At 39.3% G+C, this 144,179-nt stretch overlaps 1 protein-coding gene, 1 long non-coding RNA gene, 1 other non-coding gene and 2 pseudogenes across 4 annotated transcripts; all 5 read right to left on the bottom strand.

Annotated features, from left to right (window-relative positions):
* Positions 1-43,156: 43,156 nt before the first annotated feature.
* On the bottom strand, positions 43,157-59,947 carry LOC116538967. The gene is made up of 3 exons (XR_004263867.1): positions 59,280-59,947; positions 50,085-50,087; positions 43,157-43,194 (listed from the first exon to the last, which is right to left on the bottom strand). It is a non-coding gene; the product is annotated as an uncharacterized LOC116538967 (long non-coding RNA).
* A 155-nt stretch (positions 59,948-60,102) lies between these two features.
* Positions 60,103-101,980, bottom strand: EIF4E (eukaryotic translation initiation factor 4E). The gene is made up of 7 exons (XM_032261564.1): positions 100,432-101,980; positions 81,251-81,357; positions 70,636-70,731; positions 68,381-68,444; positions 67,582-67,695; positions 65,428-65,567; positions 60,103-61,391 (listed from the first exon to the last, which is right to left on the bottom strand). Exons 1-7 carry the CDS (start codon positions 100,447-100,449, stop codon positions 61,277-61,279), a joined length of 654 nt encoding a protein of 217 aa, XP_032117455.1. The 5' UTR covers positions 100,450-101,980; the 3' UTR covers positions 60,103-61,276.
* Positions 85,152-89,886, bottom strand: LOC116538966 (annotated as a pseudogene). The gene is made up of 3 exons (XR_004263866.1): positions 88,825-89,886; positions 88,008-88,537; positions 85,152-87,971 (listed from the first exon to the last, which is right to left on the bottom strand). The product of XR_004263866.1 is annotated as a tubulin-specific chaperone A-like (transcript).
* Positions 101,981-125,766: 23,786 nt separating the features above from the next.
* LOC116538996 lies at positions 125,767-128,864 on the bottom strand (annotated as a pseudogene).
* A 23-nt stretch (positions 128,865-128,887) lies between these two features.
* Positions 128,888-128,948, bottom strand: LOC116539005. Its single transcript, XR_004263885.1, has one exon. It is a non-coding gene; the product is annotated as a U7 small nuclear RNA (small nuclear RNA).
* Between the last annotated feature and the right edge of the window lie 15,231 nt (positions 128,949-144,179).

The following is a 144,179-nucleotide window of genomic DNA, read 5'->3' as shown; positions in this document are numbered from 1 at the left end:
CATAAAGAACCTATGTTGAAGACAGGAGGCTCCCAAAAAAGGGGACAGCCATGTAAGCTGTATCAGTGACTCAAAATAAAATCAAGTGCTTGTCTACTTTTCTTTCCCTGTGTTCCTTTTTTTTCTGTTTTGCCGTCTCTTCCCATCTCTGTATTTTCTCCTCCTTTGCTATGACTCTCTCTCATTCACTCTCTCATTCTCTTTCACTCTCATAGATACTGAGCCTGAACTGTGTCTCCTCTGTACTACCATTTCAATCCTTTTTTCTTTAAGCTCTCTTCCTCTGCTCATCTCTCAAAACGTTGATTTATATCTCATGTTCTCCCAGTGCATGTGAGTGCGTGTGTGTGTGTGTGTGTGTGTGTGTGTGTGTGAAGAAAGAAAGGTGAAAGTGGATGCTACTTCTACATGACTCTCTGGTTGGCTGGGGTAACAGAAGCTACAGGTGTTACTTAAATGTTAGTCTCTTCTCCAACCCAAAATAAAGCAGAGGTGATTTGGGTAAATTAGGAAAAAAGTATAAGAAGTTGCTGCAGTATTCTGTAACAGAAAGGGAAAATCTCCTTTGTCCATATTATTAGTTCAGGACAGAGTTATTCTCTGTGAATGGGGGTTAATTATATTTCCTTTAACCAAATTAACGTTTGAAGAACAGGGAAAATTATACATTGAATCTCTGACTAAAATATTTTAAGAACAGACAAGAAAGACCAACAAATGAATGTACTATAAGTGTCTGCTCACTTTGGAAAAGAAAAGTGTGTGTGCTTTTCGAAAAGCAACAGCACACACTTGGATGCAGCAACATTACATGTGCGTGCAGCTCTACTGCTTTATGTCTTCCCTCGGTGTCCCGAGCAGGGCAAGGCCCTCAAAGGCAAGAGTGCCCTAGACCACAGGGAACACTGCACCAAGCTTGATAAGCACGCCTGCCCTTTCAAATGTTGTTGGTATTGCAATATTTTTTCTTTCTTTTCTTTTAATTTTTAATTTTTGTGAGTACAGAGTAGGTATATCTGTTTAAGAGGCACATGAGACATGTCGATACAGGCATACAACACATAACAATTACACAAGGGTAAATGGGGTATCCATCATCTCAAGCATTTATCCTTTCTGTTACAAACAATCCAGTTATATATTCTTTTAGTTAATTTTAAATGTACAATTAAATTATTATTGATTATAGTCACCCTTCTGTGCTAACAAATACTGGCTCTTATTCACTCTTTCTAAATACTTTTTGTACCCACTAACCATCCCCACTTCCCCCAATCCACCCCCAACTACGCTTTCCAGCTTCTGGTAACCATTATTCTACTCTCTACTATATTTCTCCTAATTCAAATGTATGCTATTTAGAAAAAAAGAGAATAGAATCAGAAAGGACCGTTACTGTTGCAAAAGCAGGACAGAAATGCTTTTAAGCTGAGCAGTTACATAGACCAGGAGCTCTCTGTGAGCTGCTATGAGAGAGTCATGGTGGTGCACACCTGTAATCCCAGCTCCTCGGGAGGCTGAGGCAAGAGAATCACTTGAACCCAGGAGGTGGAGGTTGCAGTGAGTCGAGATTGCACTCCAGCTTGGGCAACAAAGGTGAAATTCCATCTCAAAAAAAAAAAAAAAGGATTAAAAAAAAGACTACATCTGTCCTATTCACTATTGTATCTTCCTTGAACCAGGCATAGCAGATAGCATATAGCAAGTATGTAACCATCATTTGCTGAATATAAGAATACAGCTCATTCATTGTTCAGTGAATATCCTGGCTGTCTTGGATTATTTTTCTGAATAAAAATAATCAACAAAAAAATAACAACAAGCACAAAAACATACCTATTGGTGTAGAAAGATTTAGAAGCAATTTACAACAATCCCATTTTTGTTAAAAAAAATTATACTACAAATATGTTGACATAAGAGGTTAAAAATGAATACTTCTAATTGTGTAGGACTAGGATTTTTTCTTTTTGCTCACCTAATTTTCCTGTAATTAGCATGTATAGTGCTTTTGTAATAAGAAAACACAAAATAAATTTGGAGATTGGGTATAAGATTCACTAACAAAACTCTTAATAAACAAACAACAATAAAAAATTCTAGTAGCTGACCAGGCACATTGGTTCATGTCTATAATCCCAACACTTTGGGAGGCCGAGGCGAGCAGAACTCCTGAGGTCAGGAGTTCGAGATCACCCTGGCCAACATGGCAAACTCCATCTCTACTAAAAATACAAAAAATTAGCTGGGCATGGTGGTGCACGCTTGTAGTCCTAGCTACTCAGGAGGCTGAGGCAAGACAATCATTTGAACCGGAAAGTGGAGGTTGGTGCTAGCTGAGATGGTGCCATTGCACTCCAACCTGGGCAACAGAGTGAGAATCCAACTCAGAAAAATAAAATACAATACAAAATTAAATTAAAAAGTAAGTAAATTCTAATGGCTGCACCAAGAAGGGTACCTCACCCATTTTCTTTGATGTTCATAACTGACATTTTCTCAAAATTTCTAAGGTGGAAAAAAAAAAAAGACAACGTCAATCCCCTCTTTCCATCTAGCTTCCTCATTTAAGTTTCCCTTGATAGAAAATCTTGTCACAAACGCCTTTACAATGCTATGTTGAAAAATAAAGATAGGTTGGGACAATAGACCCCAAAGGGTAGATTTTCATAGCACTCTTGAATATCTCTGAGTCTCAGTTTCCCCAACTATGATACAGAATAAACTAGACTGGAGATTTTTAAGGTACTATCAGTTCTTATGATCTTATCACCCTATTAATTACATAATAGGTATAAGAGTTTATAAGCTTTAAAAGATCATAGACGGTAGACTAGGTAGATAGAGAGGCAGAGAGATAGGACAGATAGATATTTCTGCATATTGAAACTCTTTTATACAGATGTATAAGTAGATTTTACTATATCAACAATGCTAATGTATGCTAAAATCCACAGCATTTCATTAAAAGTAACACAAACACTACAATAACCAATGTACCCTTACCAAAAAGGTTTAAAAGTTAAAAAAAAATCAAAAGTTCTGTCTGATAGTTTCAAACATTCTCTTTACTAGAATTTTTTTTTAACAAAAGCTTAGGGAAAATTTATTCCACATAGGTTTAGAGGATTGGTCATAACGTACAGAGTCTGAGAGCGCAGATTGCTGGTTAAACACATTTATCAATAAGTTCAAGCTTGGAATTTTTAAGAGGAAAAGTAGATAGACACTGGTAATTTCTCCTAAGTTATAGAAAAATGTGTCTGGCACATTGCAAATACTCAAAACTTTTTCTGTTGGATTAATAAAGGAAAGAATACAATATGGTGAATACAAGGACTCCAAACCCACAAAATATTCATTGCAATCACACATTAGAAGACACAGTTCCAAGTTTAGAGAATTACCTTCTTTGCCTCGCTTTCAGCTCCCCTCAACCTCTTGCCAGCATATTTCTGCTGAGGATGGTCATTTTACCTCATAAATGTGTCCTCTCACTACCCTTGAAATAACTTATTCATAATATAGGAAGAGGCAATAGGGAAAAGAGGTCACATTAAACCAGCAATGTCAATATAACACATATTGTAAAGTTAAGAGTTTGATCCCAGACCTCACAAACCCAGTTTAAATATTGGTGCTAGCAGTGGACTTCAAGCAAATCATTGACTCTCTTCCAATCTCAATTTTCTCACATGTCTAACTCATCTACGGATTATTTAAAGATTTTTTTTAAATAATAGGGTTGAGATATAACTCACATATGACAGAGTTCACCTGTTGAAAGCATCCAATTAAACGGTTTCTAGTGTAGTCACAGAGTTACGCAACAACCACCACTTCAGAATGCTTTCATTAGCCCTAAACCTATTAGCAGTCACTCCACATTTCTCTCCATTCTCCCTCCCTCAGCCCTAGGAAACCACCAATCTATATTGTTTCTATAGATTTTCCTATTCTGGACATTGCATATAAATGGAGTTATACAATATATGGTCTTTTGTAACAGGCTTCTTTCACTTAGCATCATGTTTTCAAGGTTCACCTATGTTGTGGCATGTATTAACATTCCATTTTATTGCTAAAATGTATTTTATGGATGTACCATGTTCTATATATCCATTTATCTGTTGATAGATGTTTAAAGATTTTTTTTAATGGTTTCTTTTCCTTGGAGTGACATTTACTTAGGTGGGTTGCTTTTTCTCCTTTTAGTTACCTTATCTACAGCCAATTTATAAATGAAATTCCTCATTAAAATAGGTAGTTAGCCAACACCAAGCGAATGTTCTTAAAATTCCATCATTGTCCTTTGCTCTATAAATCAAGCAGTTGTAGGATCCTGTCACACTTGTCATCTAGACCTCATTCATGGCCACATCTAGACACTGTCACTACCAACAACTGCATCACCATCTAATCCTGGATTTCAGTAGTTCTGCACTGGTACCTTCCACGTTTTCAGTTCACTTCCTCAACTACTGTCACTCACTCCAGCAATTCTTTGCCCTCATCAGAGTATCCAGTCCATCCACCCTACAACCTTTTCACTGTCCAGCAATCCCTTCATGTTTTTGCCCCTCTTTTTTTTTTCTTTTTTTGACACACCAAGTTCCAGGCAGGAAACTTCATGTTCTCTTTTCCTTCCTTACCCAGTTTAGCCGCCATGATCCATCATCCTCATCGCGATCATCATCATTCTCCTGCAGGAAAACTCTGCTCCTAGTCCCTCTGCCCTCTGTTGTCCTTGCCGAGCAAAGTTACAGCCCTTGTCTAATGCCCTGCCTACTCCGTCCCCAAATTTGAGAAGCTGAACGTGACCGGAAAAAACCACCCAATATGCTGAAGGTAATTACTTTAAATGAGTGATCACAAATCTCAAGAGGGCTTCCAGTATGCCTAAAATATACGATTTCATTTCCCATGTTTATTTACTCTGAGTTTCCTCAACAGCTGTTTCAGACTTTCTTCCCTCTTCTTAAATTTCGAGCCTCTTGCCCTTTCTCACTCTCACTGATGAATTTGCTCTTTATTTCACTGAAAAAAAACAGCTTCAATCAGAAAATAATTTTTTGACATTCCTCCAACAAATCTACCTTCATCTATATGCATATACTCTGCCAGAATCTGAACCAAGTTTGTCAGAGTGAGAGTGTACATAACACTGATGAAAGTTCTGAAAAAACACTTAGATAATGGTGAAAATTTCAGAGTTAAGTTAGTGGAAAGTATATAGAAAACTAATTTTAGGGCCAAATTCTCTACTTGTCTGCTAGATTCCAACCCCTCTGGCATTCCGCAAAAAATTACACAGAAAAAAAAAAAAAAAGCCATCCTAGTTTACTACCTGGCTTATCTGTAAATAAGGTTTACACAGTCATAATAAAAGAAACCTGAAGATGAGCCTAACAAAAATTATGAGGTTAGGCATCATCTCTTAATTTCCCACCATGGAAGATGAAAATTTAGCTTTCTGTTCTTCCCCACAGCCTCTCTGATAAATAAAAACTTAAGAAGGCAATCATCTCTACTCTGTCATCTCTTTCTCACTGCTCATAGGAGAGCCACATCAGAGCATTTCTGAGCATTTTCCTTCATGAGGAAGGCTCCGGGGTGGTTCTTAAAAAAAGAATAAAGAAGGAAGGAAGGAAGGAAGGGAGGGAGGGAGGAAGAAAGGAAGGAAGGAAGGAAGGAAGGAAGGAAGGGAGGGAGGGAGGGAGGGAGGGAGGGAGGGAGGGAGAGAGGAAAGAAGAAAGGAAGGAAGGAAGGAAGGAAGGAAGGAAGGAAGGAAGGAAGGAAGGATCACTAATGACCCTCCTTCCCCCATACCGCAGGGATCTAGGGTGTTCCCTCTCCAGGTGCTAAGGTTTTCACTCTCTCTTCCACCGCTACAAAATCCAGTCCAGTAGCTATACCTTCACCTTTTTTTCCAGTCATATCCTGCTTTCACTCATCATTTTCTTTAAAAAGATCAGGTATAAGATGAAAAAAAATTTTAGATAAAACTTACACAGGCCTATTTTGTCACACACTGGCCAACATGGGCCACTACATGGGGACTTGGCAAGATATTAAAATGTACTATAAAGCCACAGTTGAGTAACGTTACGATAAGGTAGACTGCTCGGTGGACAAATTACAAAGGCAGAAATGCATTCAAATACACATGCATGTTTTTGACCCAGTAATTCTTTTTTTCTTTTACTTTTATTTCTTTCATTAATTTATTTATTCATTTTTAGAGTTAGGGTCTTTCTCTGTCACCCAGGCTGGAATGCAGTCATGCAATCATGGCTCACCGCCGCCTTGAACTCCTGGGCTCAAGCGATCCACCCATCTCAGCCTCCCAAAGTGCTGGGATCACAGGTGTGAGCCACTGTGCCCAGCCTGACCAGCAATTCTAATTATTGTATTTTGTCAGGTAGGTAATATTTGCATGTATGGAAAATGACATATGTACAAAGTCATTCATTACAGCACGTTAGTAATAACAAAACATTGAAAATAGCCTAACTGCTCATTAATAGGGGACTGATTAAATATATTATAATCCTTCCACACAAGGGAATTCCAGGTATCCATAAAGGAAAATGAGAATATTCTCTGTGTACTGATAACAAATCATCTCCTAGATTGAGAGCAAGATATTTAGTACACCATCACTTAATTTTTTAAAGGAAAGTAGGCAAAAATTATATGTGCTTATATCCCTGGACTGATACATTGTGGTTGATATGAAACAAAGAATGGCAATGGGAATTCAAAATATTACCTTTATCATGTCAGAGAACACAACTCAGGTATGTGCCAACAGCAGATTTCCCAATACTAAACCCAAGAACTAGGCAGTCTCATTCACTTGAGCTGGGCCTCAAAAGCCTCCCCACGTGAGGGCCACTCCTGTCCACGTTTAAACATGATTGGAGAGCAAAGAGTCTGTGTGCTGGAGTCACCTTGGCTCTGAAAAAGCAGGGTGGGAAGGAAATAACAAAGTTCCATGCACCAATTTTTCTGCCAAACTCATCAATCATATAACTCGTTATTTTCTGAGGCAAGGAGAAAGGGATGGGGTCAGAGGCCAGGAGAGTTAGGTAAAAAACTTCTTCAGGTAAACCTTGTTGGTGAACAAGAGAAGTCCTTCCCCACCCACTTCCCCAAGAGAATAGACGAGAAATTGGTAACTCTGAAGGCCTCTGGGAACCGGCACCAGATGATGGGGGCATGGACAGAAGGAGGCCATTTACTGGGTTGCCTTTTGTATTTTTGAAATTTTCAACTAGGAAACTATGTTCCCTAGTGAAATATAAATAAAAATATTTCTAAGTGATTCAAGCTGTAAAGAAAGAATAAAAGAAAAAGATTGAATTCATGTATCATTTGCTTCACGATGAAATGAATGGAATTTTACCGAACTTGATATAATTGAAAAATGTCTCCAAAACACAGGTAGCCTACCCAGAAAGTATAATCTATCCATCCCTGCTTTTGCTCCTTATGCATGAAATGTATTGTTTGCCCATCAAGAGACCACAGATGGGGGAGCCGGGTGCAATGGCTCATACCTGTAATCCTAACACTTTGGGAAGCCAAGGTGGGAGGATCACTTGAAGCCAGGAGTTAGAGACCAGCCTGGACAACACAGGGAGATCTTGTCTCAACAAAATATTTTAAAATCAGCTGGGCATGGTGGCACAGACCTATAGTCCCAACTACTCAGGAGGCTGAGGCAGGAGGATTGTTTGAGCCAAGGAGTTTGAGGCTGCGGTGAGGTATGATTATGCCACTGCACTCTAGCTTGGGTGACAAAGTGAGACCCTGCCTCAAAACAAAAGGAAAGAGACCATAAATGAGGTTAAAGAAAGTAGCTACAGGCTGGATCTGTGAAGAATCCATAATCTAGAGAAGAAGGCAATACGATCAGTAAAATGTCTTCTCAGCACCTGGGGCTCATAACATGTGGGCAAGGGTGCTCTGGGTTGAGAGCTCATGTTGACCGACATTTATGATGTTAAAGAATGTCTTCTCCATACTCTAAGGGTCACTTCTCTCTCAGGGCTGGAGTTGCTCATATAGGTGTGTTTACTCATGCGTGGGGGTAATATGAATTTGTCTGGGTCCCCATTTTGTGCCTCTTCAGACTGACTTCTTTGCCTCTTGGACATTGATAAATGAAGAAACTGAGATATATTCAGTACCTCTTATGGACAGATAGACAGATATAAGTTATAGATATATGTTATAGATATATGTCTATAACTTATCACTAAGGTAGGAGTAGTCATAAAACACATATATATATACAAGTTTGTTTATTTTTTGCTAATTTTCATACCCTTTTTTACTCATGTTCCCATACTTCTGATAGACTCTGAAGTGTCAAACCAGGCATATTTTTAAAACAGGTACTATAAATAGGGCATGAGAGGCAGCCAAGGAAAATGTCACCAACTCACAGTGGCACGGAAAGAAACATTTCAAAGAATAATTGACTCAAAGTGCTTCCTTGCTGAGCATGCAAAGGCTGAGGCAATGGTGAAAGAATTTAATGAGCCAAATTAAAAAAGGGCACTTAGGACAACCATTCCACCTTGTTCTATCCGTCGTCCCCTGACTTCCTCCCATGGGGAAATCAGCTTCTCCCTGACTGACTGCTAGATTTGAAAACATGTTGTGTAATTTTGGTTCTGAGTTTTCTGGTTAAGGTAATGGATTCAGGGGAATAGATTGTGTATCAATGAAGGAAAAAATGAGAAAGAAGTGGGTGTTAAGAGAAAGAGATAACATAAAAGAAATAGCAAGCAATATTGAAAACAAAACCAACCAACCAACAAACAACCAACTTTTCTCCCAAACACTGCAGCGTGGAGGTGGCCTCAGGAGATGTATTGCCTAGGGCAGGACATTTGTCTCCCTGAACCTTGGCCTTCCAGGCAAGGATGTTCTTCACACCTGATTGAAACAGTGGCTGGTCCCTGGACCAGAGGAGTTGTATGGTGAAGCTTTCCCTAATCCACATGAAACTGATGAAAAAGGGAGCGATGCAGCTGACCTTTTATGAAGGTAATGTTCAAATAACTCTTCAGAGTCTTCAGAATCTTGTTTGGGTTGGAGTGCCTTGGGGAGATCTCACCTCACTGCAATCTCCGCCTCCTGTGCTCAAGCGATTTTCCTGCCCCAGTCTCCCAAGTAGCTGGGATTACAGGAGCAGCTAATTTTTGAATTTTACTCACACACCCAGCTAATTTTTGAATTTTTAGTAGAGATAGGGTTTTGTCATGTTGGCTAGGCTGGTCTCAAACTCCTGACCTGAAGTGACCCACCTGCCTCGGCCTCCCCAAGTGCTGGGATTATAGGACTGAGCCACCATGCCCAACCTAAATAAATCTGCTTTTTTATTCTGATCTTGTCTTTCCTAAATCTATGGTGCTAAAGTGTTGTTTTAATCTTATGGAAATCGTATACACTAGTTGCTTTTGCTTTTTTTTTTTTCCCCCAGTTTCTTTTAAATATACCCGATATGGTCAAAAAAAAAAAAAAATGCACATGTACCCCAAAACCTAAAATGCAATAAAATAAATAAATGGGAAAAAAAAATGATTGGAAACTCCCACCTTCTCCAATATTTTTAGAAATATATATCTTATTGACAGGGCACAGTGACTCAGGTCTATAATCCCAGCATTTTGGGAAGCCAAGGCAGGTGGATCACCTGAGGTCCAGAGTTCAAGACCAGCCTAACCAACACAGTGAAACTCCATCTCTACTAAAAATACAAAATTAGCCAGGTGTGGTGGTGCATGCCTGTAGTCCCAGCTACTCACAAGGCAGAGGCAGGAGAATTAATTAAACCTGCGAGGCAGAGGTTGCAGTGAGCCAAGATTGGTCCACTGTACTCCAGCCTGGGTAACAGAGCAAGACTCTGTCTTAAAAAAAAAAAGCAAAGCAAAGAAATATATATATTTTACTGATTCATGAAATATAATATCTTATGCTATGGTTGTGCATAGTGGCTAATGCCTGCACTCTGAGGTGGGAGGGTCACTTGAGCTCAGAAGTTTATCAGCCTAGGCAACATAGTGAGACCCTGTCTACAGAAAATTTAAAAATTAGTTGGACGTGGTGACATGGTACCTGTAGTCCCAGCTACTTGGGAGGCTGAGGTGGGAGGATCTCTTGATCCCAGGTGATTGAGGCTGCTGTGAGCTATGATCATGTTAGTGCACTCCAGCCTGAGCAACAGAGCAAGACCCTGTTTAAACAAAACAAAAAAACAGATATCATTATGGTTAAAATTTACTTCAAATGAATATCAAAAATCACAAGGGGCAGGTTAGCAAATGTAATTTTTGAATTGCAAATAATGCATAAACATACCATTCTTCAAAAATCAGAAGAGTTCATTTAAAACTCTATTTGTCTTTAAAGACAAATCGTTTTCTCACTTCAATAGTTTTAACAATTATCCTTTAAAAAAATAGAAATTTACTCTTAAAGTCAGAGAAAACTATTAATGTAAAATCTATAACTTTTCATTCCTGTGATCCAAAAATTGTATCTTACTAACAAATGATAATCATGTAATGACACGTCTGTATTTTCCTTCTGAAGTATTTTAGGATTCAAGTTTGCATTCCTGAGCAGTTTTTAGACCCATTTACTTGCCACCTCTGGTTTCCTGGACAAATTTTCAAGACAGTAGACCTAAAGTCTCATACCAAGATGTGAGTGTAGTCCCTAAAGATTTGGAATAATGGCCTGGAAATCATAATAGAATCATGGTATTGGACAGTAATTCAGAGCTCTCTGGGTTCAGCAGTTCTTGACAGTTGCTTCTACTAAGTGCTTTTCAGTAACAGAGTTCTTTAGCCAGGCAAATTTAGGAGATCCTACATAATGCATTTCTCCTTTGAAAATCCACAATACACACTAGCATATTAAAACTTCTGAGAAATCCTACATTAAAGAAAACTTTAACTTGACTTAATCCAAAATTCCCAAACTTTCTTTAGCATTTAATACTCATGAATGAAGCACACTTTGGGAAACAGCGATTGAATACAACCTGTCTTACTGGTTGAAAAAGGGGGATCAGTAAAGTTAAGAGACTTGTCCAAGATGATCCCAGTAGGTAGTAGAAGAGCAGAGTTAGGACCAGAACCCAGACCCCCTAGATCCTAACCCAGGGCGCTTTCTACTATGACATGCTACCTTCCTTTCAACTTATAAACGCTTTAGAAGTGATAATGAAAAGCCTGTTATGAATATAAAGTAAACCCAAATGGATACAAAGTGCATTCTTACCAATTTCCATGCTTTTCCAGTGGATGTTGTTAACACATTTTTTTAAATTTGAAGGTTACGCAGACACAGTGGCTCACTCCTGTAATCCCAGCACCTTGGGAGGCCGAGGCAGGAGGATCGCCTGAGCTCAGGAATTTAAGACGAGTCTGATTGATATGGTGAAACTCCGTCTCTACTAAAATACAAAAGTTAGCCAGGCATGGTGGCAGGCACCTGTAATCCCAACTACTCGGGAGGCTGAGGCAGGAGAAATGCTTGAACCCAGGAGGTGGAGGTTGCAGTGAGCCAAGATCACGCCACTACACTCCAGACTGGGCCACAGAGAAAGACTCCAACCAAAATAATTAAATAATTAATTAAACTTGAAGGTTAAGTGTGTGCATATATAAGGAAGAAATAAGGCTTGTGATTGGTCGATGATGTGAGAAAGTTGCTTTTTTCCCTGGCTGTTATTCAGATTATATGTTTGCATGTATGAAAGTTGAGACAAAGATGTGAGCTTCTAAATGACACACTGAAACCCTGTCTGAGGATCAAATTATACAAATTAGAAAGTATGAACTTGAATACCTTGTGTCAGAGATTATTTTGGGCATGTGTCTGACAACTGATCTTTGGAGTACAAAATAATACACTGCACAACGTAAGTTCTCCGCAAAATATGTTCATGCTTATTTAGTAATCTCTAGCACCTTTAAATGGATTTTTTTTAATCTAGAAGTTGCTTAAAGGTAACCTAACAAACCTTGATTTTTTAAAATGCTCCTTTTAAAAATTTTGAAAAATTTTTATGTAGCATTGGTGCTCCATATCAGAATAGAATTAGTCACGCATTTCCCATTAGTTTGGAATATTGTGAAATGGTTAATTTTAGCATACCTGGATGACTTCCATTAGCCCCTTAAAACAAGCCTTACTTATCCATTTCGTAAAATTAGTTGAAAAAACAAAAACACACTTCTAATTTAATAGCTCTTTATTTTGAAAAAAAATTTAAAGAAATCCATCTTCAAATTATCCCACATAAAAATCTTCTTGTGATGATTAGAGAACAGAATTTTTGAGTGGTCTTCATTTAAATGACAGAAGTGGTTGGGGGCAGTGGCTGTGTGCTCAGCACTGTGCTGAAACTAAAATAATATTATTGTGATTTTTGCATTGTTAACATTTGCCATTTGCCATTGGAATACATTCTTAAATAAATCTGGTTATGTTATATATCATCTTAATGGGTATTTCTCACTTTTTTTGCTAATAACTTATTACTGGCTGTTTATGTTTATTTTAGACTATGGAAGTGATGTTACACAAAAAGCAATTTTGTTATTGTGTTCAAAATGGGTCATGAAGCAGAGACAACTTGCAATGTCAACAGTGCATTTGGCCCAGAACTGCTAATTGAATGTACTGTGCTGTGATGGTTCCAGAAGTTTTGCAAAGGTGGCTGAGCATGGTGGCTCACATCTGTAATCCCAGCACTCTACTAAAAACACAAAAATTAGCCGGGCATGGTAGTGTGCACCTGTAATCCCAGCTTCTTGGGAGGCTGAGGTAGGAGAATCACTTGAACTTGAGAGGCAGAGGTTGTAGTGAGCCGAGATCTCACCACTGCACTCCAGCCTGGGCGACAAAGCAAGATTCTGTCTCAAAAAAAAAAAAAAAAAAAGTTTTGCAAAGGAGATGAGAGCCTTGAAGATGAGGAGCGGAGTGGCCAGCCATTGGAAGCTGACAATGGCCACTGAGAGCAATCATTGAGGCTGATCCTCACAATTACATGAAAAGTTGTCAAAGAACTCAACGTCAACTGTACTGCGGTGGTTCGTCATTTAAAGCAAATTGGAAAGGTGAAAAAGATCGGTAAGTGGATGCTCCATGAGCTGAGTGAAAATCAAAAAATCATCATTGTGAAGTGTCATCTTCTCTTATTCTATGCAACAACAATGAAAGATTTCTAGATTGGATTGTGACATGTGACAAAAAGTGGATTTTATACAACAACCAGCAATGACCAGCTCAGCGGTTGGACCAAGAAGAAGCTCCAAAGCACTTCCCAAAGCCAAACTTGGATGAAATAAAGGTCATGGTCACTCTTTAGTGGTCTGCTGCCGCCAAAAGTAGTTGGATCCACTACAGCTTTGTGAATCCTGGTGAGATGGTTACATCTAAGAAGTATGCTTAACAAACTGACGAGATGCACTGAAAACGGCAATGCCTGCAGCCAGCGTTGGTCAACAGAAAGGGCCCAGTTGTTCTCCACAACAACGCCTGACTGCGCATTGCACAATCCACACTTCAAAAGTGGAACAAATTGGGCTACGAAATTTGGCCTCATCTGCCATATTCACCAGATCTCTCACCAACCAAGTGTTCATCAAATCTCGAAGCACGGATCTTTATGCTACAGAAATAAACAAACTTATTTCTTATTGACAAATTGTGTTGATTGTAATGGTTCCCATCTTCATTAATAAAGATGCTTGAGCCTAGTTATAATAATTTTAAATTAGCAGTCTGAAACCACAATTATTTTTGCACCAACCTAATTTATTCAAAAAATTTGCAATTTAATATACATCCCTTTTTTGTCTTTTAACTTTTTTATGAGACGATTTTTTCCCAATGTAAGATTATTTTTCAATTAGAGAGGAAAAAAATCACATGTTAAATTTTCTTTACAGCCTAAGGCTATTTCTCTTTATTCATGGTGTACACCACACCTTCATAATCCCGTCGTTGTTTCTCTAAGCTTCTGTTGTAGGCACAATTCTCCATGGTCTCTGCCCCCTGGTGTTTATCCCATGATTATATTAGTTACTTGGCAAAAGTATTTTGCAGGTGTAATTAAGGTTACTAAGCCTTTGGTCTTAAAATAAAGATATTAAGTACATTGGCTGGTGTAATTTAATCACATGAGCCCTATAAAAACAGATTTTTCTCCAGCTGCTAGTACAGCTGGAAGTCAGAGAGACGCCAAGTGTCAGAAACACTTGACATGTCATTGCTGGCTTTGGAAGTGCAGGAAGCCACGTGATGAGAAATATTTACAGCTTCCAGGAGCTGAGAGCAGTCCCCGGCTGACAGCAAGCAAGGAAACAGGAAGTACAGTCCTACAACCACAAAGAACTAAGCACTGACAACAACTGAAAGGAGCTTGGAAAAGGATTGTCCCCCAGACCCCCTAGGTAAAAGCCGAGTCCAGCCTATACATGACTTCTTTAAAAATATGTTATGAACATTTCTACTAATTATTGTTATTTTTAAAAAATCAAAAATAGATATTGAGTTTTTAAAAAATACTTGTACACATCAACAGAGATAATCCTATCATTCTCATTTCTTATCTATTAATCTCGTTAGCTATTAGTTGTTTTTGTGACTGTTCTTGTATTTCTGACATGAATCCAACTAGAGCATAGACTATTAACTGCATTCATGTGCTACTAGATTCTAATTGTTAATATTTTTATTTATTTTTTTTTAGACAGATTATCACTCTGTTGCCCAGGCTGAAGTACTGTGGCAGGGGTCTCGGCTCACTGCAACCTCCACCTCCTGGGTTCAAGTGATTCTCCTGCCTCAGCCTCCCAAGTGTCTGGAATTACAGGTGCCTGACACAACACCCGGCTAATTTTTTGTATTTTTAGTAGAGACCAGGCTTCACCATGTTGGCCAGGCTGGTCTCCAACTCCTGACATCATGATCCACCAGCCTCGGCTTACCAAAGTGCTGGGATTACAGGTGTGAGCCACCGTGCATGGCTCTAATTGTTAACATTTTTAAGTTTGTGCACTGATACATGTGCAATTACCCTGTAGCCTTCATTTATGATACTGGTTTTGTCAGGTATATTAACTGATTTTTATTAGACCATCCTAACATGCTGATGCTTAACATTTGCATGGTATATCTCTTTCCATCCATCTGTTTTTAATATATCTGTCTTCGTATTTAAAGTTCATTTCTTATGCATAGTATACATTTGAGTCAATCTTGCATTTTTAATCCATTCTGATCATCTCTGACTTTTAATAGTTTACTCCATCCATATTTAATGCAGTTATTAATATGGTAGAATTTTTATCTACCAATGTAATTTTTTTTTCAAGACAGTCTCACTCTGTCACCAGGCTAGAGTGCAGTGGCATGATCTCGGCTCACTGTAACCTCCACCTCTTAGGTTCAAGGGATTCTCCTGACTCAGCCTCCTGAGTAGCTGGGACTACAGGTACACGCTACCATGTCCAGCTAATTTTTGTATTTTTAGTACAGATGTGGTTTCCCCATGTTGGCCAGGATGGTCTCTATCTCCTGACCTCGTGATCCACCCACCTCAGCCTCCCAAAGTGCTGGGATTACAGGTATGAGCCACCGTGCCTGGCCTACCAACATAATTTTTAAAATATTTGACCCTTCCACTTTTTGTTGGGCTTTTTAACTTTTGCAGGACTTTTTTTTTTTTTGCCTATCTGGTGGGTGTGGGATACTATCTCATGGTTTTAGTTTATATTTTCCTAAATACTAATGAGATTTAGTAACTTTTCACAGGTTTGTGAGCTATATGGGTATTCTCCTTGTAAAGTGAATTAGGTGTTTTTGCCATTTTTCTATTGCGTTTTCTTATCTTTTTCCTTTTTGATGCTGTAGAAGTACTTTATATATTCTGGTGGCTATATATATTGCAGTTGTCTTCTCCCACTCTATTGCTTGCCTTTTTACTATCTTAATGGTCTTTTGAGAAATACAGTCTCATAATTTTAATGTCATCAAATTAATTATTTTCTTAACACTAGTGCTTTTTGGGACATGGCCAAAGGCCATAAAGATGTTATCTTCTAAATGCTTCGTTGTTTGGCCTTGTATTTAGGTCTCTGATGTGGTTTGGCTGTGTCCCCACTCAAATCTCAACTTGAATTGTGTCTCCCAGAATTCCCATGTGTTGTGGGAGGGACCTAGGGGGAGGTAATTGAATCATGGGGGCTGGTTTTTCCCATGCTATTCTGTTAATAAGTCTCATGCGATCTGATGGTTTAATGAGGGGTTTCTGCTTTTGTTCCCTCATTTTCTCTTGTCACTGCCATGTAAGAAGTACCTTTCACCTCCCGCCATGATTCTGAGGCCTCCCCAGCCATGTGGAACTGTAAGTCCAATTAAACCTCTTTTTCTTCACAGTCTCAGATATGTCTTTATCAGCAGTGTGCAAATAGACTAATACAGTAAACTGATATCAGTAGAGTGGGGTGTTGTTGAAAAGATACCCCAAAATGTGGAAGCGACTTTGGAACTGGATAACAGGCAGAGGTTGAGACAGTTTGAGGGCTCAGAAGAAGACAGGAAAATGTGGGAAAGTTTAGAACCTCCTGGAGACTTGTTGAATGGCTTTGACAAAAATTCTGATAGTGACATGGAGATGGAGATAAGGAACTTGTTGGGAATTGGAGCAAAGGTGACTCTTGTTATGTTTTAGCAAAGAGACTGGCAGCATTTTGCCCCTGCCCTGGAGATTTGTTGAACTTTGAACTTGAGAGAGATGATTTAAGGTATCTGGCAGAAGAAATTTCTAAGCACCAAAGCATTCAAGAGATGACTTGGATGCTATTAAAAGCATTCCATTTTAAAAGAGAAGTAGAGCATGAAAGTTTAGAAAATTTGCAGCCTGAGGATGCAATGGAAAAGAAAAACCCATTTTGACTGGGCAGAAATTCAAGTCAGCTGTAGAAATTTGCATAAGTAGCAAGGAGCCTAATGTTAATCCCCAAGACCATGGGGAAAATGTCTCCAGGCCATGTCAGAGACCTTCACAGCAGCCCCTCCCATCACAGGCCTGGAGGATCAGGAGGAAAAACTGTTTTTGTGAACCAGGCCCATGGTCCCAGTGCTGTGTGCAGCCTAGAGACTTGGTGTCCTATGTCCCAGCCACGCCAGTCATGGCTGAAAGGTGCCAACATACAGCTCAGGCTGTGGCTTCAGAGGGTGGAAACCTCAGGCCTTGGCAGCTTCCATGTGGTGTTAAGCTTGCAGGTGAACAGAAGCCAAGAATTGAGGTTTTGGAACCTCTGCCTAGATTTCAGATGATATATGGAAATGCCTGGATACCCAGGCAAAAGCTTTCTGCAGGGTTGTAGCCCTCATGGAAAATCTCTGCTGGGGCAGTTTGGAAGGGAAATGTGGGATCAGAGCTCCCACTGAGTCCCTACTGGATCACTGCCTATTGGAGCTGTGAGAAGAGGGCCACTGTCCTCCAGACCACAGAATGGTAGATCCACCAACAGCTTATATTATGTGCCTGGAAAAGCCACAGACTCTCAACACCAGCCCATGAAGGCAGCTGGGAGGGAGGCTGTGCCCTGAAATGCCACAAGAATGAAGCTGCCTAAGACCAAGGAAACCCACCTCTTGCATCAGCATGATCTGGATGTGAGATCTGGAGTCAAAGGAGATCATTGTTAAGCTTTAAGATTCACCTACCCTGCTGGATTTCAGGCTTGCATGGGGTCTGTAACCCCTTTGTTTTGGCCAATTTCTCCCATTTGGAAAGGCTGTATTTACCCAATACCTGTCCCTCATTGTATCTAGGAAGTAACCAGCTTGTTTTTCATGTTACAGGCTCATAGGCAGAAGGAATTTGCCTTGTCTCAGGTGAGACTTTGGACTGTGGACCTTGGAGTTAATGCTAAAATGAGTTAAGACTTTGGGGGACTGTTGGAAAGGCATGATTGGTTTTGAAATGTGTGAACATGAGATTTGTAGGGTCCAAGGGCAGAATGATATGGTTTGGACATGTCCTCATCCAAATTTTAACTTGAACTGGATCTCTCAGAATTCCCATGTGTTGTGGGAGGGACCTAGGGGGAGGTAATTGAATCATGGGGGACAGTCTTTCCCATGCTTTTCTGGTAATAGTGAATAAGTCTCATGAGATCTGATGGGGTTTATCAGGGGTTTCTGCTTTTGCTTCTTCCTCATTTTCTCTTGCCCCTGACATTAAGAAGTGCCTTTTGCCCTCTACTATGATCCTGAGGCCTCCCCAGCCATGTGGAACTTGAGTCCAATTAAACCTCTTTTTCTTCCCAGTCTAGGGTAAGTCTTTATCAGCAGCATGAAAATGGACTAATATGCTTTTTATCTCATCTGGAGTTACTGTGTGTGTGTGATATGAGTTTGGGCTAAAGCTTCCTTTTGTCCACAGCAATATCTACCTTTCCCTGCACCATTTGTTGGAAAGGCCATCTTTTCCCTCCACTGATATGCACTGTCATATTTGTCATAAATCAGGTGTTTATATATGCATGAGTCTATTTCTGGGTTTTCTATTTTATTCCATTGTCTTATTTTCTGATCTTTGCACCAAAACCCTGTATTTTTTAAGTTCCTAATACTTAAAAATAAGTCTTGACACTTGGTAGGGCAAGTTCCCTCAAAACAATTCTTCTTTATTGAGTGTCTTGTCTATTCTTAGCCTTTCATTTCCACATAAATTTAAATCACTATTAATTTACACACAAAATTTCCATTGCCATTCTGATTAATATTGCATTAAATCTATAGCTTTATGGGCAATTTGAGTGAATTGACAGCTTTACAGTATTAAATTTTTCATTCCATGAACATTACATATTTCTCCCCTTATTCTTTCAGTAATCTATTTATCTTCCTGCATAAAGGTCTTTCACATTTTTTTTTCATTGGATCTGTTTCATTAGATCTGTTTAGACATTTTTTATGCTAATGCTAATATTGGCTATTTTAAATTTTATCTTCTAACTGCTTATTAATGATATATAAAAATTTGATTTACATACTGCTTATGAACCCAGGAACCCTACTAAATTCTAAGTTCACAGTCCTATTATCAGCAAATAATGACAATTTCATTTTTTATCTCACACTTCTGTGCATTGCTATTTTCAGATTTAGTGATCTCTCTAGGGCCTCCCTTACAATGTTGAATAGAAGTGGGCAAATTTATCTTTCTCCCATTCTTAAAGAGAAACATTTTTACTTTCTCTGATTAAATATAACATCTGCTGTGAATTTTGGTAGATGCTCTCTGTAAGATTAAGGAAGTTCCCTGCTATTTTTAATTTACTAACAGTATTTTTTAAATCATGGATATTGGATTTAGTATAATCCTTTTTCTGCATTTATTAAGAAATCTTATAATTTTTCTCTACTAATCTATTAATTGGTGAGTTATGTTGGTAAATTTTCTGATATTAAACCAACTTGAAATCCTTAATCCAATTTGGTCATGATATATCATCTTTTTTTTTTTTTAAGTGAAAATAAGTTTATTAAGAAAATTGGGCTGGGCGCGGTGGCTCACGCCTGTAATCCCAGCACTTTGGGAGGCCGAGGCGGGTGGATCACAAGGTAAAGAGATCGAGACCATCCTGGTCAACATGGTGAAACCCCGTCTCTACTAAAAATACAAAAAATTAGCTGGGCATGGTGGTGCGTGCCTGTAATCCCAGCTACTCAGGAGGCTGAGGCAGGAGAATTGCCTGAACCCAGGAGGCGGAGGCTGCGGTGAGCCGAGATCGCGCCATTGCACTCCAGCCTGGGTAACGAGAGCGAAACTCCGTCTCAAAAAAAAAAAAAAAAGAAAAGAAAATTAAGGACTGAAAGAACATCTACTCCATAAGCAGAGCAGTGGCCTGGGCTGCTTAACTGCTTGTGCTTATTGCTACTTCTTGATTATATGCTAAACAAACAGTAGATTATTCATGAATTTTCCAAGAAAGGGGTAGGCAATTCTGGGAATTGGGAGTTCCTCCCCATTTTAGACAATATAGGGTAACTTCTGATGTTGCCACAGCATTTGTAAACTGTTACGGTGCTGCTTGGAGGGTCTTTTAGCATGCTAAGGCATTACAGTTAGCATATAATGAGCAGTGAGAACAATCAGAGGTCACTCTCGTCACCATCTTGGTTATGATAGGTTTTGGCTGGCTGTTTTATCAGCAAGGTCTTTATGGCCTGTATCTTGTGCCGACCTCCTATCTCATCCTGTGACTAAGAATGCCTAACCTCCTGGCAATGCAGCCCAGCAGGTCTCAGCCTTATTTTATTTAGCCCCTATTCAAGATGGAGTTACTCTGGTTCAAACACCTGTGACATATTTGCCCCCCTCTTTTATAAGAGAACCTGTAATCCTAATGGTTGTAGAGGAATGAACATCCATGTTCTGTAACTTCTTCAGGCTGAATGGGGGCAATGATATTCCTGCCTATTAAGTCTCTTGTATTCAGTGTAGAGAGAAGCTCAGTCACAAGATATCTGTATGTTGAGGGCCATTCATAACTCTGAGTTCTGACAAAAGGTGACATCTGGAAGATTAATAAGTGTTCAATTTAAGAAAACATTCGGTAAACTTATCCTACATTCCTAAACAAAGAATACAACAGCAATGTTTTCCAGAACAGTAAAACCAGATCAGTAAAATTATCCCACGTAAACTAAATAAGAAGGCTTTCCATGAACTGGGCAATTGTTGAAACTAAGCTGACATGGGTTTGCTAGCTAATTCCAATACGTGGCCAGAATTAGAATATTGATCCAGGTTTTTACATTACCCATCTTGTTTCTTCTGAGCTATAGCCAGAGATCACTTGTTGGTTCACAGGAATACACAGTCAGTCTAAATTGCTAGGAAAAAAAACCCTCAAAAACAACTGATGAGACTAGAATCTAAGAATAGGTGTATCATAGCTCTTGAAATAATTTTTTTCTCTCTCCAGTCTCCCATTTTTAGTAAAGATAAATTATGGCAAGACTGATTTGCTTTATTGTACTTGGCCTGGTTATTTGTATAAAGTGCAGCAAGAATAATTATTTTTTGCATATGCTTTTAAAATTGGCTTTGATGGAACTTTGTTCCATAAAAGGAATCTCAGACTTTTTTTTAAAGCTGAGCCTAGCCATGGGTTTGTACCCTCAAACACCTATGAATTAGGTAAATTCCTCTCCTCTTGATGTCCCAAGATGACTTGGGGCTCCTGGGCCTGTCAGAAAGTAACATTCTTTACTTACCACAGGTTAGGAACCCTGTACAGTGACATGTAAACAAGGTATGAGGTAAGTTTTCAGCTTTTATTGCCTCTACAAGTCAAATTGGAATCCTTAAAGGAAAGCACACTACTTCAGCCAAAGCCTTGGCAAAATAACTAGCTTCTCCAATTGTGACCTGTTGCAAAAGAAAACATTCTTATTGCATTCGTGCAAATATCTATATTGCTATAGGTTAAGAATACTCACAAACAGTTTTCTAATGCTGGAGAAATCAGTTAGTGAGAAACAAATATGCTCCAAAGTTTGTATGCAGGAGTGTACTTTGCTCAATTGTTAAAAGCTGTAAATAGTTCAAGAGAAAAGTTTTCTTGGTTCTGATCAACAAAACAGGATTAGCAGCATTTTAAGCAAAAGGTCAAAAAGATTACTTCAGTCTTCTATTATTTCAGTCCATGTAGTTAACTTCTGTTCTGCTTGACATTCGTGAACATTCCAGCTCTCCAGGAGAGCCCTGAAAGTTTTTTCCTCTATTCTAATGTCACAATCACCAAAGTTACTAGAAACCTACATTCAAGGGCGTGGCATACAATAATTGTACATAACAATTATAATTGTTATACACTAATATCAGTATTATAGAAGTTTCCCATAATTTTGGAATACATACCAATAACATATTTATTCAAATACAGCCCAAAGAAAGCCAAACACCATTTCACATTTGACAACACTTTCTGTATGATTTTAATATACCAAATAAGCCAAATATGTCATCTTTGGACTTTAGGGGACCTAATATCTAAAAGATTAATTAGGTAAGAAAACGACATACTTTATAATTTGATTTTGGAAAGTTTGTCAAATATTAAAGGTTTGAATACATGATTTTTAAAATAGAATCTGAGGTTACTGTAAGCCATTCATTTAGCCAAAATGATAACTCAAAATTTTCAAAAAGGAAAACCTTTATGTATTAATAGAGAGAAGACTTAGCTTTCCAAACATTCTGTTTGGAAATATTCTTTTTTCCCTTCTTTTTCCTGTAGTTTATTCAAAAGGCAAACAAAAAATTTTCATTTTTTAAATATAACATGAAAATATTGATGAAGAGAAAGCCTAAATTTCACCTTTGCATTAATGCAATATTGATGTTAAACCCAATTATTAATTAAACCTTATGGGCAAGTCTATCAAATTTTAATCAGCTTAATTATAAGGTAAGATTCTCATAAATCTTTCATAACCCCTTACAATTTTTTTTGTTAAACAGCAGTTCTTTGCTCTCAGGAAACCCTATTGTGCTTTTATTCCAATGTTCAACTTATGGAAAAAGTGAATAATACCCCTTTAACTTTAGCTAATATGTTCACACATAATTTTTTTACAAGATTAATTTTTCATAAACCTTCCAAAACTTTTCCAAACCTTCAGCTTTTTCCTAGCTAGCTTAAAACAATCCTTTAACACTTTAGGCAAAAAAGTCCACATTCCCATGATTTCTTAAAATTTTTTACCAAAAACACATTTCACTTTCCTTATATACCTAGCATGTAAAACTGTTTCTTCAATAGTCTCAATTATATGTTATAATGTTGACTCTTAGAAACTTTTACTTTTGGTAAATAACCTGAGACCTAAATGATTTTAATTATATAGTAGGTATGGGGCCTAGGACGTCAGACAAAGTGCAGATAAGGTCTGCCTCTTTCCAATAGCTAGGGGGCACGGCTGACTCCACATGTCCCCATGCCTTATCTAGAATCAAATGCTCCAAAGTAGTTAAGTGGAACAATTTTCAAGAGTCAAAGAAGCTGGGCATAGTGGCTCATACCTGTAATCCCAGCACTTTGGGAGGCTAAGGTGGGTAGATCACTTGGGGCCAGCAGTTTGAGACCAGCCTAGCCAATAGGGTGAAACTTTGTCTCTTCTAAAAATACAAAAATTAGCCAGGTATGGTAGTGCATGCCTATAATCGCAGCTACTCAGGAGGCTAAGGCATGAGAGTCACTTGAACCCAGGAGGCAGAGGTTGCAGTTAGCCGAGATTGTGCCACTGCACTCCAGCCTGGGTGACAGAGTTAGACTTGGTCTCAAAAAAGAAAAAGAGAGTCAAATAAGAAGTTTATGATCTTAAAGCATTTAGTAAATCTGATATCTGACCTTAATTTATACCAAATGTCTAAATTTTGAAGACATTTTAATTATACCAATCTTCAAAACTATCTGTATTTCCAGAAGATTATTAAAGTTACATGGACAAAAAGACATTAAAGTTTCTATTTATTTTTATGAGAAAATATTATTTAAGTGCTTATTTTTCTAAGCCAATTAATCAGAGCTCTTTTATATATAAACATCACACACACAACACATGTAAGTGCACAGACAGAAGGTCCAGTAGTTGTAAGGTTTTTTATTTGCCTATTTCTTAATTGGATTACTGGCTTCAGGTTGGAGCCCTTGGAGGAACAGGGCCAGGAAGGTATGCAGATTCTAGGGCCTAATAAGAAGGCACAGCTGAAAGGCAAAACCAGATTCCCCAAATTAAGGGTACCATTTTATACTGGATCCTGGGTCCTCACAAAGGAGAAAAATACTACAGGAAAAATTAGTGCAATGCTTCTACCATGCATTTCATTGCAAGGCAACCCAAAGCCAATCAGTCCGTTCTGTGATTAGCCCATCCCCCATGGGAGTCTTTTCTCAGTGAGGGGTGAGGTGTGGGGTGGCAAAATATCTCCATACCTTCCACGTGGCCAGTAGCAAGCTTCTCTGATCCAAACATACAAAGAGCTGAGTATCCTCCATAACTGCCATTAGACATCCTTAAAAGTACATCTCCTACCTAGTTATTCCACACCAAAGCTCTCTCATACTGTAAAGTAATTTCTGATACCCCCAAAAGTCAAACATGTCAGACAATGCAATGCAAAAACAACAGAGCCTTAGATTTTGAGAGGAATCTATCCACTTTCAATTCCTGGGGTTTCATGAGGAAAACAGGATATTCTCAAAACAGAATCTTGGTGCCTCCTCAGTTCTTCCCAAGAAGTCTCAGCCTGAAAGAGCTTGAATATCTGCTTTTAATCCAGCTTTTAACCATAGCACTCTTAAAAGGAAAAAAAAAATGTCCTTTTAAATCTCTTATTACCTGACTTTAGCCATGCAAAACCACCAATACTTCTGGCTTTGAACTTTACCAAAGATAATATCCCAGGTGATCAGAGAAAAAAAAATTCAAGATGATTCATGGAAAGGAAGAGAATCAAAAATGTCAACGGTCATTCAAATATCAACCAAAAAATACTCATACCCTAAGTCGGGATTAAACCCAGGCTGCCATGGTAAGATGGCAAAGCCTTAGGTGCTGAGCAACAACATTGGGTGGTTTCCATTGTCCAACCCAGAAGGAGTCCAGAGCAGCCAATTTTGAGCTTGCAAAGGCTTTTAGCTGCTCAAGATAATTTTTAGGGCTAGGACAGGAGCCCCAAAATTCCTGTTCCATGGAAGATGGAGACCAAAAGGAAGTGCCGCCACGTGGTTACAAGGTCACACTCCCATTTTTCAACACGTGGTCTCTGGGCAGGATGAAAGAGTGGACAGTTGCCCTGAATAACAGAAAAGATAGAAAAAAGAAAGGAAATAAAGGGAGAAAAGCATTGTCTGCAGCAGAGTGGGGAAGGTAAAGAGTTCAGCCAGAGAAAGGCCCACCCACTGCAGTGACACTGAATCAAAACTTCAGGTGGCTGCTTGTCAGTAGCAAAGGAATCTTTTCCAGCAGTTCCATCAGCTCTCAAGTTTCTCCCTTTAGGGAGAAAAAAGTTCCCCATGTCCCATGATCCTGTCATGCCTAATCCGGTCACCCAGAGCCATCACAGCAAAGAGCGCAAGGCAGATTAATCCAAAAAGAAAAGCGATTAACATCCTATAGTGTCAAACCTGTTCTTAGCTGAGGGACTTTACTGAGAGGGACCTCTAACCTCCTAAATCTTAGGAAGAACTCTAACCTTCCTAAGTCAGGCCTTGAGCCCAGGTTCAGTCAAGCGTCCCTGCCTTTTAAGAGGGCCCTTTAACCAGCTCTGCCTTAGGAGAGACTTTAACTCTCCTAAATTGGGCCTGTTACCCAATCCCATCCTTAACCCCAGGTACCCCACCACTTACCCAAAGTTGGCCAATTGGTGTTGTAGTCTACTTCCTTTGGGTCAGGGGTCTCCTCATTATAGTCCCTTTGGGGTTTGCCAGGAAGATGTCACTGGAAAGGGTACTGATCCAGACCCCAAGAGAGGGTTCTTGAATCTTGTGCAAGGAAGAATTTGAGGCAAATCAGTGGAGTAAATTGAAAGCAAGTTTATTAAGCAAGTAAATAAGGCCAGGCACAGTGGCTCACACCTGTAATACCAGCACTTTAGGAAACAAGGCAGGTGGATCACAAGGTCAAGAGATCGAGACCATCTTGGCTAACATGGTGAAACCCCGTTCCTCTGAAAAAATACAAAAAAGAATTAACTGGGCATGCTGGTGCATGCCTGTAGTCTCAGCTTTTCAGGAGGCTGAGGAGGAGAATCGCTTGAACCCAGGAGACAGAGGTTGCAGTGAGCTGAGGTCAAGCCACTGCACTCCAACCTGGTGACAGAGTGAGACCCTGTCTCAAAAAAAAAAAAAAAAAAGAATGTAAATAAAAGAATGACCAGAGCAGCTGGTCATGATACATTATTATTATTTTTTTATGATACATTATTTTTTAAATGTATTGCTAAATTAGTTTTGAAATTATTTTATTTAGCATGTTTGCATCCACGTCTATAAATAAAATTGGCCTTTACTTTTCTTTTCTCATTTTATCCTTGTTGGATTTTTGTATCAAGATTTTGCTAGACTTACAAAATGAGGTGGGAAGTTTTTCTCGTTTTCTATTCTCTGGAAGAGTTTACAAGATTGAGATGATTTCTGCCTAAATGTTTGGCAAAACTTATAGTTGATGCTGTCTGGGCCTGGAAACTTTTGTATGTGTGTGATAGGTTTTTAATTATTAATTCAATTGCTTTAATAGTAATATGATTCTATTCCTCTTTCTTTCACAGGTTTAGTAAGCTGCATTTTTGTTGAAATTTGTCCCTTTAAATCAAACTTTCAAATTTATTGGCATAAAGTTATAAAAAATATGCTTGTTATCTTTTGAATGTTTATAGAATCTGAAGTGATATTTTTCTTTAAATTCCTGATCTTGGTATTTCATTTTGCTTTCTTTCTTGATCAGACTGAACAAATTAATCAAAGGTATTAATCTTTATAAAGAATCCACTTTTAGCTTGGTTGGTCCTTGCTTTTGTAGATTTATTTTCTGTTTCATCCATTCTCTTATGCTTTTCCTGAGCTGTACATTTGCTTTCATTCTCTTATCTTTAATACTTCTCTCTTATTTTTTTTTCTAATTTTAAGCATTAAAATGAATGCTTAGCTTATTAGCTTTCAGCCTTTTTCTTTTCCAATGTAAAGTTTTCTCTAAATAGTGTTTTCATTGCATCTCACAAGTTGAGGAGCCACTGTTAATTTATGCTTATACTTAGAAAAAAAAAATGATTTCCTAATGTTGATTTGACTCCCTCCTCTGGAATATAAGCTCAATGAAGGCAGATATTTTTGTTCACTGACTTATCCCCAGCAACCATGACTGTGCCTGGCACACTGCAGGTAATCAAAAAATATTGAAGGAATGAACAACTTAGAAGTTGAGGGCACAGTGGCACTCACTTGTAGTTCTAGCTACTTGGGAGGCTGAGGTTGGAGGATGGCTTGAGCCCAGGATTTCCAGACTGCAGTGAGCTATGATTGTGCTATTGCACTCCAGCCTGGGTGACAGAGTGAGACTCCGTCTCAAAAAAAGAAGGAAGGAAAGAAGGAAGGGAGGGAAGGAAAGAAAGAAAGGAAGGAAGGAAGGGAAGGAACGAAGGAAGGAAGGAAGGAAGGAAGGAAGGAAGGAAGGAAGGAAGGAAGGAAGGAAACAGAAAAAAGAAGAAGTTGATGCTTGTAAAGAAAACAGAACTGGGTGAAGAAGACTGGGAAACAAAATGGACTTTTTACAATTTGAAGAATTAGAGTCAAGGTAGAGCTCAATGAGCAATGACTTGAGGAGGAGTGGGAATATGCCACATAGATAGAGGAAAGAGGCTCTAGGCAGAGGGAAAAATGGAAAAGCCTTGGGACTGGAATATTCTAGAAACATCAAGGAGAACAGAGTGGCTGGTGTGGAATGAACAAGGAGATTACTAGGTGATAGGAAAAAAAAAAGAGAGATAAAGAGGGCCAGAGCACATAGAGTCTTTTGGATATTGAAAACTTTGGCTTTTATTATATGACATGATGAGCTACTACAGTGTTTTGAGAACACACATTGCATTTTTAAAGGATCATTTTAAAGAATCATTCTGGCTGTGCTGAGAATATAACAGAGAAGCAACGATAGGAGTAGAAAGACTAGTTAGAAGTTAGGTTAAGACGTACTGAAGTGATTTCAGGCAAAAAATGGAGGAATTAAATTGGATACAACAAACAAACACATTTTTGAGTTTTGCAGAAAAAGGAAACAGAAATGATTTAAGCAAAGGTTTTATTTTTTAAGATGGTAAAGACAAACAGATATTTGTATACTAATAGAATGACCCAATAGAGAGTAAAGCATGGTGGGGAGGGTTCTCAAAACCCAGGATTCCAACATCTGGGAGAGGAAAAGAACCAGTACAAAAGGGAGAAGGGAGAAGAGCAAGAAAGATATTATGGCCTGATGGAGAGTGAGGTCACTGAGAAGACTTTTATGTAAACACTAGTTTCAAATTATAGCTACCAGAAATACCATTCCCCCTGGAAAGTTTCAAAGGAGGGTGGCCTATCTCCATCCCCTTCCACATAACCACTGCTACAGTTACAAACCAGGGAAGATTGGTTTCACATAGAACTGACAGTGGGTTTGTCAGCCTTTTCTCCAACCTCCATGAGGGAGCTGCTATTGACCCCCTAGCTCACATTACCATATTTCTTCTCTGTGTTCTTGATTTTATTTTCTGGTAAACTGCATGTGATTTATCATAATATTTAAATCCTACCTCCCCACTCCTGCACCATGTTCTCTAATCAAAACAAGTACTGTCTGTTCTCTTTATTTTTCAAATCCCATAGCAGAATTAAGTGGGTGGGTTATTTGCCAACAGATTATTCCTTTAGAGATAGATGTAATCATCTAGATTGGGGTTTCTTAACCTCAACACTATGACATTTGGGGCTGGATAATTCTTGGTGGTGAGGGGTGCTTTCTGGTGCATTGTAGGATGATTGGCAGCACTCCTGGCCTCTCCCCACAAGATGTTAGTCACACCTTCCTCCCCGTTTTCCCCTCATCCCAATTGTGACAAAAAAAAAAAAAAAATACTCCATACATTGCCAAACGCCCCTAGGTTTCAAAAGTTGCTTCCAGCTGAGAACCACTTATTTAGATGTAAAATTTCTCAATTCTTTGGCCAGGAGCAATGGCTCACACCTGTAATTCCGGCACTTTGGGAGGCTGACGCGGGTGGATCACCTGAGGTCAAGAGTTTGAGACCAGCCTGGTCAATATGGTGAAACCCTATCTCTACTAAAAATACAAAAATTAGCTGAGTGTGGTAATGGGCACCTGTAAATCCCAGCTACTCAAGAGCCTGAGGCAGGAGAATCACTTGAACCCTGGAGGTGGAGGTTGTAGTGAGCCAAAATCACACCACTGCACTCCAGCCTGGGCAACAGAGTGAGATGCCGTCTCAAATAAATAAATAAATATAAATAAATAATAAGTAAATAATATTTCTTAATTCATTATCAATAAATCCTGGTGGTGTCAATAATATATGGAAAAAAAGCTGAGGATTTATTATCTATATCCTTATTCTCTGATTTATTTATGTCATGGATATCAGTGTTAACCTTCCACTTCTTACCACTATTCCAAAATGAGTATCACGGACCCTCATTTTAACAACTGGTACCTTTCTGCACATGATTTGCCTGGGGAGAATAAAGGAATGAGAATAGTTGGACTATAGAAATTTAAAACACCATTGGTGAGATTCTACCATCAGAGGCTCTTCAAAATATTTCCCTTAAGCATCATGGAAGAGACTTTTTTTCTCTCAACTGATTGCTGATAACCTAAAATTGATGTTATTTGCATTGGGCCCACAAATATGTATTACTTTGTGAGGTGTGAAAATAAAAAAGCACCAGAAAAGGTCAATCAAGCTTGAAAAAGATAAATTTGAAGAATTTACACTACCAGAATTCAAGACTTAGTGCAGAGTTGCAGGAGTAAAGATAGTGTGGGATTGCCACAAGAATTTACAAATAGACCAGAGGAAGAGAAGAGTCAGAAAAAGAGCTGATTTGTCACAGATATCAGTGCAACTCTGCAAGGGAATGAATGGCTGTTCAATAATTGGTATTGGAACAATTGAACTTACAGGACAAAATTAAACTTGACCTCTCCCAATCATGATATGCAAAAATTAATTTGAGATGTATCACAGTTTTAAGTGTATAAAATAAAACAATAAAGCATTTAGAACAAAACAAGAGAGCATCTTCAAGACAGTCTTAAGTAAAACACTAACCATAAAAGACTAGCTTCATTAAAATTAAGTACTATACTCGTCAAAAGACACACCTAAACATGTCAAAAAGCAAACCACAGGATCCATAGGCTGCGCACCGTGTCTCACAGCCGTAATCTCAGCACTTTGCAGGTGAAGGTGGGAGGATCACTTGAGATCAGGAGTTTGAGACCACACTGGGGCAACAAAGTGAGACAACATCTCTACATCTAAACTACACTTAAAATTAGAATGAAAAAAGCAAACCATAACTGAGAGATTTTTATGATACATACATCCAACAAAGGCTCATATCCAAGTCAGCAAGAAAATGACAAATATGTAATTTTTTTTAATGGGCAAAAGACCTTAACAGGTCTGTCACAAAAGAGGCTATTCAGGTAGCCAGCAAGAATATGCAAAGGTGTTGAATATAATTATTAGTCATAGAAATAATAATTAAAGCTACAATGAGGCCAGGTGCCTAAAGCTACAATGAGGCTGAAGCCTATAATCCCAGCACTTGGGGAGGCTGAGGCACGTGGATCACTTGAGGCCAGGAGTTTGAGACCAGCTTGGGCAACATGGCAAAACCCCGTTCTCTACTAAAAGTATAAAAAATTAGCCAGGTGTGGTGGCAGGCACCTGTAGTCCCAGCTACTCAGGAGGCCGAGGCAGGAGAATTGCTTAAACCTGGGGGGACAGAGGTTACAATTAGCTGAGATGGTGCCACTGCACTCCAGCCTGGGCAACAAAGTGATACTCTGCAAAAAAAAAAAAAAAAAAAAAAAGCTACAATGAGATAACTCACCTACCATAATGGTAAAAATTAAAAAGACTGTCAATATAAGATATTAATGTGGCTATGAAACAACAATTGGAACCTTCATATTTTGCTGATAAAAAGATAACTCTGTTCAAAAACTTTGGAAAATTGCTTGGCAATAGAAAAATTGATGGCACTATGTGCTAAATCAAAACAGTTCTACTTCTAGGTACACCCAAGAGATGAATGCATGTGTCCACCAAAATATAGCTTTAAGAATGTGCACAGCAGCATAATTCATAATACCAAAAAAACTAGAAGCCACTCGAATGTCCCTCAATACAATGAATCAGTTATGGTATGGTCTTATAATGAATAGTACACAGCAATTTTTAAAAACTCAAAAACCTTGACACTTGCAACAAAACAGATCAATAGTATAGACACTGTATTAAGTGAAAGAGGTCACAACAATTCATACTGGATGACGCATTTATATGAAGTTTAAGATTAGGCAAAACTAATGAATAACGACAGAAGTCAGAATAATGACTGTTAAGCGTGGTATTGACTAGGAAGGAACATGAGGAAACCTGAGGAGACAGAAATGTTCTACGATGGATGATGCTTTCATGGATCCTCTAGAAAGTGCAGATCACTCTTCTGAGGCATTTCGCTGTAAAGCAGGGAATGAAGGCAGTGGTAGACAGAGGAAGTGAGATTAGGAGAAGTTTCCTAGAGAATGAAAAAACAACATACTGATGTGCTGATAAAAATAATTAAATAGCAAAGGACAACTGATGATGATAGAGAGAGAAAATGATGGAGTCAGACCAGGGTAGGAGGTCATGAGAGAGTGTGCTCACTTGGAGTTGAAAGAGGTTCTAAGGCTGGGCACAGGGGCCCTCACCTGTAATCCCAGCACTTTCGGAGGCCAAGATGGGAGGATCACTTGAGCCAGAAGTTAGATATCAGCCTGAACAACCTGGCAAAACCCTGCTTCTACAAAAAATACAAAACTTAGCTGGACATGGTGGTGCATGCCTGCAGTCCCAGCTACCCAGGAGGCTGAGGTGGGACAATCACCTGAGCCCAGGAAGTTGAGGCTGCAGTGAGCCATGATCATGCCACTGCACTCCAGCCTGGGTGACAGAGACCCTGTCTCACAAAACAACAACAACAACAACAAAAACTAGCTCTATAGGAGCAGAGGTGAGATCAGGATACCTGTGAGTCATTGTCTATGTGAGCAGGTGAGATGGGAGCTACGAAATTTTCTTCTGATTGCCTCCATTTTCTCAGAGTTAGAAAGCAAAAATCAGCAGAGTGAGGACAGAGGAAGTGACTTGGAAGTATGGGGAAAGAGCAGCATGAGATAATTGGAACAGGAACGCGGTGAAGGAACCAGGGATATATACTACATTTACGAGGTGGGATCAGGGCGGGGAATTTCATGTGGGTGGGTTTCTCCCCAGTTATGTTCTGCTGCACAGGGCACAGGCACTTCTTTGAGAGGAGACTTGGATTTAACCAGCCTTGCAGTTTTACTGTAGGGTAAACATACATTTTGTGCGTGAGATCATGTATACCTGCGAATCTTAGTTTTACCAATTAGCGCATCCTCAGAGCTAGGTTGTTTCAGTGCACAAAACTAGAAAATTATTTAAATAGATTTGAATAAATTCATGTTGCTATTTATAATTCATATTTTAAAATTACAGGGATCTTTCTGAACTTTTGATGTGATACTTGCATCTTTTTTCTCTGGCAATGAAAATCTTGGTTGATAATTACAATACTGATATTACTATCAGCAATAAAACTACTAGCAAATTTCCTTTTTTTCTTAGAATGTATCCTATTAAGGATGTACAAGTGGAATACTACATTCAACAGTCACTTGGAATCATTACTTTCTCTGTATAGAGCCTAACAATACAAAATAAAAACAGGTTCTTTAATTGTTTGAGTTAAATTTGGATGTTTGCTTTTTACAGTTCTAAATTAATTTTTAAAACATATAAAACACGTTGGTAAGAAGAAAATCAAAACTATAGAAAAGGTTATACTCAAAAGTCTTGCTTCCTTCCTTGTCCTCTCCTTATTACCCTCCTCTTTCCTTACCGTTGACCATTTCTTACTCTGAAAGCTGGTAGTTTAAAGGAAAGAATTAACCTCTGAGGACAAACCAAAATTTATCTGCAGCTGATGAGTGAAATTTCTTTCTGACTGAGAAAAAGTGTCAGCTAATAAATGAAGAGGAATTTACTTGGAAAATCTTTCTGCAAATCTCAGTAAAGTAATTCAGACAAGGATGATAAGACCATTAGATATAACGCTGTTGGAGAAGAAAATATTGGCACAGAACCAAAGTATCACCCCATTCTGAAGCTGAGTTCAAAACAAACAAACAAAAACAAAGTATCACCCCACAGATTACTTGCTTGTTGCAAAGGAAAAACGTATCACTACAGCAGAGAGCTCTCATGTTATCACCTTAGCTGGGTGATCGAGCTTGACACTATGTGCTTACTGATGGGAGGCAATATGCCATACACAGCATCAACCATGAAGCTCTCTTTCAAAAATAGTTAACATGATTCTAGCCAAGCTATTAGGCTGAACTTCCAGTTTAGAACTGGAAGAGGGTCGGGCGTGGTGGCTCACGCCTATAATCCCAGCACTTTGGGAGGCCGAGGTGGGCAGATCACAAGGTCAAGAGATGGAGACCATCCTGGCTAGCATGGTGAAACCCCATCTCTACTAAAAATACAAAAATTAGCTGGGTATGGTGGCGTGCGTCTGTAGTCCCAGCTACTCGGGAGGCTGAGGCAGGAGAATTGCTTGAACCTGGGAGGCAGAGGTTGCAGTGAGCCGAGATCATCCCACTGCACTCCAGCCTGGCACCTGGTGACAGAGTGAGACTCTGTCTCAAAAAAAAAAAAAAAAAAAAAAACTGGAAGAGAATAGAGAAACAGTTAAACCATCAGATAAATCTGGGGTGTGGATCATACCACAAAACAACTGATCTTGTTTCTTCAAATAGGCAGTGTCAAGGGGAAAAAGTTACAGAACTGTCCTACTTATAAGAGACTAAATGAGACTAGCGTTTTAAAAGACAGAATGATACAAGTAACAAAGTATTCATACCGGGTACCCAAAGTGCAACACTGTGCAATATTAACCCAACTCATTATTACTCTTAAATGTATGTATAAGTAGTTGAAGAAGTAATATGTGAAATGTACTAGTGATTTTTTACACTGGCAACAAGGTGGGCATTAAACATTAGAATTGCAGAGTTTTATTATATAAACCATTTAATAACATTTTATTAATGTTTCAAAAATTATTTTTATTTAAAATTAAGACAATTATATTTATATTGTGTCTTTTAAAAAATAATTTTGAGGCTGGGTGCGGTGGCTCACGCCTGTAATCCCAGCACTTTGGGAAGCCAAGGCGGGGCGATCACGAGGTCAAGAGATCGAGACTATCCTGGCCAACATAGTGGAACCCTGTCTCTACTAAAAATACCAAAATTAGCTGGGTATGGTGGTGTGCGCCGGTAGTCCCAGCTTCTCGGGAGGCTGAGGCAGGAGAATTGCTTGAACCTGGGAGGTGGAGGTTGCAGTTAGCCGAGATCATGCCACTGCACTCCAGCCTGGCGCCTAGCAACAGAGTGAGACTCTGTCTCAAAAAATAATAATAATAATAATAATAATTTTGAATATTTTAAAAGACTTTTGAAAACATGAAAATAATTTTTAATATTTACTTGACTTTTCACTTTCAATGAAATGTATGTAAATATTATACATTTGAAATACATTTTTTATATTTTATATTACTGCCAACAGAACACAAATAATGAAAAAATTCATTTAGAGGCAGAGGCAGGAAGATTGCTTGAGCCCAGGAGTTAGAGGCTGTCATGAGCTTTGATGCACCACTGTACTCCAGCCTGGTGACAGAACAAGACCCTATTTCTAAAAATACACACATATACACACACACACACACACACACACACACACACACACACACACAGAATTAAATTAACGATTTTGCTAGGAAGAAAGGAAGACAAAATTGAGAAAGTTTCTTCAGAATGAAGATTTGAAAAGACAAGAAGAGGTCAAAACAATGGAAGAATAGCTAAATATATAGATAATAGAATCAAAATAAGCAGAGCTCCTGAAAAAGAGATTATTCAGGAATATTAAAAGGAATATTAACCAAAGATATGTTTTCATCACTCACCCAGACATTGCTGCTAAACACCACATAAGTGAAATAACGGCCCTCTTTGATGTTCTGCACTGTGTCATATACAAACCACAATGTTACACATCTTTCTTAATATTTTAATAATGAAAAGTTATTTGCCAAGGTAAGAAGATAGAATATATTTTATGTTTGCTAGCTTGATTTGAATATTTTGTTTTATTTTTTATTCTCTCTTTCTTTTTCTTTGAGACATTGTCTCACTCTGTCGCCCAGGCTGGAGTGTAGTGGCGAAATCACAGCTTACTGGAGCCTCAACCTACGGGGCTCATGTGATCCTCCCATATTAGTCTTCTTTGTAGCTGGGACTGGAGGCCCGTGCCACCACACCTGACTGATTTTTTGCAGAGACAGGGTCTCACCTTGTTGCCCAAGCTGGTCTCAAACTCCTGGGCTCAAGTGATCTTCCCGCCTCAGCCTCCTAAAGTGCTAGGATTATAAGTGCAGCCACTGTGCTCAGCCAATTCAAATATTTTAAATAGTTAGACATATCATATGCGGATCTTCATTTGAACTCTTGCCTTGGGCTCTGCAGCTGTAAACATTAGTGAGTGGGCCTGACCGCAATTTTTAAATGCCAAGAATAACAAGCAATATCTATAAAGTTTTCAAAGAAAAACATTGCAACTGAAGAATGTTAAATTATTTGTACCTATTCAAGTTTATTTTAACATGTAAGAGAAATGAAAGAACATTTCAGATATTCGAAAGCTGAAAAATATACCATCTATAAATCCTTCTTGGAAAAATTATATAAAGACCAAACAGTGCAAACTACAGAGCTCAAGATTAGGAGATTTCAGGGAATACCGCCATACGAATGTGTTCCTGCCATTCAGCTCTCTTTACTCCAGCCCAATGCCAACTGCTTTCCCAAGTAGGCAGGTGTGGAGTATGTGAGCTAACCCTTAGGTCTGCTTAGATCATTTCAAATAAAGGAAACTTAGGATGTTCCCCTCCGGGCCAGATGAAGACATGGAGACCTGTAAAAAGAACAAGAGCCTTGGAATGAGGATTGAAAAGTCACCAATATAAGATTGGCTGGCTCACGCCTGTAATCCCACCACTTTGGGAGGCCGAGGAGGGCAAATCACCTGAGGTCAAGAGTTTGAGGCTGGCCAACATGGTGAAACCCTCGTCTCTATCAAAAATATAAAAATTAGCCAGGCGTGGTGGTGAGTGCCTGTAATCCCAGCTACTCGGGATGCTGAAGCACAAGAATCACTTGAATCTGGGAGGTTGCTGGGCCACTGCACTCTAGACTGGGCAACAGAGGGAGACTATCTGAAAAAAAGAAAAGGAAAAAGAAAAAAAAGTCACTGATATAAGATGATGCCAGATCTCACGAATATTTCTTTTTGAACCTCTGGCCCTTGGGAACCTGCGGAGAACTGACAGGTGGATTGGATCCTTCCTGCCCAGAATCTGAGAAGTCAAGGGAATAGAGTGTTGTCAGCAGTAAATAAACACCTTCTGGCTTGGGTACCAGTGGGCCGCAAGATAGAAAACGACAGCGCCTCTCAGAACCAGTGGAATTGCCCTAGAGGGGCACCAACGTCAGGACTTTAGCCCTGAGCAAGGGGGGGTGTAGCTGTGCAGAGGCAATGGAAAATAACAAGACCCCTAACCTAGCAGCCAGAGTGAGGAGGAACAGGCAGAACCGCCATTACCTCCAGATACAGAACTACTGGAGGACAAAGAAGCCACCTTGAACAAACCAAAACAAAATGCTTAAGAAAACCTGATTACAAATCACAAACCATGGGCTTTAAACTTAGAAGATAAGTAAATGAAGCAGAGAAAGGTAACTATTTAGATTTCAAATAGTGAAATTTAAAGGTCAAGTTGAAGGCCTAGCTCAGAGCATTCAGCAAACATGCAAAAAATTGGGGCTCAACAGAGAAAAAGTAAAAACTGCTAGGACGGGCCCAGAGAATCTCTCATAAAAATGACAGGAGTGCCAAGAGACGTCAAAGAAATATAGATGAAGGAAAGGTAATAATTAAATAAATTAATAAAAGAAAACTTAAGTCTGAAAATTAAAGGGGTCCACTAAGTCCCAGTTAGGATTGTCAGAAAAAATATATATACCTACATATGGCTTCATAAAATTCTATATTCCAAGGACAAAATCATACAAGCTTCCAGAGTGAAAAAAAGAGAGAGTAAAAGAGAGCATATAAGAGAGAGAAAAAGAATCATCTTCTTACCCCTCAAAAAAAAATTTTTTTTTTTGGGACAGAGTTTCGCTTTTGTTGCTCAGGCTGGAGTGCATTGGTGTGATCTTGGATCACCACAACCTCCGCCTCCTGGGTTCAAGTCATTCTCCTGCCTCAGCCTCCCAAGCAGCTGGAATTCCCTGGCTAATTTTGTATTTTTAGTAGAGACAGAGTTTCTCCATGTTGGTCAGGCTGGTCTCGAACTCCCGACCTCAGGTGATCCTCCCACCTCAGCCTCCCAAAATGCTGGGATTACAGGCGTGAGCCACAGCACCCAGCCAAGACTTCTTTCTTAATCAAGTTTGAGTCCTTTCTTGAACATTTGGTTCAAATGCTGTAGGTGGTTTGTATGGTCTCTGAATATTTCCATATCTGGAAATTCTTTTTCATTGAGCAAGTAAAAGATATCTTGGCTGTGTAACAGACATTTATATAATACTTACAATGTACCAGGCACTGCTCTAAGCACTTTAGAAATATTAACCCTCTTAATTCTCATAACAATCCCATGAGATTGTTATAATCCCCAATTTAACAGAATGGAAGTATAGAGGTTAAGAAACTTACTGAAGGTCACAAGCTAGTAAGTGGCAAAACCTTTTTTCTTTGTTACTGTCAGTCCATGTGCATCTAATATTAAGCCATACACTTCAGCCATACACTGAAGAAAGAGAGGCATCTTATAATGTAGCAACTTATGCAGAGATAATGGTCATTAACTTGTATGAACTAACAACATACATAGATCTGTATCACAGTTTTTGATGAGAAAACATTCAGAGTTTTTGGATGAGAAAAAGTACCATAATTAAAATCAATAAACAATATGCTTGCAAAAGTATTTGTAATGCTACTGCGGTGGCCCCCAGGTAGAGAGAGCTAGGACTTACCCAGTGTGAGGAATAAACCCGGGTTCTGAGCAATGCAGGAGAGAGATTCCAAACCACGGCAACCAGAGGCCTCGGCCAGGCAACCTCGTGCATGAGCCAAGGTAGGAAACATTGCAAAGGGGCGACCAAGTACTTCTTTGGTGGTCAACTTCCAGAGGATGGAACGTGTGTGTGAACATGGTGGTATTTGTGTGAGGTGACAAGTCCTACTGCCGAGGAGTGGCCAAGGAGGATGGCACAAAAGAGGAGAGTGTAAGGGACCTTCAGAAGGGGGAAGGGAGGAAACAGGTCAACCTTCCAGTGCAGGGAAGACAAGAAATTCCTAGCTTGAGGGGTTGAGTCTCCTGTAAAAACGGGATAGGTGAGAGAGTCCCAGCTTGGAGGGTTGACTTTTCCATAACAAATGATAAAGTATTGCTGTTTTATTTGTACTAAAGAACCGATCCTCAAGCCCACAGTTGTCTGGCCAAAATTTGGGTCCAATGACGATTAGTTCTGTCAACTCTTAATAATGTATGTCAACAACAAAATCACTTCTCACAAGAAGAAACAGACTATGCTCTCTGTTGGCAGCAGGGGCCAGTTCTCTACCCATTAAGAGAAGGAGGGAAAGAATCAGAGAGTAGATAATGTCAGGAGCAGTCTCGCCTAAAAAGGGTGGAGCTTTTACCCGAGAGCAATCCACATGTAAATGGAACCCTTTAGGCCCCTTCCCTCGTTTCCGTTTCCGGCTTCCGCTCCTGCTCCCACCATCCCCAGGGCACCGCCTCTTCCGCCTCAGAACCCCACCCAGAATTCCCTACTCCCCCATATAACAGAGGGTCTTGGGAGCTAGCATCTCAAATGCCTGATCATTGCCAGCCCCAGTCTTCTTTGAAGAAAGGGCTCCGTCTGGAGACAGAGCGATGCAAAGGAGATATTCAAAGTTTTCCTTTCCCCTCTTTTTCCAAGGAATCAGCTTCAGCTTCAAAGGTTTTTTTTCTTCTTCTCTAAAGGAGATGCCTCAAGAAGGAGGCGTGGTTAGTTTTGTGAAGCTTCAAGGAGGAGGCCTGGTTAGTTTTATGAATGCTCCCTTAACTACTTATAAGGTCCAGAGTCTTAAGAGAGAACTTAAGCCATTGTTAGATGACCCTGATGGGGTAGCAGAACAGATTGATCAATTTTTAGGTTCCCTGTTATATACTTAGACCAAGTTAATGTCCATTCTAAGTATTCTCTTTTCAACGGAAGAAACAGCAGATGTGGAAAGCCAGAGAGAAAGAGAGTCAAAGAGAGAGAGACAGAGACAAGGAGGCAAAGGAGAGAAATTAGGAAGAAGAGAAAGAAATATTAAGAAAGTTACAGATAAAGGGTGCACTTTTAGTAAGGAAAGTTATAAAACAAAGTTAGAAAGTTAAGATTGTGATAGTTGTTAAAAATGTTATAAAAGGAATTTATGCAAGAAATGTATAATTTTTTTGAAACTTTAAGCAAATTTTGAAATGTTAATTGTAAAGGAAATTCGGTGTGTAAACATATTTGATAAAGTTAAAGCAGCGTCATCCAGTTTTTCTGTAAACTGGACATTAAAATAAAAGCACAACAAGTTTTTCTTAAAGCACTGACCTGCTCTTTAACAAAGATTATAGAAGATCTCTTAGCACAGGCACCACTTCTAGAATTTCCGGTACACCAGCACCAGCCTGGAGACCACCCTACCTCGTGTTGCTAACCACAAAGACTGCCATTGGTACAGCAGGAAAGAGATGGACACATCACACACGAGTCAAGAAAGCACCATCGCCATTAGAATCATGGGCTATTGTTCCGGGATCAGACCCTACCAAGTTAAAGCTAAGAAAAGCTTAGTCTATCTATCTTTTCTTTTTTTCTTTTCTTGCCTTTAACTACTCCCCATCTTGTTATTAGTGTGATTAGATCTGGCTCACCTCAAGTAGTTGCTTTGATGCCCGTTTAATTATGCCTTGTGGAGATTTGAATAGCCAAGAACAGCTTGCTGCCTCAGAAGGATGTCTCTGTCCCTCTTAGACTTCCTCAGATGAGGAAGACATAACAAGTTCCTCTAAGGATACTACTAATCCAAGGAATAGTAGCTGTATTAATTGGTAGGAATCAGACTTGTCCCTCAAATACAGAATCTGTATGTTCTGCTTAGTCTAATGTCATATGGAACAGTAAAGGGTTAAGATAGACTGCTTCCACAGGTCTTTGTCAGTCCTTAAAACTATATAACCACTTCACCAAAGGAATTACTCCTTTTAGCTGTCAGTATAACCTATGTAATCCTATATGGCTTACTATTTACTGCAACATCTGAAAACTCTTCTGCTTCATTAAGTCACATTTATTGTATAGGAGCCGACATTTCAGGAAAGGATCCTAAAGAAATTTTTGAAATGCACCTATTGCTCCATCAACCTCTTTATCAATCACTCCTTCTAGACACAATGACAAAACCAAAGTCTCAATGGTAGAAGTAGAGGACCTAAGGCAAACCATAGGCAATGAAACAGGATATAAGGATGCAAACGCCTGGTTAGAATGGATTCAATATTCCGTTCTCACCTGAAATGAAAGCGACTGTTAGGCTTGTGCTCACAGTAGGCCAGAGGCCCAGGTTGTCCCCTTTCCACTTGGATGGTCCTCAAATCAAGCGGACATGGAATGCCTAGTAGCTCTTTCTCAGAATTCCAATGCCTAGAATAACAAATCGTGCCAAGTTCTTCCTCTGCTACTTCCTGAGATTCATCACCCTGCAGGATCAGCCCCAGAGGGCCATTCAACCTCCATCTTCTGCAGTTGGGTTCGCCTCGTGCCTCTCATGACAGGAGGAGAACTCAATATTCCTTGTAAATGTCACAGGATGCAGTGAAGTAAGGCACTTTTCACTCTTCCATCAGCCACCCCCGAACAAATGTCTGGTGGTATTATGGAGTACCCTTACTGGACACTCTGCCAAATAACTGGAGTGGTACTTGTGCTCTAGTTCAATTGGCTATGCCTTTTACCCTGGCATTTCATCAACAAAAGATAGAGGAAACCCACAAATGACATAGAAGAGGAGCCCCATATGGGTCCTTTGATTCTCACATGTACTTAGATGCAATTGGGGTCCCAAGAAGGGTTCCAAACGAATTTAAAGCCAGGTATCAGCTGGTGGATTTGAATCAACACTATTCTGGTGGGTGACAATAAATAAAAATGTAGACTGGAAAAATTATATTTATTATAATCAACAATGATTTGTTAACTCTACCAAGTATGCTGTTAAGGGAACTGCAGAACAATTAAGGTCTACCAGCCAAATGGCATAGGAAAACAGGATTGCTCTTGACATGATGTTAGCTGAAGAGGGTGGTGTTTATGTAATGATTAAGACCCAATGCTGTACTTTCATTCCAAATAGCACAGCTCCAGACGGAAGTATCACGAGAGCCTTACAGGGACTTATGACCCTATCTAATGAACTATTCAAAAATTCAGGAATAAATAACCCTATTTCAAACTGGCTAGAGAGCTGGTTCGGCAAATGAAAGGACACTTAGGCATCAGTCCTCACTTCCCTGGTCATGGGATTAGGTATACTTCTTCTTGTAGAACGTTGTGTTATATTCTGTGCTCGAGGACTCATGCAAAGTCTCATTAATACTACCCTCGCTAATCTAACTCCAGCTCTTCCTCTACCCTATCCAGAGAAATTATTTCTGTGGAAAGACCAAGCTGAACAACGAAGCAAGGACCTATTAGATAAGTTTAAGAAGAATTATGAAAGAAAAAAAAAGGAAATTGTGAGAGATGGGAAAGTTCTTCAAAGTTTAAATCTTAGACTACATTATAAGGAGTTACAATCTCTGGCTCTGTGGCTATTATCCGCTATTAGCATAAACATATACCCATGTATATATATTCTCTAAATCAGCTGCATCTTAAATCAGCTACCTTGACTCACTCTGGCATGTCTGAACAGAGCTGGGCAAGCTCCAAACAAACCCTAGTGCATGCCATTCCTTATTTGAAAACCCCCCTGACCGTCTCCTGACTAGCTTCCTCTTTTCCCTTGTCTTCTTCCTTGTGTTCTTTCCCCCCAACTATTCAGGAAATTTCCAAGTTTTTAGTCAATTGGGTCAAGTCGAATGTGAGGTCCCGTTCAGGCCAGTGGAGACTGGACACAGCAGTAGGGCGATTGCGTCAGGTTATGAGAGTTATTAATGTCTCTGTCTCCTTTGTTCAGGCGTGCTCTCGTGGCAAGACTGCCGGCGAGTTGCACCTGCAGGAAGTATGAACTAGCCTTGCTGAGTGATCCATTGTCTTGGTGTGGACTTTTCCCAACATTATAAACCAGTTTCCAACAAAAAAATATATTGTTTAAAAGAATGCAATGGTCATTTTCATCAGGCTATGCAACTGAAATCCAACTGACAAGCAAACAAGAACACAAAAAAGAGTAGGAGGTGGGTAGAGAATTCTTCGCTCACAGAATGGAGAAATTATTGAACAAAAAAGTAGGAAAAGTAAGGAAATGTACAAGTTTCAGGAAGAACTGGAACCAGGAACTCTAAAACACTAGTTCTCAAACGCTCATGGATCCTGGCGCTCACACGTGTGCGCGCGCACACACACACACACACACACACGCACGCACCCCACACACACATCTTGGGGAAAAACTATAAATGTGGCCAAAGTGGAGAGGTTTTATAAAAACACAGCAGTTCCTTCTACAGTAGCAATTTTCAATAATGACTGCACATTTTATTATCTGAGGAGCTGTCAAAAATATCAGAATGGGAAACGTGATAGTAAAATGGGCAAGACATGAACAACTTTTTTTTTTTTGAGACCAAGTGTCACTCTGTCACCCAGACTGGGGTGCAGTGGCATGATCTCAGGATCACTGCAACGTCCGCCTCACTGCAACGTCCGCCCCCCACGTTCAAGCTATTCTCCTGCTCAGCCTCCTGAGTACCTGGGATTACAGGTGTATGCCACCATGCCTGGCTAATTTCTTGTATTTTAGTAGAGACAGGATTTTGCATGTTTCCCAGACTGACCTGGAACTCTTGGCCTCGCCAAGTGCTGGGATTACAGGCGTGAGCCACTGCACCTGGCCTGATGCGAACAATTTTTAAACACACATACACCATGCGTCCCTTAAAATATATTGTGTTACCCAGGATAAGAGAATGTAAAAACTACACCAACATTCTATTTCTCATTTTCCATTGCCAAAAATTGAAATATGAACAACATCCTCTGTTGGTGAGGCTCTGGGGAAACAGGCACTCTCGTACATTGCAGGTGGGAAGGCACATTGTAAACCTTGAGGACAGAACTGGTTACACTGCATATACACTTAACTTTCAAGCCAACAATTCGCATTTCTAAGGGTTCATCCTGAAGATACACAAGAATACATCTGCAGATTATTCATTGCAGTACTTTTAGTCATATATATTAGAATGTATATAGTCATACGTAGGAGAGTAGATGAATAATGTACAAACAGACAATGGAGTACTACGTTTCTGCAAATAAGAACAAGTACAATCTCTATGAATCAATGGGGAGCAGTTTCCAGGATACACTGTTAAGTGAAATAAGCATAGTGCAAAAGAGTGTCTGTAATATGTTACCCTTTGCATAAGAAAGGAGAGGAAATAAAATATACTTGTATCTATTTCTTTGTGCAAAAAGAAATAAAGGAAAGATAACCCAGAGACGAATGTGTTTGGTTACCTACAGGAAACTGATTATAAGGACAGAAGGAGCGGGGGAAAGGGTGGAGGTCATTTTTCCAAGTATAACTTTATAAGCCATTTCACCTTTTGGAACTATGTTAATGTAATGCACGTGCAATGAAGAGGAAAGAGAAGAACAGAGGGGAAGGTAAGAGAGAAGAGGGAAAGAAAAAAAGAAAATGAAAAGAAAGGGAAGGAAAGAAAACGTGGGAGGGGGAAAGAATAGAAAGAAAAGGTAAAAACAGAGAAAGAGAAAAAGAAAAGAGGAGAGGAAGGGGGAGGCAGGAGAGAGGAGGAAGCAAGAAATGACGGGGACATGGGGACCTCAAATGGAATACAAACAGAAACAAATGAACCAAATGACATTTCAAATTAATAACATAATTGCACAGAAGGCAGGGATGGGTGCAGGAAGAAGTGAAGTTTTGAATATAGTATTTAAACTATGTGCGCTACATCTAAAGGTAAAATAAACTCCGAACATATATTGAATTATATCTAGGAAGCTAGCAATTCTTAAACTATTTTCTGTGTTTTCTAGGATGGAACAAATAAGTACGTATGTTGGGAATGATGGTAACCTGCCTTCTCATTGTATGTAGAAAAAAAATTTATATATGGAAAAGGGGAATAGAAAGCCCCCTCTGATACTGGATTGGAATTAGAGATATTGGTATGAACTCATGGATTTAAGGTATGTATATATGTATAAAGGGTCATAGAAATAGATGTATTTACATATATATACTTTTATTTCCTAGCTCTATCTGCTGTGAGAACTTATAAGCAATGACACTCTGGTAATAATAAGTACATCAACTGCCCAAATCTTTGTTGCTAGTGGAATTCCATTTTCCACTAAAGAAATTGGGCTCTATAGAGAAATTGCCAATTTCATGACCGGAGTAAGGAAAGCACTAAATGAGCTAAGGTAAGCCCAGGAAATTCTTTTGTACACAAAAGTAAATTACACTTAAAAAATGATGATGAACTTGTCAACCAGGCAAGGAGCCAGCTTGAAGGGGCTCCCACTGGCCAAATCCGGGTCAATTTGAGCACCAAAATAAATGATAGTAAAGGATTGTTATCAATGGAATAAAATGTAATTGAAACCATGAGTCTGCACTGAAATAAATTGATACAGGAAATCAGTTTATTAAAATAGGAAGCCAACGAATATATACAGAACATGATGGAAGTAGAAAAATCACCATTAGATAATTATCATCATAAATGATTCAGGCAAGGCCATCAATTGGAACTAAAACTTCCTGGGTAAAGTTTGAGGAAAAACAGGTTACAAAGTCTCAAAGACGTTCCACTACAAGGTATTTATTATTTACAAAGGGGGAAATTAATTTATGATAGAGAAACTGCAGATATCCCCTCAATCACGCAATCAAAGTAATCACCAGTAATGGGAAAAATTGGTATTAAGTGTCCCATGGTATGATGCCCTGAGAAAAATACATGATTCTGATGTATTCCTGCTCACAGTCCTGACTCTACTCATGAAGAAAGATTATTCAAACCCCAACTGAGAAATACTCTACAAAGTAACTGGCATATACACTTCAAAAATGTTAATGTCTTTAAACACAAAGACTGAGGACCTGTTCCACATTAAAGGAGACTAAAGGGGTATGACAACTGAGTGCAACATATAAACTTTCCTTTGGCTATGAGGGAGAGTATTTAACAGACAGTAAAATCAGAATTAGGCCTATAAAGTGCTTGAGTGTATTAATGCTAATTTCCTGATTTTAATCATTATACTATGGTTACATAAGGGAAAAAAGTTCTTGGTTTTAGGAAACAAAGATTTTCGGAAACACATACTGAAATATTTGGGGCTAAAGGAGTATCATGTTAGCTTATTCTCAAATGGTTTAGAAAAAAATTAGGTAGAAAGAATAGGCCAATTGTGGTGGCTTATGCCTATAATCCCAGCACATTGGGAGATGAAGGTCGGAGTTGCTTGAGGACAGGAGTTCAAGAACAGCCTGAGAAACATACTGAGATCCCATCTCTATACAAAATTTTAATAAATAATAAAGTAAATGTAGCAAAATGCTAACATTTAATGAATCTAGGTGAAGGGTAGTCTTGGAAATAATTGTATTCTTGGCTGGGTGCAGTGACTCACACCTGTAATCCCAGCACTTTGGGAGGCGGAGGTGGGTGGATCACCTGAGGTCAGGAGTTCGAGACCAGCCTGGCCAACATGGCGAAACCCCATCTCTACTAAAAATACAAAAATTATCTGGGATTACAGGTGGTGGCACATGCCTGTAATCCCAGCTACTCGGGTGGCTATGGCAGGAGAATCGCTTGAACCCAGGAGGTGGTGGTTGCAGTGAGCCAAGACAGCGCCATCGCGTTCCAGCCCGGGTGACAAGAGCAAAACTCGGTCGCAAAAACAAACAAAAAATTGTATTCTTGTATTAGTTTTATAATTTTTATGTAACTTTGAAGTTATGTCAAGATGTAAAGTTAAAAAATACATTTACCTGGAATTTACACATAGATAATTCTAATGATTGGTCTAAAGTAAAACCTGTCCATTTACAATTCTAACCTACACCAAAGGTTAGATTTAGACTTCAGTGGTTAGAGAGAAGCAATAGTTCCTAGAGGGGAGGAGTTCAGACAGATAATATGAGGGATACATATTGCATTGGAGAAATAATAGACATTTCTCTGTGTAATAAAGCATACAGTTAGCAATGAAAATTGCCATCTTTTAGTATCAAATAACTTTACATTGAATTGTATAAGGCAAAAACTCTTAGAAATACAAGGGGGAAATGAGCATATCTACAAATTCATTAGGACAAAAGCATTAAACCAGGCATGGTGGCTCATGCTTGTAATCCTAGCTACTTGGGAGGCCAAGGCAGGAGGATTACTGGAGCACAGGAGTTCGAAACCCGACTGGGCAACACAGTGAGACCCCATTTCTACAAACAAATTTAAAAATTAGGTGGGTGTGATGTTGCATGTCTGTATTCCCAGCTACTTAGGTGCTGAGACAGGAGGACCACTTTGAGCCACGCTGGGCAATGTAGAAAGATTGCATTATTTAAGAAAACAAAACAAAACAAAAAACAACCCAAAAAGCAAACACTTCATTTGGGGACACACTTTTGTTCTGCTCTTTTACTAGTGTAAATCAGCACTTACGAGGTGCCTGGTAAATAATAATAATTTAACAAAATGTAACAGTGAGATATTTGGACATATTTCACAGATTTACAGATAATCATCATGAGGGTGAAACCATGTCCTATTTTGTTCTCCACTGTTTATTCAACACATAATAGATGCCCAATTAATATTCATTGATTGGCTGAATCTGCTCTTTGATACTTGTGGGAGATTGAGTAATAAAAACATCTTTTAATGGATCAGAATTCTAGTGTTATAAAAAAGGAACATGCATATTCCCTCCACCTTCTTTTTAATTTGTAACAACTTGACAACTTTTTAATTTGTAACCACATTTGGATAAGGTAAATATGGGCTCTTCTGCTATACAAAACAAAAAGAAGTATTCATGTTATTGCAGTTGACATAGGCTGATGGTCATGAATTGTGAGACCTTAAATAAGCAACCAGTCTGGCAATGTAATTAAATGATCCATCATTGTCCCCCTACCCCCTGCAAAACATATTCCACAGAGAACCTATCTAAGACCAGCATTACACTTTTGACAGATTATTTAGCTTATTAATAGTTAACACTGCCTTGTAACAAAATGATTCATTCAATTATTTAGGGATATATTTTGTATTTATGTTAAGGGTATAACTTGAAGTTAAATTAACCAATTGTTAACAATGAAGGCTTCAGAGAGAATTTCTTATGGCCGAGGTGGTCAATTGTTATAAATTGCTTTGCAATTTTCACAGCCCACATTACCACAGATACTTTTTGTGGCACTTTTTCAAACTTCAGATTGTTACTGACTAGATAAAGAGGATTGAGACCAGCATTTAAAAAAAAAAAATGCAGTTGGGTGGCACACATGCATAATCCTAGCTGCTATAGAGGCTGAGGTGGGAAGATGGCTTGAGCCCAGAATTTGAGGCTGTAGTGTACCATGATGGCACCTGTGAAAAGTCACTGCATTCCAGCCTAGGATACATAGTGAGATTCTGTCTCTAAAATTTTTTTAAGTTTTTAAATGAAGTAGACTAGCATAGAAAATCTCAAAACACAGGCCAGATGCCATGGCTCACACCTGTAATCCTAGCACTTTGGGAGGCCGAGGCAGGTGGATCACAAGGCCAGGAGTTTGAGACCATCCTGGCCAACATGGTGAAACCCCATCTCTACTAAAAATACAAAAAGTTAGCTGGGCATGGTGGCACACACCTATAGTCCCAGCTACTTGGGAGGCTGAGGCAGGAGAATCGTTTGAACCCAGGAGGTGGAGGTTACAGTAAGCCAGGACTGTGCCATTGCACTTTAGCCTAGGTGACAGAGGGAGACTCCGCCAAAAAAAAAAAAAAAAAAAAAAAAAAAACTCTCAAAACGCATTTCATATGGTAACACTGAGAACCACTTAATGAAACTTTTGTTTTGGTGTATACATATATCTACATAAACTGAGCCACAGTATAGAATGTATTTCTTACTGTAGGTTGCAGTAAGAAACTTTTTGAAAAACACTTTATGTTTTAGAACTCTTTGCAGCAGAACCTTGACCCACTGCTAAGATGATTTGGTGGCATTCCAATCAGGTACATTTCATTATCAGACTCAACAACAAGAACAACCGTCTTATTTAAGCTCAGCTCTCAAAGCATATGATTGCTCTTCAGATACTTGTCCAAAAGTAAAATGCACTGCCATTTGAAACATTAAAAGCTCACCTGAGAAAAAAATGCATACAGCACAGCTGTCCAATAGAACTTTTGGAGGTAGTAGAAATACCTGTACTGTCCAAAATAATAACCACTTGCCACATGTATTGAGTACCTGAAAGGCAGCTAGTATGAGGAATTGGTGAATTTTATTTAATTAACTTTAAATAGCCATATGCGGATAGTGGCTACCGTTTTGGATAGCCACTTTCACCTTAATACTTTCAAAATGTAGGTACATGAACAAATAAATTCTACATGTGATAAATATCCTAAATATCCCGATTGGATCATTACACATTATCTGCATGTTATCAAAATATCACACATGCCCCATAAATATGTACAATTATCAACAAAAAATAGATTTTTTAAATGTAGTACATGAATTATAAAGATTATCTGAAATCATTTGGGAGCTTCTTAGAAATGCTGAATCACAGGCCTGACTGCAGACATAATGTCAGAATGACCAGCTGGTTCATATGCACAATGAATTTGAAAAGCACTGATCTATAAGGACTGGTTCTCAATGGACGTAGCACCAGTGAGCACTGCTGTACCAGTGAAAACTTATGGGACACTTTGGTTGGAACAATTACTGGCGAAGTGCTTCTGGCACTACTACAAATCTAAGAGCTGGCACCTCAAATGGCATTCAAATATCTTGCCAGATATTTATGTAATTTTAAAATAATCTATTCATAATAATTAACATTTGAACTGAACTCAATTTTCCAACATTATCTAGCACCAAGTATTTTTGTGCACCTTTAATATATTCTGAATTTTCCAGGAAAACCATATGTAAGTTGAGAAAAAGATGTAATTTTGTCCAGGTTTGTGCCCCATTTCAGAAAAACTTATTTAATAGCCTACATTTAAAACGTGTCATGTGCACACTGATACTAGGTAGAGGTTCAATTATCAGACTACTTCATTATGTAATTATGTGGGAACTAAAATATTTTACTTAAAACGACTGCCCTCTTATTTCTCCTGTTATATTATCTCTATTATTCTCCAGTTAAGACTTTTTTTTCTTTAAAAAAAGTAGATAAGCAAATTATATACACATGAATTTCACTTCAGGATAACAGTGTGCACTGATTTTACATATGAGGTGCTGGGTCTCAACAGACTTAACCACTGATTTAAAGATTTATGCACCTATTACCATCCCTCTAGATCAGGGGGCCTTAATCTGGGAATACTATACAAGGATCCTCAGCCAAGATTTCTACTGAGTGCAACTTCAGGAGATATATAAAGTCTTCGGTAGTATATGATTTGATATATATGTATCAAATGATAATCATCAAGCTGTAACCATCGTGGGGTGAAGAACACATAACCTTATCAGGATGTATTAGATGAAAGACCATACATTACACCCTGAGACTGTATAAATTGGGCTGGACTATAAACTTGGGCCTCAAAATGTGGCTGATCCACCACTCAGTTACATTTACAGAATTGAATTTTGTATCATTTTATCAACCTGCATTGATGGCCTCTACAAAACAAACAAACAAACTAACAAAAACAAAACATAAGAGTTACATAGTCACTGCATTACTCACACTATAGGTGTTTCTTCATGGAGACATACGGAAGGCTAACATCCATTAAACGTTTGCTACACACTAAACAATACACTATATTCTGTACACCCGGGAATTCATTTATAAAGTCTCACAACCACCCTCTGATACAGATATTACTCCTTGTTTCACAAATGAGGAAAGTAGCTTAGAAAGTTCAATTAACGTTGACTAAGTTTATACAGCTAACAGCAGAAGTAGAATGTGAACTCAGGTTGTCTGCCTCCCAAACATGCATGTACTTTTCTGGAGAGGGTGGCTATTTTTTCTTTAATGTTGCTGTAAAATGTCTATCGGATCTTGTCTTCCATTGGCACAGCCTGCTAGATTTCTTTTTCTTTTTCTTTTTTTTTTTTTTTTGAGGTAGAGTTTTGCTCTTGTTGCCCAGGCTGGAGTGTAGCGGCACAACCTCGGCTCACTGCAACCTCTGCCTCCGTGGTTCAAACGATTCTCCTGCCTCAGCCTCCTGAGTAGCTGGAATTATAGGTGCACACACCACGACACCCAGCTAACTTTTTGTATTTTTAGTAGAGACGGGGTTTCATGATGTTGGCCAGGCTGGTCTTGAACTACTGACCTCAGGTGATCCACCCACCTCGGCCTCCCAAAGTGCAGGGATTACAAGCATGAGCCATCATGCCCGGCCAGCCTACTAGATTTCTTAGGGCAGACATTGTATCCCACAAATGACAGTTGCCCAAGCATGACATCAGCATCTTTGAGTAAACTGCTTCACTTAGAGTGGTCACTTAGAACGGGCTTTATGGAGTGCATTTGGCATGCTAAGCTTACTTTTGGTTTAATCTTTTTTCACATTCTCCCTTTTCTTCATTTTTAAATTTACTTCCTGCAATAAGACAATGAACAAATAAATGCACACCACATGCTGCTTTAGATAATCCAGGAAGTACTAAGATAGTGCTATGGCTTTGTTGGATGATTCAGAAACCACCTAGAATTGTTTTTATAATTCAAAACACCAACTATCATTATGATAACAGTACTTAAGTTTCAGTATATTCCACTTTGAGAGAACCCTGGTTTCCTTGGTTGCTTTCTAAAGAGTAGAAAAAGAACACCTAACAGGCAAAACAACAATGAGCACATTTGAGGGCATAGGCAAAATAGGGAGATGAGCTGTCATGTCATTTAGGATAACTGAGACAGGGACAATCAGAAGACAAATAGAAACTGCAGTGGACTTGGGAACACTGCCTGCGTGGAAGGTGAGAGGAAGTAGGGCCATGCAAACCAAGCTTAGTTGACTGTGGACAAAGTCATCAATGGTGTTAGGAGTTTGTAGGAAGTACAATAAAAGGGAAATTGAAAGAGAGTAAGCTATTTGTTTTTTGCCAACACCACCATCACTACAAAACATTTAGAGAAAGGTGTTCAGCAAACTTTTTTCATAAAGAACCAGTTAGTAACTATCTCAGGCTTTGCAGCCAGATAGTCTCTGACTACTTTAAGACAACTCTGCCACTGTGACACAAAAACAGCCACTGACATATGTAAACAAATGTGTAAGACCATGTTTCAATAAAACTTTATTTATAAAATAGATGTGAGCAGTCAGAATGGCCATGATTAAAAAGTCAAAAATAACAGATGCTGGCAAGGTTGTGGAGAAAAATGAACACTTATACACTGTTGGTGGAAGTGTAAATTAGTTCAACCATTGTGGAAGACTGTGTGGCAATTCATCAAAGACCTAAAGAAATAGCATTCAACCCAGTAATCCCATTACTGGGTATATACCCAAAGGAATATAAATTATCCTATTATAAAAAGACATGCATATGTATGTTCATTGCAGCACTGTTCACAATAGCAAAAACATGGAATCAACCTAAATGCCTATTAATGATAGACTGGATACAGAAAATGTGCTATATATACACTACAGAATACTACGCAGCATAGGAAAGTACACAATCACGTCCTTTACAGGCACATGGATGGAGGTTGAGGCCATTATCCTTAGCAAACTAACACAGGAACAGAAAACCAAACACCGCATTCTCACTCAAAGTAGGAGCTAAATGATAAGAACACATGGACACATAGAGGGGAACAGCACACAATGAGGCCTTTCAGAGGGTGGAGGATGGGAGGAGGGAAAGGATTAAAAAAAAAAACTAGTACATACTAGGCTTAATACATGGGTGATGAAATAATCTGTGCATGGGGTTCTGTGACACAAGTTTACCTATGTAACAAACCTGCACTTGCACCCCTGAACTTAAGTTTTTTAAAAAAGTAATTGGCACAAAGTGACAGAATGGATAACCCAAGGGCAGTAAAAATGGAAGATGCGAACATTTGAAGACAACCGTCATAAATTACTACTTACAAAACAGCATGTAGAAGAGGAAAATAGTGGTTTCCTGAAAGGAGAAAAAAATGTGCTTAATAATCACTTACCATTCTGACTCAGTTACAAAATCTGTGTGTGGAGACATGCAGGACATTGCAATATTTAACCATGATAATAAACCTAAAAGGCAGAGCTAGAACACAAAGTCCCAATATTATATCTAATATGCTTAACACCTTGACATAAACGATACAAAACAAGGTTCAAGTTGGGACAAATCTTATGCCTCACATGTCCTATGGCATATCCTACACATCAAAACATGATGTCAGGCATCATGCACAAATCATTCACCCAACATTGAGTCAAATGTTGAAGTCACAAAATAAAGCAGAAAAATAATGCTCTTATAAGCAAATTAGGCCAGACTCAGTGGCTCAGCGCAGTTACTCATGCCTGTAATCCCAGCACTTTGGAAGGCCGAGGCTGGCAAATCACCTGAGGTCAGGAGTTCCAAGACCAGGCTGACCAACATAGAGAAACCCCGCCTCTACTAAAAATACAAAATTAGCTGGGCATGGTGGTGGATGCCTGTAATCCCAGCTATTCGGGAGGCTGAGGCAAGAGAATCACTTGAACCCAAGAGGCAGTGGTTGTGGTGAGCTGAGATTGTGCCATTGCATTCCAGCCTGGGCAACAAGAGCAAAACTCTGTTTCAAAAAAATAAAAATAAAAAAATAAAAACAATCAAATGCCAAGGGAAACTGGTTACAACCATAAAGATGTGTTTGGGAAATGTTCTCAGTTAGAAAATTGTGAAGTTAAATTTATTATAAGGCATAACAATAAAACTAGGTCCAATATCAGTGCATTTGATTCAGTTTTATCAATATTTACAGGTAAATAGGTAAAATGAAAGTAGATAATAGTTCATAGCCCATCTTTGGGAAAGACTACAATCTAGCAAATAAATTAGGTACATAACAATGTTGGCTCATTAGAAGAAAATACATTAAAATCAATCTGAAAAAATATGAAGACCAAAACTGCATAACTTGCAAAGCTAAATTACAGAACATAATGACAAAACAGATGATCTGTATACATGGATTAGAATGGGTTGGCATATGAAAAAAAGCTCATCACTGATCATGAGAAAAATGCAAATCAAAACCACAATGAAATACCACCTCACACCAGTTAGAATGGCGATCATTAAACAGTCAGGAAACAACAGATGCTGGAGAGGATGTGGAGAAATAGGAACACTTTTACACTGTTGGTGGGAGTGTAAATTAGTTCAACCATTCTGGAAGACAGTGTGGCAATTCCTCAAGAATCTAGAACCAGAAATACCATTTGACTCAGCAATACCATTACTGGGTATATACCCAAAGGATTGCAAATCATTCTGCTATAAAGACACATGCACACGTATGTTTATTGTGGCACTGTTCACAATAGCAAACACTTGGAACTAACCCAAATGCCCATCAATGATAGATTGGATAAAGAAAAATGTGGCACATATACACCATGGAATACTGCGCAGCCATAAAAAGGATGAGTTCTTCATGTCCTTTGCAGGGACATGGATGAAGCTGGAAACCATCATTCTCAGCAAACTGGCACAAGAACGGAAAACCAAACACCGCATGTTCTCACTCATAAGTGGGGATTGACAGTGAGAACACATGGACACAAGGAGAGGGACATCACACACCGCGGCCTGAAAGGCGGTGGGGAGCTAGGGGAGGGATAGCATTAGGAGAAATCCTAATGTAGATGACGGGTTGACGGGTGCAGCAAACCACCATGGCACGTATGTACGTATATAATAAACCTGCACGTTCTGCATATGTATCCCAGACTTTAGGTATATTAAAAAAAAAAGAAAGAAAAAGAATGGTTTGGGTGTTGAAGGGGTAGATGGTAAGTGCCACTTGGTATTGCTGAGAAAATCAATCCGTCTTTTTTATGCTTAGTGTAAAAAGATACAGAAACAACTTGACGGTCAGTGAAGGCAAAAGTTCAACCAACAGGAAATACATGTGTACAATGGAACACCAGACACTAAAAATAATGCATTCTATCTACATGCACCGTGACACGTAAAAATGAGAAAACAATGCTAACAGAATTTTGTGTCCAAAGAAAAAAGTTACACATATTGTACATCTGTTTTTTGTTTTTGAGACAGAATCTGGCTCTGTTGCCCAGGCTGGAAAGCAGTGGTGCAATCTCGGCTCACTGCAGCCTCTGCTACCTGGGTTGAAGCGATTCCTGTGCCTCAGCCTCCTGAGTAGCTGGAATCACAGGCGTGTATCACCATACCTAGCTAATTTTTCTAATTTTAGTAAAGATGAGGTTTCATCATGTTGGCCAGGCTGGTCTTAAACGCCTGACCTCAGGTGATCCAGCCACCTTGGCTTCTCAAAATGCTGGGATTACAGGCATGAGCCACCGTGCCCAGCCACACTGTACATCTAGCATATGCCCAAGTTTCTAGACATTTACAAGAAATTTAAGTGGCACCTTGAAAAACAACAGTAGAGGCCGGGCATGGTGGCTCATGCCTGTAATCCCAGCACTTTGGGAGGACGAGGCAGGTGGATCACAAGGTCAGGAATCCGAAACCAGCCTGGTCAACATGGAAAAACCCCATTTCTACTAAAAATACAAATTAGCTGGGCATGGTGGTGGGCGCCTGTAATTCCAGCTACTTGGGAAGCTGAGGCAGAGGTTGCAGTGAGCCGAGAGTATGCCATGTACTCCAGCCTGGGTGACAGAGCAAGACTATCTCAAAACAAAAACAAAAACAAAAAAGGAATTTATTATGTTTGGTCAAACATTAAAGAAAACAATCACAGATCAGTATTTTGGGAAGGTGTCTGGAGAAACCTCTAAAGCCACACCAGTGCAGACACAATTGCATTTAAAATACTACAGTATGCTAAAAAATGTTAACTGAATGGTGAAAAAATTTTAAAGTACAATCACATACTCTTAAGAGCCACAAAATTTTACTTGTACAATCATATAGAGTTCAGTAATATAAAAGTAGAAACGGTCTCGCAAAAGCTGTAATTTGCTTATGCTGGTTTGCTAGGGTCCTCCTGGAATGTTATTTGTTTATAATCAATGGAGCTGGGAGAGTATTTAGAACAAACCAGGGCTGGACGTGGCTCACGCCTGTAATCCCAACACTTTCGGAGGAGGAGGTGGGAGGATCACAAGTTCAAGAGATCCAGACCATCCTGGCCAATATGGTGAAACTGTCTCTACTAAAAACACAAAAATTAGCTGGGCGTGGTTGCACGTGCCTATAGTCCCAGCTACCTGTGAGGCTAAGGTAGAATTGCTTGAACCCCAGAGGCAGAGGTTGCAATGAGCCAAGATTGTGCTGCTGCACTCCAGCCTGGTGACAAAGCAAGACTCTGTCTCAAAAAAAAAAACAAACAAAGCCAAAAAACCACCAAACTTCATTTTATATTTACCTCTAGACTACATAATCCCCAGTAATAAAATCCTAGTTCTATTTTCAATAACAAAAGCTATTTGTAGAACCTCACGGACAGATGCATGCTTTTTAAGATGGTGTGTTGCCGGCACCCAGGATGGAGTGCAGTGGCTCCATCTTAGCTCACTGCAACCTCCTGGGTTTAAGCAATTCCCCTCTGTCTCCCAAGTAGCTGGGATTGCAGGTGCACTTCACCACGCCTGGCTAATTTTTGTATTTTTAGTAGAGACAGGGTTTCACCATGCTGGCCAGGCTGGTCTCCAACTCCTGACTTCATGTGATCAACCCGCTTCAGCCTCCTAAAGTGCTGGGATTACAGGCATGAGCCACTGTTACCCGCCAGACTCATGCATTTTAATATATGTCTGCTTTTAAAACTTCTTTGGAGCAGGGTCCCAGACCATTCTGTTCTTGCTCTATGCTCAGCACATGAAACATAGCAAATAGAAGTGCTCAATACATATGTATGTGTATACATACATATTTTTTTTCCAGAAAAGGTAGGGAAGTGAGTTCTGTGCACAACTATTGAGAAATCACAATGTATGAAATACAGAAAAAGCTGCAAGATTTAAATATGAAAATTAGTTCCCCTGAATTGGAAAAGACAGCAACATAGGCACATGTGATCACATGCCTACAATTTCACCTTTTGCTTCTACCAGTGGAACAGTCATAACACCAAACTCTAAACCATCTAAGGGAGTAGGAAGGCTACCTAATGACTACTTTGGAATTCATTAGTAAAGCAGGACACAACAGTTTAAGATGCCACAGAACAGGACTACAGTTTTGATACCAAATCCATTAACTGTATGAAGATGAAAACTGTAGGCCTAACAGACCTGTTGTTTTAGGTAATGATGGGCAAATGAGATGCCCAGGGCTAAGGGGGAAAGCAACCTGTGAGCAGAGTTTCTCACACCATATGTGAGGGACCAGTCTTAACCCTTAAATTGCACTCTGCCTGACATACTTTATGTATATATCTGTATGTGTGCCTATGTGTGTGTGTCATATATACACACACACAAACTTTTTAAATTTTGTAGAGATAGTGTTTCACTTTGCTGCCCAGGCTGCTGTTGAACTCCTGGACTTAACCCAGTCCTGCTACCTCAGCCTCCCAAAGTTCGGGGATTACAGGTATAAGCCACTATGCCTAGCTTTTAAGATACATTATTTTATAAACATTACTAGAAAAGTGATGACATATTAATGTCACAATAATATAATTGCTATAGAAGTTTCCAGACACACACAATTTCTACTTTGACCTTAAGAGATATGCTGAAGTTTTGTTAATGTCAATCTGGCCCAAACCCTTGAATCTGTGTAAAAAGGATCTGACATTTATTACTTTACTATTCAATAATAAAAGACATACTGGGCCGGGCGCGGTGGTTCACGCCTGTAATCCCAGCACTTTGGGAGGCTGAGGCGGGTGGATCACGAGGTCAAGAGATCGAGACCATCCTGGCCAACATGGTGAAACCCCGTCTCTACTAAAAATACAAAAAATTAGCCGGGCGTGGTGGCACATGCCTGTAATCCCAGCTACTTGGGTGGCTGAGGCAGGAGAATCGCTTGAACCTGGGGGTTGGAGGTTGCGGTGAGCCAAGATTGTGCCACTGCACTCCAGCCTGGGCAACAAGAGCAAAACTCCGTCTCAAAAAAATAAATAAATAAAATAAAATAAATTTAAAAAATAAGACATACTATAAGAAACAATTAGAGGTAAAAGGTGCATAGACTTGTCATTAATTTTAAAATTTAACACTTGCTTTGTTACAATGCCTAAAATTATCCTTTTGAAACTTTAGCATTTAAGAATCTCAATTATCAATTTGAACAATTTTGCCTTATTTTGCCACTTAGATTAGAATACAGAAGCTTAAAAATGTATATGAAAACATGACCATGCATTGCTTAACGGTGGGGATATGTTTTGAGAAATGGGTCATTAGGTGATTTCATTGTGTACTTACACAAACCTGGATGGTATAACCTACTACAAATGCAGGCTTCATGGAATAGTCTTACTGCTCCTAGGCTAGAAACCTGTATAGCATGTTACCGTACTGAATTACTCCACATGGTATTTGTGTGTCTAAACATAACAAAACATAGAAAAGGTACAGTAAAAATACAGTATTATGTTACTGGCCCACCATCCTATATGTGGTCTGTTGCTGACCAAAACTTCCTTATATAGCATGTGAGACTATATTTACTTACACTACACTCCTGTACCTTTGCCTCCAAACTTCCCCAACTAACACAGTGAATCTAGGGAAAATTTCCATCTTTTATTAGATTCATTACCAAGGGGAGTAAAACAGAGACATGTCTGTATGCCCAGCATATAACGAGCTGAGGTCATTTACTCTATTAGGCTATACCCTGTGGAAGAAGTGTTAAGTAATTATTGTCTCTGAAACCCAATTTCCAGAATTCAAATCCACCGTTTACAACTTACAGGCAAAAGTTACTTAAATTCTCAGTAACAGCACCTACATCTCAAAAGATTATTGTGCAAGTTAATGTGCATGTAAAGTGACTGGAATACTGCCTGGCACATAAATTATTACTATGTGTTATAATTATTTAATTACATAATATTCATTAAATCCTTCTGTAGAATTGGGATAGTCAACATTAAATTCATTAAATGAAATGTCACATTCCTACAATAAAAGCGTCCACTAAAATCCTATTTCAATTCTCTATTATGAAAATACATCTATTTATAATATCTTGTTAAACAGAGAGAAAGAATAAGTTGGAAAATAACATATAACCTAATTTTACATTTAGAGAAGGTGCTAATAAAGTTATAAAAGTTGCTTAGTCACTGTACTATTTAAGTGGCAACTGCCCAAAGTGATTCAGAGTAATTTATCATCCATTCTTGTCCCCAGAAAAAAGGTTTAAAATAAAATCGATTCTAAAATGGTAATGACAATAATCAAATGCTACAAATTAGTTACTTCAAAAATTTAGAACTGTATACATTTAATGTATTATTCCTTCTTTCCCCCTATGAGCTGATGCTTCCTAAAACTGAACTTCATCTTAGAATTCAGGAAATACATTTCTAATAGATACACTACTTCAGTCCGACCCATTGCCAACATACCACTAACACCATCACTTTTAAGCAAGCTCTTCAAGTGCTCAGAACTATACATATCAACACAGACAGTAGTCATCTTAACCAATTACCCAAGTTTAACCAGCAGATATTATGTACAGTATGCTGAGATTATAACAAAAACAAAAGTTTCAGTATTTCCAGAATACTGAACAAGAGATGTTTGTGGCATTGAGTACGTACTGTGATAACCTGTGGTACCCTTTAAACTATTTTAAAATTCTACAATGAAATCAGTGCTATTAAGTTTATGTTTATTTCATACATGGTTTTTGTCAAGTTTATCAGTTTTAAAATGATTAAGTCATAGTCACCATTCGAAGACAAATTCTCCTCTCAAACTAGTAATTTCCATTCTGCTACCTAGAGCTTGGCTTATCCTTTGGTCTGACAGCCATACTTCATTTCACAGGACTATACAAGTATGTACTATGTACAAAGTACTTTCAAGTTTGTTTTCAAATGATACCTATAGAGTAGATCAAGTTTTCGAGTTTACAGAATACCATACTACAACAATTTATCACTATAAATGTCTTAATACCTGTTTATTCCATTCGATTTAGATTGCAACACTAACAAAATTCTTAATGCATACATCCCACCACCTGTCCTTTCCCTATACTATCATTTTGACACTTACATACAAACAACTCAATTCAGCAACCAAGTTTTACAACCACTGTTGCTACTAATCAAATGGTGATGCGTCAGATCCCAATTCTCATGAGTATTAACATATTGAGAGTACATTATTTACCTAAGACTGAAGGACTATGCCTTACTTTATAAAAAAACAAAGATAGCCACGTCAATTTAATTCCATATATATGATACTACCTATTCAATTTATTAAAAATTGTAATAAACATAATAATCAAACTAGTGCTCCAAACTTATGCTGTTCACATGGAAGACACCACAAAAGAAGACACAATATAGAGACTGCCTTGCAATAAGAAGTACAAATTCCTTCTTTAGAGATGGAGAAATAAAAGGACAAATCTAGTTGTCTAAAAGACAATTCACTGTACACATTTTATTTACAGTTTTGTACACTGTCTTAATATGAATGGGACTGCTTTTCTACTTGAGCCATTTTTAACCAAAGCAAAATAACCTAAGTAATACAAAGTGTTAAAATACAGCATAAAGATACAAAAACAGACATACTAATTCTAGTTAGGAATGTAATTATGATGTTACATTTTTTTATAATCCACAATTATGTTTAGGAAATCACACAAACATAGATCACTGATTTGAATGAAATGCATAAATTTGTAGCAAAGCTTTGTAGTTACAAAAAAACAAAAAAATTACCAAAGAATGCACAAAATTAATGTTTATTCCACCTTTGTGTCATATTCCTGGATCCTTCGCCAATGTTACATGAGGAAAAAAACAAAAGCAAAACAAATGAAAAACTGAAATCAGAATCACTAATATTATCAAGTAGGGAAACAAATAAATTAAAATCTAGCAGCCATCAGCAAGAGTACAGCAAAGACAATGCTGTAAAAAGAAACAAAGAAAATTGCTAGAAAACTATATGCATCATAATCTTTCAAACCAGCAAAATATGCTCCTGCATACAATAGAACATCAACAGAATTTTTTTCCTGTAAAGTAGAGAAATGCCAAGTTGTTTTTTGAATATTGTGGATTGGTAAAATGTGTATGTAATTAATGGTAATTCTACTGAACTATTACAGAGTGGGCCAGGAACACATTTATGGATTCTGGGGATGTGTACTGTAATTCTTTGATTGGGATAGTGGACACTCTAGCCAAAAAATATATATATATATATATGAACACAGAAGTACAAGACAAAGGCAAATGAGACTTCTCTTGTATCTCAGCAACATTTAGATGGAAATCAAATTTAAATGCAGTCCACTCTGCTTTTGGAAGAGGCTTTGGTTCAGCTCCCAAATCTCGATTGCTTGACGCAGTCTCCTATGAGAATACTCAGAAGGTGTCTTCTTAAACAACAAACCTATTTTTAGTGGTGGAGCCGCTCTTAGTAGCTGTGTCTGCGTGGGACTGATAACCAATCACTATCTTTGGAGGAAGTCCTAACCTTTCCTTGTATACCCTCCTAGAAGAAAAAAAAAAAAAGAAGTAGCCATTTTTATTCACAAGAAGTAAATAAATTTAAAAATTTAGTGTTATTAGTCTTTATATTACAAAATACAGACTTGAGAGTACAAGAGGAAATTATACAGCCTTTTCCTTTTAGCACAATTTACTCTTCCATTTTTGCAATATTCTTGGTTATTTATTTATTTATGGATTTTTGCTCTTGTTACCCAGACTGGAGTGCAATGGCGGGGATCTCAGCTCACTACAACCTCCACCTCCCAGGTTCAAGTGATTCTCCTGCCTCAGCCTCCCGAGTATCTGGAATTACAGGCACCCGCCACCACACCCGGCTAATATTTTGCATTTTTAGTAGAGTCGGGGTTTCACTATGTTGACCAAGCTGGTCTCAAACTCCTGACCTCAGGCTATACACCCACCTTGGCCTCCCAAAGTGCTGAGATTACAGGTGTAAGCCACTGCGCCCAGCCATTAATTACTTCTAAAATATTTGAGAGCCAATCAGGTATGTTGTTACTAAATTATAGTAGCATTACTATATGATTATACTGTTATTTATTCTGGTACTATGATAATTATTACTAAATCAATAGTGAACAAAGCCAGGACAGTCCCTGGGCTCACTGCATTTACAGTCTAATTAAAAAAAACACAAATAATCACAAATATCTATGACGGATCTGTCTCACATGCATACTTAAACAGCAATCTGTAACACAAACATGTTTATTTTCATTCTTTGATCTAAAATGTTACATTTCACATCTGAACCCTAGCACATATTGTATATTACTACACAAATTCCATTAACCATACCTGTTACAAGACTGCACAAACAAAAACTAAACACTTAGAGAGAGATTAATTTAAGAACATACATAATTTCTAACTTACTAACTTTACAATCTAATTTTTAAATAAGACGTGACTCAAGCACACGTTTCGAAGAACAAAATGGCACTTGTCAGGAGTGCCAAAGAGTAAATATAGGGGCCTCATCTACAAAATTAGTGAAGTCTCCCCTTTAAATATCACAAGATCAAAAGGATAATGTTAAGAGAATGAGCACATCTGAAAGCTGAGAAATAAAAATTAGACTGTGTGGCTATGGCTTATAAGTAAAGTGAATATGAGATAAGGCTGACAAGTTTTCAGAGGAAGAGAGCTTCATATGTCACCTTAAAAATTTGAATCTTTAAGAAAAAAATAAGGCCGACACGGTTGCTCATACCTATAATCCCAGCACTTTAGAAGGCCGAGGCATGGGGATCACAAGGTCAGGAGATCGACATGGTGAAACCCCAACTCTACTAAAAAAAAAAAAAAAACTTATCTGGGTGTAGTGGCATGCGCCTGTAGTCCCAGCTACTTGGAAGGCTGAGGCAGGAGAATCGCTTGAACCCGGGAGGCAGAGGTTGCAGTGAACTGAGATTGTGCCACTGCACTCCAGTCTGGGCCCTCAAAAAAAAAAAAAAAAAAGAAAAAAAGAAAAATATAGCAAAAATTCAAAAATAAGCAAAATCAAATACAAATAAAGGAACAGCCAGGCGTGGTGGCTCACACCTGTAATCCCAGCACTTTGGGAGGCTGAGGCGGGCAGATTAGCTGAGGTTGGGAGTTCAAGACCAGCCTGACCAACATGAAGAAATCCTGTCTCTACTAAAAATAGAAAATTAGCTGGGCATGGTGATGCATGCCTTTAATCCCAGCTACTCTAGAGGCTGAGACAGGAGAATCACTTGAACCAGACAGATGGAGGTCGAGTGAGCCTAGATTGCATCACTGCACTCCAGCCTGGACATCAAGAATGAAACTGTCTCAATCAATCAATCAGTCAATCAATAAAGGAACAAACATATTAATGGAGTTAAATCCTCCAACACAATACTAGGATGGTTTTTTCATACCTTCCAAAAAGATTTACCACCTTCCCCCTAAAATAAAGTATTAAAAAGAAATTTTAGGGTAAAGTGATAATTATCAAATTTGCATTAAATGCCATGCATTCCTTTCAATTAAATGCCAGAAAGCAAGACCAATGCAAATTGGAAGGGTTAAAAAAAAAAATCTTTCTTTGAAAATCTGAAGTCTTAATATAGACTCACAAGAATTTAATATTGAGAAAAATACAAAACTTCCATAGAAAAAAAATTCTTAATTTCTCTAACTCTTTCTTAAAATAAAGTAAAACCTCCACAATCAGGTTTTGATGCTGGCAGAAACATTAAAATATGATGACAAATCAACTCCTTTCTCTTACTGAACCCTATACAGCACGAAATGTAGAAAATCCCTATACCTTTTGATCTAGAAATAAATCATGTTCACAGAAAAATACATGGCCGAGAGCGGTGGTTCACACCTGAAATCCCAGCAGTTTGGGAGGCTGAGACAGGCAGATCACTTGAGGCCAGTAGTTCAACACCAGCTTGGCCAACACAGCAAAACCCTTGTCTCTACAAAAAATGCTATAGGGCTCAGGCCTGTGATCCCAGCTATTCAGGAGGCTGAGGCAAAAGAGTCACTTAAACCCAAGAGGCGGACGTTGCAGTGAGCCGAGATCGTGCTACTGCACTCCAACCTGGGCAACAGAGTTTAACTCTGTCTCAAAAAAATTAATTTTAAAAGAAAAATTAATAATATTTGAAAAAAATCACAATGGGGCAAACCAAACATTTTGTGACCACTGACTGACCAGCACTGAATTTTAACATAAGATTGTGAGTCAAATATTACTAATATAATAGAGGTTAAAAAGAAATCCTAGTTAGAAAAAAAATGCTAGCTAGTTTAGCATGGTGGCTCATGTCTGTAATCTCAGCACTTTGAAAGGCTGAGGTGGCTTGATCAAGTCCAGGAGTTCATGACCAGTCTGGGCAACATGGCAAAATCTCTTCTCTACAAAATGTACAAAAGAAAAACCTAGCCAGATGTGGTGGTATACGCCTGTAATTCCAGCTACTCTGGTGGCTGAGATAGGAGGATCACCAGGAGGTTGAGGCTACAGTGAGCCATGACTGCACCACTACACTCCTGCCTGAATAACACAATAAGACTCTGTCTCAAAAAACAAAACAAAATAAAACAACAACAAAAACCACCATTTTTGCAAAGAATAAAATTTCCAAAATTGGTCAAAAACCCCCCACATATGTGGGTTTTAAATATGGATAAAAACCAAGATATGTCATATAAATTTAATGAAAATTCTGTTTTCTGTCATATAAATTTAATAAAAATTCACATGCTTTAAATGCACATATAATATTTGTCAATACTCACTGAATTATTTTTATTATGAGCATACATTAGCTCTTTTCAAAGTAGTACTTTTTTCAAACAGTACTTTCAAGTAGGAAATAATACATTCTCATTTGGTGAATGAATTAAAAAAACAAAACTACACGCCAAAGGAATGCTCTAGTAGTTATATACTTTACTGCTGAGAAAAAACAATTTCATAGAAATAAAAAACATATGAACAAGGCTGGGTGCAATGGCTCACGCCTGTAATCCCAGCACTTTGGGAGGCCCAAGGTGGATGGTTATCACTTGAGGCCAGGAGTTAAACACCAGCCTGGTCAACATGGCAAAACCTGGTCTCTACTAAAAATACAAAAATTAACCGAGCATGGCAGCATGCACCAGTATTCCCAGCTACTTGAGAGGATGAGACATGAGAACTGCTGGAACCTGAAAGGCAGAGGTTGCAGTAAGCCTAGATCATACCACTGTACTACACAGCCTGAGGAACAGAGTGAGACTCTCTCTCAAAATAAATAAATAAATAGATGAAATAGTGGTGTAAAAAAACAAAATCAAAAACAAAAACCACAAATATATATATATAAACAAGACATTGAGCACTGGCTCTGTTGGTACAGAGCCATTCAAACTTATAAAAATGTTCATGAAAACAATACAAGGAAAACAGGATCTACAAACCAAAGTATATCTAAAGCTACAAATAAAATAACTTCTGGTTTTAGTCATTTTAATATTGTAAAAATAAGCAGACAAAGAGGAAAACTTACCCTATATGTGTAACAGCTTCTCTGTTTTCACATTCAGTAGTCCATATTGCTATCTTATCTCCTTTAGCTCTAACATTAACAACAGCGCCACATACATCGTCACTGTAGTCATCAAAAGATTCTCCAATAAGGCACAGCAGCTTAAAAAAAAAATCCCAAATTACATTTAATAAACAAGCTATTACACTGCGAATGTCTCCTCTATATTCGTATAGACACAAAACTAAAGACAGCTTTTAAATCAAGAGTTAACTTTTTAAATGTCTAAATTTTATTTGCATATACAGATCTGTCCTGACTTTATTCATTCATTTATTTATTACCAAAAACATTAACAGTTGTCCTCACCTTTTTCAGCAAATTTGGCAGTTAATATCATGGCAGATATAAAAGCTGATTTTATAATACTCATTTGCTCTGCTGCTGCTTCTATTTACGAGCAAACAAATAACAGAATAACAGAAATACTTATTCATGGTTAAATTAATTGCCTCTTGTTCTTATTTTTTATGAATAGTTGTTAATGGTTTGAGTTTTTTTGTTGTTGTTTTTGAGAAAGGGTCTTGCTCCGTCACCCTGGCTGGAGTGCAGTAACACCATCACAGCTCACTGCAGCCTCAACCTCCTAAGCTTAAGTGATCCTCCCATCTCAGCCTCCTGAGTAGCTGGGCCTACATACAAGCACATATCACCACACCTAGTTAATTTTTGTATTTTTTGTACAGACAGGGTTTTCCCATGTTGCCCAAGCTGGTCTTGAACTTGTGAGTTTCACTGAGTGAAATACCTGGCTTGGTCTCCTAAAGTGATAAGATTATAGGTGTGAGCCTGGCACTATTGGGTTTCTTAAAACATCAATAACAAAATTTACCATTTTAACCATTTCTAAGTGTACAGTTCAGGCATTATGGACATTCAAAATTGTTGTACAACCATCACTACTACCATTCATCTCCACAACATTTTTTTTAACTGAAAAATGGAAATGTCCTGACTTTTTAATGTGGAATTCCAACATGATACTTGCTGATGATCTTCCCCCTCAAAAACAGAATTCAATTACTTCTTCAAAAGCCATTCATTCAGCAGCTGGGTGTGCTGACATGCACCTGTAGTCCCAATTACTTGACAGGCTAAGGCAGGATGATTGCTTGAGCCCAGGAGGCTACAGTGAGCTCTGATGGCCCCACTGCACTCCAGCCTGGGTGACGGACAGAGCAAGACCCTGTCTTTAAAAAAACAACACAGTCACTTATCCCCACATTTTAGTGATTAACTTAGTAAGTCCTAACTATAAACCAGGCACTGCTTCAAGTGCTAGGGATACAAAAGAGACTACAAATCCCATTCCTAAAACTTGGGGTTTGGAACCGCCGTCTATAGAAAATGCCTATTATCTTATATTTAATTTGTCTTGTGAAGGCAAAAGTTCCAGCTATATCACAACATGTAGGTCGAACAACAGTACACAACAATTTTATTGTTTGCTTCACTGATCTAAAAAGTTTAGTAGGTCAGGCACAGTGACTCACATCAGTAATTCCAGCACTTTGAGAGGCTCAAGTGGGAGGATCACTTGAGGCCAGGAGTTTGAGATTAACCTGGACAGCATATCAAGATCCCATTTCTACAGAAAGATTTTAAAAATTAGCTGGGCATGGTTGCATGCACCTGTAGTCCAAGCTATTAAGAGGCTGAGGTGGGAGGGTTGCTTGAACCCAAAGGGTGAGGCCGAAGTGAGCCATATAAATAAATATCTGCACTCTAGCCTGGGAGAGCAAGACCCCAGCTCTAAAAATATAAATATTTAAAATTTTAGTATATGTATAGCAATGCTGTAAGTGGGTTGCAAAAACTTCAATCATACAAAATGTAAGGTTCTATAATTTTGGGGTTAATGAAATGACCACAAAATTGGTGGTGAGAGTCAACTGCCAATCACTCAAATATCTGACTTACAATATGGTAGAATGTTTCACTGTACTATAAACAGAAGTCACGTGACAGAACAAAAGTAATTACTGACCCTGATTTTCTAGTGCTGGGCATCCTTCTCTCCTCTTAAATCAAGTAGCAAATGTAAAATGTAACATATATTAAGTTTTAGTATTCCAAAACTACCTCTACAACTGCTTTATACTTTTAAAACCTTACTGTCTCTAGCCAAAAGCGATCGAGGTCACTTCGTCTCTGCTGTTTGTTCAATGTAATTAGCCATCGTCCTCCCCGTTTGTTTTTCTCATCTTCCCACATAGGCTCAATACCATCCTACAGGGTTAGAAGACAACAGTATTACACAATATTGTTACCTTGACTTTGAGAGATAATCATTAGAAATAATGAGCAACAACACTGTTAACTTCTTATTCTCCATAAAACTGTCACTGATGTAGTTTTTAAAAAGCACATAAAACTTAACGCCAGAGGCATGACACTGCAGAATTACAGTCCTGACTTCGTCCCTTATTTGCTAGTAAATCTTGAGTTTCACTTAATTTGAAGGTTCTTTTTCTAAATAGCAAACATATTTTAGAAGCTCTGTACACTTCTATACCCAGAAAATACATGCAAAAACTATTCAATTTCAGTTAATGAATGTCCTGTCCCCAAACCTGACAAAGCCCAATAGTAAGTATTCCAAGGGCCTATGCTCCTAAGGTTAAGAATGCCTGGTAAACTCAGTCTGCTCAAGTACATAAAAGAAGGAGTAGACTGGATAATCAAAGCTCTCATGAAAATCAATCTCAGTATGGTATCCATAGAATAATTCTCCCTCAATTTTTAAAAACAAAAAGAGTAAGATATATTTATACTAAAGCATACTAAAGCCAATTAAATTATCAGCCTGCTCACCATACTATCAAATACTCCTAAGTTTACAGCAAGATTTCTTAATGAATACCAAATGGCCCAGTCCTATAATAAATATATAAAAATCACCAAGTACACATACCTTAAAAAGTGAGTAGTCACAGCCAGGCATTAAATTACTAGACAACTGGATATGGTTGTACAGACTAGGTAAAAGAAAATGACAATTAAAAACACAGAATATGTAATACAGAGTTTAGGTGCTTACATATATATACATTTAGAAAATATGAAAAATAAACAGATAAAAGTTTGTGTCTACTTGTTTCTAAGTCAATTTCTTAAATGGACAAAACAGATCTTAAAAGCAGTTCAATAATCAACTTCGGATGGCAGGTATAATTTTCAAAAAAATTTCTAGTGATTGGGCTGACAAAAATATATTTTTATATGTCATTTAACTTGGTGCATACATATGTGTGTATATAAGAAACTGAGGAGAAAGGTATATGGTGGCTTTAAGTAAATGAAATAATTTCTGAAGTTAATCAACAGTTTTGTTTTGTCACAAACACATTAGACAAAAAAAAAAAAGAAAAAAGAAAAAAAAAAAAAAAAAAGAAAACGAACTTCCTGACCATCGGGATTGTATGGCTGAAATACATTATTATCCTTGAGGGTATCCAAGACAATAGATCAATGGTTCGCAAACACCACTAACTGTCGCTGGTCAGTCAACACAATAATCATTTTAAAAAGGATTTTAGAAAAATATAGTTCCAGGCACTACCTCTTGGGATTATAATCACCTAAATATGAAATGACACCCTGGAATCTGTATTTCTACACTATTTCCCAAATATCAAAATAACATTTGCAATGACTCGGTTGCTTGCCTGAAGGCAAAAGGCTTAGATCATTTGATCTCCTGTAGTCACTTACAGCAAAATTGATTTTTAAAATATTAGCACCTCTTAAGAATCTTTTCCTCTGTAGGAGAATGAAGAGTTTTTTTTTTTTTTTTTTTGGTGCAGAAGGCTGGAGTTATTTAAAAGTTCTAAATAAACATAATTATAGAAGAAAAACTACTTGATGTTTTGATGACGGGCAAAGAAGAATAACCCTAGTTTAACTAGACAACTAGGCCTATAAATTATTAGGACTTAAATGTAGTTATTATTAAGTTTCAATGCTTTTATGCTTATTAAAGACTTTTGTCTTTCATGGTCTCAAATAGTTCCTCCCTACTCATTCTCCAAGTAAATTAGACACACTGGATTAACTTTGTTTTTTTTTTGTTTTGTTTTGTTTTTTTGTTTTTTGAGATGGAGTTTCGCCCTTGTTACCCAGGCTGGAGTGCAATGGCGCGATCTCGGCTCACCGCAACCTCCGCCTCCTGGGTTCAGGCAATTCTCCTGCCTCAGCCTCCTGAGTAGCTGGGATTACAGGCACGTGCCACCATGCCCAGCTAATTTTTTGTATTTTTAGTAGAGACGGGGTTTCACCGTGTTGACCAGGATGGTCTCGATCTCTTGACCTCGTGATCCACCCGCCTTGGCCTCCCACAGTGCTGGGATTACAGGCTTGAGCCACCGCGCCCGGCCCAACTTTGTTTTTAAGAGAATCAATTATCAAAACTTCTTAACTTAGACTTCACAATTTTTATATTTTCTAGAGAAACAGGAACTCATGTTGACCAGGCTGGTCTTGAACTCCTGGACGCAAGTAATCTTCCTGCCTCAGCCTCCCAAAGTATTAGTATTACAGGCATGAGCCACTAAGCCCAGTTTTAAATTTTGTTTTAAAGTCATGCAAAACTTGATGATCCCAATTCTTAGCTTTTTGCTATATCAGAAACAAAATTTCAAAAATATTTCAAATATTCTTCTTGATATTGATCATAGTATAATGAAATGAATAAAGTATCATGATAGATACTGGCATTCCCTTGACAATCCCTGAATTCTGAACATTTCAGCCTTTGATATCTTAAAATCTGTGGTACAGGAAATTCCAGATGTTCCACTAAAAACAGTTCGCAAAAATGAGGACCCAACAATGCACTGGAATACCCAGTTATGAGGCAAATGTATCTTGTCAACCAAGAGAAGAACAAGTTCCAACTAATTGTCAAAAGTTCTAAGGGCAATAAAGGATTCCTGAGCAAAGGATATCTCAGGACAAGAAACAGAATAATCGGGGCTGAGGGATGACAAGATTTAAGTTTTGTAGAACTAATAAAGCATAATCACCAATTCAAACATTTGTCAGGAGATAAGAAAATAGATGAACATTCATTAACTGTTCACCTACCTCACACTTCATTTTGTGAATTCAACTTAAAAAGACTACACAGCTAATAAAACAACAAACATTCTAAAACAAATGGTTACTTACGCCCAAAAGTCTTCAACGGTATCAAACTTAGAGATCAGCCGTAGGTTTGCTTGCCAAGTTTTGCTTTTATCATTTTTAAAAAACCAGAGTGCCCATCTAAAAATAAAAAGTCAATGTCAAAAAATGATAGTTGCACCCCCATGTTAAAAGTAACATTATTCACAACAGTTAAAAGGTGGAAACAAGCCAACTGTCCATCCACAGATAAATGAAAAAAAGGATATATATACATGATGAAATATTTTAAAACTCTGATGAAAGTAATTCTAACACTTGATAAAACATGAGAAGCTAAGAACATTACATTAATTAGTCAGCCCCCTGCTCCAAAACAACCCAAATACTATATGATTCCACTTATATGAGGTATAAGAAATCAAATTCATAGAAACAAAAAGAATGGTGGTTGTCACTAGTTAAGAAGAAGGGGTAGTCTGGGCGCGGTGGCTCAAGCCTGTAATCCCAGCACTTTGGGAGGCCGAGGCGGGTGAATCACGAGGTCAAGAGATCGAGACCATCCTGGTCAACATGGTGAAACCCCGTCTCTACTAAAAATACAAAAACATTAGCTGGGCATGGTGGTGCGTGCCTGTAATCCCAGCTACTCAGGAGGCTGAGGCAGGAGAATTGCCTGAACCCAGGAGGCGGAGGTTGCGATGAGCCGAGATCGCGCCATTGCACTCCAGCCTGGGTAACATGAGTGAAACTCCGTCTCAAAAAAAAAAAAAAAAGAAGAAGAAGGGGTAATGGGGAGTTTAATGGGTTACAGAGTTTACAAAGTTTTTAAAGATGAACAGGAGTTCTGGAGATTAGTCACACAGAAATTGGTTGCACAAAGTACTTAACATTAACTGAACTGTACACCTAAAAATAGTTAAGATGGTAAATTTTATGTTTACCCCAAAAATTTAGAAAAAAAAAATGTAAAAATGCTAGTTGCTATTACAGTGGTAAATAATGAGAGCTCTCCATTGCTTTCATTTAAAAAATGTGTTATCCTATGCCTACTACATAACAGATTCTCTGCTATACATAGAGACCCAAGACACTGTTCTTGATGACATCCAGAATGCTGAATCCTTTCCAGAAGGTTTTCAATTTACTTTGTCCAGATCCATCAAAGGAATCACTATCTACAGCACCTATAGCCTTATGAAATATAGTTCTTATTAATAAATAAGAAGACTTGAAAGTTGAAATTCTTCTTTGTTGCTCCACAGGCTGCAGAAAGTACGCTGTGTTAAGAGGCATGAAAACAATTCATCTCCATCAGAGCTCTTGGGCATCATCAATGATCACCTATTTTGAAAGGAAACTTTTCTTCTGGGCAGTAGGGTTTCAACAGCAGGCTTTAAGTATTCAGGAAACCATGCCATAAATCAATACACTGTCATCCAGGCTTTGTTGCTCCATTCCTAGAGCATGGGCAGAGTAGATTTAGAGTCCTTAAGGACTCTTAAGATTTTGGGAATGGCAAATGAGCACTGGCTTCAACTTAAAGTCATCAACTGCAACATCCCCTAACAAAGAGTCAGCCTGTCCTTTGTAGCCTTGAAGCTAGGCACTGACTTCTCTCTAGCTAGCAAAGTCCTAGATGGCATCTTCTTCCAGTAGAAGGCTGTTTTGTTTACATTGAAAATCTGTTGTTTAGTGTAACCTCCTTAATCAATTACCTTAGCTAGATCTTCTGAATAGTTTGGTACAATTTCTGTATCTGCACTTGCTGCTCCACCTTGTACTTTTATGGAAATGGCCTCTTCCCTTAAACCTCATAACTGACATCTGCTAGATTTCAACTTTTGAGACAGGGTCTTGCTCTGTCGCCCAGGCTGGAGTGCTTTTGGAGGTGGCTTCTTTCCTTAAACCTCATAAGTGACCTCTGGTAGCTTTCAATTTTTTTTTTTTGAGATGAACTCTTTCACCAGGTTGGAGTGCAGTGGCACAATCTTGGCTCACTACAACGTCTGCCTCCCAGTTTCAAGCGATTCTTCTGCCTCAGCTTCCTGAGTAGCTGGCACTACAGGCAAGCGCCACCACAATTGGCTAATTTTTTTAATAGAGACAGAGTTTCACCATATTGGCCAGGCTGGTCTCAAACTCCTGACCTCGTGATCCGCCCACCTCAGCCTCCCAAAGTGTTATGATTACAAGCATAAGCCACAGCGCCCAGCCCACTTTCACCTTTTATTCTGCAGTATCCCCACCTCTCTCAGCGTTCATAACACTGAACACAGTTAGGGTCTTACCAAGGATTAGGCTTTGTCTTAAGGGAATGTTGTAGCTGGTTTTATTTTCTACCCAGACCACTTGAACTTTCTCTATATCAGCAATAAGGCTGCTTTGTTTTCTTATCATTCATGTGTTTGCTGGAGCAGGACTTTTCATTTCTTTCAAGAACTTTTTTCCTTTGCTTTCACAACCTGGCTAACTTGTTTGGTGCAAGAGACCTAGCTTTCGTCCTGTGTTGTCTTTTGACATGTCTTCCTCATAAGCTTAGTAATTTCTAGCTTTTGATTTAAAATGAGAGACATGCAACTCTTCCTTTCACTAGAACATGTAGAGGCTAATGTAGGCTATCAACTGGCTTAATTTCAATATTGTTGTGTCTCAGGGAATAGGTAGACCCAAGGACAAGAAGATAGGAATGGCCAGTCAGTGGAGCAGTCAGAACACATACATTTATCAATTGAGTTTGCTGTCTTATATGGCCAACATTCATGGCACCCCAAAACAATTATAATAGCAACATCAAAGAGCACTGATCACAGATCATAACAGATATAATAATCAGAAAGTTTGAAATATTGTGAGAATTACCAAGTAAGCACATGCCACTGGGAAAATAGCATCAACAGAATTATCTGACACAGAATTTCCACAAACTTTCAATTTATAGAAAAGGCATTATTTGTAAAGCACAGTAAAATGAGGTATACCTGTATAATATTTTCTCTAATACCCTGAAGATAAACTCAGGGAACATTAAAGTTACACTTAAACATTATTATCCCAAGATGATTCTCCTTTAGAAAAATTAAACTGAAACTCCACCCCCTTCACCTAATCCAGGCGCTGTCCCCGCCCCCACAAAAAAAAAAAAAAAAAAAAAAGAAAAGAAAGTAAAATTAAACTGAATATTCTCTGAATTACAATACCAAAGGAAAAGTCAAAGGGAAATTCCATTTTTTCATCAATACAAATGCTGTATGAAGAGCCTTCAAAATTGTATATTTCATAATCCTATAATTAATGCTTTGTCTCGTTACCTAGACAGAAAAATGAGACACATTTCAACATGTACTTTGTGTTTTGTCAGCAACTGCCACCCCATTATCAATAAAAAAGAAAAAGATAAGGGAAGAAGACCCCCTACAAGGTCAAGTGCTACACTCTGGATTCTTAAAAATAATTAAATCGGCTGGGCGCAGTGGCTCATGCCTATAATCCCAACACTTTGGGAGGCCAAGGCAGGCGGATCCGGAGGTCAGGATATCGAGATCACTCTGGCTAACATGGTGAAACACTATCTCTCCTAAAACTACAAAAAATTAGCCGGATATGATGGCACATGCCTGTAGTCCTAGCTACTCGGGAGGCTGAGGCAGGAGAATCGCTTGAACCCAGGAGGTGGAGGTTGCAATGAGCCAAGATCATGCCACTGCTCTCCAGGCTGGGTGACAGAATGAGACTCTGTCTCAAAAAAAAAAAAATTCTATCTTTTTTCAAAACAACAACAACAAAAAACACTACACCCAGCCAGTTAAACATACAAAGAACTATGGGACCAGGCAAGATGGCTCACACCTGTAATAACAGCACTTTAGAAGGCTAAGGTAGGAGGATCACTTGAGCCCAGGAGCTCAAGACCAGTCTGCGCAACATAATGAGACCTTGTCCTTACTAGACATTTAAAAATTAGTGAGGAATGGGCCAGGCATGGTGGCTCACACCTGTAATCCCAGCACTTTGCGAGGCCAAGGCAGGTGGATCGCCTGAGACTGACAGCATTCTGGCTAACACGGTGAAACCCTATCTCTACTAAAAATACAAAAATTAGCTGGGCATGTGTGGTGGCGCTTGCCTGTAGTCTCAGCCACTCAAGAGGCTGAGGGAGGAGAATCAATTGAACCTGGGAGGCAGAGGTTCCAGTGAGCTGAGATCGCCCCACTGCACTATAGCCTGGCAACAGAGCAAGACACCATTTAAAAAACAAAACAAAAAAATGTAACCATGTATGGTGGCATGTCTGTAGTCCCAGTACCCAGGAAGCCAAGGTGGGAGGATTGCTTGAGCCCAAGAGTTTGAGACTGCAGTGAGCTATGATCACGCCACTGCATTCCAACGCGAGTGATAAAGCAAGACCCTGTCAAGAAACAGGACTGGGACAGGGGCAGGGAAGGGAAAAGCGAGAGGGCTGCTTGAGGTCAGGAGTTTACAAACAGCCTGAGCAACATAGCAAGACCCCGTGTATCTCTTTAAAAAAACGGCCGGGCGCGGTGGCTCACGCCTATAATCCCAGCACTTTGGGAGGCGGGTGGATCACGAGGTCAAGAGATCGAGACCATCCTGGTCAACATGGTGAAACCCTGTCTCTAATAAAAATACAAAAATTAGCTGGGCATGGTGGCACGCGCCTGTAGTCCCAGCTACTCGGGAGGCTGAGGCAGGAGAACTGCTTGAATCCAGGGGTCGCGGTGAGCCGAGATCATGCCACTGCACTCCAGCCTGGGTAACAAGAGTGGAACTCTGTCTCAAAAAAAAAAAAAAAAAAAAAAAAAAACACAAAAACATAGCCAGGCATTGTGGTGCATACCTGTAGACCTAGCTACTTAGAAGGCTAAGGCAGACAGATCATTTGAGCCCAGAAGTTTGAGGCTATAGTGACTTATGATCATACAACTATACCCCAGTCTGGGTGACAGAGTAGGACCATGTCTCTTAAAAAAAAAAAAGAAAAAAAAAAAGCCAGGCATGGTGGCTCATGCCCGTAATTCCAGCACCAGCACTTTGGGAGGTCGAGGTGGATGGATTGCTTTAGTCTAGCAGTTCAAGGCTAGCCTGGGAAATAGCAAAACTCCAGCTCTACAAAAAATGCTAAAATGGTGGTGGTGCATGCCTAGGACCCCAGATGGGGTGGAAAGATGGCTTAAGCAGGAGAAGTCAAAGCTGCAGTGAGCTGAGACTGCACACTCCAGCTTGGGTGACAGAGCAAGATCCTGTCTCCAAAAACAAACAAATCATGTTTTTAGTTTTGGAAATTTTGAAAACTTACTAAGTGCTTATCAACAAAGCAATTATCTAAATCAGCTGTTCTCAAAATGTGGTTTGCAGACCGGCAGGAGGCCCTAACATACTTTTTCATATGCTAAGATGTCACTTGGCTTTTCAGTGTTTACATTTGTACTAATGGTACAAAGGCAATAGTAGTTAAATCTCCTGGTGCCTTAGCAAGAATCAAGACACTGACACCAAACTGAGTAGTCACTGTATCCTTCATTACTACCAACTCTCACAGTACTAATAATGTGAGTTTCATATAAGTATGCCTTTGGGCTGGGCGAGGTGGCTCAAACTGTAATCCCAGCACTTTGGGAGGCTGAAGTGGGCAGATCACCTGAGGTCAAGAGTTCAAGACCAGACTGGCCAACATGGCAACACCCTATCCCTACTAAAAATACAAAAATTAGCTGAGTGTGGTGGAAGGTGCCTGTAATCCCAGCTACTTGGAAGGCTGTCACATGAGAATCACTTGAACCCGGGAGGCAGAGGTTACACTGAGCCAAGATCGCACCTCCAGATAAAGTGAAACTCTATCTCAAAAAAAAAAAAAAAAAAAAAGAATGCCTTTGATGAGGCAAAAAACATGACCCATTTCATTAAATTTCAATCCATTTCCATATTTTTCTCATAATCTGCACAAAAACTACTTCCAGTACAGTGCAACAAAACATAGTATCTAAGCAATTGTCTGAATTTAAGACTGTTGCTTAAAATTTGAGCGTTCAGTAGAAAAATCAGAATTTTGAAAGATTTCATCTGCCACTGTAGACTTGACAACTTCCTAAAAATCAAAGATGCTTAATAAGTTTAGAGGTAACATTATGGAATTATTATTGCTTGATGCTATATTTTTAAAAAGTGTCAACATTTGGAAGATCTGCATAACTTACTGAACCAATATTTTTAAAATAAGAAATGTATGATGTTAAAAAAATCTTATATAGGTAAGAGAGATCCATTCCAGATGTGAGACAGACCAGTGGATTTTAATGTGACAAAGTAGAAAAAAATTCTTGGATTTTAGATTCCACATTGCAACTAACCTCTAAGAAACCTAGTATCTGTTTGGGCATGTAACCTAGGGGAAAAAAAGGGAGCTGGCGGCTCATGCCTGTAATCCCAGCACTTTGGGAGGCTGCAGCGGGTGGATCACCTGAGGTCAGTTCGAGACTAGCCTGGTCACCATGGTGACATCCCATGTCTACTAAAAATCAGCTGGGCATGGTGGCTCATGCCTGTAATCGTAGCCACTTGGGAGGCTGAGGCTGGAGAATCACTTGAATTCAGGAGGTGGAGGTTGCAGTGAGCTGAGATCATGCCATTGTACTCCAGCCTGGGTGACAAGAGCAAAACTCCATCTCAAAAAAAAAAAAAAAAAAAACCCAGGGGTGGGGGGGCGTTGCGGGAAAGAAACCTAGTAGTATCAAAAAATATCAAAAAAGAGTATCAACAATTTTTTTTTTTTTTTTTAAATGGAGTCTCACACTCTGTTGCCCAGGCTGGAGTGCAATGGCACAGTCTTGGCTCACTGCAACCTACAACTCTCAGGTTAAAGCAATTCTCCTGCCTCAGCCTCCCAAGCAGCTGGGATTACAGGCGTGTGCTACCACACCCAGCTAACTTTTGTATTTTTAGTAGAGAGAGACAGGGTTTCACCATGTTGGCCAGGCTGGTCTCAAACTCTGGCCCTTAGGTGATCTGCCTGCCTCAGCCTCCCAAAGTGCTGGGATTACAGATGTGAGCCACCACACCAAGCTCAACAATTATTTTTAAAAACTATCTTCCCTTTTCCAACTTCTTATACTTCCAATGAAACATCTTAACTTCACAGACTGAATGCAAAAACAGCTATGAAAATCCAGTTGACTTCTATTAAGTCAGGAACTTAAACAGTGCAAAAATAATAGCAAAATGCTATTCTTCCCATTATATACTTTTTATTTCAAATAATTATTTTCATCATAAAATGTCATTTATGTTAATGTGATGAATTTTCTAAACAAATATTAATTTTATATTTCTCAAGTTTTTCAGGTGAAATTATATATATATATATATATTTTTTGAGACTTTAGTAGATGGGGTTTCACCATGTTGGCCAGGATGGTCTTGATCTCTTGACCTCGTGATCCTCCCTGCTCAGCCACCCAAAGTGCTGGGATTACAAGCATGAGCCACCACACCTGGCCAATACATTCATTTTTTAAATGTGAAAAATAACATCTTAACATTATTTACGTAAAAATATAGTAAACAGCAATAGATAAAAACTCACATAAAATTCTGTGGAGTCCTCAATAATTTTTAAGAGTATAAAGAGATTGTGAGACCAAATACTTGAGAACTGCTGATTTAAAGAAAATATACATCCATGCAAGTGACTACTATGCAACTACTAAAAAGTCTGAAAACGAAAAGGTTAAACAAAAAAAGTTTAATTGTGTGGTGAAGTTTTCCTAAAACTAATATGAAATGCAGAAGCTACCAAGGAAAAGCAGTATTTGCCTATATGAAAACTAAAGATCTCTTCAAAACAAAACAAAACAAAAACATCACATAATTCCACAATGTTAGAAGAAAAATGATTTGGACAACTTGTTTCTGACTTAATATTCCTCCAGCTTCCCTTCCTTGGGTGAGTCAGGACTCTAATATAAAATGCTTGGAAATAAACTTAAAAAGTTTATCCGTAACTTCTCAGCTTGAAAGTAGGGGGAAAAAAGCTAATCCAAAAGAAAAAAATAGAAGAACTGAACAATCTGTCCTTAGATAAAGGCCACAACTCATCAATATAATATGAAAATATTTTAAAACTCCAATTTTAAAATGCAAATTGAAAATACTGAAATTGTCTTCCCAAATGAGACTGGGACTGATCTGATTGGCAACAACTTGAAAGACTGATTGCAGCAGCTGGCAAGGATATAGAAACCAGGAACTTTCAAACGATGAAGTCTAAGCCAATAAAACAGAATAATGTGGCAGTTTCTACGCAAAAGTTGTTAAAGGGTAATCTCTGTTCTAGGAAATCTGAAATTCACACAAGTGCACAAGTATATAAGGATGTAAATTATAGCACTGTGTGTAAACAAAAAAATCTATACAGCCATTAATGTAAGCCTAATAAAATACATGGCTGTATATTAATATAATACAAGACAATGGTTTAAAACAATGAGGTAGAATCTGCACATACAAACTGAAAAGTCAACTGTATGGACATTTATATTAAAAAGTATAGATATGTTCATTTAATACTTCTGGAAGAATATAAACCAAATTTAACTCTGGATAGTGGAGAAAAGTAAAATGCAAGAAGTAAGTAATGAGAAAACTGCCAAAATTTGAGCCATAAAGCAAGGTATTTTTCCAAAAGATATTTGCTATTTTACATAAAAAGTAGAATTTGTAGAGAAACTGAAGTTCCCAGAGACTTCATTTTAGGATTTAAACTTTTTTTTTTTTTTTAAACTGATGAGGACACTTAGGAATCCCTTCCTAAATTTCATTCAAGCTGTGAGGGATATACACGTTGTTTACTTCTCCAATAAAAGTGACATCAAGAACTGGGCTCACAGACAGCTAGAAGATATAAAAGTTTGTTTTATATCACTAAAAAGATGGGAAAAAAAGTAAGGGTTTTGGTGCTACTATTAGGTTAAACTATATAAAACTGCCACTAATGAATTCTTCAACCTAACACATGTGGTACATTGCTTTCCTGAGGATTTTATCCTTTATAGACTGCCTTCTAATGTCCCCACTAGCTGACAATCTCCACTGTCTAAAAAACTGATTTGTTCCTCACTGGAGGATATGCTGAACCAAAGCGTCTCCTATGAGAAAACTACAAATAGTAGATTTGAACTATTTATTTCAGTAGGTCTTCCATGATGCATAAAGGAAACATTTTTAAAAAATTAAGATCATAAAAATTTTTTTAATAAAAGAAACTATATAATAAATAGACTTGTGGACTCTTTTAAGTACAGACTGAATGGTCTGCCCTAACAAAAAGTAAATAGAAAGAAAAAAAGGCAAAGGAAAGGAATTGAAATACTTTAAAAACCTCAGAAGTTAATTCCAATTTACTTTCCTCTAGATTGGTACAATGCTTCCAAGCTGCCATTTTCTTCCCGCCATCAGTATTCAGTGAACTCAAGTTAATTCTCATTATATAACCCAGAAAATAAGTAAAAACAACCCTACTAGGAAGGAGTGGGAAGAGTTGGGAAAAGCCATATAATGAACTAATACTCAATTTCCTACTACACTGTTAACTATGAAACTTAACTAATTTTAATCTTTCCCTTTTTCCTCTCCTTGTCTCTTTTTCAGTTATAAACCAATCAGCCTTCAAACTCCACATTCCCTGGCTCTCATTTCTCATTCTCAGTCTAACTTCAAGTTAACTTTTCTTATTCTATGCATCTGTGTATCTCCTACTCACTCATCAAACTAATCTTTTTCCATGTTCTATGTAACTATTCTATGGAACTTATACTCTATTAAAAAAACTTTTTCCTAAGTCAGTAGGGACTTTTTTTTAAAGTGTTCAATCCAATGGATATTTTGACACCTTGCTTTACTCGGCCTTTTTAGGGTGCTGTTAACCACCCTATCCTTAGTGCTAACTTGGTTTCCATGCCCACCACTGTTGTCTTCTTTTTTTTTGAGACAGAGTTTTACTCTTATTGCCCAGGCTGGAGTGCAGTGGCATGATCTCAACTCACTGCAACCTCCACCTCCTGGGTTCAAGCCATTATCTCGTCTCAGCCTCCCAAGTAGCTGGGATTACAAGCCCCCAGCACCATGCCCAGCTAATTTTTGTATTTTTAGTAGAGAAGACATTTCACCATGTTGGCCAAGCTCGTCTCAAACTCTCGACCCTCAGGTGATCCGCCTGCCTTGGCCTCCCAAAGTGCTGGGATTACAGGTGTGAGCCACCATATCCAGCGACCACCACTGTCTTAGTTTGCATGTCCATACTTCATAGGCATTCTTCTTCAACAAAAGCCCCCTGTATGATGCTGGTATCCCAGGTCTTTGTCCTGAGTCAAGTTCACCTCTCCTTAAAGGAACTTATTTAATAATGTGGCTTCTATTACGACCAATATACTGAAGAATTTCAAACTAATCTCTCACCTAGTTCATTTTGAGCTCAAGACTCACACATAAAACTGTCTGCTAGTCATGGATCATCCAAGTGAAAAATAGAACCCTCAACCTTAGCATATCTAAAACTAGCCTCAGAATCTAACTTTCCCTTCAAACTTGCCCTATTCACCATTTACCTGTGGCCTAACTCAGAAAACCTAGGTGTCAGAAAGCTTACCTGTTCTGCAGAGGATGTTTAATATAGTGTTCTGGATTTGCGACCTCCTGATTAGATTCTGGTTTTTCCTCTTCTGTAGCCGGGGGATTAGGAGTAGGAGTGGTTTCCTAGTAGACAATATAAAACATTATTTTAAATTTCTTAACACATCTATGACAGCAATATTCTAATTAAACCTGAACTGACATGCTGACAATATTTTTTAAGAATTAGAGCAGATTGCTTCATAAAACAGACCATAGGCCAACCTCTAAAGAAACATTCTCTATTCCTGTATCTCTTCATTAAGAGGAAAGGATTTCTCAAACTGGAAAATATAATAGTATCTATGGTTATCCTTCCACTTGTACTTTTTTTTTTAATAGCAGGAAGACTGTCACAGATTATGCAACAAAGTTAGGAAAATCTGCTACCTTTCTTAACATACCATCTCATTAAGAAACTGTATATGGCATTGAAGGGGATATCAGGATGGATAGAGGATTAAAACTAAAGTTTCAAGAGTATAATAACTATATCACTGGGCACCGTGGCGCATGCCTATAATCCCAGCTACTCAGGAGACTGAAATAGGAGGATTGCTTGAGCCCAGAAGTTTGATACTAGCCTGGGCAACACAGCAAGACCCTGTTTCAAAAACAAACAAACAAAACAAAACTATATTATGATGACAAAATAAGCTTTGTAAAGTGATCAAGCCAATGATATGCTGGTCTTGCCTTCATGGCATACTGTTTACCCTATGGTAACCTAAAAGTTCAGCAACTTAACATTTTCAATGGACTCTAAGATGATGGACATTGGTTTGAACTTAAATCTTCTTTTAGGCTACGCATAATTAACACTGTCATCTATCAGGAAGAAAAGGAAAATAGTAATTTAAAATAGGTGTTCACCACATTCTTCCATGTAGCTTTTCACACTACAATAAATTGTTGTCACCAGAACAAGACAGCCATAGAAAGGCATTAGGACGAAGACTAATACAAAAAAAAGGCGGCAATGCAACAAGTGTCTGGATATCAGATTTACTGAAGCAGCAAACAAAAGTTAGAGATATATGTTAACGTAACAAGATATGTAGTCAAATATTTATTATCCAAAAGACCTCAGAGTAGATAGGTAAATTCTCTTAAATTTACTCATAAACTCAAAATCCTCACTATAAACCATACTTTTGCAACACTTATTTAAACCTTTTTCCTCAGCAGCACATAAATAGTGAATTACAATATGATTAATTACAAGTTTCATGGAGTCCAAAACATCATTTTAAAACTAATTTAGTTCTTTCTCTTTTCTATTATTCCATTCTTTTCATTCTTGGGGAAATGATGGAATACTAACATGGTATCAAATCTTTGGACATACAGAAACTAAAAGTAAATAATCACTCAGGAAAAACATATTCAGTTCCTAGAATTTTAAAAGTGTTATTTTGAATTAAAATTCTCACTTTAAGTAATTGATACTATAGTCTTCATATTAAGAACACATTATTTTGTACTTTTCCAACAACTTTAAAAAGCTACACATTTTTAAATGTGTGTATGTACAAATCAATAAGTATACTAATTTAAAATCTCTAATCTTCACTTATATAGATAGATTATGAAACAAATGATCTATAACACCATAAAAATTTTTAATAGCCACAGTCATCTTTTCATATCATCTATTTGGGAACTAAAAAATATTTCAAGGAACAAATTCTATTTTAAGATGTATAACCTTATTTTTAAGGTTGCTTCCTATAGACACTTAAAAAGTTTTAAGTTGACCGGGCGCGGTGGCTCAAGCCTGTAATCCCAGCACTTTGGGAGGCCGAGGCAGGTGGATCACGAGGTCGAGAGATCAAGACCATCCTGGTCAACACGGTGAAACCCCGTTTCTACTAAAAATACAAAAAATTAGCTGGGCATGGTGGCGTGTGCCTGTAGTCCCAGCTACTCAGGAGGCTGAGGCAGGAGAATTGCCTGAACCCAGGAGGCGGAGGTTGCGGTGAGCCGAGATCGCGCCATTGCACTCCAGCCTGGGTAACAAGAGCGAAACTCCGTCTCAAAAAAAAAAAAAAAAAAAAAAAAAGTTTTAAGTTTACATTCAGTTTAATAACAAAATTCGGCTGGGAGGTGGCTCACACCTGTAATCCCAGTACTTTCGGAGGTCCAGTACTCTTGCTCATGCCTGTAATCCCAGTACTTTGGGAGGCTGAGGTGGGTGGGTGACTTGAGGTTAGGAGATCAAGACCAGACTGGCGAACCTGCTGAAACCCCATCTCTACTAAAAATAAAAACATTAGCCAGGCATGGTGGCAGGCAACTGTAATCCCAGCTACTAGGGAGGCTGAGGCAGGAGAATCGCTTGAACCCGGGAGGCAAAGGTTGCATGCAGTGAGCCAAGATCAAGCCATTGCACTCCAGCCTGGGGAACAAGAGCAAGACTTACACCTCAAAAATAAAATAAAATAAAATAAAAATACTTCAAAATCCTACCATATTTCCCTCTCTGATCTCTCAGGCTGGTGTTCTCTCAATGAGAAAATTTCACTGGAAATTACATCCTAAATGATCAACCTCAGGTTCTATCGGGGAATTTAAAATTAAAAAAAAAAAGGAAAAAAAATTAAATGACCAATATTTCTAGGTTTATAAACTACCTGGACAAAAAAGTAAAGGCTAATTTAGCAGATTATGGCTAACTCAGAGTAATCAAACACATTTTTAAACTAAAATAGACAATCTTCCCTTGAAAAAGCACTGTGTAACATACTTTAGGTGAGAACATGGTATAAGAGTGAGGCCATGGATGGTGCTATGTTCATCCAGATAGTAACCAGTGTGGCTGAAAGAGAAAGTTTATGCAAGGGAAGAGCTAGAATGGTAGGTTGGAGTGAGATTGGTAAAGGCCTCAGAGGTCAGGCTAAAAGTGTACCTTTCATCTTGGGGGGATCAGAGAGATTAAATCCAAATGGCAAGAGAACAAAAGATCAATTTAAGAGCAAAGTATTAAACCTGGTTTTAGATTTGCTGAGTTTATCAACTTCAAATAAAAATGTTCAGTATTAAAATTTAGCAAACCCAGGGCTGAATAAACTGTCATAGCAACAAAAGAAAGTTGAAAGGGAAGAAAAAAAGACAAGCAAGGGCGAGAAACCTCTAACAATTAGCTGCCAAGAATGTCAGGTAGCTTTTTACTACATTCTGCAAAATTAGCACAGGTATAATATTAATCTTATGGGACAATCCTAATATTATAGAGGCAAATATTTCCCAGGTCTAGCATCATTCTGTGGTGTCTTCAATAAATCTGACTAAATTTTAGATTCTCCTCACCATGTTCAAATCCACATTGCTTAAATTCCAAAACCGTGATGTGCTTTTCCACGGTTTTGAACATTTAAGATTTCTCAGCAACTCTCAACCCAAATACACATAAGAACTATCTATTTACTCGCAGGAATTTCCAAAAAATTTTTTCCAGGTTAAGACAAATCACCTGACACCTTATTTGAAGTATATAATAATCATTAGTCCCCCTGGGAACTAATAATGGTTTGAACTAGTAACTCGAAGTATAGTCCACAGATAATCCACAGACTACTACTGCTGGTCCACAAACTGGTCATGGTTGACAGTGAGGTTAAGTATAGACATGCAAAGTAAAATGTGTAGCAATTTGACAATTTTATATCTGCTGAAACTAATCAAATTCAGGCTTACATTCTGTATGCATGTCTTCATGTTTATCATTTTACAAAAGTATTATATTAGAAATTTTTTTAAAAGGCCATGCATGGTGGCTCATCCCTGTAATCCCAACACCTTCGGAGGCCAAAGCAGGAGGATCTCTTGAGCCCAGGAGGCCAAAACAGGAAAATCACTTGAGCCCAAAAGTTCAAAGGCTGTAGTGAGCTATGATAGCACCACTGCACTCCAGCCTGGGCAACACAGTAAGACGCTGTCTCTAAAAAATTAAATTAAAATTAAAAAACAAACACAAACCAGTTTGTCACCAGAATATGAGATGCAATAATTCAAATCACACCCTCTAGAACCATGTTACCCATGTTGGAATCCCAGCTCTGCTATTCACAGTTGTAAAATTCAGAGCAAGTAACTTCCGTGGCCTCAATTTCCTCATCTTAAAATGGGCACTGTGACATTTATCTCCAAGGATAACTAGGGATTAAATGAATTAAAAAATAAAAGCATTTAAAGTGTCTGGTACATGGGAAAAACAAAATAAGAATTGATTTTTTTAAAAGTAGCTAAAAATTTTAACTGTATGGTTACCTGGCTTTCCATTCATTCATTCACAGCAAACTGTATGGCCAGACACTATGATGAGTTGTTATATGATTTTAGAAAGAAATTTTTTTAAATTATATTTATCACTTTCTTCCTTCCTACATTCTTTCTGATATATGTAGAGATAGATATTCCTCCCAGAACAATAATGATTTATGACAATATAAAGTCATTTTAAAGTAACATTCAAGTGAGGAAACCTACCTTTCTTACTTTAAAGCTACTCCCAGATACCGTATTTCCCCTTTTCTGTACTGAAGGCATCATATCCTTGCCTCATTCCCCATACTCTTGGCCTCAATGAATTAATGAATGGCTACAATGTACCATTGAGCTGAACTATTTATTACCAAGCAACAGCATTAAGGACATTGAAATCAAGTATCAAAATAAGGCACAAAAAAGGGGCTAGAGGAAGAAAGAAATTCTACATCAGCACATTTATTCACATACCATCTTTTGTGCTTCCAAATAATGCTGCAACTGACAGTCTGTATATACCAGGCGGGGACTTCACTACTACAGTTTTTCTCTGATAATAGAAAGAGCAATCCCAGGTTTACCAATCTCTGATGCACTAGGAGGCAATACTACAAAATGGGTAAAAGCCAAAGCTCAACAACACAGCCTGGATTCACCTCTAATCCCTGTTTGATGAGTCCTGTAAGTATGCATGATAGGAGAAAATTTTCAAAGAATAGGGATTGTTTAAGTGATCCTTAGGGTAAGCCCTTAAAACCCCTTAAGGAGCAGTTTCTTCACTTGTAAAAGTGCTGTGTGGGTTTTCAGCAACAATCCAAGAATTTGGCACTTAAGTGATCAATAACTGTCAGCTATCATTAGCAATCAGTACTTGAGATGATTTTAATTTAAAAGTTTACTAGCTGGGTGTGGTGGCTCACGCCTGTAATCCAAGCACTTTGGAGGCTAAGGCGGGCGGATCACCTGAGGTCGGGAGTTCAAGACCAGCCTGACCAACACGGTGAAACCCCGTCTTTATTAAAAAAAAAAAAAAAAAAAAATTATTAAAAAAAAGAAAAAGTTTACTAAGAGCTGAGTAAATGTAGCATACTGAACCAGACTTCAAACTCTGGAGGAGGTTTGGCTAGTCCTTTAAATTTTAAGATGAAGAAAATATTTTAAGAACAATAGAAGATAAATCACTAACATTCATATCCCAGTAATATACTAAAGCGTAAGTGGTAACCTAAACTGCCTGGACTATGTTCTCTGAATTACTGTCCTGGCTCATTAACTTCTCCTATCTACCCTCAAATCCTTACACCAGACACCAGACCTTCCCCACATTCACCCCACCCCCAATCATACACACAGTTAAGCGTGGATATGAAAAGAGAAAGAACTAGTGATTAACTTAGAAATAACTACCCAGATGACTGTTACCACACCCAAATAATTCTGATACCAACACTCTCCCCCTTCCTGATGACACAAAATAAATGTGTACACTCAAGGCTACAGCACCAAATAATGAATAACAATGTGATTGGTAAGCCATATCTACTAGCACTTCCTTGTATTCCCCCTTCCTTGCTTCACTTTCTGTAGCTGAATTGGAAAGACCATCTGTGTCCATATTAGAAATGTAAATGCTACATATGGCAAAGACAGCTGCAATTATTTCTACAAGGTACTAACACAATATTCCAGTAAATTGAAGGCACTATATTAAATAAAGGTATGAAACAATGGGCAGGATAGGCATAGTAAGAACAGAAAAGGCGGGTGCTTTCTGATTTTGACAAGCTCACACCTCATCCAAACTATGAGTTTTTACTTGATAGGTAGCATTTACCAAGCAGTGACTATCAGGCCATGTGCTACATATTTTCATATGTATTATCTCAATATATCATAAATCATCTCAATATAGTCAATCTTCACAATCCCTATGAAACAACTATTATTGTCTCCACTCTTCAGATAAAAAACCAAGCCCTAGAAAAATAAACATGTCATTTAAATCCAGGACTACCATGGTTTACAGCTACAAATACCACATGTCCTAATTCTACCTGTTTGTTGTATCAGTATAATTGTTACTAGAACTCGCATTCACTCTCAAAGGTGTCCAGGACTGAATAAATTATATGGTTACAAAGATTCTTTCTAGGCAACATAACCCTATAATATACATTGTGCTCTGCACTACAGCTTCAGGCTCAATACTTTTGCTCATCCTGCCAATGCCATGTCACTGCCAATAAACTAGTAAAAAACGCATGAATGGTACACCTCACCTTTCCTCCCAGACACACAGAAAAATTCCACTACCAGAAAAAAAAAGCAACTATATATTGAGTTTATATTATTATGCAAAACAGGACACTAAATACCTCTTGGTCAAATATCTCACACACGCACAGGTTAAGTGTAAGTAAAAGCCTCTTTTACTTACACTTTTAACTCTTTAACTCTTTTAAAGTTACTTACAAGTAACTTTAATGAGAACATTAATATGTAATGTTCTCAAATACAAATAGGTAAACAAACTTCATACTTTTCTGTTCCTTCTAGTATCCACTCAGTTCTCGGTTTTGTCATTTATTTGACATATTAAATCAGGCACAGAAATGTATACAACCACATAAAAAGAATCACATTATCCCACCTGAAGACACAGCAATGGTCAAAAATTAAATGTAAACTGGACCCCAGGATTTAATGCAAAAAACATCCTGTACAGAAAAGTTTCAGGCTTCTAACTTCACTGAATCCAGTACTAAGTATTCTTTATATTCCTCAGCTTCTTCCAAGTCTTTTTCACTTTCTAACATCTGCCAAAGAATGGTATATGCAGCTTCCAACCTGTGCTGGCAATCAAGCTTATCATCTGGGATTCTAGCAGGATTTCTGCCTGTTTTTTAATGGCATAATTTTCATCATCTTCAGCTCTCATTTTTTCTTTCCTTCTTGTTGTTTTCCTTCTTTTTCATATATCAGTTTTTCTTTTTCTTTTCTTTTAGACAAGAGTCTCGCTCTGCTGTCAGGCTAGAATGCAGTGGCGTCATCTTGGCTTACTGCAACCTCCGTCTCCTGGGTTCAAGTAATTCTCCTGCCTGAGCCTCTAGAGTAGCTGGGACTACAGGCACACCCCACCATGCCAAACTAATTTTTGTTATTTTTAGTAGAGACAGGGTTTCACCATGCTGACCAGGCTGATCTTGAACTACTGAGCTCGTGATCTGCCCACCTCAGCCTCCCAAAGTGCTAGGATTAGAGGTGTGAGCCACCGCGCCTAGCCACAGCACTTTTTCTTTGACCAGTTGCTTCACCACAGGAGTCTTAATTTGTCTCAGGCCAGGATCAGCCATGGTCCCACAGGCACCATGAGAAGGGACGGACAGAGAGCCAGGGTAGCCATGAAGGAGGCGAGGAGGCTGCCAGTCCTCAGTTCTTTTCAACAAACCATGTATTTCCTCACAGCACCCTCCCATACATAAAGTAGTGTAATTAATTAACTAGTACACAAGAACAAATATAGTCTCACCACTTGTCTTGTAAGGAATAAAAAATTTGGTGAGAACACTGAAAAATTGCCTCAGATAATTAAACTGTTTTGGTTTTTAGTTTTCGAATATATATGGTAAAAAAAAAAAAATACCAGCTAATATGGCATCACCCATGGAAGTGTGGCTGTGGATTTTGCAGGTCTTCTTCCTTATCTGTAATAAAGGATCAACACTATGACTTTGGTACACCTCCCTTAACCTAGAAAGTTGAGGCAGAAAAGTAACACACGGAGATTTAGCAAAATACATATCTTTAAACATTAAAACATTGCTCACGTGGAAAATTTTTTCATGTAAAAGAACCTGAGACATCATATATCAATTATGATTCAAAAGACAGTACTTCTTAATGTGCTTTTCAATTAATATAAAATGGCATCTAATCAATAATAAAAAATCACTATTAGCTGGGTGACTAAAGGAAAGAGTTGTGATGATGTGTACAAATTGTGCAGTGTCCAAAAATACTATAAAAATTCAGCAGCTGTTTGCTCTATTTAAATAATCTAATTATTTAATCAAAATTAATAAGTAGCACTAAACTCATGAGTGAATGGAGCTGATTAAGTTTGTAGGGCTATAGCTAAAGATTTATATTTCTGAATACTCAGCAAGCCATACTTAAACATATTTTATTAATTAAAAAAAATCCCAAGAGTCCACACTTGCATTTCTGATCTTCAAATAAACAATTTTAAAACTTGGATGCATTCTTTTTGAGACAGATTCTCACTCTGTCACACAGGTTGGGATGCAGTGGCACAATTTCAGCTCACCGCAACCTCTGCCTCTCAGGTTCAAGTGATTCTCCTGCCTCAGCCTCCCGAGTGGCTGGAACTGCAATGCCTGGCTAATTTTTTTGTATTTTTAGTAGATGGGGGTTTCACCACATTGGCCAGGTTGGTCTTGAACTCCTGACCTCAAGTGATCCACCCACATTGGCTTCCTAAAGTGAGTGAGCCACCCTACCTGTCTCTTTTAGATACCAAGGTTTTAAAATCACCTTTCAAAAGAAAATATTTTGAAGAAATACATTTCTTAAAAAAAAATGTACAAAACCAGGTATAGTCAGTTTCATATGTCCCCAAAACTAGAGTATGTAACCTTCTATTTACCTAGTTTAAGTTAATGAACTATCAAGCTTCCAAACGTAAAAGTATCTACTAAGTTTCGAGTTAAAGCTAAATGAGAAAACAGAAAAACTATAAAATTAAAATAAAAAGATCTACATTATTTAACCCAGTAATTAGACTTCTGAGAAACAATATATCCATCAACAGATATAACCAAAAGGTAACAGATAAACCACGGCATTTATGATGCAAGCACTAAACATGTTTGTAAAAATTACTTTAAAACTAATATAAATGTGAGCCAGGCACAGTGGCTCATGCCTGTAATCCCAGCACTTTGGGAGGCAGAGGTGAGCAAATCACCTGAGGTCAGGAGTTCAAGATCAGCCTGGCCAATATGGGGAAACCCTGTCTCTACTAAAAATACAAAAAGTTAGCCGGGCGTGGTGGCGGGTGCCCGTAATTCCAGGTACTTGGGAGGCTGAAGCAGAAGAATCACTTGAACCCAGGAGGCAGAGGTTGCAGTGAGCCAAGATGGTGCCATTGCACTCCAGCCTAGGCAACAAGAGTGAAACTCCACCTCAAAAAACAAACAAACAAACCAAAAAATAAACCCCACTAATATAAATGTGAAGAAAAGCAGATTATAGAACCATATAAAAAATTAGCACCGTTTTTTTGCTTTTGACCTATTTTAAGAAGTCCTAAATAAACTGTAGTGCATCCAGACAATGAAACATTACTGAGAGCTAAAATAAAATGAGTTATCAAGCCATAAAGAGACACAGAAGGAACTTAAATGCACATAACTAAGTGAAAAAAGCTAAAATGAAATGGCTACATACTGTATGATCCCAACTCTGTGACATTCTAGAAAAGACAAAAAGATCAGTGGTTGATGGAGAGAATATAAACAAGCAGAACAGAGGGGATTTATTTTTAGGGCAGTAAAATCATTCTGTATGATATTATAACGGTAGATACATGTCATTATACATTTGACAAAACCCACAGAATATACAACATCAAGAGTGAACCCTAACGTCAAGTATAAACTTGGGTGACAATAATGTCAATTTAGGTTCATCAATTCTAACAAATGTGCCATTCCGCTGCAGGATGCTGATAGTGGGAAAGCTGTGCCTGCACCGGGGCGAAGAGTAAGTTATGGGAACTCTGTATTTTCTGCTCAATTTTTCTCTGAACCTAAAACTGCTCTAAGAAAATTAAGTAGTTAGTTAGTTTTTGAGACAGGGTCTCACTCTGATGCCCAGGCTGGATCATGGGGACACAATCACAGCTCACTGCAGTCTGGACCTCCAGGGCTCAATCAATCCTCCTGCCTCAGCCTCCTGAGTAGCTGGGACTACAGGTGCATGCCACCACACCCAGCTAGTTTTTTGTATTAATAATTTTAGTAAAGACAGTGTTTCACCATGTTGCCTAGACTGGTCTTGAGCTCCTGGGCCTGAGCAATGCACCCGCGTCAGCTGGGATTTCAGGCATAAGCTACTGCACCCAGCAGAAAATTAAGTATTTAAAGGCAGGGTGGGGTGCGGGGTGGGTACGAAGAGATATATGGTAAAAAATTTTTTAAAAAAGTTCACAAACAAGTGAACCCAAATATCACCTGAGAACACCTGGTTGTTGAGATTACAGTTTTCACACTATCTACTAACTGTTCCAAATGTAATATAACAGTTACATTAAAGCCCAAATATACATCTGAAACTATTCCAAGACTGTTCAGTGTATTCCAATAATCTGCACATCCCCTTCTGTGCCAATATATTTTTGTAAATTACTTTTCTTTTTTTTTTGAGACAGAGTCTTGCTCTGTCTCCCAGGCTGGAGTGCAATGGCGCTATCTTGGCTCACTGCAACCTCTGCCTCGTGGGTTCAAACAATTCTCCTGCCTCAGCCTCACAAGTAGCTGAGATTACAGGCACCCGCCACCACACTCACCTATTTTTTGTATTTTTAGTAGAGATGGGGTTTCGCCATGTTGGCCAGGCTGGTATCGAACTCCTGACTTCAGGTGATCTACCCGCCTCAGCCTCCCAAAGTGCTGGGATTATAGACGTGAGCCACTGTGCCCAGCTGTTACCTTTAATGGTTTTCCTCATGGTAGCGTAAGCTCCCCATTCACCTTTGCTTTTCCTCTCCAAAACTTTGCTTCTGCTCATGCCTGTAATCCCAGCACTTTGGGAGGCTGAGGTAAGCAGATCACATGAGGTCAGGAGTTCAAAACCAGCCTGGCCAACATGGCGAAACCCCATCTCTACTAAAAACACAAAAATAAGATGGTATAGTGTTGGGCACCTGTAATCCCAGCTACTTGGGAGGCTGAGGTGAGAGAATCGCTTGAAACCAGGAGGTGGAGGTTGCAGTGAGCCAAGATGATGCCACTGCACTCCCGCCTGAGCAACAGAGTGAGGCTCTGTCTCCAAAACAAATAAGCAAACACACATCTATATATTTCTTCAATGGAATAAGTTAAGATTTTGCATGTATATAACAATTATAGGAAGCCATAAAAGTGAATATTCAGAGGACAAGAAAAAAAAAAGGATGGAATGGAGAAAATAAATACCTGGAAATTCAAAATAAATGGAAATTTCAAGTGAAGGTTGAAAAATGAATGAAATTTCCCAGATAACTAGTCCAAGAGATCTATTATCTGAGCAACTGTTTCAAAGAGAATAAAAAAAGAGAGGAGAATCACCAATAAACCTGTGAGAAGTGATGGACATGAGTTGCCATATCAAAAAACCCCAATGAGTAGCCAGTATAATGGATGAAAACAGACTTATACTAAGGTATATCACTGTGAAACAGGAACAAGAAAAACAGTCTACAAATTTCTAGGGAGTGAGGGTAAGAGAGGAACAGGTCACACTAAAACAATTTTTAGGCTGGGCATGGTGGCTCACGTCTGTAACCCTAGCACTTTGGGAGGCTGAGGTGGGTGGATCACCTGAGGACAGGAGTTCAAGACCAGCCTGGCCATCATGGCGAAACCCCATCTTTAAAAAAAAAAAAAAAAAAAAAAAATTTTAAAAAGCTATCAGAATAATTTTAGACTCATCAACAGCTACAACAGAAGTCCACCATGGAACATGACTTCAGAATCCTGAAGAATTCTATGTTCAGCCAAAGTACAGGTATGATGCTTAATATTCAAGGTCCACAAAATTTTTTTACTATGTACTTTTTCCTCAAAAAACTGCTGGAGACAAGAAAGTGTCCCACCAAAGTGAGACAAGAAACCAAATAAGAGGAACATAAAGGGCACAGCAAATGGAGGGGTGGAACACAAAAGTCAATGAAAGGATCAGGAACATGGTAAAAGGGGATCCAGGGAAGACAAATATTTACCATATACAGGGCAACAGTCCATACTAGAGCAATGAGACTCAGGTGAATGTGATTGGAACCATATGATTTAAAGGCTGTTATGATCAAAATGCCTATTATTCTACCTTTTCTTTTCTCTCTTTTTTTTTTTTTGAGACAAAGTCTTGCTCTTGTTGCCCAGGCTGGAGTGCAATGACCCGGTCCCAGCTCACTGCAACCTCTGCCTCCCAGGTTCAAGCTTCTCCTGCCTCAGCCTCCCAAGTAGCTGGGATTACAGGCACCTGCCACCACACCCCACTAATTTTTGTATTTTCAGTAGAGATGGGGTTTCACCATGTTGGCCAGGCTGCTCCCAAACTCCTGACCTCGTGATCCGCCCGCCTCGGCCTCCCAAAGTGCTGGGATTATTAACACACAAATACGCAAAACCCAAATGCTCAAGTGTCCAGTCCAAAGTTTTATCTCTACTTAACTCTGCTTGACCATGTGTTCATTAAGTTCCTCTTCTCTCCTTTATACCCTGCTAACCATATTAGATAATTTAATATCAAAAGAGTTCAGCTTTAATCTAATCTTAAAACAAGATACAAAGCAGCATGTTCCCAAAGACCACTCTCTTACTGAAGATTCTTTGCCTGCTCCACAAAGCAGCCTCAAAACTATAAGTCCTATGTTTCCTAGGACATGTTCATGATCACGCCCACTGATTTCCTCAAGGCTCTAGTAGAAATTACAGGAAGCTGAAGCCAAGCTATCAACGAGAAACAATTTTTATAAGGCTTCATCCAACAGTGGCAATACCGTCTTTCCCCGTATACACCATCTACCTTTTTAGCTTTTTCAAAATTAAACACAGCTGAAAGATATATACACAGAATATTGTAGAAAAAACAAAAAGGAAATGATTAATTCAAAAGTCAGCAAAGAAGATGGAGAAGGGGCCAAACATACGAGAATGCAATCATGGAATACTAAAAAAGCTGAAATGCTGCTATAATGTCCCAGGTCATGGTACATGGCTCTTCAGTTTACTACTCTAAAACCTGGCCAGGTGTGATGGCTCACACCTGTAATCACAGCACACTAGAAGCCCAAGGCGGGAGGACTGCTTGCGCCCAGGAGTTTGAGACCACCCTGACCAACGTGGTGAAACTCCATCTTTACTAAAAATACAAAAATTAGCTGGGCATGGTAGCATGCGCCTGTAGTCCCAGCTACTCAGGAGGCTGAGGCACATACCTGTAGTCATAGCTACTTGGGGGATTGAGGCACAAGGATCACGTGAACCTAGGAGTCGGAGGTTGCAGTGAGTAGAGATCACACCACTGCACTCCAGTCTGGGCAACAGTGAGACTCTGTCTCAAAATTAAAAAAAAAAAAAAATTTAAGATTAAAAAAAACTTCTAGCACAGAAAAGGAACATTAAAAAAAAAAAGATTAAAAAAACTTACATACACATTTTATACTTTTTTACACAAAACATTTTGTTATTTTGAAAAAGGGAGGAGCACTAAAAAAAAAATTATAGCCTGAAAGCCAATTATAGTTGCAAAAGTGTTTTATTTGACCAACAGAGTTTAAAATTTTTCAATTTGTTGTCAAAACATCTATTTTACAATATATTATCTCGTACATGCAATGAGAGAGAAAAGTTTATTCAAAAGTTTCTTGTTAAGTCCAGGAATGCTGGTACTTAACCCAATCCCATTACTGTTTCAAATAGCAAATGGTTGGAAATGACCTAAATATTGACTAACATAGAAATAATTATGTTAAAACCATATAGTGTAACATTTACCATCAAAAAAACAAGAAGTGAAAGCTTTATATGCAGATATGTGATGCTCTACAAGACACATTAAGTGAAAAACACAATGTGCTAGAAAACTGCACATAGCTAGCTACCATTTTCTTTTTATAAATATATATATTTGCTTGCATATGCACAAATCTCTAAGTTAAACAAATGACAGTGCTGGTTGCCCCTAGGTCATCTGCCTGAATACACATTAGTCTGAGCAGACTGTGTACTCTTTTGCATAAAACTTAAGTTTTGAACAGTGTAAAGTACTGCCTATTTACATATACATTTAAAAAACTAGCAAAAAGGCAGGTGCAGTGGCTCACGCCAGTAATCCCAACACTTTGGGAGGCCAAAGAAGGGCAGATCATGAGATCAAGACCACCCTAGCCAACATGGTGAAACCCCATATCTACTAAAAATATAAAAATTAGCTGGGCATGGTAGCATGCACCTGTAGTCCCAGCTACTCGGGAGGCTGAGGCAGAATAGTTTGAATCCAGAGGGTGGAGACTGCAGTGAGCCGAGATAGCGCCTGGGCGAAACAGTGAGACTCCATCTCAAAAATAATAAATAAATAAAAATCTGGCCAGGTGCACTGGCTCACACCTGTAATTCCAGCACTTTGGGAGGCCGAGGTGGGCGGATCACGAGGTCAAGAGATCCAGACCATCCTGGTCAACATGGTGAAACCCCATCTCTACTAAAAAATACAAAAATTAGCTGGCCTTGGTGGTGCGCACCTGTAGTCCCAGCTACTGGGGAGGCTGAGGCAGGAGAACTGCTTGAACCCAGGAGGCAGACACTGCAGCAAGCCAAGACTGCGCCACTGCCCTCCAGCCTGGCACCTGGCGACAGAGCAAGACTCTGTCTCAAAAATAAATAAATAAATAAAAATCCTTTTTTCTTTTTCTGGTTAGATAGGGTCTAACACAGGTGCACACCACCACATCCAGCTAATTTTTTTGGGGTCTCGCCATGTTGCCCAGGCTGGTCTCAAACTCCTGGGCTCAAGTGATCCTCCTTCGCCTCCCAAAGCCTCGGATTACATGTATGAGCCACCAAGTCCAGCCCCTTTCTTTTCCTGCAGCCATGATTAAGAGCTTATGAAGGAACACTAGTGATTTTTACGGTAGGGATAGGACAGCAACTGAGGATTGTGAGTCACAGGCTTTGCCTTTCTTGCTAATGGTTAAGGGCTGATAATCAAAAAGCAGCGATGTGAAATTCCTAGAAAAGAGGGAAAATGGTATGTAAATACATGGATATATCTGAGTATAAAACATCCATAGAATGTCAGCTTTACCTGGTTCCTTATAGTTTACAAACTGTTAACTTTGAATATGGCATTTAAAAATTGAAATCACGGTAAGATATTTTATTCCAGCTTCCAGGTGAACTAAGAAATTTCAGTCTTCAAGATAACTCAGATTTTAAAACAAGACTATAACCCATGCTCATTTCCACTTCTCACTAAAGTCTCTGACTAAAATGGTGCAACTCATTGGTACTAACAGATTAAGGAAATTTCCAATTGTAGCAGAGAAGAAAAAGTAGAAATTACCATTGCTAGAACATTTCACAGGTTCCTTGTTATGTCCAGGGATACTGGTACTTCTATCATATTCCTAACTTTATGTAAATTAAACAATATTTTACTTAAATGGTTTTTTCCTACAGTTTTCTGTCCAAATGAGAGTAAGCTTACATAATTCATTTTGCATATTATCCCTTCTGCAACTTCTGTGTGTAAACTGAATGTCTACATTGAATTTCTCTAAGTCTAATAATCATGCACATTAACTCAGATTATAAAATGAAGTGTGAAATTTGGTGTGTGTGTATGTATGTATATACATACATACATATACATATATATATATATATATATATTTTTTTTTTTTTTTTTTTTGGATGGCATTTCACTCTGTCGCCCAGGCTGGAGTACAGTGGCGCGATCTCAGCTCACTGCAACCTCCACCTCCAGGTACAAGCAATTCTCCTGCCTTGGCCTCCCCAGTAGCTGGGATTACAGGTGCCTGCCACCACGCCTAGCTAATTTTTGTATTTTTAGTAGAGATGGGGTTTCAGCATATTGGCCAGGCTGGTCTCGAACATCTGACCTCAGGTGATTCGCCTGCGTGGGCCTCCCAAAATGCTGAGATTACAGATATGAACCACCACACCAGGCTGGTATGTTTTTTCTTTTAACTGAAGAAATTTGGAACAGGAACACCAGAACCAAATTTATGTGGATTATCGAAGAACTCTGATATAGTGGGTTCTTTCATCAAGAAAAAAAAAACAAAGAACATTCATTTGCAGTCTGCTTGGCATTCGATAGTTCATTAACATGAATTAAATAGCACAACATATATTTGTCAATATGTATTTAAGCCTTATTTACTCTTAATAAACTGTGTAATACAAAGCATGTTTTCAAAGTATAAAAAAGGAAGCATTAGATCAGCTGACTGTCAAGTTGATTTACTTATGAAATTAATATACTTTTAAAAAATTCAAGAGCTAAAAATTATATACCTTCAGTTAAGCTAAAGAAACCAAAATTAATCTCTTACCTCAAAAGGAACTGCAAAAAAAATTTTAATTCTAATAGTGAAGGATGTAGAATAAATATAAAGCTACAAAGAAACAAGACCCACTAGAGGTAAGATGGCCTAAGGAAACAGCCTTGCCATTTTCACACACTAGTATTAAATCTAATTTTAACCTAGTCACAATTCAAATGCCAATAGAGTAACAGCAGAATATTGTTTGTCCTGATGTTTAAACTAGCCTGTGGACAAGGGTACATTAAAAGTACTAAAAATTTTCATTTCCCACTGAAAATAAACATTTTGATACTATTTTATATACATTCTCAAAATACTTTAGTTTCCACCTTCACACACTTTGTTTTTAGGTTCCCCTATCCTAGTCCCCAAATTTAAACGTACCATCCAAATCTCCCAGTCTGCACCAGAACAAATAATGTATCACTGACCACATCCCTAGGAATTAAGCGCCTTAAGAATTTACATTCAACAAGGTATAGAGTCACATCTTATATCACTTTGTATCCTAAAGAACACTTGGTACAAGACCTTGGATATATCAGGAGCTTTTAATATTTACTAGCTCAAAATAGTCCTTGATCACTTTGTAGTTCTGTGCTGCTGAAACAAAACTGCATAAACTCTGCAAAATCCAAGGGACTTCAATGTGACAGAAACTTAACAGAATTTATTACTGTTTTGTACTTTACAGACTTGTAGCCTTGCCCCTATTACCACATGTAATGCTTTGTACTGACACCAGTATAGTGGGGTAGGAAGAGATCTAGTCAAAAGTGGACATCAGAACCTGTCAAAAGGGTTTAACATTTATGTTTTACATACTTATCCTTCATTAGTGTTATGTAGCATTAATGTCCTAAAGTCACTTAACTATATCAACAACTTAAAGAGTTTTTCAGTCAATCTAATTCCCAGGAACATAAAAGAAAACTGGTGCCAATAATAAAAAAAAAAAAGTAAGCAAGCAGAAAAGCTGCCTTGAATTCTGACAAGATAAGTAGAATTTACACCAACACAATGAAAAATAAGCCTCTGTGTAGTCTATAAGAGTTTTTGAAATCGTTTTATAAGTCTTTAAAAGTCAAAGCAAACTGGTAAACCATTAGCAAAACCACAGGCTACCATTAAAAGACACACAAAAGTATCTGGCAACCAAGTTCTAGCTGGTTCCAGAGTGTGAAAGGCACACAAAAGCATCTGGCAACCAAGTTCTAGCTGGTTCCAGAGTGTGAAAGGTTTTCTGATTGCTAATAAACTCCATTATGCACCCAAGACACTGTCACTTAGCTGCGTCATTTCTAAAAAGGCAACAGGGGCCCAGAAGTTTCAGTGAGCCAGTACTGGCAAACCAAAATAAGAAAAAAATACTCTCTGCTTTAAGAGTAACTACAAACCTTCTACCCTGGAACTAACTTCCTTCAGTTAAGTTTAAAACTGAAGGTGCCTAAATTCAAAGGAAAGCCTATAGCATGGATAAAGAGAAAAAAAAAATCAAATGGAAAAGTAAATTTAAAAGTTTCTATTTCCAATAAACTGCGTCTCAGAAATCTTCCAGGCGATAAAGACTCGAAGAACAGAGGGCTCTAGACCCATTCGCATTCTCTGAGGCGTGCGCACTGCGCGGAAAGGATGAATGAATGGAAGACCGGCGCGTGTGAAAGGCAGCAGGTCCGGCCGGCTAGCCGACCGGCTAAAGCGATCAGTAGGCCTCGCTCCACCCCCTTCCCTCCTCCATGACAGCCCAGTCCCAAGCATGGAGGGGCGAGGACAATGTGATACCCCTTCTCACCACCACCATCCCTAATTCTACTTGGAGAGCTTGACCGTGAGACAGGAGTCCTCCTCCCCACCCCAAACCTTTCTCGCCTCCCCTGGCGCAAACCCCTCCAACTCTCCAGCACGCTGGATTAACACGCGTTCGCCCCTCTCAACTCCCCGAGGCGAGGTCGAAGCTCCTGTGCGCGTGCAACGGCACCACTCCCGCCTAACCCACCCTCCGGCAACACTCGCCCACCGGCTCCCCACTACACCCGCCTAAGGAAGACGTGCGCGCGCCCCACATCCGAGCCCCGGGGCTGGAGCTCTGGAAGAAGGTAAAGGCTGCCCCGGAGCTCCCTCCTCCAACTCACTCCTGGCCGGCTCGCCGCCCACCCTGCCTGCGGATCCCAGTGCTCGCTGGGAGCCGGCCCCGCGCCCCGCGATCACGAAGACACCATCCCCACACACCTAACACAGAGCCCCGGCTACCCTCCACCCTGTAGATACCTCGCGGCTCCACGGGAGGCGCCACGCCGCCCCTCCCCCACACCGCTCCCCCAGCTCTCGGGCCCCCACCAGAAAGTGTGCGCTACACGCCGCCTCGGCCAGCCTCCAGGACCTCCCCACTTGTCCGCGGGAGTTCAGGTCCAACATGAGGGGGAGGGGGCGGCAAGGGGTAGGGTGCGCGCCGGGAACGCAGTCCCGTGGACTCCCCCAGTCGGAAGAGAGACGGAGCGCGGGGACCCGTGGGGGTGGGGGCTAAAGGCAATACTCACCGGTTCGACAGTCGCCATCTTAGATCGATCTGATCGCACAACCGCTCCAGAAGGGGGGGTGAGAGAGGAAAAAAATGAGATTCAAACCGGATTGGCCGGCTACTGGCCACGTGACGGACGTGTCCGTTTGGCCCTGGCGGCGCCTGCGCAAGACTGCGGCTGCGTGGGTAACGAGAGGCTTCTGGGAAGTGGAGTCTCTCCCCCGCCCTTTTTTTTTTTTTTTTTTTTTTTTTTTTAGGCAAAGAAGTTTTTTTTAAAAAGGACTGGTCACGTGGTCGATGGGTAGGGTGCGCGGTTCTCAGCGCGGCGGACACTCGCGTGCTAGAGGGTAGTTGCAGTCCTCAGCTCTTCCGCCTGAATAGCTGCGGTCACGTTTACTGCCAGGCATGCCTTCTGTGGCCCTTGTCGCCCTGTCCGCCCATCTTCCCCGGAAGGTTGGGAACTGCAGGCTCAGCACACACAATAAGGCTTCATTTGCATAGTCGAGGTCCCAGGACAAGTTGCCTGTGTGTTTACTTAGTTTTCTTTTGACCTCCCACCATTTTCTCTTAGTTTCAAAAAGAAGCAGCGATACAGAGTCGTTTAGGCAATAATCAACCCTCCCCCGTTCCCTGGCTCCGCTAATGCTGGTGGTCGCTCGCTGCCATCTCTGCGAAAAGGGATGGGCAAAACCGCCCGCTGTACCTGCTTCCCACCGGCCTGGGGCGAGGTGGAGGGGAGGACAGCTTTTCCTATCCCAAATCCTGAGATTAGGACCTCAGGGCTAAATCTTGCGTGGCAGTAAAAATTATTTGGAAGTTCTGTGCAGCCGTTCCAATATTCTGCTTTAACGTGCACGGAAATAGCCTAAGTCCAGGTGCCAGCCAGGGAAGCCACTCCGGGCCCCGCTGACTAAGCCCTGGACTGCTGGTCTGGAGTCGTTAGGCTGGGTCAACTATGACTCTTGACGTTGACTCATTCTCCTTAGGCGAGTGACTTAATCACTCGGCGCCTCAGCTTTTTCATTTATGAACCAAAGGTGATGATACACTTACCTCACAAGGGTGTGCTTTGGTAATGACTGTAACCAGCTTTGAAAATGCACTGGACTCTAGAAATGCTTCATAATAAGCAACCTCGTGCCTTCTTAAAGATCAGCTGTTTCTCCTGTTTGTTTGTTTTTATAACGAAGTTTACATTTTTTTATGTTTATTTGATTATGATGTACACCAGTGTAGTTTTAAAGTTTCATTTTTTTTTCCCTTTACAACTGCAGCTGCCCTCAGTAGAGGATTTCATGTTCACGAAATTATTATTAAGCTCACAACAATCACTGGCAATCAGAAATTTGTCCCCACACTGGCATCTTACATTTCCTTTCCCTCTTAAGATACTGTGCTATCATTTCTCAAGACCGTGTTTTTTGCACAATCTGGCTATTACAAATAGAGATGTAGAAATCTAGGAGATTCCCAAGGTTCTAATGAAGAAGACACTGTCTCATTACTATTTCTCATGCTTCTTAATAATGTCGACGCTGGGAAAAGGAGTGTATGCAGGCTGCCCCTGCCTGTCTACTTATAGTGTTACTGAGGTCCAGAGCTGTGTCATACCTATTATTGAGTACATAATGGATGCTTGAGTTGACTAACACATAATTGAGGCTGTATAAGAACCCAAAGCTATTGCCTGTTCATATGTTTTGGTTTACCTGAATATCAGAAGTGATTAATGAAAGCTTTTGTCTAGCTTTCATTAGAGCTTAGCTCTACTAGGTTTTAAAGTAGGTAGAATTATAAAAGATAAACAGGTAAGTGGATTTCTACTTACAAAGCTATCTACGGTTACTTAGACTATGCAAAGTAATTTCAGTTGATGGCATTGATATTTTCTGTTGCATAGATTTCCTATTTTCTTTCTACCTTCCTTCCTTTCTTCTTCTTCTTTTTTTTTTTGAGACAGAGTCTTGCTCTGTCACCAGTCACCAGGCTGGAGTGCAGTGGCACAATCTCGGCTCACTGCAACCTCTGCCTCCTGGGTTCAAGCAATTCTCCTGCCTCAGCCTCCCGGGTAACTGAGAATACAGGCTCATGCCACCACTCCCAGCTAAATTTTTTTTTGTATTTTTAGTAGAAACAGGGTTTTACCATGTTGGCCAGGATGGTCCTGATCTCTTGACTTCATTATCCACCCACCTCGGCCTCCCAAAGTGCTGGGATTACAGGCTTGAGTCACTGCACCCAGCCCCTTTCTTCTTTCTCTTTTTTTCTTTCTCTCTCTCTCTCTCTCTCTCTCTCTCTCTCTTTCTTCTTTCTTTTTTTTTTTCATGGTATCACTCTGTTACCCACGGTGGAGTGCAGCCACATGATTATGGCTTACTGCAGCCTTGACCTTCTGAGTTCACGGGATCTTCCCACCTCAGCTTCCCAAGTAATTAGGACTACAGGCATGGGCCACTATGCCTGGCTAATTTTTTTCATGTTTTGCAGAGATGGGGGGAGGTAGCGGGGAGCCAACTGTGTTCCCCAGGCTGGTCTCAAACTTCTGGGCTCAAGCGGTCCCCCTGCCTGGGCCTACCAAAGTGCTGGGATTGCAGGCATAAGCCACCATTCCAGATGTCCTATTTTCTTTTTTTCTTCCTTCCCTCCCTCCCTTCCTTCCTCCCTGCCTCCCTCCCTCCCTCCCTTCCTTACTTCCTTCCCTCCTTCCTTCCTTCCTTTCTTTTGAGATGGAGTCTCACTCTGTCACCCAGGCTGGAGTACAGTGGCACAATCTTGGCTCACTGCAACTTCTGTCTCCTGGTTCAACTGATTCTCGTGCCTCAGCCTGCTGAGTAGCTGGGATTACAGGTACACACCACCATGCGTGGCTAATTTTCATATTTTTAGTAGAGATGGGGTTTCACCATGTTGGCCAGGCTGGTCTCAAACTCCTGACTTTGTGATCCACCCACCTTGGCCTCCCAAAGTGCTGGGATTACAGGCGTGAGGCACTGCACCAGCCTCAGATGTCCTATTTTCATGAAGCTGTTACATAACAGCAAAAAATCGATGAACTTGGCAAGGAAATACCTACATGGGACTGAAAACCAGTGATGTTCTTAAAATCTTTTTTTTTATTTTGAGATGGAGTCTTGCTCTGTCGCCAAGACGGTAGTGCAGTGTTACGATCTCGGCTCACTGCAACCTCCTCCTCCCGTATTCAAGCTATTCTCCTGCCTCACCCTCCCCTGTAGCTGGGATTACAGGCAGGTGCCGCCAAACCCGCCTAAATTTTTGTATTTTTTTTAGTAGAGACAGGGTTTCACCGTGTTAGTCAGGATGGTCTCGATCTCCTGACCTCGTGATCCACCCGCCTCAGCCTCCCAAAGTGCTGGGATTATAGGCGTGAGCCACCACGCCCAGCTTAAAACTTTTTTTAAACAAACAGTTTTTATTTTCATTAAGTTTTATCTTGATCAGTCAAACAAGACTTATGCTTTTACAATACTTATGGATGCTCTATTCTTTACGGATTAGTTTCTTTCCATTTTTAAAACAGTTTTCAACATTTATCTTTATTTTTTTTCAAGCACAGAGTTTCAGGAAAATCTCTGTTTTTGTATATGCTTTGTTGCATGTGTTTTATGACCATTCATGTGTCTTTGCCTATTTGAGATTCTACCTTGTCAAAGATTTAATGATTAGGTTTTTATGGATGTGTGTATGTGGTTGTTTTGATTCTGCCAATCTTAAATACACAGAGCTGAAATTTTATGTTTTATTTCTATATCCTTTTTCTCTGTTTATTCTCTATTATTCTCTTTGCTCTTCAAAGGACTTAAGATTCCAAGTTCATTTACCAAACCTACCAGAAACCATTCAACAAGTACTAAGTTAGTAATGGGAACTATGTAATCAGTGGAGGATATTTAAAGGACACAGGAAGTACAGGCACTTCCTTCCCTGACTGTAAAATCTGGTTGGCATACTAAGTCATAGAAATATAAATAGTTCGGTACCCATATAAAGAAGTGTGACTAAGAACCAAAAGGATGCAGTTAACAAGCACCATAACTAGCACGCATTCACATAATGAGTGAGAGAGTCTCATACTTCCTTTCCTCATTTCATTCAGGACTCTGTTCCAAAGTCATCTCCTGAAAGAGGGCTTCCTTGATCACCCTATCTAAATTGCCTTTCCCATTACTCATTATCCCCTTACTCTGCTTTGGTTTTCTTTTTCTTTTTTTTTTTTTAGTTAATTAATTATTTATTTATATAATGATTTATTTATTTACTTAGAGGCAAGCAGGCAGGCTTGCATTTACTTCTTTATTTATTTATTTTCTTATTATTTTTATTATTTTATTTTATTTTATTTTTTTGAGATGGAGTCTTGCTCTGTCACCAGGCTGGAGTGTAGTGGCGAAATCTCGGCCCACTGCAACCTCCGCTTCCTGGGTTCAAGCGATTCTTCCGCCTCAGCCTCCAGAGTAGCTGGGACCACAGGCGCGTGCCACCATACCTGGCTAATTTTTTTGTATTTTTAGTAGAGTCAGGGTTTCACCGTGTTGGCCAGGATGGTCTTGATCTCTTGACCTTGTGATCCGCCCGCCTCGGCCTCCCAAAGTGCTGGGATTATAGGCCTGAGCCACCATACCCGGCCTGCTTTCATTTTCTTTAGGCCGCTTCATATAACCCTAACTGTAAACTTGCTGTTATGTTAAACATAACCCTTAACCAGGTCCCAATGGTTACATGTTTAGGTAATTTCCAGTCTTGTATTATAATGTTCTAATGCATACATTTATGAGAAATGTGTTTTCCTGTTTAGATAATTCCCTTAGGAAAATTTTTCATCAGTAGAATTAAATCGTTTATAGGATACAAACATAGTTTTGACTGTTTATACAAATTGGAATTAATGTTGCTCTCCAAAAAGTGTGGTATCAACATGTCACAACAGCCTTACCAGTGTTGGGTAGTAAAGAAATTAAAAGAATATATTGTTAATAATTCTTATTGCTAGCTTCAATATTTATTCATAGCCTTTACCTTTGTTCCATTACCTGTTATTTTGGAAATGTTGAAATCAACAAAAAATTTGAAACAATACAACGAAAACTTATAAACCCTTCACCTAGATTCTCTAGTTGTTAATCTTTGAATCAATAAGGATTGATAAGGGCCGGGTGCAGTGGCTCACACCTGTATTACCAGCACTTTGCAAGGCCGAGGTGAGTGTATCATCTGAGCTCAGGAGTTCCAAACTAGCCGGCCAACATGGAGAAACCCCGTCTCTACTAAAAATATAAAAATTAGCCAGGTGTGGTGGCATGCACCTATAGTCCCAGCTATTCAGGAAACTGAGGCAGGAGAATCGCTTGAACCCGGGAGGCAGAGGTTGCAGTGAACCGAGATCAAGCCACTGTATTCCAGCCTGGGCAACAAAGTGAGACTGTCTCAAAACAGACAAACAAACAAATAAGGATTGATAAGAATACTGATGTAATTTTGAAAACTATGTAGTAGCCAGTGGGCCTGTCCCTTATGGAAGAGTTATGGAAATGGTTAATAGAACATGGAGTCTCTAGGTGCAATATAGATGGGCAGCCAGGAAGAGTACTATTCAATTTGCACTATCAAAAAAAAAATTAAAAATCAGGGCTGGGCAAAGTGACTCACACCTATAATCCCAGCGATTCGGGAGGCCAAGGCAGGAAGATTGCCTGAACCCATCAGCCTGGGCAACATGGTAAGCCCTGGTCTCTTAAAAAAATAATAAAAATAAAAATAGCCGGGCACGGTGGCTCAAGCCTGTAATCCCAGCACTTTGGGAGGCCGAGGCGGGTGGATCACGAGGTCAAGAGATCGAGACCATCCTGGTCAACATGGTGAAACCCCGTCTCTACTACAAATACAAAAATTCAGCTGGGCATGGTGGCGTGTGCCTGTAATCCCAGCTACTCAGGAGGCTGAGGCAGGAGAATTGCCTGAACCCAGGAGGCGGAGGTTGCGGTGAGCCGAGATCGCGCCATTGCACTCCAGCCTGGGTAACAAGAGCGAAACTCCATCTCAAAAATAAATACATAAATAAATAAATAAAATAAAAATAAATGATGGCCGGGCACAGTGGCTCACACCTGTAATCCCAACATTTTGGGAGGCCGAGGCGGGCAGATCACCTCAGGTCGGCAGTTTGAGACCAGCCTGACCAATGTGGAGAAACCCCATCTCTACTAAAAAGACAAAAAATTAGCCAGTTGTGGTGGCACATACCTGTAATCCCAGTTACTTGGGAGGCTGAGGCAGGAGATCGCTTCAACCTGGGAGCCAAGATGGCGGCATTGCACTCCAGCCTGGGCAACAAGAGTGAAACTTCCTCTCAAAAATAAATAAATAATAAAAATAAAAATAAATGATGGATGATAAGGAAACCATAGGCAGTTATACCCATAAAACATCACAGTCTCCTGCCAAGTTCCTGGACCTGAGCCTTTTTTTTCTTTTTTTTAAGAGGGGGTTTCACCATGATGGCCAGGCTGGTCTTGAACTCCTGACCTCAGGTGATCCACTCACCTCGGCCTCCCAAAGTGCTAGGATTACAGGTGAGAGCCACCGCACCTGGCCCTGAGCCACTTTTTAGACCCAAAATCCATTGACTGAAGAAGTTATGTGACAGGAGACAGGAACTGTGGCAAGCAATAGGGTTAATGATTCCCCAGTTCTTTCCCAGAATGATTTGTGGCCATTTATTTGTGTAATTGTGTACTTTGAAAAGGGGAACACCCAAGCATTTCTAATATTGCTGGACTCAGGTTTGACCTGACATCGATACCCAGAGCCTGGAGTACTATCCTGCCCTCCTGTTTGAGTGAGGGTATATGGGGTTCGGGTAATACATGAAAAGCAAATAAAAATGGAAGATCCAAAATTCCTTAAAAGTATTTTAAGCAACATTAATAGGAGACTATTATATACAGTTGACCATTGAACAACATGTGTTTGAACTGTGTGGGTATATTTATACCTGGACTTTTAAAATATATCGCAAATTTTTTTGGAGATTTGGAACAATTTGAAAAAACTCACAAACTGAGTAGCCTAGAAATGTTGAAAAATTAAGGAAAATATATGAATGAATAAAATAAATGTGTTAATAGATAGACTATTGTGTTATTGGTAAGGCTTCTGGTCAACAGTAGACTATCAATAGTTAAGTTTTAGGGGAGTCAAAAGTTATATGTGAATTTTCAGCTGGGCATCGGGGCTCATCAGTACTTTGGGAGGCCAAAGCAGGTGGAGCACTTGAGGCCAGGAGTTGGAGACCAGCCTGGTCAACATGGTGAAACCCCGTCTCTACTAAAAATACAAAAATTAGCCAGGCACGGTGTTGTGAACCCATAATCCCAGCTACTTGGGAGCCTGAGGCACGAGAATCACTTGAACCCAGGAGATGGAGGTTGCAGTGAGCTGAGATCATGCCACTGCATTCCAGCCTGGGTGACAGAGCAAAACCCTCTCTTCAAAAAAAAAAAAAAAAAAAAAAAAAAAAGGGTGTTTTAAAATTTAAAAAAATTAAAGTAAGGCCGGATGTGGTGGCTTACGCCTGTAATCCCAGCACTTTGGGAAGCTGAGGTGGGTGGATCACGAGGTCAGGAGTTCAAGACCAGCCTGGCCAAGGTGGTGAAACCCCTGTCTCTAATAAAAATACAAAAATTAGCCGGATGTGGTGGTGGATGCCTGTAATTCCAGCTACTTGGGAGGTTGAGACAGAGAATTTGAACCTGGGAGGCGGAAGTTTCTGTGAGCCAAGATCATGCCACTGCACTCCAGCCTGGACAACACAGCAAGACTATGTCTCAAAAAAAAAAAAAAAGTTATATGTGAGTTTTCATCTGCGTAGGGGCTTAGCACCCCTAACTCACACATTGTTCAAGGGTCAACTCTACTGGGAAACCAACAGATGTGCCTTCTGTAATGAAAACCACACAGAATATGTAGAATGTAGTGGTTACCCATTTTGTAGATTTGAAATGAAGAGGGAATAACTGTTCTACTCTCTGGGAGAAGACTATCTGTAAGAGAACATCCAAACTGATGAAATTGTTAAGGTACTGACATGAAATTACAAAGTACGTTTTATTCTAAGTACATAAGAAAGAAAAATAAGGTATTAGAGGAATCTGAGGCAAGAGAAAGTTGGCAGGGGATAGTTCAAATATTTCTTTTTTTTCTTTTTTTTTTTTTTTTGAGATGCGGTTTTGCTCTGTTGCGCAGGCTGGAGTGCAGTGGCATGATCCCAGCTCACTGCAACTTCTGTCTCTAGGTTCAAGTGTTTCTCCTGCTTCAGCCCATGCCCAGCTAATTTTTTAGTTCAAATATTTCTAAGGCCCAGCCCCTTGAGTTAGACCTGTAGCCAATAATTTACACAATAATAATAAAAATGGCAAGGGAGTGAGTAAACTTAAGTGGTTCACGGGGCTAAAAGCAAGGCAGGATGCAAGGTGTGAATGGAACGAGAAAGTGAAATGTGTTGCCTGGTTATACAGAACTTGATATTTGTTTTTTTGTGCTTTTTTTTTTTTTGAGACAGTCTTGCTCTGTCGCTAGGCTGGAGTGCAGTGGTGCAATCTCAGCTCACTGCAACTCAGCGTCTTGGGTTCGAGTGATTCTTCTGCCTCAGCCTCCTGAGTAGCTGGGACCACAGGCGCATGCCACCATGCCCGACTAATTTTCGTATTTTTACGAGATTTGGGATTTCACCATCTTGGCCCGGATGGTCTCAATCTGTTGAGCTCGTGATCCGTCCGCCTCGGCCTCCCAAAGTGTTGGGATTACAGGCGTGAGCCACCGCGCCCGGCCTCTTTCTTTTCTTTTCTTTCTTCTTTCTTTCTCTCTTTCTCTTTTTTTTCTTTCTTTTTTTTTTTTTTTTTTTTTTTTGAGACAGACTTTCGTTTTTTTTGCCCAGGGTGGAGCAATGGTGCGGTCCCCACTCACTGCAACCTCTGCCTCCCGGTTGAAGCGATTATCCTGCCTCAGCCTCTGAACGCCTCCAGCGGGTATGCAAATTTCCATAAGCAGCAAGGAGCCTCCATGTGGAAAGGAACCAAGACTTAGAGCATTTCTCTTTTGATATTCCAATGTGTAAGAATGTAATAGATTAGATGGTCCCAACTGGTGCCCTCTACCGGAAAAGAACACCAAAGCCACCAGGAGCTAGTCATGAAGAAAGGGAATCTGGAGGTGTCAGGTATAGTGAACCCCAAGTTTCTCTTCAAAGAATCAGTATGTCAGTATGTTCAGCTCTCTTATTCTTTAATTCTCTGTTTTAAAGTTTAATGTCCTTGTAGCTTCAGTAAACAACCTTTTCCACCAGTTCTAATCAGTAGTCCATATGTGTTCCCCCGGTCCCCGGCTGTGTCCTGACTCATCCCGGTCACCTGCTCGGGTCACCTGCTTTGACCCCTGCTTACTTGCTCTGAGCTGCCTGTAACTGTCCATCCTGCCAAACTACACACCCTGCCACTCCGGCTCGTACCCCTGCTCCCTTTAAAATAGCCAATTGGAATTAGACTAGACTATGGTCTACCCTAGCCAGTAGGGGAACAACACAGCAGCAGGGGCTACCTCCATCAGGGCATAAGTACCTCCTCCCCTCCTTGTCCAGGTGTGCGCTCGCCATTGTTCCATCTGTGAGCTGCACCCTTCTATAGAAGTAAATTCCCTTGCTGAGGAAATTTATATTCAAGTGCTACTTCTTTTGTGGCACTGAAAATTCTACTTATAACAGAGGGAAGTGACCAAGCAAGTGCCAGTATTTGGCATAGCATGTGACTGACAAAAAGCTTTTCGCCCTCCACCTCACATCTTACTTGTCTTAGAGAGTATGTTCTCAAGTATAAGTCAATAATGCACCAGGTGTGGTGGCTCACGCCTGTAATCCCAGCACTTTGGGAGACCAGAGAGGATGGATCTCCTGAAGTTGGGACTTCAAGATCAGCCTAACCAATGTGAGGCAACCCCGTCTCTACTAAAAATACAAAATTGGCCGGGCGCGGTGCCTCAAGCCTGTAATCTCAGCACTTTGGGAGGCCGAGGCGGGTGGATCACCAGGTCAAGAGATTGAGACCATCCTGGTCAACATGGTGAAACCCCGTCTCTACTAAAAATACAATAAATTAGCTGGGCATGGTGGCGTGTGCCTGTAATCCCAGCTACTCAGGAGGCTGAGGCAGGAGAATTGCCTGAACCCAGGAGGCGGAGGTTGCGGTGAGCCGAGATTGCGCCATTGCACTCCAGCCTGGGTAACATGAGTGAAACTCCGTCTCAAAAAAAAAAAAAAAAAAAAAATTAGGCAGGCATGGTGGCACATGCCTGTAATCCCAGCTACTTCGGAGACCGAGGCAGGAGAATCACTTGAACCCGGGAGGTGGAAGTTGCAGTGTGCCAAGATCATGCCATTGCACTCCAGCCTGGGCAACAGGAGTGAAACTCCATCTCAAAAAAAAAAAGTATATAAGCTGTCAAAATGTGAGAGTTTGGGGCCCAAACCTAGGGTGGCCTGTAACCACCAATACCAGCAAGGTAATAACAGTTGCAGTAGCAGGCAAAAGCATAATCGAAAACTAGGGCTGCTGGTAGACTGGTCCACTTCTCCAATTCTCTCTTCAGCAGCTAAGTAGCTTGGAATTAGTACAGTCCTCTTTGGACTGGTAAGTTTCTAGGCTTTTTAATTAATTCAAGGGGAAATGCAAAAACAGAAACTACTTCCCCAATAATGAATGGAAAGTACCAAAATTAAATAAAGATAACTAGGGTGTAATTTTAGGGAAGGACAATGGGATTGTGATTTTAACCAAGAAACGTAAAACTAAGTGGTTGTAATATATTATGCCTGAACAAAAGAAGTACTCTAACGGAGGAAAGGGAATTCATGGCAGTCTCCCTGTCACCTTGAAAAGGAAAGTCCAGGCTGGGCGTAGTGGCTCACGCCTGTAATCCCAGCACTTTGGGAGGCTGAGGTGGGTGGATCACCTAAGGCCAGGAGTTCGAAACCACCCTGTCCAACGAGATGAAACCCCCTCTCTGTTAAAAAAAAGAAAAAGGAAAAGGAAAGTCCAGAAAGATTTGGCTGTGTGTTGCCTGCACTACTCGGGGCCCTGGAATACAAATATGGTAGCCGACATGCATGGGCTAAGTATCTCCCTATATCAGACTAGGAAAGGTAGTAAGGCTTGTCATTTTTGAATAGGTTATAAAACTCAAGAACAGGTAGGCCGGGCGCGGTGGCTCATGCCTGTAATCCCAGCACTTTGGGAGGCCAGAGAGGATGGATCTCCTGAAGTTGGGACTTCAAGATCAGCCTAACCAATGTGAGGAAACCCCGTCTCTACTAAAAATACAAAAAATTATCCAGGCGTGGTGGTGCATGCCTGTAATCTCAGCTACTCTGGAGGCTGAGACGAGAATTGCTTGAACCTGGGAGGTGGCGGTGGCAGTGAGCCAAGATCGTGCCAGTGCACTCCACCCTAGACAACAAGAGTGAAACTCTGTCTCAAAAACAAAACAAAACAAAACAAAAAAACAACTCAAGAACAGGACAGAGGTAGTGGCTCATGCCTATAATCTCAGCACTTTGGCAGGCTGAGAGAAGAGGACTACTTGAGCCCAGGAGTTTGATACCAGCCTGGGCAACATAAAGAGACCCGTCTCAATTTTCAAAAATAAAAAATAAAAACAAAACAAACCTCAAATACAACCTCATAAAATTAATCCTGACAATTGCTCCCAGATGAATGCTGATGAAGATACGCAAAGTCTAAAAGCAGTACTAATCTTGCTTCTACCTCACCAAATATGTTTCTTTTCCCGAATTATTCTTTTTTTGTGGGGGAGGGTGGGGGACAGAGTCTCGCTCTGTTGCCTGGCCGGAGTGCAATGGCTCCATCTCACCTCATTGCAACCTCTGCCTCCAGGTTCAAGCGGTTCTCCTGCTTTAGTCTCCTGAGTAGCTAGGATTACAGGTGTCCACTACCACGCCTGGCTAATTTTTTTTTTTTTAGATGGGGTTTCACCCTGTTGGTCAGGCTGGTCTTGAACTCCCGACCTCAGGTGATCTGCCTGCCTTGGCCTCCAAAGTGCTGGGATTACAGGCATGAGCCACCGCACCCAGAATTCCTGAATTCTTTATCCTGGTTAATGATAAAATCATCTTCCAGTCACTCTTTTTCTAAAATCTTGTCATCTTTCCAATGATGGTAACTCTTTCATCCCCCACATCTAGTAAAAGTTTTAGCAATTATTATTATAATTTTGTTTTTCAAGACGTAGTCTCCTTCTGTTGCCCAGGCTGGAGTACAATGGCATGATCTTGGCTCACTGCAACTTCCGCCTCCCAGGTTCAAGTGATTCTCATGCCTCAGACTCCCAAATAGCTGAGACTACAGATTTGCCCCACCATGGCAGCTAATTTTTGTATTTTTAGTGGAGACAAGGTTTCACCATGTTACCTAGGCTGGTCTCGAACTCCTGACCTCAAATTATCCACCTGTCTCAGCCTCCCAAAGCGCTGGCATTACAGACGTGAGCCACTGCACCTGGCCATATTTTTATGTTCTCAAATATTCCCTCTCCTCTTCATTCTCACAGTCTTAGTGTAGTGGACATCTATAGATCTATAGTTCAGCTTTCTTTTTGTAATAATTGCAATTGTCATCTTTTGGGGACCTATTCCTTCTCACTCTAACCATGGGTTCTACTAGGACTAACCTTATGGTTCCCCTCACACCAGCCACTATTGGAGGCACACAACCTGGGTGGAAAATTAGGAGCCATAACTGAATGCAGAAACTTAACTTTATGCAAATCAAGGTTATCATAGTGGTCATGGTGGATGCCTTTTTAACAAGGGTCTCTCACAATATTAGTCTAAGCCAGAAGTCACCATACTGTTGACATTTAGGGTCAGATAATTTCCTAGTTGGGACGGTTGTTTTATGTATTGTAAGCTGTTTAGCAGTATCCCTGGCTTCTACCCGTTAGATGCCACTGCCCCCCTTCTCTAGGGTGTGACAACTAAAAATATCTCCAGATATTGCCAAGTGACCCCTGGATGGTGAAATCGTCTCAGGATGAGAATTACTGGTCTGAACCATTTGTGGCAATCCTATTACAGGCCAATCAATGTGTAGCATTAAGTTATTGTCCACTAGAGGGCTTCTGGGAAGGTTTCCACAATCCTAAGAAAGTGGACTGGAAGTAAGAGAGCATTTTCTTGAGAGAGGTTTTTTTATGTGAATACTTAAACTAGCTGCAGCCAACATGGAGGGGGAAATGGAGAAATAAGGAATGTAAAGTAGGAGTTAGAATAAATTTTAATCCTTAGCTATTGAAGTGATGGTTTCCCTGCATGCACTTAAAACAATCTTAGAGAAAAAGAAAAAAGAAAAAAAATACGAAAAGAAAAAACAAAACAAAATCTTATCTCTGTATTACCACTTATTTTTTAGTATATATGTATATACTAAAAAAATTACACATGCTTGAATGGGAGTATACTGTATATACTTTGTGTTATTTCTTTTTACATATTTGTAGATGATGCCTCCACATAAGTATATGAAAAGCTACCTAATTCTTTTCATTGACTGCAAATTATTTCATTTCATAAATGAGAAATAATTTATCTAACCAGTATCTTGGAGTCTTTTTTTTTTTTTAATTTTCCTAATGCAAAGGATGGTTCCATAAACTTCCATTATACACAAGTCATTGGAATAGACATGAGAAGAGAAATTATTAGGCCAGGTGCCGTGGCTCATGCCTGTAATCCCAGCACTTTGGGAAGCCAAGGCGAATGGATTACTTGAGCTCAGGAGTTTGAGACCAGCCTGGCCTACATGGTGAAACCCATCTCTGCTAAAAACACAAAAAAGTTAGCTGGGCATGGTGGCATGTGCCTGTAATCCCAGCTACTTGGGAGGCTGAGGCAGGAAAATCACTTGAACCTGGGAGGTGGAGGTTGCAGTGAGCCAAGATCATGCCATTGCACTCCAACCTGGGTGACAGAGTGAGACTCCCTCTCAGGAAAAAAAAAAAAAAAAAAAAAAAAAAAAAAAAGATGAATTATTAGGTGTGCATATGTGATTTTCATAGATATTATAAATCATCCTGGGCAGAGATTGAATTAACACTCTCATTATCAACATATGGTAGTGCCTGTTACCTCATACTCTGATGAATAAAGTAAGTTATCAAACTTTTTGTGCTTTGGTAATTTCATGAAATATGATACGCAATGTCATTTCAGTTTATATAACAAAACTTGTCAGAATCAAAATGGAATCACTTGTGTAAAACCCTGGCAAATGGAAGACAATGAAAGGAGGGGTCTCACGCACATATGCCTGATAACAAGAACTATCACAAAAGATGACAAAAAACACAATCTTACACAGAGGCTGCTTCAACCTCTCACAAAAAATACTTCTGTGAAAAATAAAAATACTTGGAATAGGACCCAGGGGAAAAAAAAATAAAAAGAAAAAAAATACTTCTATGAGCACATGTGCTGAGCAACTGCCTGTCCAACCTGGGACTGACACCATCCTTGTTATTGGTCTCTGTAGTCAAAGATAATTGTTTTAAAATAGTTATGTAATCCCCCTCATTTTTCCTTGAAAAACCTTTTACCTCCCAGAACATGCTCACTGTATTCCCATTGCAATGCTCAATTCTCAAAATTATCATTTTCTTTTAGAGATTCTCTCTCTGCCTGTTATTTAGGTTGCCATAATCTCGTGTTGAGAAGTGGGACCCAAAGTGAGCTCACCTTGATAGATTGGTGACCCCTGGAATCAAGTGAAGTTCCCACACTGAGCCCCTTCAAGTTCTCCAATCCTACAGCTCACCTCTTCTGTCACGGTGAAACTCCTTACATTTTGATGAGTTCTTGGACTCCCTTATTTTGGTGAGTTATTTTGACTTTCTTTGGGATTTGTTTTGGATAATGGCTGCCTTAATAAAGGACCATGTATCCCTCTTGAGACTAGAAAATACGTTTTTTTTTCTGGGAAATCCTTTCAGTACAAAGACATTTTATCTTTCTGGTGAATATACTCTTCTGATTTCTATAAAATTTACCTAATGTATTTTCTGGTGAGTTCTTTTTTTTTTTTTTTTACATGCCTCAGCAGCCATTATACAATTCAGTGAGTCCTAGCTGTAATGTAAAAACACCTGAGAAACTAACCACTAAATTTGAGGCTTAAAAAAAAAAAAAAAAAAGATAAGAGAGCGTTTTTTCTTTTCATCAAGTGCTATGGAGGTGTAACTCAGATCCAACCAATGAATTTATGTTACTTATATTTTACAGTTTCATGAATACATTTAAAAGTGAAAGCTATAAGATCTTTGTTAACATATGTGTTTATGCATGCTATATGTTCTGTCTACATAGTAAAAATCTGGCATAATTGACCAGAAATCCCTTAAGGAATCCTATTTATTTTGGCTTAGAGATAAATGGGTGCTCATGTAAAATTATATCTAAAACTGTTAAAATATGTAGTAATTAACCCAAATGCCTTTTAGTTTATGTGATTTAAGTGAATCTTTGATAAATAAGCTGGTTTTGAATTTGTCAGTAAAATAGAAATGTCTTTAAAATTGTCAGTATACATTTTTGACTGCATTTTTTATTCAGACAATTTTATACTTGTTCTAGCTGTTTTAAAGTGTCAGGATTCAACACAAAGGTCATAAAACTATAATTTTGCCTTAGAGGCAAAATGATCATTGTGTGACTGTTAATACAAGTGTCAACTTGATTGGATTGAAGGATACCAAATATTGATCCTGGATGTCTGTGAGGGTGTTGCCAAAAGAGATTAACATTTGAGTCAGCAGGCTGGGAAAGGTAGGTCCACCCTTAATCTGGTGAGCACTATCTAATCAGCTGCCAGCAAATATAAAGCAGGCAGAAAACATTAAAAGGAGAGACTGGCCTAGCTTCCGACCCTACATATTTCTCCCATGCTGGATGTTTCTTGCCTTCAAACATTGGACTCCAAGTTCTTCAGTTTTGGAGCTCGGACTGGCTCTCCTTGCTCTTCAAGCTTGCAGACGGCCTATTGTTGGACCTTGTGATTGTGTAAGTTAATACTTAATAAACTCCACTATACACACACACACAAACACACACACACACACACACACACACACACATACACACATACATATATGTACACGATTACCTAGGGGAACCATGACTAATACAGTTTGTTACACTTTTTTTTTTTTCTTTTGAGATGGAGTCTCATTCTGTCGCCCAGGTTGGAGTGCAATGGCGCAGTCTTGGCTCACTGCAACCTCCACCTCCTGGGTTCAAGCAATTCTTCTGCCTTAGCCTCCCGAATGGCTGAGATTACAGGTGTCCACCACCACACCGAGCTAATTTTTGCATTTTTAGTAGAGACGGGGTTTCACAATGTTGGCCAGGCTGGTCTCGATCTCCTGACCTTATGATCCTCCCACCTCGGCTTCCCAAAGTGCTGGGATTACAGGCATGAGCCATCTCACCCGGCCATAACACTTTTTTTTTTTTTTTTTTTTAAGACAGAATCTTGCTCTGTTTCACAGTCTGGAGTGCAGTGACATGATCATGACTCACTGTAGCCTCAACCTCTCAGACTCAAGCAATCCTCTCACCTCAGCCTGCCACCAAATAGCTGGGACTTGTAAAAAAAATTTTTTGTAGACAGGGTTTTACTATGTTGCCCAGACTCGTCTCAAACTCCTGGGCTAAAGTGATCCTCCCACCTTAGCCTCCCAAAGTGTCAGGATTACAGGCGTGAACCATCATGCCCAGCCTATTTTTGTGCAACTTTTTGATGAGTAAGTCTAGTTTAATATTGTTACTTTAGTGAAAACAGCTATAACTTCAAAGTAATCAACAAAATATCCATATATTTAACTTTAAAGTTCTTACTTAAGGCAAACACCTAACATTCACATGCTGTAAAAATGGCTAACACAAAGGTAACTTGAAATAATAATTAGCTCCATGGAATATCTGTTTTCATAAGTAATCTAGGTATAATTGTCAAAAAAATAAATTAGGTAAATATGACCGGGCGTGGTGGCTCACACCTGTAATCCCAGTTCTTTGGGAGGCCAAGGCGGGTGGGTCACGAGGTCAGGAGGTTGAGATCAGCCTGACCAACATGGTGAAACCCTGTCTCTACTAAAAATACAAAAATTAGCTGGGTGTTGTGTTGTGTGTCTGTAATCCCAGCTACTTGGGAGGCTGAGGTAGGACAACTGCTTGAACCTGGGAGGCAGAGGTTGTGGTGGGCTGAGATCCCCACTGCACTCCAGCCTGGGTGACAGAGTGAGATTCCGTCTCAAAATAATAAAAATAAGAAGAAAAAGAAATTAGGTAAATGAAAAGGGAATAAGCATTTATAAATGAACTTTTCATGTAATTTGAGATCTTGAAGTTACGTTAAATAGGTAGTAGTTATTCATTAAATATCTGGGTCACAGCCAAATATGATAAAATATAAAAACATTAATTATTGAACATAAATTCGAATTAACTTAGTTTTGGCTTTTTTTGGTTGGGGGGGAGTCAGGGTCTCACTCTCTCAACCAGGCTGGAGTGCAGTGGCATGATCACAGCTCACTGAAACCTCTACCTCCTAGGCTCAAGCAGATCCTCCCAGCTTAGCCTCGCCAGTAGCTGGGACTGCAGGTGTGAACCTACATGCCTGGCTAATTTTTTGAGGTTTTTTTTTTTTGTAGAGATGGTGTCTCTGTATGTTGTCCAGGCTTGTCTTGAACTCCTGGGCTCAAGGGATCCTCCCCCTTCAGCCTCTCCAAGTACTAGGATTACAGACATGAAACACCACACCTGGTCTACTTTTGGCTTAAGTTTTAAAGAAAGAGAAAAGGTATTTTGGCCTATTAATAAATATGTTCTGTTTCACATTGGAAAATTGTTCCATGAGAAAGCGTATGTTTCTACAGATTATGAAATACATATTCATAGGATGTTGATGTATGTCAGATAGTTTAGAGTTTGGTTGCTTCCTGGGCTTTCACTAGAAATTAGGGTTACTGGCTGGGCGTGGTGGCTCACGCCTGTAATCCAAGCACTTTGGAGGCCAAGGCGGGTGGACCACCTGAGGTCGGGAGTTCAAGACCAGCCTAACCAACATGGTGAAATCCTGTCTTAATTTAAAAAAAAATAACAAAAAATAAAAATTAATTTAAAAAAAGAGGGTTATTGAGAGTTAAAAATTCTAATTAACGTATGTGAATTCTGCATGCAAGACGTAGAAGAAATTAAGTTGCGTTTTTGATGAAAAAAATTTAAAGATAATTTTTTTAAAGAAAAGAATACTTTTGTCTAAATTCAGAGGTTATTTAAGGTTATTTTAAAAAGTAAATTTAGAAAGAAGATAGCAGCAAGACAGAAAAGAACCAGTAGGTAGAAGAGAGGCTTGCAAAGAAAGTAGAAAGTTATAGGTATGAAGATGTATTTTTGGAAAGGGAGGTTAAAAAGAGAAGTTTTTTTTTGTTTTGTTTTGTTTTTGTGTGTGTTTTTTGGTATGAGAGAGAATCTCAAGTGGTCAAAATCAAAAGAAAAAAAGAAGTAAATTTTGCCCTAAAGTAAAATGACTGGTTGTTAAAGAAAGAGCAACTATAAATAGGACCAAACCAAAGGTCTAAGCAGTTCACAGAAGGTCTGAGCTCATTGTAAAAGGTTTGTGAAAGATGATACTTGTGAAAGAAATTTTGCATGTGATCGAGTTGTCTAAAATTACACTTGGTTTTAGCCAAAAGGCCGAGAAGTGATGAAGTTGGCTAAAATTAGAAGAGAATTATTCATTAATATTTCTAAAGATTTAGATTTAATTATATATGTAATTATATATGGCTACATATGTATACATATATATAAATATGTTATAGATACAAAACTAAAATTTTAATCCCCTATGTTAGAGCAACTTTTTTTGGAATATTGATCTGTTCTTCACAAAATTTGTAAGAGGTTTTGATTTCTAATTCTGAAATCTGTTTCTTTAAGTTTTTAACCAACTTCTGAACTAAGCTTTCTTCTGTTTTATAATCTCTATTTAATTTCCATAATTCCAGGTTAAAAATGTTATCTTCTTCATTTAGAATAGCAATTTCATTTCTCAAAATAGAGTTTTTCTTTGGAAGCTTTTCAGATTCATATCTCAGAAGTTCAAATTTGGCTGTATCTCACCACATGTGATTTGCAGGTCAGGGATCATTACCTTCAGTTTCTCCTCTTTCTCCTCGAGAAGTTACTCTTTTTGTTTGGCTGGGGTGATGACTCTTTTCTTCAACTTTTTTGTCAGCTCCTTTAACTTTTTTCTCCAGTACTCACTCTGCTGTTGTGACCTGACACTGAATATGTTTGTCTTGAAGGCCTGGGAGAGCAATGCTTTCCTGCAATATAACTGGATTCTGCACTCCTGGCTTTTCTTAATGTATCTGGATTATTCAATGTAATCAGACAATTTCACATACTTTTGCTTTTTCTAAGAGCCATATATTCTCCCTGCTCAAGGGACTGGTTTTCTTGTTTACTTCTATGATACAGTGTTCACTCATAACCTTAGACATACACTCTTCCAGTGTCTGATTGAATTCAAGTACCTTTATATCAAATCTGACTTCCAGATTATCTGAATGTGCTTCCCATAAAGAAAAGCAATCAAAATGCTGGAGGTTTTTCTTTATCCTTTGGTAATTGGCCTAGGAAACAAAATTTGGTGTTTTATCAAGATAATTTCCCGTGTGTAATATTGCTTTCATTAGGTTTTTGATTATGTAGGAAAACTGAGCTTTAAAAGAGTTAAAGGTTCTTTTCGCCGGGCGCGGTGGCTCAAGCCTGTAATCCCAGCACTTTAGGAGTCCGAGGCGGGTGGATCACGAGGTCAAGAGATCGAGACCATCCTGGTCAGCATGGTGAAACCCCGTTTCTACTAAAAATACAAAAAAAAAAAATTAGCTGGGCATGGTGGTGCGTGCCTGTAATCCCAGCTACTCAGGAGGCTGAGGCAGGAGAATTGCCTGAACCCAGGAGGCGGAGGTTGCGGTGAGCCAAGATCGCGCCATTGCACTCCAGCCTGGGTAACATGAGTGAAACTCCGTCTCAAAACAAAACAAGAAAAAAACCTTTTTTTTCTTTTTTTGTTTTTGTTTTATTTTGCATCTGTGTAATATCCTGTATTTGCTTTAGAAATATTTTAATTATCATTCTGGTTAAGTGAATGACAATTATTTCACAATGACATGTGATCCCATTTTGATCAGATGTTTTAAACTTTTGACATCTTTGACAGGCTTCCTCAGTACCAAAGTTCTAAATTAAGTTTTCTGGACCTACAACTAACTTTGAGATTTTCCACTTGGGCCTCTGGAGAGCCTCCAAGAATGTATTTCTCATCTGGTAGAGATGTTAATAATTAGGCTTGTTTGATGTATTAAATTATAAGGGAGGCATTGTCAATAAATGATGCTAAATCTTTGTTAAAGTTATATTTATATGAATATGATATTGATATTCTATATATTAACACTGTGACCATTCTGAAGATTATTAAAATTTCTGAAAGTCTGATGATCCTGATGTGATGCTGTCAGTCATGATTCTGGTTGTTATTTTAAAATGACATATGAAATAGAAATAACTGAATTTCATTGTAATTTGCTAAACTTTTATCAGATTTTTCACCGTGGTTATTCAAAGTCTCTGTCATCCACAATTTTGATTTTTCTCTAAAAGCATCTGCATTCATGCTGGGTGTGGTGGCTCATGCCTGTAATGCCAGTACTTTGTTTGGGAGGCTGAGGCAGGAGAATGACTTGCGGCCACAGGTTCAAGGTCAGCCTGAGCAACATGTCAAGACCCTGTCTCTATTTAAAATAAAATAAATAAATAAATAAATAAAAGCATCTGTAATAAGATTCATGGAAAGACTCTAGCAAATGCTCTTGATATACGTTTCTGATAACATTAAGAATCAATGGCTCTAGTAAAAATTTCCAGAATTCTGTGGCCAGGTGTGGTGTCTCAGGCCTGTAATCCCAGCAGTTTGGGAGGCTGAGGCAGGCAGATTACCTGAGGTCAGGGGTTCAAGACCAGCCTAGCCAACATGGTGAAACCCCATCTCTACGAAAAATACAAAATTTAGCTGGGCAAGGTGGCAGGCGCCTATAATTCCAGGTACTCAGGAGGATGAGGCAGAAGAATCCCTTGAACCTGGGAGGCAGAGGTTGCAGTGAGCCAAGATCACGCCACTGCCCTCCAGTCGGCGACAGAGTGAGACTCTGTCTCAACAACAACAAAAAACCAAAAAATAAAAAACAGGTCTCATCCAATTTCCCATGGCCATTTGATTTATTCAATTGGTTGCTGGTTGCCTTTAAGCCTAAGTTCATGGCTTAAAACTGTTATGCAAACTGGGATTATCATATTACTATTAATTTTACCTAGTATTTTCTTTTTTAAACTTTGTAGCTGTTGCCTGTCAAATTTCTGCAGATATACAACTCCTTACAGAATAATGCTGGTCCAGCACTTTGAGATGATAGACAACACCTATGGAACACACAGAAATTTAGCAATGGACTCCAGGTGGATTTAACCTGAGAGTCACTTCCTCCAAACCTTCTTTAATAAAATGGTTTTGCCACTGACTCTTAGTCACGAGTCATTCTCTCCAATGTAGTACTAGACAACAACCTGGGACACATAAGTCTTGGCATTGAGGGACAATGAAAACCTAACTCCATAGCTGAGTGTGATGGCATTTGCCTGCAGTCCCAGTTACTCAGGAGGCTGAAGCAAGAGGATCACTTCTGCCAGGAGTTCAAAGCTATAGTGCACTGTGACTGAGCCTATGAATAGACACTGCACTGCAGCCTGGGCAACATATCAAGACTTTTTTTTTTGAGAATCTCACTCTATTGCCCAGGCTGAAGTGCAGTGGTGCGATCTTGGCTCACTGCAACCTCTGCCTCCCGGGTTCAAGCAAGTCTCCTGCCTCAGCCTCCCAAGTAGCTGGGACTACAGGCATGCACCACCATGCCTGGCTAATTTTTGTATTTTAAATAGAGACGGGGTTTCACCATTTTGGCCAGGATGGTCTCAAACTCTGAACTCAAGTGATATGCCCGTCTTGGCCTCCCAAAGAACTGGGATTACAGGTGTGAGCCACCACTCCTGGCCTACTTTTTTTTTTTTCTTTGAGACGGAGTCTCACTCTGTCACTCAGGCTGGAGTGCAGTGGCGCAGTCTCGGCTCACTGCAACCTCTACCTCCTGGTTCAAGCAATTCTCCTGCCTCAGCCTCTGGAATAGCTGGGACTACAGGCACAAGCTGTCATGCCTGGTCTTTTTTTTTTTTTCACTAGAGATGGGGTTTCACCGTGTTGCCCAGGCTGGTCTCAAACTCCTGAGCTCAGGCAATCTGCCTGCCTTAGCCTCTTAAAGTGCTAGGATTATAGGCGTGAGCTACTGTGTCCAGCCCGGCCCTACTTTTTTTAAAAGTAGGAAAAAAAAACACCAAAAACCTAACTATGGGATAATTGATCAGCAATGCTTGTAGAAAAAGATTTTGATCAAAAGGGGGACATATAAAACTTGTCAGGGTCAAAAAAGAGTCGCTTGTGTCAAACCCTGAAATATGGACCCAGAGAAGGCCACAAAGGGAGGGTTGTCACGCTTGTAGACCTGATAAGGACTATCACAAAAGACTGGCTGCAAAAACCACAACCTTGCACAAAGGCCGTCACAACCTTACACAAAAAATATTTCTGTGAGTACATCTGCCTAGCAACTGCCTGTCCAGTCTTGGCCAGCCCAGTGATGTCACCCTTGTTATTGATTATTGTAACGAAGAATAATTGTTTACAAACACTTATGTAATCCTTTCATTTTTTTTTCTTTAAAAACTCTTATCTTTTATTGCCTCCCTGAATATGCTCACAATGTTCCCATTGCTATGCTCAATCCCAAGTAAATATCATTATCAATCCTGAATAATTATCAATAAATATTTTTAAAATATTTTTAAATGTAAAATATATGCATATATATATTTATAGTATATATAAATATATTTATAATATAAATATGTATAATAAAGTATGTATGTGTATGCGTATATGTGTGTGTATATATATATATATACACACACACTGGGGCTAGAGTGCAGTGGTGCGGTCTAGGCTCACTACAACCTCTGCCTCCTTGGTTTCAAGCGATTCTCTTGTCTCAGCCTCCCGAGTAGGTGGGACTACAGGCACACTCCACCACACCCAGCTAAAATTAATAGTAATATATTAATAGTAATATATATATATACTTTTTGAGACAAAGTCTCATTCAGTCACCCATGCTGGAGTGCAGTGGCATGAACATGGCTCACTGCAGTCTCAACTCCTTGGGCTCAAGTGATCCTTCCACCTCACCCCTCTGGATCGCAAGGACTACAGGTGTTCACCACCTTGCTTGGCTAATTTAAAAAAACTTTTTTTACAGACAGGATCTCCTTGTGGTGCTCAGGCTGGTCTCAAACTCCTGGCTCAAGCAATCCTCCTGCCTTAAGCAATCCTCCTGCCTTGACCTCCCAAATTTCTGAGATTACAGGCACTTACAGGTGAGTTACTGCATCTGGCTATATATATAAATTTTTTTCATTTAATTTATTATTATTTTTTTAGAGACCAGATTTCACCATGTTGGCCAGGCTGGTCTCAAACTCTTGACCTCGTGATCTGCCTGTCTTGGCCTCCCGAAGTGCTGGGATTACAGGCATGAGTCACTTCACCTGGTCTATTTATATATTTTTTTAAATCCCCCCATCTGTACACTGAGTATGTGTGTGTGTGTGTAATCTATTTTTATGCAGTTTCATGTTTTAGATCTTAAGCTTAAATCTTTGGATTATTTAGCAATTTTTTGGTTTAATGTGTTATATAAAAACCTTTGTTTTTTCTGAACTATTATCCTATAGTACCATGATGTTTTCTTGGGAACTGTAAACTGTACCACAATATTAGGAATCAGTATTGTAATAACACCTACACTATAGGGTGTGTAGTATGTACAAACCCAGGTTCTGGAACCAGAATGTCTGATTGTGTGTGTTGCTTACCATCTGTGTGCCCTTGGACTTTTTTTTTTTTTTTTTTTTTTGAGATGGAGTCTCGCTCTATGACCAGGTTGGAATGTAGTGGTGTGATCTCGTCTCACTACAACCTCGCCCTCCTGGGTTCAAGCAATTCTGCTTCAGCCTCCTGAGTAGCTAGGATTATAGTGGCACCACACCCAGCAATTTTTTTTTTTTTTTTTTTGAGACAGAGTCTCGCTCTGTCGCTGGGGCTAGAGTGCAGTGGTGCGGTCTAGGCTCACTACAACCTCTGCCTCCTGGTTTCAAGCGATTCTCTTGCCTCAGCCTACCGAGTAGGTGGGGCTACAGGCACGCTCCACCACGCCCGGCTAATTTTTGTGTGTATTTAGTAGAGACGGGGTTTCACTGTGTTAGCCAGAATGTTATCGATGTCTTGACCTCGTGATCCGCCTGCCTTGGCCTCCCAAAATGCTGGGATTACAGGCGTGAGCCGCCGCCCTGGGACTTCTTCACTTTTCTGTGGCTCGGTTTTCTCATCGGTAAAATGAGACTATTGTTAGGATTGAATAAGTTAATGCTTGTAAGATGTGTAAAATGGTTCCTGGCACATAGTTAAGGATTTGCAAGTTTTAGAATTTGTATTATTCCCCTTCTGTGGCTTAAGAGAGTGAGGAAGAGGGCTGAAGCCATGGGAAGCTTGAGTATTTTGTGAGTCTTGGTTTCTGGTTTAGAAATGAACTCAGTCTTGCTCAGAGAGTCTGTTCTTAACCTCTAATGTTTTTGTCTCTCTATTTTTTCAATTTAGTCCAAATTCTGTATTTGAAAGATGTTTCTCAAAGTTTAAAAAATTATTTAAATGTTTTAATATAAAAAACTCTAAACATTAAACAAAAGCTGGAGGAATAACAATAAATCTCATTTACTCACCTACCAGTTTCATTTTTTATGTTATTTTCTTGTTTGTTTGTTTGTTTGTTTGTTTTGAGATAGAGTCTCACTCTTGTTACCCAGGCTGGAGTGTAATGGCATGATCTCAGCTCACTGAAACCTCCCCCTCCTGAGTTCAAATGATTCTCCTGCCTCAACCTCCCAAGTAGCTGGGATTACAGGCATGTGCCACCAAGCCCAGCTAATTTTGTATTTTTAGTAGAGATGAAGTTTCTCCATGTTGGTCAGGCTTTATTCTATTTTGGGGGGTTTGTTTTTTTTTTTTTTGGTTTTTGGCATATGAAAATTTATTCCTACAGTGTTTTCACCATTAAAATTTATGATCTTGCTCGTTCCTTCTTGCCTTTGTATAGGGCCAAAAGAGAGACATTGGCTGTTTTGACAACCTTAAAGCGAACTCCAGGAATATCACCAACAGCATGACCTTTGCAACCAAATCCAGTAACCAGAACTTCATCGTTTTCCTCAATAAAGTTCGAGCAACCATCATTGGGTACAAAGGCTGTGATTTTCTTGCTATTCTTGATCAGCTGGACCCTGACACACTTCCTAATGGCAGAATTTGGCTGCTTGGCTTCAACTCCTACTTTTTCTAGCAGATTCCTTTTGCATGAGAAGTACCTCCAAAAGGGCTGGCCTTCAGGGCTGTGCCCAAATGGGCTTTCTTGTACTGTTTATCATGCCACTTCTGGTCTTGTCGGTGGCTACGGAGCTTCCTAGCAGTACAAAGTCCATGACACTTGCCTATCCTGCTGGCGTCACGGGCCTGAGCGAAAGAGCACTTTATTCTATTTTTTAAGAACAGAGACAGAGTCTCACTATGTTGCCAAAGCTGGTTTTGAACTTCTGGACTCAAGTGATCCTTCTGCCTCAGCCTCCCAAAGTGCTGGGTTTTGAAGGCATGTGTCACCATTCCCGGTTCATCATCCAGTTTTAATTGTTATTGTCTTATGGCCTTCAAAGGTCTTGGTATATTGGGAAGATTACTTGAGCCCAGCAGTTTGAGACCAGCCTGGATGATATAGGGAGATCTCAAAAAAAAACAAAAAACAAAAAAAGTCTTGGTATAAGGTTGAGAACTCTTCCCTAGTTTCCACATAGATGGTGCTGTTGTTCCTAGCACCTAAAAGAAGGAAGCTCTGTGGGTCTGTACCTATCCTTTCAGATTTGCTGTAAGTCGTAAACCCAATGTTGAAGTATTTTATTTAAGATTATGCTCATATGGTGACCAGACCTATGATATGTCAACTGGTCAATATTTTTTTTCTTTAGGCCCTTTGTAATTTGGGATCTTTTGCGTTGCCCATCAGCACTGTCATAGGGATTCCCGCAAACCTCAGCATTCTCTTCATGTTTATGTCTCCTGGGTGCCTTTTTCTGTTTACATGCACAATAATTTCTATCCTGAAAATTAACTTTTCTTTCATTCATTCATTCATTCTTTCTTTCTTTCTTTTTTTCTTCTCCTTTCTCTCCCTCCTTCCCTCCCTCCCTCCCTCCCTCCTCCTCTCTCTCTCTCTCTCTCTCTCTCTCTCTCTCTCTCTCTCTTTCTTTCTTCTTAGACAGGGTCTCTGTTGTGCAGGCTGGAGTGCAGTAGTGTGATCATGGCTCACGCAGTCTCAACCTTAAGGGCTCAAGCAGTCTTCCCACCTCAGCCTCCTGAGTAGCTGGGACTACAGGCATGCACCACCAGGCCCACCTAATTTTTTGTTTCTTTTTGTGTGTGTGTGTGTGTTTTTTTGTTTTTTTTTTTTTTGTTTTTTGTTTTTTTTTTGTAGAGAAAGAGTTTTGCTATGTTGCCCAGGCTGGTCTCAAACTCCGTGGTTTAAGTGATTCATGCATATCGGCCTCCCAATAGGTGGCTCATGCCTGTAATCCCAGCCCTTTGGGAGGCCGAGGAAGGTGGATCACCTGAGGTCAGGATTTCGAGACCAGCCTGATCAGCATGGTGAAACCCCATCTCTACTAAACATACAAAAATTAGCTGGGCATGGTGGCAGGCACCTGTAATCCCAGCTACTTGGGAGGCTGAGGCAGGAGAATCACTTGAACCTAGGAGGCAGAGTTTGCTGTGAGCCAAGATCGTACCATTGCACTCCAGCCTGGGTGACAAGAATGAAACCCCATCTCAAAAAAAAAAAAAAAAAAAATTAGCTGGGCATGGTGGCTTGCATCTGTAATCCCAGCTACTCATGAGGCAGTGGCAAGAGAATTGTTTGAACCCAGGAGGCAGACATGCAGGAAGGCAGAGGTTTCAGTGATCCCAAGTTTGGGCCATGCCCTCCAGCCTGGGTGGCTGAGGGAGAGCCACTGCGCCCCGCCAGTAGGCAGTGTTATCCCCATTTTCAGATGAGAAACCTGAGAGGCAGAGATGTTAAGTGCATTGCACAAGTCACGCTGCTAACACACGCAGAGTCAGAATACGAACCCCAGCAGTCAGCCTCTGGTCTACACCCCTGGCCACTTGGCCATGCTGCCTCAAAATATGTAAGGGAAACATTCTTTTACACAGGACAAGCATTCAGTAAGTCCTTTTTATCATACTATTTGGGATATATACTATGAAAAATATGATCTTCCACGAATGGTCCAAACAATAGAAAGCAAATGTCTAAGAGTTCCAGAAACTGAAGAAATAGGTAAACTCAGTACAAAATAAACATTTTAATCAATTAGTGACATATTATAATCAGATTTTTTTTTTTTTGAGATGGAGTCTTGCTTTGTTGCCCAGGCTGGCACCCAGTGGTACTATCTTGGGTCACTGCAGGCTCTGCCTCCTGGGTTCAAGTGATTCTCCTGCCTCAGCATCCTGAATAGCTGAGACTACAGGCATGTGCCACCACGCCCAGCTAATTTTTGTATTTTTGGTAGAGACAGGGTTTCACCATATTGGCCAGGCTGGTCTAGAACTCCTGGCCTCAAGTGATCTGCCAGCCTCAGCCTCCCATAGTGCTGGGATTACAGCCATGGGCCACTGCACTGGCCTATAATCAGATTTGAAGTCAACTTTTACCTAGTTAATGATAAATTATTCTTGAATCCTCAATGAATACTTTTGGTATTTTTCAACAAAACAAATTCAAAACTTCATTTTATTTTTCCTATTTAATTCTGTTTAATTTGGATAAATACTTTGCTCTAAACAAATGTCATTTATTTACTTTCCATGGATGATCACGATAGATTCAGTCTTTATTTATTTATTTATTTTATTCTTCAGCACCACATTTGCTTACTGGAGCTATGGTTCTTCCACCAGCACTGTGTTTCCCTAGAGGATCTGGTTCTGCTCTGTTGGCTTGGTAATTTTTTCCGGGTTCTGCAAGGTTCAAAGAGGCCACCATGCTCGGTCTTCTTTTTTATTTCTTTTTTCCCCCAGTGAAAACTGGAAAAGCTGCTAGACAAATTCTAAAAAAGACGTAACACTAGTAAATATTCTTATTCTGTGGGTACTGAGCATGAAGTTCGAATCTTGGCTTCCCGGTATCTAAGGTAAAAAGAAAAAAAATGAGAACAAAAATATTTTAAAATATTTAACTTTTATCTTCATTTATTTTTCCCTTTCCTTTCTCTCATGTTAGCCAGGTCTGCGTTTTCTTCTTCAAGGTCAAGTCTGTGGTAAGAATGGACATTGAACTTGCCTAGAAAACTATCTGGTTTTATTTCAAAAGGCTTAGCCTCAGTAGAGGAGAGAAGTTGCAGGTAAAGATAAAATGACTTACAAAAAGCTGAAGTAAAAGAACTTTGCTCAGTTGAGAAAAAATATTCCACATGCTTAGTAATACCGGAGGAACCTGAGTTTTGGACATGGGGACCCTGATCATGATTTGCGGTAGTATTGCTTGGGAGAGAGCAAGAGACCCCAAGTATGAAATTCTCAGCCTTGGCAAAAAATACCCATGCTGTAAACCTGGCGTGAAAGCAGCTAAGCTCTACTTGACCTGGAGGACTAATGCAGAAAGATCATGGAAAGGGCTATGACGAGATGACCAAAGACCAGTGGGCCTTTCTGTTACCTCCTTGATGCCCTGGCACCACAGAAGATTCCAGAACCACGAATGACCTTGGGGAGATTGGCATCAAGCTTAAAGAAGGAACAAAGTTAAATATGTACTGCTGGGTAGAATTGTGGGGTGGGGGAGTGTTGCTCAGAATCAGAAAGTATCTTGATGTACAAAATTTTTTGCACATCTGTACCTGAGCACTGATATTCCCACCCACTATACCTTCTCAGAAAAGACAAGAATCAAGCTCACTTCTGAGTTTCAAATGACTCACAGTGGCTGCAAGGACAGTTAAGGTTTTTTTTTTTTTTCTTTTTGAGACTGAGTTTTGCTTTTGTTGCCCAGGCTGGAGTACAATGGCATGATCTCGGCTCACTGCAACCCCTGCCTCCTGGGTTCAAGTGATTCTCCTGCCTCAGCCTCCTTAGTAGCTAGGGTTACAGGCACCCGCCACCATGCCCAGCTAATTTTTTTGTGTTTTTAGTAGAGATGGGTTTTACTTTTTTTTTTTTTTTTCTTATTACTCTCACTTCCTCTTAACAGAGATGGGGTTTTACTATATTGGTCAGGCTGGCTCGAACTCCTGACCTCAGGCAATCCACCCCCCTTAGCCTCCCAAAGTTCTGAGATTACAGGCGTGAGCCACCACGCCAGGCTTTATTTAGGCTCTTTCTAATCACCAGTCAAAATGACATGCTTAGGGAATCTTAGGTAATGGGGTGTTAAAGTAAAGAAGACAAATTTCTGTCTTGCTGCCAGTCCCCCCACCCCTGTTGGAATGAATCTGTAAAATCATTTGGGATATTACTAGTTCTTGCCATTGTGTTCTCATGCCACTGTGGATTCCTATTGCAGTCCTGTACCATTCTGGTGACTCAGCTACTCTCTGTAGCTGCTATTCCTGCTACTGAGCAATGAACTGACTTCTCTCCATTGTCTTTCTTAGCTTTTGCCATTCATGGTTTCTGACTACTCTTGGCTTTTATTGTCTCATGGCTTCTGATCATTGCCTTTTCTGTGGGTTTTGGTTGGCTTTGTTCTTTTCTTTTTTTGAATTCTACCCCCCCCCCCCCCCCGATAAACTGCTGACTTACTCTGTGTGTTACACACTCAGCTTTGTAAGAGAGAATATTGATCCATTCATTCAGTCCTGGGCATCTCTGTTGGGCAGGGCTATCACTCCGGAATCACTTGCTTCCCCCTGCTCCAAGCTGCAGCCAGGGATAGGGGTTCTCAAGCTTTTCTTTTTCTTTTTTTAATTTATTTTTTATTTTTAAATGTAGTTTATATATATATACACATATATATATATTTTATTGCACTTTAGGTTCTGGGGTACATGTGTAGAACATGGAGGATTGTTGCATAGGTACATATCTTTTTTTTTTTTTTGAGCTAGAGTCTCTCTCTGTCGCCCAAGCTAGAGTGCAATGGTACGATCTCAGCTCACTGCAACCTCCGCCTCCCAGGTTAAAGTGATTCTCCTGCCTCAGCCTCCCAAGTAGATGGTATTACAGGCTTGTGCCACCAAGCCTGGCTAATTTTTGTATTTTTAGTACAGACGGGGTTTCACCATGTTGGTCAGGCTGGTCTTGAACTCCTGACCTCGAGTGATCCACCCTCCTCTGCCTCCCAAAGTGTTGGGATTACAGGTGTGAGCCACTGTGCCTGGCCAGTTCTCAAGTTTTTCTGCGCTTACCTCGCAAGGAGCTGTAATTGTGGCAGACCCTGTGAGAAGAATGAAAGCTAACACTTATAGAGTGCTAGCTGTGGGCCAGACATTGTTCTAAGTGCTGTATAGTCTGTTTGACCTTCCAAACAATATGCTTATTTTACAGATAAGAGAGCTAAGATGGTTAAAGTTGACAGTACTTCCAGGAACACATAGCAAGTAAGCAGCAGAGCTAGGATTCTAGCCAGGCAGTCTAGCTTTTTTATAGGCAGTGCTCTCTGCTTGTATTCTGTGAAAGCTCTTTATATTAGGGTCTGCTCCTTTATTTTCTGAGTTGAGACAGATAATCCAGCTCTTCAATTAAGGCAAGAATGTCCTTACTAACCTGTTGATTGCATATCAATCTCTGAGTATCACTAACAGTATTAGTAAGGAAGATTGTTTCAACAATCCCACACATTCATTGAATGCTCTCTTCCTAAGTGAAACAGAAAAAAGAGATACTAGGGTAAATATTTTCTTTCAATATAATTCAGCATTCCAGACTATCAGGAGCATAACATATTTCTGTTCAGGGACCTCTATTTTTGTTTATTTTCAAAGAGGATAGAAGCCTTAAAAGAGCAGCTTCATTAATATCAGATTTTTCAGAGTCCTCCAAAAATGTTTTATAGGCATGTCATATTCAGTTTTTCTAAATTGTAGAATCAAGTATTTATAAACAATAGCATTGCTTTAAGTAAGATGAAATAATGTTAGGAACTGAAAGCATATCCTGTTCATCTTTGTAAAAAATATCAGAATAGTGGGAGCTTAAAAAATTAAGACAATTGAACTTATGGAGATGTACAGTAGAATGATGGTTACCAGAGGCTGAGAAAGGTAGTTGAAGAGTGAATGGTTAATGGGTACAAAAATGTAGTTTGATAGAATGAATTAGCATAACAGGGTGAATACAGTACAACAGTAATTGTATATTTTAACATAACTAAAATAATATAATTGGATTGTTTGTAACACAAAGAAAGGATAAATGCTTGAAGTGATGGATAATCCATTTACCCTGATATGATTATTATGCAATATATGTCTGTAGCAAAATATCTCATGTGCCTGCCCCATAAATATATACATCTAGTATGGACCCACAATTTTTTTTTTGAGATGCAATCTCCCACGGTGGCCCTGGCTGGAGTGCAATGGCACAATCTTGCCTCACTGCAACCTCCGCCTCCCAGGTTCATGCTATTCTCCTGCCAAAGCCTCCTGAGTAGCTGGGATTAAAGGCACACACCACCACACCCAGCTAATTTTTTCTATTTTTAGTAGAGGCCGAGGTTTCACTGTGTTGGCTAGACTGATCTTAAACTCCTGACTTCGTGATCCGCCCACCTTGGCCTCCCAAGTACCCACAATTTTTTAAAAGAATTTTAAAATATCAGAATACATGTAATAAATAGTAATGAAGATAAAATTACTTGAGAATCCCTAAAGACACATTATTGGTATTTTTGTAGTAAAGACTTATTGAAAAAAAACTTGCCTAAATGCAGCAAGTATTTTGAGAAGAAATATGATTTAACTGTAAGATATGGAAGGAGACTGAAATGCATTATTCAATTGCATTATTCATTTTGATGCTAAGACTGAGATACAGCAAGGTGGATGGCTTATGCAATCCCAGGTTGCATATTGCCACTTTTTGAATTACCAAGAGACACTTGATTAAATAGCATCACACCGTCATTCTCACAACAGCAGCTGTACTCACAGCTGGGTGTAGTGGCATTCTCATAAAGGCATTCTGACTATGGTAGCGTGTCTGACCTCTCCTCTGAGACTTCTCTGCTTGCTCCTGTGGATCTCACCGCTCTCACAGCTTTCCGATATGTCCAGAATGGAGCTGAAATGGAGTTCTGCCATAATTCAAAGTCTGTGAATGGATACTAAAAAATTCCTAATTTATATGCTACGTGGTATATGTTCCTTTGAGAGACATAAAGATATGCATATAGAATAATCTGGAAGGACTGATGTAGAAGTACTATTTTGCTAAGAAAAGAAGCAATAGAAATCAGTAAGCTCACTTCATGTGAGTGTACCACTAAGCAGTGTGAAATGGCAGCTGGAGAGGGGCTTATAAGAAGCTGATAAATGTATGAATCAAACAGAGGCTTTTCTTTCATTTCCTAACTGGTTTGGTGTGATATAGTTGTCTTTCCTGCTACCTACTTGGAAGACATGACAAAGTACTCTGTGTAATTTGAGCCCAAACTGGAAGGTATGAAAGAATTGTACTTCCTCTTGCTTCTTCCCTTTTCCTGGGCCTCTTTCTGCTGTGAACTTAAGCAGAATATAAAACGTTATTTCCTTACATACAAATGTCATGTTCCTGGATAATCAAGTCTTTAGATCCTACTAGCCTGTATGATGTATTACTTTCACAGTCAAAACAAAGTTCAGAATTTGCAGTGATGCTTTGGTGTTAATGTACATATCACATATTCCACAATTTATGGATATTTGTCTTAACTATAATTACTCAAAGTCTCCACTTATTTTAAATGTATCACAAGCACTCAAGACAGAAATCAGAACAGTGCAATAAGCACCACATCTCTATATACCACATCTCTAGACCCACTTTGTAAAAAAATTACTTTTAGTTCATCTTGCCTCCATAATCAATCTTAGAACAGTTTTGTAACACATTGTATACTATGTCAGCAGAAATCAATCCAAGCAACTCTTCAGCATCTTGTGCTAACCTCAAAGGAACAGCAGATGACACCACTTACCATTTTAATTTGTTAAATGGTATTGAGGGAAACCAGATGTGGAACACACATTTCCAATTAAACTTTGCAGTGCTTGGCTGATATTTATCTGAGGCATTGCATTTTAGATGCTGGAATTGTAGTAGCACAAAATTTTAGTCAACTAATTTTGAGGCTGAATTGTAGAGTGAAACATGCTATTTTCTTTCTTTTTCCCCCCCCCCATTTATTTATTTTATTGCATTTTAGGTTTTGGGGTACATGTGAAGAACATGCAAAATTGTTGCATAGGTACACACGTGGCAGTGTGATTTGCTGCCTTCCTCCCCATCACCCACATCTGGCATGTCTCCCCTTGCTATCTCTCCCCAGCTCCCCACCCCACACCGTCCCTCCCCTATTTCCCCCCAACTGACCCCAGTGTGTAGTGCTCCCCTCCCTGTGTCCATGTGTTCTCATTGTTCAACACCTGCCTATGAGTGAGAACATGCAGTGTTTGATCTTCTGCTCTTCTGTCAGTTTGCTGAGAATGATGGTTTCCAGGTTCATCCATGTCCCTACAAAGGACCCAAACTCATCGTTTTTGATGGCTGCATAATATTCCATGGTGTATATGTGCCACATTTTCCCTATCCAGTGTATCGTCGATGGGCATTTGGGTTGGTTCCAGGTCTTTGCTATTGTAAACAGTGCTGCAATGAACATTCGTGTGCACGTGTCCTTATAGTAGAACGATTTGTAATCCTATGAATATATACCCAGTAATGGGATTGCTGGGTCTAATGGAATTTCTATTTCTAGGCCCTTGAGGAATCGCCACACTGTCTTCCACAATGGTTGAACTAATTTACACTCCCACCAACAGTGTAAAAGTGTTCCTATTTCTCCACATCCTCTCCAGCATCTGTTGTCTCCAGATTTTTTTTTTTTTTTTTTTTTTTGAGACGGAGTTTCACTCATGTTGCCCAGGCTGGAGTGCAATGGCGCGATCTCGGCTCACCGCAAACTCCGCCTCCTGGGTTCAGGCAATTCTCCTGCCTCAGCCTCCTGAGTAGCTGGGATTACAGGCACGCACCACCATGCCCAGCTAATTTTTTGTATTTTTAGTAGAGACGGAGTTTCACCATGTTGACCAGGATGGTCTCGATCTCTTGACCTCGTGATCCACCCGCCTCGGCCTCCCAAAGTGCTGGGATTACAGGCTTGAGCCACCGCGCCCAGCCGCCTCCAGATTTTTTAATGATCGCCATTCTAACTGGCGTAAGATGGTATCTCAATGTTGTTTTGATTTGCATTTCTCTGATGACCAGTGACGATGAGCATTTTTTCATATGTTTGTTGGCCTCATGTATGTCTTCTTTTGTAAAGTGTCTGTTCATATCCTTTGCCCACTTTTGAATGGGCTTGTTAGTTTTTTTCTTGTAAATCTGTTTTAGTTCTTTGTAAATTCGGGATTTCAGCCCTTTGTCAGATGGGTAAACTGCAAAAATTTTTTCCCATTCTGTTGGTTGCCGATTCACTCTAATGACTGTTTCTTTTGCTGTGCAGAAGCTGTGGAGTTTGATTAGGTCCCATTTGTCTATTTTGGCTTTTGTTGTCAATGCTTTTGGTGTTTTGGTCATGAAGTCCTTGCCTACACCTATGTCCTGAGTGGTTTTGCCTAGATTTTCTTCTAGGGTTTTTATGGTGTTAGGTCTTATGTTTAAGTCTTTAATCCATCTGGAGTTAATTTTAGTGTAAGGTGTCAGGAAGGGGTCCAGTTTCTGCTTTCCGCACATGGCTAGCCAGCTTTCCCAACACCATTTATTGAACAGGGAATCCTTTCCCCATTGCTTGTTTTTGTCTGGTTTGTCAAAGATCAGATGGTTGTAGATATGTTGTGTTGCCTTCGAGACCTCTGTTCTGTTCCATTGGTCTATATCTATGTTTTGGTACCAGTACCATGCTGTTTTGGTTACTGTAGGCTTGTAGTATAGTTTGAGGTCCGGTAGTGTGATGCCTCCCGCTTTGTTCTTTTTGCTTAGAATTGACTTGGCTATGCGGGCTCTCTTTTGGTTCCATATGAAGTTTAAGGTGATTTTTTCCAGTTCTGCGAAGAAGGTCATTGGTAGCTTGATGGGGATCACATTGAATCTGTAAATTACTTTGGGCAGTATGGCCATTTTCATAATATTGATTCTTCCTAACCATGAACATGGAATGTTTCTCCATCTGTTTGTATCCTCTCTTATTTCGTTGAGCAGTGGCTTGTAGTTCTCCTTGAAGAGGTCCTTTACGTTCCTTGTTCGTTGTATTCCTAGGTATTTTATTCTCTTTGTGGCAATTGTGAATGGAAGTTTGTTCTTGATTTGGCTCTCTTTAAGTCTGTTATTGGTGTATAGGAATGCAAGTTTTCTATGAAAAGTAGAAAGGATAGTACCTGAAGTGTGTTAGGCTTGTGAATCCAGAACTCTTTCTCATGCTATTTTTTAGAAATGTTAATGTTGAATTTCCCATTTTTATATCTGAACTGAAATGTAGACCTTATAACAAGTTAAAAGGAAGTAGGAAATTTTGGACAAATAATGTGGTCATTATTTTATTGTAAACAGCATATTATATAAGGTAAAAAATAATGCTCCTTCTTTTAAAAATAGCTTTTCCTCCTTTTAAAAATTATTTTTAATTAACACATAATAATTATACCTATTTATGGTATTCAATGTGATATTTCAGTTAATGTATACAATGTATAATGATCAAATCAACCCCTTAATTTATTAAAAAAAAAATCTTTTTGACGCAGGGTCACACTCTGTCACCTGGGCTGGAGTGCAGTGGTGCGATCACAGCTCATTGCAGCCTCACCTTCCCAGCTCAAAAAACCCTCCTGCCTCAGCCTCATGTAGCTGGGACCACAGGTGTGTGCTGCCACACCCAGATAATTTTTGTATTTTTTGTAGAGATGGGAGTCTCGCCATGTTGCCCAGGCTGGTCATGACTCCTAGCCTCAAGCGATCTTCCCACTTAGACCTCCCAAAGTGCTAAGATTGTAGGTGTGAGCCACTGTACCTGGCCTCAACACCTTAATTTTAAGAAAGCACATATTCATTAATTGATACTAGAAACTATGGAAAAGTATAAAGAAAAAAACTGTGGTTGTCCCACAAAAGATAGGTATTATCTATATTTAGGTATTCTAAATACTATCACTTTTTTTTTTTTTTTTTTTGAGATGGAGTCTCGCTCTGTTGCCCAGGCAGGAGTTTGGTTCACTGAAACCTCCACCTCCCGGGTTCAAGGGATTCTCCTGCCTCAGCCTCTCAAGTAACTGGGATTACAGGCATGCGCCTGGCTAATTTTGTATTTTTAGTAGAGATGGGTTTTTGCCATTTTGTCCAGGCTGGTCTCGAACTCCTGACCTCAAGTGATCTGCCTGCCTCCCAAAGTGCTGGGATTACAAAAGTGAGCCACGGTGCCCGGCTATTTCTGCTATACTTATTCTTCAGTTTTGGGTTATGTGTTTCATTTATTTTATTTTATTATTATTGTTGTTTTAGAAATGGGATTTCACTGTGTTGCCCAGGCTGCACTCTAGCTTCTGGGATCAAGTGATCTTCCAGCTTCGGCTTCCTGAGTACCTGTAATTATATGTGCATGTGCCGCTGTGCCTGGCTCTGGTTGTGTTTGTTTTTATAAAATTTTTAAATTCTTGCCTTTTCAGTTAGCAATATAAAATAGCATTTCTCTATGAATGCTAATACATACCTTTACAAAGAAATTTAAAATATAGTACAACTCTCCATTACATGTAGTTTTCATCATTTATTTATCTAGTCTCAGATCTTTTTAGGTTGATGGAGGTTTTCACTTTAATAACGTATACCACTATATCTTGATACATGGAAAATACTCTTAGTTTTGAATTTTAGACTCAATATTTAGGCTTTTTTTGTCACAAAGGAAATTAGATGTAAAGACTCATTTTTAAAATGTATTATCATCAGAAATCTATGACAATGCTTTGCTTCATGGCAGTCTTGCCAGCATTAAATAGCATCATGTATGTATATATATGTGACTTCCTATTAAACATGGTAGAATGACCATATACATTTATTTTCTTCTTTACTCAAAATTTTAGTAAAGAGGCAGCAAAACAGTAAAATATATGTACAGACCCATAAGATCAAAGAAAATGAGAGTGAAAACAGGAGATTTGGAGCAGAGAAAGCTGTGACTTCAGGAGCTGACTAGGAGAATAAAATGAAAATAAATAAACTCTTTTGGGTCTTCTGGCCTCAAATACAGTCAGATGTATGTCTTTTTGGCATGAAATAAGAGAGTTTTTTTTTTTTTTTTGAATCACAAGATTAGGAGAAAGGACCACCAAATAACAATGTTCTGGGCTCCCAGTACAATGTCCAGCTTGTTGTTCGAAATATTCAAATAAAAACTAAGCGAAGAGAAACAATAAAAATAGAAAAGAGCTTAGAAACCACATGGAACATGAAGAAGTAATAGAATACACATGTAATTGAAATTTATTTTTAAAATTTCATTATAAATTGATAACTGATAATTGTATACATTTGTGCGGTACAAAATCATGTTACGATTTGAATACGATGTGGAAAAAATAAATCAAGCTAATTAACATTTTTATCACTTCAAAAACATTATTTTTTTGTGGTGAGAATATCTGAAATTTGCTCTCTTAGCAATTTTGAAATGTACAATAAACTATTACTAACTATACTCACTACCCTGTGCAATAAATTTTAAAAAATACCTTATTCCTCTTGTCTAACTGAGATTTATAGCCCTTTGACCATCATCTGCCCATGTCCTCCACCCTCCAGCCTCTCACTACCGTTCTACTCTCTGCTTCTATGAGTTTGATTGTTTTAGATTTCACATCTAAGTGAGAACATACAGTATTTGTCTTTCTGTGCCAGACTTATTTTGCTTAGCGTAATGTTCTCTGATTTCATCTAAGTTGATGAAAATAACTGAAAGCTGAATGATATTCCACTGTCTGTATGTGCCACATTTTCTTTATTCATTCGTCTGTTGGTGGACACTTAGGTCGATTCCATAATATTGCTGCTGTGAATAATATTGCAATAGCCATGGGAGTACAGATATTTCTTTGACACATTTATTTTAAATTTTTTGAGTAAACACCCAGAAGTAGGATTACCGGATCATATGGAATTCTATTTTTGATTTTTGAGAAACTTCTATATTGTTTTCCATAGTGGCTGCATTAATTTGCACTCCCACCAACAGTTGTACAAGGGTTGCCTTTTTTCCCTGTCTTTGCCAACATTTATCTTTTGTATTTTTGAGAATCGCCATTCTGACAGATGTGAGGTGATTTGTAGTTTTTTGTTTTTTTCTTAAGACAGAGTTTCACCATGTTGGTCAGGCTGATCTTGAACTCCCGACCTCAGGTGATCCGCCCGCCTTGGCCTCCAAAGTGCTTGGATTATAGGCATGAGCCACCGTGCCCAGCCAATTTGTAGTTTTAATGTTCATTTCTCTAATGATTAGTGAAGTAGAACATTTTTTTCATGTATCTACTGGCCATTTGTACATCTTCTTTTTTTGAGAAATATCTATTCAAGGTCCTTGTCCCCACCAACTTTTTTTTTGAGACAGGTTCTTGCTCTTAGGCTGGAGTGCAGTGGCACCATCATAATTCACTGTAGCATCAAACACCTGGATTCAAGCAATTCTCTCTCATCCTCCTGAGTAGCTAGGACTACACGTATGAGCTACCATGCCTGACCTTTTGCCTATTTGTAAGTTGAATTTGTTGTTTTCTCACTGTTGAGTGGTTTGAGTTCCTTATATATTTTGAATATTAACTCCTTTTGGATGTTTGGCTTTGGCTTACAAATGCTTTCTCCCAATCTGTAGGTTGAGTCCTCACACTTTTTTTGTTTTGTTTTGTTTTTTGTGTTTTTGAGATAGAGTCTCGCCCTGTCACCAGGCTGGAGTGCAGAGGCACGATCTCAGCTCACTGCAATCTCCGCCTCCCAGGTTCAATTCTCCTGCCTCAGCCTCCCGAGTAGCTGGGACGACAGGTGTGTGCCACCACACCTGGCTAATTTTTGTATTTTTAGTAAAGATAGGGTTTTGCCATGTTGGCCAGGATGGTCTCGATCTCTTCATCTCATGAGCCACCTGCCTCGGCCTCCCAAAGTGCTAGGATTACAGGCATGAGCCAACGTGCCCGGCATTCTTTACACTGTTAATTGTTTCTTTTGCTGTGCAGAAGCTTTTTAGTTTGATGACATCACATTTGACTACTTTTGTTTTTGTTTTCTGTGCTTTGGGGACAGGTCAAAAAAAAGAAATCACGGCCAGAAAAATGTTGTACAGTTTCTCTTCTCTATTTTCTTTCAGTAGTTTTACGGTTTCTGGCCTTTAACCCACTTTTGGTTGATTTTGTATACAGTGTGAGATAAGGGTCCATTTTCATTCTTCTGCATGTAGATATCAAGTTTTCTCTGCACAATTTCTTGAGAGATTATCCTTTTCCCATTGTGCATTTTTGACACTTTTGTTGAAAATCAGTTGACTGTACATGTGTGAGTTCATTTCTTGGATCTCTGTTCTGTCCCATTGATGAATGTATCTATTTTTTTTATTCCTAGTACTATGCTGTTTGCGTTACAGTAGCTATATAGTATATTTTGAAGTCAGGTTACTGTGGCGCCTCCAGTTTTGTTCTTTTTACTCATGATTGCCTTGGCTATTCTGCTTTGTTTTGGTCTTTTTTAATGGTTCCAAATGAATTTTAGGATTTTATTTTCTAAAATACATTGGAATTTAGATAGGGACTGCATTAAGTCTGTAGATTGATTTGAGTAGTATGGACATTTTAACACTATTCTTCTAATCCATGAACATGGGTATGTTTTCATTCATTTGTGCCTTCTTTAAAATCTTTCCTCAACTTTTTTTTTTCAGGAAAATCAAATTACCCTGTGCATCTAAAGACATTATCAACAGAGTAAAAGGCAACTCACAGGATGGGAGAAAATATTTACAAGTCATATGTCCGATAAGGGGTTAATATCCAGAAAATATAGTAAATTCCTAAAACTCAACAACAACATGTTTAATACCACTTAACAATACACTTAAAAATGGTTAAAGTAGTTAATTTAATATATTTTACCATGATTTAAAAAAACTGGAATAAACATTACAGGACATCGAAGGTTTCAACCATATTCTCAACATTTACACTACTGTCTCCACTGACTCCCTTTTCCAGCCCAAGTGTGTGTTCAAAACAAAACAAAACAAAAGAAAAACAGGATGAAGACACAAGAGAATACTGCAACTTCTTAAATGAATTAATATATTTAAAGTAGAGGCATTTTTTCCACATTTATTTATTTATTTATTTATTTATTTATTTTGTTTATTTTTTTAGATGGAGCCTCACCCAGGCTGGAGTGCAGTGGCTCAGTATTGACTCACTGCAACCTCTGCCTCCTGAGTTCATGCAATTTTTCTGCCTCAGCCTCCCAAGTAGCAGGGATTACAGGCAGGCGCCACCGCACCCCTTTAATTTTTGTATTTTTAGCAGAGACAGAGTTTTGCCATGTTGGCCAGGCAGATCTCGAACTCCTGACTTCAAGTAATCCACCTGCCTTGGCCTCCCCAAGTGCTGGGATTACAGGTGTGAGCCACCATGCCCCGTCATTTTCTCAATTTAAAAAATAGTGCCAGGCTCATCTCAAACTCCCGACTTTGGGCCTCTTTTATAACAGCACTAATCCCTTATATGTGGGTGAACCCCTGATGACCTAATAACCTCCCAAAGGCACCACTTCTTAATACTATCACATTAGGGATTAAGTTTTGATATATGAATTTTGTGGAGACACAAACATTTAGAACATGGTAGATTATTTTCAAGTTTTGAAAAATAAATGTATGAGTTTATTTCTGAACTTTCAATTATATTCCACTGATTTATATCCATTTGTCTATAAGCCTGTATGTTCTTTTTCCTGATAGTAGTTATCTACTCCTGATATTTATTTATTTGATTATTGTCTGAACCTTCAAAAACATAAATTCTATGTTGTCTACTGCTCACTGATATATCTTGAGAACCTAGAACAGTGCTTGGAATATTGTAGGTGTTCATGTATTTACATGATAAAGTTGAATTTTAAACATATTCTTCTGTTTTTAATAATTTTTAAAATAGAATTTTAGAAAATTCTAAATATCCAATTTTATTTATTTTAGTTATTCTTTGGCTAATCTTATCTTTAATTTTTTGGTTTTGCTCTTTAATTCATCATTTAAGATTTTTTCCAAATTGTTAACTAATTATTCTGAAATTATTTATTTAATCATTCTTCCCTTTAACACAAATTTGTAATATTTTCAGTAGACATCATATATAAATAAATTACCATATTTGGGAGGGGATAGAGAGAAACTAGCTGCAAAGCAGATGAATTAGAACATAAACAGGCATGGTGGCTCACACCTGTAATCTCAGCACTTTGGGAGAATGAGACGAGGATAGCTTGAGCCCAGAAGTTTGAGACTAGCTTGGGTGACAAAGCAGGATCTCAATTTTACCAAAAAAGCAAAAACAACACCAACAACAACAAAGAGAGAGAGAGAAGAACTTGAACTCAGATATTCTTATTTTTCCCTCTCTGCTCTCTAGACAATTTCGTTATAAACAAAATTATTATTATTATGGTAGCATCTCTACATGGTAGCATTAGGCTTTTCATTTAATTTATGTATCTTCCATATTTTGTGGCTATCCTTGCCTACTTCAAAAATTATTTAAATTATTTCAATACAATTTACAAAACAATAGTAATATATCTCACTGGTTTTGTAGTTACAACTAGCCTGTATATTAATTTGGGGACAAACCAACAATTTTTAACTTTTTTTTGAGACAGAGTCTCTCTCTGTTACCCAGGCTGGAGTACAGTGGCACCATCTTTGCTCACTGCAACCTCTGCCTACTGAGTTTAAGCAATTCTCCCTCCGGCTTAGCCTCCCGAGCAGCTAGGACTACAGGCCTCCGCCACCATACCTGGCCAATTTTTGCATTTTTGGTAGAGACAGGATTTTGCCAAGTTGGCCAGGTTGGTCTCGAACTCCTGTCCTCAGGTGAGCCGCCGGCCTCAGCCTCCCAAAGTGCTGGAATTACAGGTGTGAGCCACTGTACCCAAACTCAAACCAAAATTTTTGAAAAATCTGTCTTCCTGTATGTAAATATGTGTTTTCCATTTATTTAAGTCTCCCAATAAAGTTTTCTAAATGTTTTTATCTTGTTATTAACCCATTTGTCAACAAGCTACTTATTGGTATTTTAAAAATTGCTACTATAAAAGTTATATTGGCTGGGTTCAATGACTCGTGCTTATAATCCTAGTACTTTGGGAGGCTGAGTAGGGTCAATCATTTGAGCCTAGGAGTCCAGGACCAGCCTGGGAAACATGGTGAAACCCTTATCTCCACAAAAAATACAAAAAATTAGCCGGTGTGAGGATGCATGCCTGGAGTCCCAGCTACTTGGGAGGCTTAGGTGGGAGGATCACCTGAGCCTTGGGAGGTTGAGGCTGCAGTGAGCCATGATTGTGCTACTGCTCTCCGGCCTGGACACAACAGAGTGAGACCTTATCTCAAAAGAAAAAGAAAAGAAATATTTTTTTGTTATATTTCTTAGTTTATTATATCTGCTAGATGTTCTTTACAAAGTGAGAAAATCCTTTTAAAAGCACTAATAAAGTCGGGCACAGTGGTTCACACATGTCTGAGCTCAGGGCTTTGAGACAAACCTGAGCAACATGGTAAAATCTCATCTCTATTAAAATACAAAAAATTAGGCCAGGCGCAGTGGCTCACACCCTGTAATCCCAGCACTTTGGGAGGCTGAGGCAGGTGGATCATGAGTCAGGAGTTCAAGACCAGCCTGACCAACATGATGAAATCCTGTCTCTACTAAAAATACAAAAATTAGCCAGGCGTGGTGGCACATGCCTGTAATCCCAGTTACCCAGGAGGCTGAGGCAGGAGAATCGCCTGAACCTGGGAGGCAGAGGTTGCAGTGAGCCGAGATTGTGCCACTGCATTCCAGCTTGAGTGACAGAGCAAAAGACTCCTTCACAAAAGAAAAAAAAAATACAAAAAATTAGCCAGGGTGGTGGGTGCACCTGTCGG

The sequence above is a fragment of the Sapajus apella genome, unplaced genomic scaffold (assembly GCF_009761245.1).
Source record: "Sapajus apella isolate SASKATOON/1434 unplaced genomic scaffold, GSC_monkey_1.0 scaffold124, whole genome shotgun sequence".
NCBI classification, from domain to species: Eukaryota; Metazoa; Chordata; class Mammalia; order Primates; family Cebidae; genus Sapajus; species Sapajus apella.
Note: the sequence above shows the minus strand (reverse complement) of the source record. Positions and strands in the feature narration are given on the sequence as shown.

Coding starts and splice junctions, on each gene's coding strand:
- EIF4E (XM_032261564.1), bottom strand. Junction 68,445..70,635: donor ACCGTTGAAGACTTTTGGGC/GTAAGTAACCAT, acceptor TCTTTTACCTAG/TCTGTACAACCATATCCAGT. Junction 61,392..65,427: donor GAAGCTGTTACACATATAGG/GTAAGTTTTCCT, acceptor TTTTTCTTCTAG/GAGGGTATACAAGGAAAGGT.